Source organism: Xyrauchen texanus, chromosome 27 (assembly GCF_025860055.1).
Source record: "Xyrauchen texanus isolate HMW12.3.18 chromosome 27, RBS_HiC_50CHRs, whole genome shotgun sequence".
NCBI lineage: Eukaryota > Metazoa > Chordata > Actinopteri > Cypriniformes > Catostomidae > Xyrauchen > Xyrauchen texanus.
Window position 1 is genome coordinate 26024782 of NC_068302.1, and position 101128 is coordinate 26125909.

General features: G+C 40.7%; 2 protein-coding genes and 2 pseudogenes across 4 annotated transcripts; all 4 read right to left on the reverse strand.

Moving 5' to 3' along the window:
• Positions 1–1771: 1771 nt before the first annotated feature.
• LOC127620674 (histone-lysine N-methyltransferase SUV39H1-A-like) lies at positions 1772–5249 on the reverse strand (annotated as a pseudogene).
• Positions 5250–12189: 6940 nt separating this feature from the next.
• On the reverse strand, positions 12190–16685 carry LOC127620530 (organic solute transporter subunit alpha-like; annotated as a pseudogene).
• A 2150-nt stretch (positions 16686–18835) lies between these two features.
• Positions 18836–23126, reverse strand: mapre1a (microtubule-associated protein, RP/EB family, member 1a). Of its 2 annotated transcripts, none has more exons than XM_052094522.1 (7): positions 23020–23126; positions 22405–22533; positions 21988–22133; positions 21705–21900; positions 19695–19801; positions 19231–19383; positions 18836–19144 (listed from the first exon to the last, which is right to left on the reverse strand). In XM_052094522.1, exons 2-7 carry the CDS (start codon positions 22523–22525, stop codon positions 19094–19096), a joined length of 774 nt encoding a protein of 257 aa, XP_051950482.1. In that variant the 5' UTR covers positions 22526–22533; positions 23020–23126; the 3' UTR covers positions 18836–19093. The 2 variants fall into 2 exon arrangements, with proteins under 2 accessions (XP_051950482.1, XP_051950483.1); XM_052094523.1 differs by having other exon boundaries at positions 22959–23083.
• A 2484-nt stretch (positions 23127–25610) lies between these two features.
• On the reverse strand, positions 25611–75707 carry LOC127621036 (uncharacterized). 2 transcript variants are annotated; one of them, XM_052094457.1, is made up of 26 exons: positions 75664–75707; positions 74373–74505; positions 74100–74245; positions 73627–73828; positions 63834–65608; positions 63561–63684; positions 61778–61846; positions 61403–61452; positions 60520–60651; positions 56080–56160; positions 55700–55849; positions 55464–55571; positions 55116–55245; positions 49688–49804; positions 49497–49541; positions 49303–49382; positions 49089–49201; positions 48547–48730; positions 44329–44413; positions 42609–42754; positions 42306–42396; positions 38547–38695; positions 38289–38374; positions 37344–37413; positions 36747–36865; positions 25611–28057 (listed from the first exon to the last, which is right to left on the reverse strand). In XM_052094457.1, the coding sequence occupies exons 2-26, from the start codon at positions 74494–74496 to the stop codon at positions 27916–27918; spliced, it is 4518 nt and encodes a 1505-aa protein (XP_051950417.1). In that variant the 5' UTR covers positions 74497–74505; positions 75664–75707; the 3' UTR covers positions 25611–27915. The 2 variants fall into 2 exon arrangements, with proteins under 2 accessions (XP_051950417.1, XP_051950419.1); XM_052094459.1 differs by lacking the exon at positions 60520–60651.
• Between the last annotated feature and the right edge of the window lie 25421 nt (positions 75708–101128).

The window sequence follows — 101128 nt, forward strand, 5'->3', positions numbered from 1 at the left end:
CCCGTGTTTTTGTTGGAGTGTTAAAATACAAGAATCGTGGTTGAAGGTTAAGAGTATTATGTGTGACGTATTGGACACTAAAATTGTATTTTGCCCCAGACTCTGTATATCAGGAGATGGGCGGTCATCAATATAGGGGATAAACACAATAAAAAATGGGTCCTGGCCGGTGTTATGATCGGCAGCCAGATTGTTTTAAGGGGATGGAAGTTGGCTGGAGCACCCTCATTTCAAGAGTGGTGCATGGAGATGGGGAGGGTGGCGGCTTTTGAGGAAGTGTCATCTTGAAGGCTGGGGAACTTGGATATGTTTAATCGAAATGGGGCAGCTATTTGGCATTCTTGGAGGGCTCTCGGAGAGGGCCAGTGGAGAGAGAAGTATGGCTTCATAAGTGTGTGATTATTATTATTATTTTGTGTGTGTGTTTACTCATGTGTGACCACAGGGGTGTATGTTGAGGGTCAGGGTGGGGTTGGGCATTGAGAGGGGTAATAGTAGGTGTTTAACGTTGATTCTGTGAATACATGTTTTGTTTTTCTTTGTTAACTCATTGAATTAGTAAAACAGTTTAATCAGAGAAAGCTCGGTCACAAATGTGTCTTCCAAATGGACAATGACCCCAAGTATACCTCCAAAGTTGTGGCAAAATGGCAAGGTCAAGGTATTTGAATGGCCGTCACATTTGACCCTGACCTTAATCTGATAGATAATTTGTGGGCAGAATTGAAAAAGCATATGAGAGCAAGGAGGCCTACAAACCTGATTGATTTACACCAGTTCTGTTTGATGAGTAGAAATGCTGTCAATTGACCTTAACCTGCAATGAACCCGGAATATTCCTTTAACAACTGGCTACTGAAATGCTTGATTTTGACTACATTTGTCCTTGTATTAAATATTTACCTTAGTCTCCACAGAAAGATCAATGAATCTGACCTGCCAAATCTCAAACAGCAAATATAGGTAATAGTTTAATTTGTTTTTGTATATTTCTAATTGTACTTTCTTGTAGAATATTTACCTGTATGCATAAAAAAAATTAAAAAAAACTCAAAACTTCAGACTACTATAATCTTTCATCGCTTTTAGATGAAAAATAAAGATCTTTCTGCTATTTTGGCTGCCTCAAATATCAGCTTCTTTTTATTTTTATTAACTTTCCTTGACTTGAAGGATGATGCTACGTGTATAGTTACTATTTGCCACTGATTCTGTGAATTAATTTGCTTCACATTATAAGAAATAAAGCTTGAATAAAATTGACTTAGGAGAGACCTGAAAATATGAATACAATAGCACCACCTGGCGGTCACTACAGACATTAACGTAAACTACATATTCATGCAGTGAGCATAAATACTCCACATAGTATTCGTAGTAGTTTAATTGTATTTTATTTTTTTATTTTTTTTATCAAATTCTTCAATAAAAAGAATATATAAAAGGCCATTTGCTCATGCTTAATAAATAAAAAATAAGGCCACACACTCTCAAGTTATGTAAAACATGAATGTACTTAATTAAGTTTGAAACACTACTATTTACACTTTCTATTTAAAGCAAAGTTTATTTTTTGAATGTCCACTATAAAAAGTTAAATCAATAAAAGTTTTAAAAGTTACATATACACAAATCAAAACATAAATATATATTCAAACATACAAGTTTTAACTATTAAGAATGTTGAATGTATATTGATGCTTGTCATTGTATGCATGCTTCTATGTGAGTGCTATTCTCTGCACGTACTGGATTAACGCATATATTTCCGTCAATTCTTCACTACACAGTTGAACTCTATATGGATCCGTTTGATGGGTGATCCTTCAATTCCTGCTCGACTGACGACTGAGTCCATTTTTAAACTCTCTGCATCAACCCGATCAACTACAACAAAAGAGACAGGAAGACAGTACAACGTAAACAAGATTTGACAATGAGTGTTAATTTATTAATTTTTTTTTTAAGGGATGAACCGATATAAATATTTGTGGCTGAATTTAACCAAAAATTATAGGCCGACCCCAATAAGGACCTCTCCTGCTTTGATCCCTTGTTTCACAAAGAATGCGATTCTGGGAAGTCGCTCATCCAAGTTGTCAATAAAAACATTATACACCAGCAAGTTTGGATCACACTGGAAAAACATAGGTAAAGATATATTAATTAAATGCTATGTGAAGTGATATAATGTTAATTTAACAGCAACATAGGCCAGATTTGCTAAAACAACTATTATTAACATATCATTTCAGTAACATCAATAAATGTTATTATAATGAGAAGCCCATATTCTGCGCTACTGGTTTTGCATAAGACCATTGATTGTCCTTTTATTACACATGTAATAATTTAGTCTTTTAAGTGTTAATACTTTTCAAATTAAATGTCCCCTATAATTTTAAATACAAAATTAATAGGAGTAATTTAAACCAGAAATGTGAATTTACTGGCTATATCTTAAATATCCTGGCTTATTAATATGATTAAATCTATGATTAAAAAAGCATGATGTATTTCTTTCTATCTTGATTTTAAATATCCTAACATTATCTATAACTGAGGACTAATTACTTTGATCAGTATTCCTCAACTGACAATAATCCTCATGAATTTGAATGTTCATGCAAAATACCTTGATTCAACCTTACCTTACCTCAATTTACTATTTAAATTGCTTACCTCTTCAAGATACTCCATAACAAAGGCAGTTTTGTATATGCACTGCAGAGGATGGGGTGTGCACTCCGCACACCCCATCCTCTCTCATTGACTGTTTCGAAGATGCACATATCATACGAATACCTCTCTGCACAACCCTATTCCCACAGTCTGGCCCACATCGGCACTTAGAGAAACACTCGTAGATGGGTACCCCAGGCATCAATTTCACCTGCCTGCTTCATTACATGCCCTGCGATGACTCATCAGCCCTGGACAGCAGCCATTTACAGACTGAGAGAAGCAGTTCTCACACTCACATACCACTGTCACTGGGTTTACCTCAACCCCTTTCACAAACTTTTTGTCATAAATGTAAGTGAAGTCTGTACAACCTCATTACTGACAAAAATGCAGCCCTTGTGCCTGCAGGTCTGTTTCATGAGGTCTTCCCATTTCTGAAGCTTCATGCGCTGCTTGGCTTTCTTGAGGAGGAAGGTGACAATGGGGGTACTCAAAGAATCGAATGGCTCATTGGCCTCAAGCAGAGCTGTCTTCTTGTCTTGCCAGAACTGGTGCAAGAATATGGGGCATTTAAGGTTTATGAGAGGCTCCCATGTGTTCTTGGACTCGGCATAGCCCTTCCACTTCACCAGAAAGAATACTCGACCATGAACAAAAAATATTACAAAGGTTACAGTGCAGCAGAACTAAGTGACATAACGTGAACATGAATTTAGTGGATAAGGGGACAAAAGAAGGTGCAGTTGGTGGCACAAATGGTGATGAGGTCACAGGTTAGTAAGTTATTGGGGAGACAAGGCTAGTTGTCACACTTCTAACTCCAGTTGATTTTTCTCAGGATTGGTTTATTTTTAAACGTAAATTTCTGTAGGCGTATACCTATAAAGGAATATTCCGGGTTCAATAAAAGTTAAGCTCAATCACAACAGCATGTGTGGCATAATGTTGATTATCATGAAAAACTATTTCGACTCGTTTCTCCTTTTCTTAAAATGAGCAAAAACAGCAGCTACAATATACTATTGTATAATATCACTTCCACTTATAATGGAAGTGAATGGGGCCAAAGTTTTGAGGGTTTAAAAGGCAGAAATTTGAAGCTTATTTTAATATAAGCACACATGAATTCTTCTGTTAAATCACATATTGTTTAAATCATGATTTTTTGTCATTTTAGGGTTTGCTGACAATACATTGTCATGGCAAGCTATAACTTTACACAGAAATGGTTAGTAAGTGATTTTATCACAATCATCATGTTATTGTTTATGTCTTGAGGCTATACTTTTGAAACAGTGAGTATTTTAATGTTTGCAGATTGTCCCCATTAAATTCCATTATAAGTGCCTCACTGGAACCCAGATTTTTTTTTTTTTAAAGAAAAAGAAGGGCAAGTCAAAATAAATTTTTTGTGATAATCAATATTATGCCACAAATGCTGTCAATTGAGCTTCAGTTATATCAAACCCAGAATAGTAATTTAGTCTTGGGAACAGTCCAACATTATTTCCCAGAAGAAGAAAAAACAAGCCATTAAACAAACGTTTACCTGCTATGGGGAAGTTTTCTTAATGCAATTTGCCATGAGACTTCAATAGGGACTTCATAGGCTTTAAAATTTGAAACACCAAAAAAATTCATGAAACAACAATAATGTAGAAGCTTAATGTATAAAACTATCAAACCAGGGATTTGACCAACAAATACAGTACTTCTGCTATAGAAAAAATATGATGAAATTGGAATTTTAGTTTCGAGAATATAATTAAAATGTATTATAATTTACAAAAGTTTTGACCTATAGGCTTTTAGGGTAAAAATATTGATTTTCTGATAAATAGTGATCTACAATTGAACATTAGTGATATTGATTCTTAACATCCCAAGATCTACATTTTACTTTTACTTTAAAGTTTAAAGTGAAAGTTTCAGTTTTGGTTGTTTTGATAAGTATTTCTGTTAAAATAATAGCTAATTAAATGCATATTTTGTTAATTTTTTTTTATTTATGTTATCAAAATGTACCAAATAAGAACATAATTTAGAGCATTAGCTGAGAGCAAATTTCTTTTATATGTAGGCAAAATGGACATAACTGGAATATAGTCAAATGATTCAGTTTCTATCGAAATCGGATCTAATGGAGAGATTGTAAATTGGAACAAAATCAAATCAGGAAATCTGTATTGATACACAACCCAAAATTTTTAAACTAACAAACAAAACCCCTACTAATGAAAACACACATTTGTGTAAATGGACATTTAAAGGTGCACCCCATGAGGGGACCCTGATTTGACTTGAGTCTTCATCTCATGTGAGTCATCATTATGTACATAAACATTTCAAAATGACAATGAATTTCTTTAGGAGTAAAATGTTTTAATAAGGGAAACAATTACGAAGAGCACCTTTAACTCAAAACTGTATAATTCCTGAGATATAGACGTTGTGACAAATTCCCTGAATGAACTAGCCCAGGGTCTTCCTACAAGCAATACCTAAATACAACATTATTAACTCACCTTATATTTTTTGTCATTAAAAAAGGTACTCCACCTCATAGTCATTAAAGTTGTTCTTTGTCACACTCAGCTGCTTGCATACTAGCCTCTCTCTGCAACTCAGAGCCCGTAGGTCTCCCCATGGAATCTTACAGGACACCCTGCAATCTACAAACAAGGGGCTGCAAACAACTATAACTTCAATAAAAATGTCAAAATTCTGTAAAGTTGGGTATATATTCACAGATTCGAACTTCCAGGATCAATAACTCATAAGCAAAACGTTGTTAAAACACAAACGATGCCTCTTTAGTAAGGTTCTACCTAAATTTCATCCTAAAATCTGAGCTGGCTGTGAGACAAGTGTGCAGGGACCGTCTAAAAAGTGCAATACCGAAAAGCGATGCTACAAAAATATTCAATAACTTCACTCTTACAAAGTCTATTGTCATCCTTCTCAGAAGGAGCAGCTGAGTAAATATAAGATGGATCATGTGTTTGAGTCTGTATGTCAATTCATGAAAGAAGCCTAAACCAATGTTCTGGTTTGTGGAAAGCAAATAGGCCACCTTCTTACATGGTTTCAATGCTAAAATTATTCTGGTTAAAATGAAGCAAATAAAATCTTTACAAATTAGGTGGTTTCGTATAACATCAGGGGTCTCCTGGTGTTTGACATGAATTTGGTGCCACTACACTTTGTAAGAGTGAAGTTACTGAAAATGTTTCCCAAACAATTTCACAAAATTATTCAAAAGCAAATTTTTCCTAACTAAGTGTTGTAGTATAACCAACAAGAGACCACTGATGCGTGAAGTGATTTTGTGACACTACACTTTGTAAGAGTGAAGTTACTGAATATTTTTGTACAGCGTGGCCAAAAGTATTGGCAGAAACATACATTATGCGTTTTGCAAAGTTTGCTGCTTCAGTATTTGTAGATTATTTTAACACGTTTCTATGGTATACTAGAAAACAATGAAAAGCATTTCACAAGTTTTAAAGGCTTTTATTGGCAAAAACATTCAATATATGCAAAGAGTCAATATTTACAGTGTTGACCCTTGTTCTTCATAACCTCTGCAATTCGCTCTGGCATGCTGTATATCAGCTTCTGGGCCAAATCCTGACTGATTGCGATCAATTATTGCCTTATTAGTGCTCTGAGTTTATCACAATTTATGGGCTTCTGTTTGTCCACTCGCCTTTTGAGGATTGACCAGAGGTTCTCTATGGGATTAAGATCCGGGGAGTTGCCTGGCCACGGATCCAAAATTTCAATGTAATGTTCACAGAGCCACTTCATTATCACTCTTGCCTATGTTTTGATACCATTATTCATGGCAGTGTTTTTGGGCAGAATTGAGAGAGAGCCCACTCCCTTGGATGAAAAGCAACTCACACATGGATAGTCTCAGGATGCTTCACTGTTGGCACTACACAAGACTCATGGTAGCGTTCACCTTTTCTTCTCTGGACTATTGATTTTCCAGATGTCCCAAACAGTCAGAAGGGGGCTTCATCAGAGAAAATATCTTTGCACCAGTCTTCTGCGGTCCAATCCTTGTACTTCCAGCAGAATTTTAGTCTGTCCTTGATGTTTTTCTTGGAGACATAAGGCTTCTTTGCTGCCCTTCTTGACACCAGGCCATTGTCCAAAAGTCTTCACCTCATGGTGCGTGCAGATGCACTCACACCAACCTGTTGCCAATATTGAGCAAGCCCTGTACTGGTGGTGACATGATTCCGTAGCAGACTCCTCAGGAGGAGACAGTCCTGGCACTTGCTGGACACTCTGGGATGTCCTGAAGCCTTCTTCACAGCAGTTGAACCTCTCTCCTCAAAGTTCTTGATGATGCGGTAAATGGTTCTTTCAGGTGCAATATTCTTTGCCGCAATTTCCTTGCAGGTGAGGCCATTTTGATGCAACGCAATGATGGCTGCACGTCTTTCTTTAGAGGTAACCATTGCTAACAAGAACACAATGATTGGAAGCACTTCTTCCCTCCTTTTATAGCAATCAGTCTGCTCTTATAATCCAATCAGAATAATGTGATTTCACCTGTCTAGTAATCGTTTACACTTTCCCAGTTGCTGCTGATATGATTAGTGAAATTATGTTGGCTGGTCATTTTGTGACAGGACCAAAAAACTGTGAAATTTGGGTTTTTGTGATCAAGTAAAAATGTTTGGCCTTTGTGATCAAGTACATTTTTGGGGCCAATGAAGCTTTTTGCAATTATTTAAAATGCATCTGATCACTCAATAATCTAACAATGTGAATCAGCACCACAACAACTGAAGCAGAAAAAATTGCGATGCACAACATTTATGTCACTGCCAATACTTTTGGCCACGGCTGCAGTATCGTTTTTCAGTGTTGCACTTTTTAGATGGTCCCTACACACTCTGTCTCACAGTCGGCTGCACGTAGAGACCAATGTTATTTGTCAAGCTCGGAGGATGGCTCGTTTAGATGAAAATTAGGTTGAAGCTCTTTGTATACCTTACTACGGCTGGAAAGAGGTGTCGTTTGTGTTTTAACAACGTTTCACTTATGAGTTATTAATCCGGTAAGTTTGAATCTGTGAACATACCCAACTTTACCGAACTACCAGCCAAGTTGTCAAGCAAATCAAACAAAGGTATCAAACAAAGTGAAGTGCCTTTCCACAAAATTTATTATCACGATTTTTGAACTTCTCAGCACTTGCTGTGCACGATTCCTTTTATGTATGCATCTAAAAGTCCCGCAGTATCATCTAAAACAGTACGTTTATACATTGTTATTTATTTTGTACTGTAATTACACTTTAACTATTTGAGCAAGCAAACATGCCTTTAAAAATCTTCTTCTTTTCCATCTTCCTCTTGGTTTTTAATGGCGGGTGGCATCCAAAGTAAATGGTGAATAACTGCCACCTTCTGCTCCGGAGTGTGGAACAGATCTTCAATTCTACGAATCAATCCTGTTTTTCTTGTTTTTTTCTTACTGTTTTTCCAACTTGACATATTTGTTAATTCCTTAATACTGTACTCCTTAATTACAGTCTTCATCAACTCCTCCATCATATTTAGTGCATTCAGTAATTACATGTGATATATTCTCCTCAACCTGAGAGTATTCACACAACCCATCTGGATGTTTTCCTATTATTTTTTGTATACTATTTAAATTTGAATGTCTTAACCTTATTCTGTTGTAACCAACTTCCCCTTTCCCTGACTTGCCTATATTTCCTATTTTCTGATTAACTTTATTGGTTATGCATTAAAAAAATCAACCCTATATGTTTGTTCCACTTTCCTTGCCATTCTTCTATTGCTTTACCCCATATTACTGCTTTAACTTCTGACTTAATGCCACTTTTAATGTTATTGATTCTCTTTGTAATGTTTGTTTTGCTAATTTATCCATCTCCTCATTTCCCTTTATACCTACATGTGCCAGAACCCACACATAAACCTAATTACTGTACCCTCTCGAATGATTATTGTATGTACTTGTAAAATTCTAAACAAGGCTTAAAGGCTTAAAGCTCTTAAGGAGTCAGAACATACTAAAATGGATCCTTGTTTTTGTTCTTCTACCCACTGTAAAGCCATGCATTTTGCCAGGATTTCCACTGGATATACTCCCAAATAGTTTGAACTTCGTTTACACTTCTTTCCATTTTGGTTCTATAAATGCTGCTCCAGTTGTCTGATGCTCTGGATCTTTTGACCCATCTGTAAATATATATTGGAGGTAATTAACACTGACATGGATTGAAAATTCTGTTGGTAAAACTATGTACCCTCTTCCTGCTTTCTTTATTTCAAACATAATATGCATGACTATTTGTGGTGTTTTATGTACCCACAGTTCTGTTTTTGGGATTACAACTGTTGGGCTCATCTTGCATATATTTTACTAGCCCATCCTAAACAATTTCTTTTATCTTGTTCCCAGCTTTCTTGTATCACCAATTTTGCCCTTTAAGATTGGCCCAGTAATTAATCATTAGCTGTTTTCTCATTTCTAGCAGCATCTCTCCTGTCAGAACCTGCAGAGCTGATAAGAAGGTTGTTTTTACTGCTGCACTGCACTGCCTCAGAGCTTGAGCTTGCATCTAATTTATATTTTCCAATAAAGTTTTTGATGCTGACCCATCATAATCAATCACAGACCTAATCAATGTCACATATACAGTTTTAAATGAGAAGTTTGCCCACATTTCACTCCACTTAAACTCCTCATGATGTTTATTACTTTCTGACACTTTCCAACAATTTTATTTAGCAGGAAGGGCATGCTAGGCATTTATGTTGATGATTGGTCGAGGTGTATCTAAAACTTGAAAAGGACACGCTTATTGGTTAATCCTGTTGAACATGGGGCGCAACTCAATTTATCTAAAAAAATACTTTTTTGTGTTTTATGTAAAAATGTATTGTGTGAAAATTATTTCTATTAACTGTTTAAAAAACGACACGTACTTGTTCACAAAGACGACAAAAGTGTCAGTGCAAAGCATGCTTGAGATGAAATGTGAGAAGTGATGTTTGAAGAAAACAAAGAGAAATCATTGTAAATATAACTTGTGCACATAATATTTTTTAATGGGTGTCATTTCCAGTCAAGCTCGGGAGCGCGCATAAACGTCACGTACTTTGGATTTTCCCTGCAAAAGCGACCTGCTCCCTTCGCATGATAATCAGTCTACAGGCAACCTACGAAGTCCGGGAAGGGCTCGTTTTTTAAGTTGCATTACAAGCCATTCAGACATTGGCGAAAAAAGGTAAATATTACATGAAAATTGTTACATATTGCATCTTTAATTTATATATTTGTGTTCTGTGGGTGAAGAGGAAAAACAAGAATAAGTAATTTACGAAATACATGGTTATGACCATTTTAAAAGCTAAGCTATATTAAACAAATGTCTGAGAGTAATACTTAAGTACTAAGTAATAATGTACTCAGTGTAACATTTAAAAACCAAAACATTTACTACGTCACCAAAATCCATTACGCAGAGGATTAGATCCACCACATCATCATCGCGCTACAGTCTGCAGCAAGGAATTGAAGAAACAAACATTTAAGCCAGTAGGTGGCGACAAATGGGGGATTTTACCTATTGTGAGGATGGTGTTGTGAATCATGGATTCAACTGATTCATTAAAAAACACTGAGACATTCACCACCAGAATAATGGAAGCAAACAAGAACAATTTGTTCACTTAAAAGATTCAATCAAAAACACTGATTTGATTACAAAAACACACTTGTGGGGATGATAGACTTACTTAAAGAATAAGCATTATAAGCATCTGCAGTCTCTCTCGTCTGGCTAAAAAGACTCGGGGACATCCATGACATCACATAGAGGTAGAGAAACCTTGTCCAATCAAATCATTTCTAGTAGGAAAGCACTCACCCTAACTGTTCAGCACATCTGGCTGTGTTCTAACTGCCGCTGATCATGCCTTCACAGGACACTTCGAAGGGAGCTCAATCCAATGCTGTAGGATATTTCCAACCAGTTTTCCCATAAGAATCACTTAAAAAGTGAGTTCTGACTGACCATTATCACCTTTCAGCCACTGAAGCTCTCACAGTGAAGGGTAATTCACTTTGAAGGGAATAAGGCACAGGGATGATCCCTTTTGAATTGGATGCACCAACTTGGGATTTGGACACCAGGAAAGTTGCTGGAGTTTATTTATATATTCTTTTGCAGCTAGAGGGTTCTTGCAATGTACAACTTGAGTATGTGTTCTTTATTCCTTATGTATTTGTAATGTGAATCAAAATATGGATATATTATATCTTTTATTCGCTTGTTTCTCATTCATTTGCATTGAATTAGAATTGGAATTGAATTAGAATATAGAATTGGAATTAGTAATCGTGTAAATTTGTAATATACTGTAAACTTAATGATATTATTAATCCATTCATGATACATAAAAATATATGTCTTGTAATGGAAAAATGCTTGTTACACTGGTGAAATTAATAATCAAGGGGGGATGCAAAGGGATGGCATCCCCTTTGTTGCAAAAAATACCAAAATGCATCCCCCTTGTAAAACCATGCATTCCCCCTTACCGTCCTCTTTAGATCAATTGTGTCATGTATTACTTTTATTTTTTATTTGACTAATTTTGCAAGTAAAATATTTCATATTTAATTTTAATATGTTTGATAAATAACAGACTTTAAATAAGGGCGATTAGCCAGTCAGAATTTGATTTCGACATGTTTGATCTAGATCTATATCTAGAAAGAAAAAAAAACTTTTCATGATCATAACGTGGATTCTTTTTACAAGATTCATCATAAAATACAATAACAGAGTGTAACAGGTGCATATTATGGCCATGTGTCCTAAGGGTCAATGAAGTGACACTCATTTTTGTCCTGATTCATTAAAGTAAAAATACATATAAAAAAAAAACTAATTCACAAAAACTATTTACTTGAATGAACATTTATCAATTGCTGAGTTTAAAGTCATTTTGATAATTTTTTCTGGGGCTTAAATTAAAAAATATCATGTGGAAAAAAGATATAGTCTTTTATTATTATTTCTTAAAAAAAAAAAAAGCAGTGAAACATCTGAGTTTAAAATTCTCAAAGACATTGGGTGTAACCAACATGTAGGTAGTTATTGTTTTGTTAATGTTGACCATAAAACCATAAAGCAGAGCGGACACCTTTAGACCCTCAAGACTGAGCGTGATGATTTTTTTTAGGTAGAAAAAGCTATAAAATGTATGTAAGTAAGTATATGTAAGTTTTTCAAAAATGTATGTAACCAAATTGGACAAAAAGATTACATTTCTGAGAACATGTCACAAGTGTTTTAAACTTTCGCATTATAACACCTTATCTGTCAATGACCTAAGTACATTTTTTGGGCACAGTGGAGTCATAGACATGTGAAATACAACAATGTCACACATTTACTACAAAACTATATATAATATATACATTTTCTTTCCTTTTCTGCTATACAACAGTAACATAATTTTTGTCAATATGGTTAGTCTCTGCACAGACAGTAATTGTTGGCAGCTCTGTCTCTGTGCTTGCTGCTGTTTGAGCTGTACGGGGAAGTGGAAGCAGTCCAGTGGGGCACGCTCACTTTTGCAGAGGCTATCTTCGCTGTCACTGTTGTACCCTTGGTTAGAATGGCATGGCTCATCCTCGTGAGAGGAGGGCTGTACAGCAAATGGCAGCTCGTCTTCTGTTTGAATCGCCTTCTCACTGAGCTCTCTTACGACATCATCTTCTATTTCAACACCTTCCTCAAGACGGGGCTCAACTTTCCGGAATGTGTGATGTGCAAAGAGGCTGATGCAGAACATCTCCACAATAGCATAGTGGTAAATAACTTGAGAGACCACAAGAGAGAAAAAAAAAAAAAAAAGAGTTATTTTGACAACTTAAAGCTTTATTTAAAAGACCAGTCCACCTAAAAGTGTAATCACCTTCATGTTGTTCCAAACCTGTATGGCTTTCATTCTTCTGTGAAACCCAAAAATATGTCAGGTTGAATGTTAGCCTCAGTCACCATTCACTTCTATTGCTTATTTTTTTCCATACAGTGAAAAGTAATGGTGACTTAGGCCGACATTCTGCCTGAGATATACTTTCATGTTCCATAAAAAAAAATGTAAAGCATCTTTAAAGCTTTAGTTAAATCTGCCTTATTCCTGTTTCCAAATCCCATCAATACAAGAATCAATACAAATCTAGTTCTTACATTGAGACCGAAAGAGGTCAGAGAAGGGAGGTGTGCAGGGGTTAACATTCAGCGCACCCACGGCCTCTCGAATTCCACTCTGTAGTCCACAAAGGACCAGGACAACAATGATGCAAATAAACTTGGCTCGCAGATTGTATCCAGGCAATGCTCTTTTTGTGGCTTCATAAAATAGCAGGTAGCCATAAAAGGACAGAAAATTGGAAACCGCAATAATAGCATTGACATACATGTTGTGGTTCCCTGAGTCCACCTATGAGAAAGAGAAACAGCTTACAAAGAGACACTGTGTCATATAATGTAGTTCAGAAACTAATAATTGGATCCCTTGTGTAGAGACACATATTTGATGCCTGAACGCATTTCTCTGGGATTAATATATTTCAATTGAATCAGGGCTTTTTACTCTATAGTACCATAAAAAATATTGTGCCTAACACTAAAGTGAGCTGAAAGCAATTGCATATTGTATTCACATCCCCATAGTCATAATGTTCATCTGTCCAGAGGACAAGAGTTAGGAAGAACAGGAGTGTTCTGACCACAGAGAGCTGAAGGACAGCAGCCATCATCCAGCCCACACTGGTCCTGAAAAACAATAAGATTATTCTAACCTCAAATATAATAGAGCAATACTGTTATTTTAAATTGACTTAAAATGTCAACTTTTATTCTGTAAAGACCGTTAATTCTAGAACAGCTGTAAATGGTCTCAGAGAGTCTCAGAAATGAATAAAATGGAATGTAAACCAGCGGGTATTCGTGTGATGAAATACTTGTTGATGTTGAATAGAGGTAGACAGCAGCAGCAGCAACAGGGGAAGGGGTTTGGAGGCACTTACTCCCCTGCTAATACCTCAAGCATGCGGGCCTTTCAACCGAAAAAGTCCTTAATATGACCCATGAACTTAAACAGTGTAATAGATTGATATCTGTAAAGAATACAAACACATATTCCAAATAGATATGATTGTTTGTCTGACTGTTGGTCAGTATCAGTATTGTACAATTTGATTACAACAGTGGAGGTCAAAAGTCACTCACAGGGAAGCAATGAAATTGCATAGACAGGAACATACAGTGCAATGATAGATGTCATTCCGAAGACCTGTACAGTAAGCACAATGTTGCCAAATGACAAATAAAAGCCTGAAATTAATGAAGTTCAATAACTAGTGGTAAGTGCTGTTTTACTGGGAACACTCACAGGATACACCGGGTGAAACGACTGCACCGTGGAAAGGGCACATGGTGCAAAAAGAAGCCAATCTCCTCCAAGAAAAGAGCGAGCAGCAGCACGGCAAACACAGCAGGAAGGAGGAACAGCCAAAGATCGTTTTTGAGTACTACAAGCAGAAACAAAACTATGTAATGACCCAAACAGCTCATAATTAAGGGTCATCATATAAGGACTATACGGTGGCAAGGATACATTCAAGAGATGCCCATGCAAAAGGGCATCTCTTAAAATACTTCCTACAGGTTGAATTAGCCATCTGCCTTGCTTGTGTAAGAAAACCTTTATCACAGCAAAGTAGGGTAACCAGATGCCCTTTTTTTCAGGACAATTAAAAAGTACAGAACAGTCAGATCAGTCTCTGGTTACCCTAGCTCCGAGACACATTTTTACCAACTTTTTAGGTAATACTCCTGGAAACAGCTAAACAAGGAAAATGTCAGAATTAGGAAAACAGGGATACAATGGTAGCAGACTCAGCATTGACCAACATGTCACTTGTTGAATGATCTGTGTTGACGGTCAATGCATATACAAAATATATAAAGTAGTTCCCTATCTGTCACTCACTCGACGTTGTCCGCTTCCGTCTTACATGCCATTATGCTCCTGCAGTTGCACCAAGCAACCAAGGCACTAAGAGAAATACACAAGGGTAGTCCTGACCCGGGACTAATGCATGAGCTGCGCTTGGCGACCGACTTCACCCTCCGAGCGACAAAGTTCACAACGCGCGCTCTCGGGTAGGCGATGTCCACCCTGATGGTCCTGGAATGCCAACTTTGGCTCAACCTGGTTGAGTCGCGAGAGGCCGACAAGGTTCGTTTCCTTGACGCCTCCATCTCCCAGGTTGGGATGTTTTTCAACACTGTTGATGACTTTGCCAGGCAGTTCTCAATGGTAAGAAAGCAGATGGAGACCATGCAGCATATCCTGCCTCGGCTGAGCCACAGACCCCGCACTGCGTCTACTCGTCGCCCTGGGCGTCCCCCTGCGGCGGCAACACCAGCTCCGCCACAGCGGTGTGGAGCTCCCCACAGGCCCAAAGAAGGCTTTGAAGCGCCAATGAGATGGGCAGCTCCGGGACTCAGGAAACTGCACTACGGGAGCTGGTAAGCAGACCACTCCCTCCCCAACAGGAGGGTCGGGTGGTTTCAATTAACTTTTGTTGTTTCCCCATGCACGACGGGCTGCGGTACCCACATTTTCCATTAAAGAGCAGTTTCCTCATTTCCTGGGCTCTATTTCCGGTCTCCCCGGCCGTCGTTATCACAACCGCCAGCCACGTCTCTCTTAAGGCAGGTACGGCGCCCCGGAACCAGGCCCCCCTCTTAATCCAAGTCCGATGAGTCTTCGGAGAGGCTCGCCGCCACCCCAGTACGTGTGTCACTTAGGCCCACGTACTGTGGTAAGTGCTCCACATGTGCTGGTTGTCTCCTTAGGTAACCCTGTGTGATGTATATTCCACAAATGGTTTCCCCACTGGTAAATCGCTCTTCCTTGGGAGCAGCCCTCTGTCCTTGGTCACAGTGTTTGTAGTAACTCCTCCCCTCCACAGCACAACGTGCTTCCGCTCCGACCCGGTAAGACTGTGTGTTGTATTCTGCTTAGAAGTACCCCCCTCTCGGGGCTGGGTGCGGTCTCCGCTGTGTCCTCCTCTTTGGAGGGACACCCCCCAATGTGGACCTTATATGGCCCCCAGCTGAACAATTTGGGGAGAATAATAGAGAGAAGGCTACGGCCTTAAACTTCTGAGTAGTTAGCCAGTCCACAGGGTGTAGGGGACCGCTTCATGCAGCCAGTGTGTTGGGGGTAGTTACGTCATGGCTTGCTGCGCTGGCTACGAGGCACACAGAGTTCTGCCCGTCTCGCACTGCCAGTCTGCGTAACACGATTCAGCTCTTGAGGCATTTCTCGTTGGGACCCCTAGTGTCAACTCATCGACACAACGTCGAGTGAATGACAGATAGGGAACTTCTTGTTTACTGATTTAACCTCTGTTCCCTGTCCCTCTTGCCACAACACTGAACCAACTACTAAAATGGCCGGTTCTTTGCCTCGGCTCATCAGTGCAAAACCTAAATGTGTGTTTACAGCAACACTCCATTTATACCCGTATGTCCGGGGGAGTGGCATGCAAATCCAACACGCCAATTCCCATTGGCCTTTTCTCAAAGATCAGAGATGTCTGGGATCCCAAGGGTGACCCCTAGTGTCAACTCATCAACACAACGTCTCGTTCCCTCCATCAGGGAACGGAGGTTACATCAGTAACAGAGATGTTTTCATTACAGCACATATGTAACCATAAATATTTTGCATAGCAGTTTACCATTCCTATCATAAATCATGGAAAAGTACATGATAGCCATTACATTGCTTGGATAGACATCATTTGTGTTGACATATCAACACTTTTTATCAGTCAAACCTCTTACCTTTAAAGAACTCGGATGACAAAGGGATCCCACCCCCCATGAAAGTACAGTTGTTTGGCTTCATTGTTCAGTTAAATCAGAGACATCCCACAAAACAAGCAGCTTGATTAGGAGCCCTCAGTATCTGATCAAAATAAGTAAACATACACCAAACCCCTAAATCATGTGCAAGACTTGAGCTCAATTGTTAATGATTGACTTAAACAGGTAGGGTGGCAGGTAGAGGGCCATGTCCGTCTTCTTGCAGGTCTGGGCTATCCCACACAACCACACAATAGGCTTGTAGTATTTTTACAAAAAATAATATAATGCATGATAACATATGTATAGTTGACTGGCTAAATAGGCAGTTGTTCTCTGTCTGTGATTAATCCTGCAGCCATGTAATAATTTTACCTATTTTCTCATTGTTATGCTGTATATTCATGCTTTGTTTCTACTTTGATAACACCACTTGGTTGGTTATTACCTTTCACAAATATTTCTTTTTTAAAGGAATATTCCGGGTTCAATACAAGTTAAGCTCAATCAACAGCATTTGTGGCATAATGTATATTACCACAAAAATTTAAAAGTTAAACAAAAAAAGTTGGGGGCTCTTATTTTGAAATTCATGTAATGCGCATGATTGGCGGACTAACGAAGAGGCGTATACGGAAGTCAATGTACTGGCTGATGCAGTATGAAATTAAATGAGCATTTTGTGTTAGTAACATAAAAGTAGTACGTGTGTGTCTACTGTTGAACAAAATGTAACATTGCGTTTTACGGACATATTCTTGAAAGAATTATTGTAAAGGAAACATATTTTGAAACCAAATTATGGTTGAGTTTAACCTAAAAGCAATATACTTAAGTTAAACATTTCCTTTAGTAACTGGTAGGTTACTGGTGTTTGAGCATCCAATCTAAATTACAAAGAAGTAAATTCAGTAATTAATTGCTTTACATTTTTTCAGCAAATGAGTTGTTAACTCAGTTGATCGATGGAGAAACAGAATGTGGACGTGGCTGGTGAGAGGGAATCTGCTGGTGGAGCAGATGCGGAGCTGCAGTCTCTCTTTCCCAGAGGATTACCGTGTGATTCAAGCTGGAGAACAGGTTCCTGGATTACAAAAACCGGATGTCAGACCTTGTCTTCAGCAGCCAACAATTTCACAGATGCATAAGCTAAAACAATGTTAGAAATTATTCGTGTTTCCGAATTGAAAATTGTGGACTGCTTTATATTGTATCGTTTTGCATGTTAGCAAAATTGCGATAAAAAAAATAAATAAATAATATATATATATATATATATATATATATATATATATATATATATATATATAGGCCTATATATTTGCTGTATAGAACTGTAAAAACGGAGTAGTTATGGGTCTCTCAATTTAAAATAAAGAGCGCCGCAAAAACTAATTTGCCTGATGATGGGGTTAATGGTAGCTTATGGCCAGTAAAGATTGAAGATTTTAGATTCAATATTATATAGAAAACATAAGTTTGACTCCATTATTTTCATTGAATGTCTGTTACAGTGCAAATGTTTCACAAATGTGCCATTTAAAAGGAATATTAGAGGTCCAATACAAGTTAATCTCAATCGACAGCATTTGTGGTATAATGATTACCACTCAAATTAATTTTCTTAAAAAAAGATCTGGCTTTACAACTCAAATAATACATGAGTTTTAACAGAAGAATTAATGCAAGTACATTTATAAAATAATTGTCACATTTCTGCCTTTAACCCCCTCCACAAATTGGCTCCTGTTACTTCCATTGTAAGTGCCTCACTTTTTACTTTTTTTCTTTTTCAGGCAATCAACATTATGCCACTAATGCTGTCGATTGAGCTTAACTTGTATTGAACAGGGAATATTACTTTAAAAAGGCTGGTTCACCCAACTCACAAAGTGTCAACCTGTTCCTCATAGCCTCATGTCTATGTAAAAGGGAAATGCAAAACGAGAAGTTAACACGTTCTGTCTCATAGCATATTAGAGGAAGTGAACAACATCACTCAACTGCTCAACCAGCAATCAAATGTGTAGATCAGAAATTAGATAACACTAACAAAAGCATACCAGATCCACTTGAGGATCTCTTTCATCATGCCTGTTCCTTTACAAATGAATGGACCAGAATGGAATTTTCGAGTAAATACCAGAGAAGCATGATTGTCAAGATCCGTTCAAGAAACACTGAGTATCATCACTTGATTGGACTGCTCAATACAAACAGCCATTTTAACTACTTTATTTTACATTCACAAAAAAAAAATTTTGTTTTGAAGTTCAATAAAAAAGCTGAAAATTCAAGGTATAGAACTTCCCTGAATAAAAGACATTCAAAAGTCACCGTCCAAAACAATGGACCAAAGGCAAGTGCAGCAAAACAGCAGTAAACAGCCAGTACAGTATGTGCATTTGAGTGTCCAAGGGGGTAATTTTAAAAAGGTCACCCCTGGATTGGTCAAAACTCTTCCGGTTCACCCACATCATTCTCCGGAACTACAAAACCTTCCTGTTGAAAGACAGAGGAAACCACACAAATGAGTATGTGATGCCACTTTTGTTTGAGATTTACTTTAAGCACTGAAATACACTTACATCTGTAGCGTACAGAATATCAACAATCCTTTGAAGTGTTGGGTCACCCTCACCCTCCTTCTCTTGGCAGATTAGCTCAATGTTTCTGAGTTTGCCAAAGTAGAAATCCCTTTCCTTCTCCATGTCTGCAATGGTGGTCTTCAGTTCATTTACCTGCTCAGATAGGAACATTAAACTTTAAGGTTGAAAACATTTTGGGAGACTGCTCTCAAACAGCAGAATCAGGAATCAGACATCATCCTGAAAAGAATAATACAACTTGAAATATTTATGTAGTACTATGGCACAAATTCATGACCAACTGAGAAAATGCATTCAATCTAAAGTGATAGTTGAACAAATATTTGCTTAATATTCATATATCTGAACACTGAAAATAATGTCGCTGTCCTGGCACACAGTATTGTTGCTAAAACCAACGTGATTACAGTCCATTTATTGATCTTATAACATCAGGGTCTTACCATCTGAGCAAGCGCTCCTTTGTCTTCATCGCCACCACCTCCACCGCGCATTGCAGCTGGAGCTGTCTTTGGTGCAGACTTGGGTGCTGTGGCTGAACGCTGTGGAGCTATAGATCAACATGACATCTATCATTTTGTTATATATACTTGTGAATCTTCCTTCAGAATAAGGTTCAATTCCAGCCTCAAATTGACTTTAGTCAACTACCCAAAAATGAAAATGGTAATTTACTCATCCTCGTGTCTTTCTAAAGCCAAGTCTTTCTTCCGTGGAACAAAAACAGAGATGTTAGTCAAAATGTTAAGGACGGCAAGCCTCAGTCACCATTCACTTTCAATGTATGGAAAAAAGATGCAATGAAAGTGAAGGCAGTCAGTCCCTATCATTTTGCGTTCAAAGGAAGAAAAAAAGTAATACGGGTTTGGAACAACATGAAGCTAAGTAAATCATTTATTTTTGGGGAACCATCCTTAAGTATTCAATATTTTAAGAATTCCAATATTCCAATAGGGACTGAAATGAAACTGACCTCAACCCTGTTCAAATACCATCTATAACCAATCAGTGAGACACCCAACACAATAGGGGTGGGTAAAAATATTGATTTTCCGACACGTCACAATCTTCGTTTCAACTTCATCTCGATATCTATTCTTAAATCACAAGATTTATTTCTTTGCGCAACCCTCCACTACAATGAGAGGAAATCACTTGCAGATGTGACCAAATTTCCCACTATTCAACTAAAAATTTATATATTTGGCAACTGGCTGGTAAATGTTTTGATTTCACTCACCGGTAATTGTGTAGTATAGTGGTGGAGCATTCAGCAGTGAGATCCTTTCACTGCATGTTGAGAGTAAAGGTTGTTCTTGTAATGTGTAACATGTGTCCAAAGACAACATCCACGCAACCATTTGTCATTGAATAATGCCTCTTTTAATACCCTTTCTGTTCGCTACTGTCAGTTGTTGATTAAAACTAACAAAAAAATTAACATTTAATTCTAATCAAGCATAGTGCAGATGAGATAAAGTCATACAAGTCTCTCTCATTAACATGCGTTCATTTACAGATGCACCATGTAAATGCTTACAAATAGTACAAATTATGTAATTAAACAATACACCTGTAACAAAATATAATGTTTGCAATATAGCACAATATTTATGGATTGAATACATGGATTTGTTTATTATTAAAAAGCTAAAATGTGACCAAAATTATGAAAAACTAATCAAATATAATTAGTAAAATTCATATTGTCTTAATGTACATAGTTAGAAGGTCCCCGGTATAATGAACAGTATTAGCTTGTAGAAATTTTATTTTACCTGTAAGCCAAAGGGACATTATAACTTAAATATACCCATATTGAATCAAAAGCTTGTGAATCGAATCAAATCGGGAAATCCATATCAATGCCCAGCCCTACAAAGAAATAAACCCATCTGAGAACTGCATCGTGACTTTTCTGTGCAACACTTAAATGGACCAACACCAACAGAGGTGAAAATATCCAGAGGTGACGTGATTGGTAGAGAGTGTGACTGGCAGCAGCCACAGCAATAAACATCTTACCAACAGGAGCCATTGGCTTGATTGCAAGTGTGCTGCCCATGTCTGAAGTAAACAGAAAATCCATCCACATACAACTTAAGGCTCCAGCCATTCTCATACAAGTAAAAAAGTTAAAGGATGGGCCCATTGGCATGTGTGACTGGTTCACGCCCACATATTTTGGGGATCATAATCCATAACAGCTGCACCTGTCATGCACCTGCTAGTACTGGAGCAATGGAACAACTGGCTTCCGACAAGAACACTATTCCTATGTACTTCTGAGAGGACTGTGTAACCCCAAATGAAAATGATTAACTAAAAATGATATTTTTTTTATTAAATATTAGTACAGTAGGCCTTCAGCTATACGTTTACAATTTATACATGCTAATTTGCAGAAGGCTGGGGTTTTGTATACTAAACAGTTCTGTGTTCTCTCTCCTCACCTGAGGTTACTTTCTTTGGCTTGTTAGCCGTGGCTGCTGCTGGAATCGGTTTGTCCGCTGAATCCTGTCCCTGTCGTGCTGCAACCGGGTCATATTCGTTTCCATCATAGTTTGCATCAAAGAACTTCTTAAACCACTGCACGAACTCAAAGTTATCCTGGAACTTGCCTTTCACAAGCTTGTCAACTGGGATAATCTGCAAAGAAATGAAAGACATGTTCATGTTTACGCATCTTACATCTTGAATAGATTTTGTTTACTGAAGTTGCATTGGTCCACATACTTTGCTTACTCCCATCTTCTTGAAGCTGGCTTGAAGTAGTTTGAAGTTATGGATGTATTCGTGCTCAAGTTTGGCCTGGAATTTGACTTTCTTCAGTGGAACACTCGATGGAAACAACATGTCCATGAAATGACAGTATGCAGCACCTTGAAACACAACAACATACTCAACAAATAAAAATGCTCAAGCAGGTCCCAACCTTTATCTTTTGTCCATTCACTCTCACTTGAGCTTGATAGATTTTATTGACAGAAAATGTTTGCATGCAAATTAGTCAGTCCATGACAAATTTCACTGTTACTCTACTTAGTTTTTATCCTCTAAATGCAATCTAGACTTTATTTGTCCAGAAATCTCAGTGAGTAGAATAACACAACTGTCAGTATGTGTAGTGAAGGGGTCAAACAGCTCACTGACCTGTGCACAGTTGCTCGATCTTGGCATGGTTCATCTGTAAAGACTCGTTTATCCATGTGAGCATGTCATGGCGGCTGAAGTTCTCACTTGTCACTGATGTCGAGTACACGTTCACAGCCATGGCTTTTACTAAACCGATGAATTGAAACTGATTAAAGACCCTTTATCACTATAGTGTCTGGAGAAAGAGTTTGTGCAAAATGGGCTAGGATAATTTCCTTACACACACATTCACACCCATCAAACCTTCTGCATCACATTTTTACTTCCTACTTAATGTCACTTCAAGCTGTACTTTTATGTCCAACACAGAGCTTGAGGCCTGAAACAGGCATATACAAATCAGATAAAAAAAAATAAATGTTTTGTGAATTGTTTACTTTGCACGCCCTGCTTTAAAGACTGCTTTTAGCTTTAACCGCGAATCTGTCCAAATTATTATATTTTATTCATTTAAACAGTCGACACTCTAATTATGACAGTTGTATGTTTAATAGTCGAACTTTTAAATCATCCCGTAAAAACATAATAATCGTAACAATGAGCAAAATTACCCTTAAAGTCCTCTAAACTGGTTTATTTTCGAGTTTGCATGTTACACATGCAATATCTTACGTTTGGTCCAGAAACTCTGAACTGTGATGTGAGTGAACTGGGCTGCCGTTCCAACGGCGTGTCGTTCCGAAAGTGCCGCTTCAGCAAAGGAGTGGGAAAAAAAACACTGCAACAGCAGAGGCTTACTTACTAATCACAGCTGTCAAAATAAAAGTCATTGTCGTCCAACTGGATTAAACACACAACTATCTACTCTCAGCTGTCAAAATAAAAGTCACTATCAACTGAATGAAACGCAGAACTAATCTCAGCTGTCAAAATAAAAGTAATTGTCGTCCAACTGGATTAAACACACAACTATCTACACTCAGCTGTCAAAATAAAAGTCACTATCAACCAAATGCAATGCAGAACTAATCTCAGCTGTCGAAATAAAAGTCACTATCAACCGAATTAAATGCACAACTAATCTCAGCTGTCAAAATAAAAGTCACTATCGGCCAAATGAAACACAATTTATCTCAGCCGTCAAAATAAAAGTCACTATCAACTGAATGAAACACAACTAATCTCAGCTGTCAAATTTAAAAGTCACTATCAACCAAATGAAAGGCAGAACTAATGTCAGCTGTCAAAATAAAAGTCACTATCAATTGAATGAAATGCAGAACTAATCTCAGCTGTCAAAATAAAAGTCACTATCAATTGAATGAAATGAAGAACTAATCTCAGCTGTCAAAATAAAAGCCACTATAAATTGAATGAAACGCACTACCAATCTCAGCTGTCAAAATAAAAGTCACCATCAAATGAATGAAACGCACAACTAATCTCAGCTGTCAAAATAAAAGTCACTATAAATTGAATGAAACGCACTAGCAATCTCAGCTGTCAAAATAAAAGTCACCATCAAATGAATGAAATGCACAACTAATCTCAGCTGTCAAAATAAAAGTCACTATAAATTGAATGAAATGCACTACCAATCTCACTGTCAAAATAAAAGTCACTATCAAACGAATGAAATGCAGAACTAATGTCAGCTGTCAAAATAGGTGTTCATCTATGGTATATGCCATTGTTTAAAAGAGCTGTTCAGGTGACTCCAGCCAGGTCTCCTAAGCAATCAAATATGCCCGGTTGCTAGGGATGGTAGAGTCACATGGAGTAACCTCCTTGTGGTCATGATTAGTGGTTCTCGCTCTCAATGGGGCACATGGTTAGTTGAGCGTGGATAGTGGAGAGTAGCATGAGCCTCCACTTGTGGAGTCTCCGCGGTGTCATGCACAACAAGCCACGTGATAAGATGCGCAGACTGATGTCTCAGAAGCGGTGGCAACTGAGACTTGTCCTCCGCCACCCTGACTGAGGTGAGTAACCATGCTACCACAAGGACCTACTGAGAAGTGGGAATTGGGCATTCCAAATTGGGAGAAAAGGGGATAAAAAATAAACAGAGCTGTTCAGAAAACCTGGAAGAGAATTTGCCATGGGTTCCCATGGGACTTTCGTGATATGTGGATGTTTTATTCTACAACATTACACACTTTCATACCTCAAACGTGAATTTTGAAGCAGTATTAAATTTCATACTTAAAAAATAACACAGGTCGGCTTCATTAGCTTGGCTTGGGTTTCATCATCTGAATGATCAACACCTTTGAAGAGTGTCTATCCCTCACAGCCTAGTTTTCATCCACATCACAAAATTTTAAATTAAATACTCCGACTAAGATCTATTGTTATATTAAACTGCAGTAGCTGTATTAACTGTTTGTCTTATAGTTAATATGCTCAATATGAATATCTAATACACAATTATTTTCAATTGAATTTACAGATTAAATACTTCATTTACTCATCTATCAAATACATCATTTACTCACCCACATGCCATCCCAGATGTTCATGACTTTCTTTCTTCTCCTGAAGATTTTTAGAAGAATATTTTGGTTATGTAGATCCATACAGTGCAAGAGAATGATAACCAGTGGTTTAATCAATGTCTTCTGAAGAGATCCGTTAGGTTTGGGAGAGTAATATAACTCCTTTTTCTCTTTACATTTTGCCATTGCAGTTTCTAAGCACGATCATGATTTCATGCTCAAGTATGCTTCCTTGTGCTTAACCAATGTGCAGATCGAGCTATGGGAACTGTAATCGAGCTTGAAATCATGATCACCAAGGAGACTGAGGTCAAGATGTACAATGAAAAAGGAGTTATATTTTGGCCTGTTCTCACCCAAAACCAACTGGATTACTTCAGATCACATTGATTAAAACACTGAGTTTGATGGATTACTTTTATGCTGAATTTATCTCCTTTTTGAAGCTTGGAAGTTCTGGTCACCATTCACTTGTACTGATATTCTTCTAAAAATCTTTGTTTGTGTTAAGCAAAAGAAAGGAATCATACACATCTTAGATGTGGATAAGGGTGAGTGAATTTATATTTTTGGATTAACTATCCCTTAATGGTATGAAGTATGTGATTTCTTGTCTTAATCACATTATTAAACATGCTATCTTATTGGGAAACACGAAATCAGAGCAAGTAGAAAATATTAGAATGAAGGACTGATCATTTAGTTCTCTGGATTGATAAAACACATTAACAAAACAAAAAACAAAAAGGCAGAAAAAGGGTTGGAATTTATTTTAATTCACTGATGTTAGTACAAGCATGAAATAATAAAGCTAGACAAAGAAACAATTTCAAATGCTATTAAAACAAAACCTGTCTTGTTTTGTTTTACATTCTAGGTCTATAGACATAATTCCCATTTCACTTAGCACCAAACATAGCACCAAAAGATGTATTCAGGGCAAATTCAAGAGTACAAATATATAAGAATATTCTGTTCACAATGTATTGAATAATAATAAAAAAAAAATGTAACATTAAAGATCACGGTCCTATGTGGCCTGCTGGTGTTGAGAAGACCTGAGGGAGTTATTCCTAAAAAGATACAACACTGCACCTCTACATTAAACACTGACCGTCATTTCACACAATCACATGCAACACATCACTAACACAGATGTTATTGACATTTTCTAAAGCTTTGCTACAAGACCTAAACATCCAACAGGTATCAAGACACACAGTGAAATGAATCCAGTTACTGATCTTTCTCCAAAGCTATAGGCACACAAATGCTTTTTAATCATTTTAAACAAGCTAAGTTTGAGACAGCTGGTAATATATCCACGATACATCATTAGGAGAGGGATAGTATAGCCAGCAGTAACAGTAGTGAACTCCATATTTCAAAATCAAAGCATTAACTGACTCATGATAATGTTTCAGAAAACTACCCATAACTAAAGATTCACTTTTGCAACAAACCTGTGAAGTTAGAATCACTATTATCTGTGTACTGCTAAGAAACAAAAACATGCTAATTAACTACAAAGAAAAAAACACATTATGAAGCACCTAATTCCACACTGACATAGTTTTCAATCACTACACTTGGTATCTATGTATGCTGAGACTTTGCTAAGGTAATGTCAATGCTGCATAGACACTGTAGCAACTGTAAAGTAGTCAAAATAATTCCCTCGAAAGTAATCTAAAATCATGTCATATCTAAAAATGTCCTTCTACATAAAAAATATATCCTATCCACCTGTAGACACTTTTTTAGAATTTAAGACATTGCATCATGTAGTCCAAAAGGGTTTCACTAAATGATCACAGTGACTAACTTTCACATAGATCTTGTGGTATGCTAAATTCTTAAAAAAAACAAAAGAAAGAAACATCCATTTGTAATGCAGCATTGTCAACAGTCTGAGACCAGCAGCTCAAGGCCAACAGTTTCAACTGGAATGTGCGTATAGGTAACAAATGGGGCAAAACTGCAGTGCTGGAAGAATATAATAAACATCAACTCAACCTAAACCCTAAGGTCTTCAAATTGATTGATTACCTTTCTATTGTAGCATGATGTGATGGTATGGTCTGAAATGCTAGCCGTTTCAAGGTACATTTTTAAAACTAGTGTCGATCTGCAACTGGATGATGTTAAAACAATCAACATTTTTGTGTAAAAAATCATAAAGCTTTGGAAGGCCATTGTCAGCTTACGCAAATCTGCCAAGAGCCTGAGGCTTTGATTAAAATATAATAGCAGAGACAATGACTTGTGCTGAGCTGACAATGTACAGAGTGTACATAGGGATGAGTCAATTCAACATCTACAGGGTTGAATATGCTCCTTTTGTTAAAATGTTAAAAAGTCAGGTACTTAACTGGGGGCTTTGCTGTGTAGATTTATATACATTTGAAGGCATGATCCGAATTAGGAAATTATTACCCTATTCCGACTTAGGTAAAGTTGTCATGGTGATCAGATATGAAATATGATAAAATAGCACCATATTGGAATAAAAAGATTATCAATTACTATTTAAAAAAATGATGTCACAAATACTTGCAATATTTAAAAATAGGACATGATTATTCCTAAACAAGAATACGATCTGATGTAATAATGTAATGTAAAAATCTGACTTAAGGTTAAAATGATTGTTTAGATAAACTCAACAGAATTAATATTAACTTATTAAATTATAAATAGGCAAAAAGCGGCATTTCTCCAACCAATCACAGAATGGCACTGAGGTAGTGGGTGATAATCATGTGGCTCTCTCCAGCATTTAATCATGTTATATGTACACAAGATAAAAATAACAGTACTTGTAGTTTTTGATGATGTACAAAATCAAATCCAAAAGTGTCTGTACATTCCAAGGACTTGATCAGGTTAAAAAGTTCTGAAAGCTTTGAAAAAATGTTAATGTTAAAAACAGACAAAATATTCAGTGAGGTCAGAATCTGCAGAAACCTTAAAAAATATATATCCAAATTTCATTTATCTGAACAGTGGGTAGCGGATTCCTCCCAATTCAGACCTCTGGTGCCAGTGCTGCCTGGACAAGAGGGGTGCTTTACTTGCAAGCAAAGTAATCCTTCAAAGGGGCAAAGAGGTGTCTGATCACAGGAACACTCCAGGACCGCCCAAGGACCTTCTGCCTCTGTGACCGCCCCATATTATTCACATCAGTGTAATGCTTTGGGAACCCAAATATTCTGAAAGTGCAGATGGAAATAAAACATAAATAGATAAAGAATCAACATTTTGGTCAGAGGAACACTTAAAGGATGAAAATAACTTTTATGATGCTTTTGCATCCTTACTGAAACACGAATGCCCCAGTAACAGCAGGAAAACAGACCAGAACATTATAAACATTTCTCAATTTGTGTGCCAGGGAGGAGAGAAAGGCACACAGATTTGGAAAAACATGAGGGTAGGTTGATGACTGTAAAACCTGGCAATCACAATTCTTCGTAGCCCCTTAGACAGGGCGGGGATTTTTTAACTGAAATAATTTTGCATGACCTTGCACTACGTTTTTAATTACCTAGCAATAGTTTGTCTCCTCGCAATAAGTTTTGGTTTCCTTTCAATAGGTTTTGTGTTCCCTTGCAATATTTTTGTGTGCCCTTGCAATAGTTTGCATTCCCTCGCAATAAGTTTTATGATCCCTCACAACAGTTTTACATTCTCTAACAATACGTTTTATGTTCCCTCACAACAGTTTTACATTCTCTCGCAATAAGTTTCGTGTTCCCTCACAACAGTTTTACATTCTCTCGCAATACGTTTTATGTTCCCTCACAACAGTTTTACATTCTTTCGCAATAAGTTTTGTGTTCCCTCACAACAGTTTTACATTCTCTAACAATACGTTTTATGTTCCCTCACAACAGTTTTACATTCTCTCGCAATACGTTTTATGTTCCCTCACAACAGTTTTACATTCTCTCGCAATAAGTTTTGTGTTCCCTCACAACAGTTTTACATTCTCTCGCAATAAGTTTTGTGTTCCCTCACAACAGTTTTACATTCTCTAACAATACGTTTTATGTTCCCTCACAACAGTTTTACATTCTCTCGCAATAAGTTTTGTGTTCCCTCACAACAGTTTTACATTCTCTAACAATACGTTTTATGTTCCCTCACAACAGTTTTACATTCTCTCGCAATACGTTTTATGTTCCCTCACAACAGTTTTACATTCTCTCGCAATAAGTTTTGTGTTCCCTCACAACAGTTTTACATTCTCTCGCAATACGTTTTGTGTTCCCTCACAACAGTTTTACATTCTCTCGCAATAAGTTTTGTGTTCCCTCACAACAGTTTTACATTCTCTCGCAATACGTTTTGTGTTCCCTCACAATAGTTTTACATTCTCTCGCAATAAGTTTTGTGTTCCCTCACAACAGTTTTACATTCTCTCGCAATACGTTTTGTGTTCCCTCACAATAGTTTTACATTCTCTCGCAATACGTTTTGTGTTCCCTCACAATAGTTTTACATTCTCTCGCAATACGTTTTGTGTTCCCTCACAATAGTTTTACATTCTCTCGCAATAAGTTTTATGTTCCCTCACAATAGTTTTACATTCTCTCGCAATACGTTTTGTGTTCCCTCACAATAGTTTTACATTCTCTCGCAATAAGTTTTGTGTTCCCTCACAACAGTTTTACATTCTCTCGCAATACGTTTTGTGTTCCCTCACAATAGTTTTACATTCTCTCGCAATACGTTTTGTGTTCCCTCACAATAGTTTTACATTCTCTCGCAATAAGTTTTGTGTTCCCTCACAACAGTTTTACATTCTCTCGCAATAAGTTTTGTGTTCCCTCACAACAGTTTTACATTCTCTCGCAATACGTTTTGTGTTCCCTCGCAATAGTTTTACATTCTCTCGCAATACGTTTTGTTCCCTCACAACAGTTTTACATTCTCTCACAATAAGTTTTGTGTTCCCTCGCAATAGTTTTACATTCTCTCGCAATACGTTTTGTTCCCTCACAACAATTTTACATTCTCTCGCGATACGTTTTATGTTCCCTCACAACAGTTTTACATTCTCTCGCAATACATTTTGTGTTTCCTTGTAATAGATTGCGTTCCCTCGCAGTAAGTTTTTTGTTCTTTCACATTATTTTTGCGTTCCTTTGCAATAGCTTTCCATTTCCTCGCAATAAGGTTTGCCTGCCCTAGCAATAGTTTTGTGTTCCCTCGCAATAAATTGACCATACTTTTGCTAAATTAAACATATTTTAACCATGATATTTGTAGTAAAACCATCGAAACAATACAACAAAATTAAAACTATGGAAAATAAAAATAATAATTTTGTGGTTATGGTTTTACTACAAATGGTATTTGTAGTAAACTATAGAAGGCAGAAGAATTACCATGGTTAATCTATAGTAAAATTACAGTTACTATATTGATATGGTTTCTGCCAAAAAACAAAAACAAAACATGGTTATACTAAAACAGTAATAGTTACTACAATATTACTACAAAACATTTATTTCGAGCAAAAAACGTATCGGTTACCTAACGTAACCTCGGTTCTCTCTAGATGAGGGAACGAGTATTGCGTAAGCTAGCTTACGCTACGGGAAAGATTCATCTTTTCTGAGATATTGAAGCCAAAAAATTATCCTTAATTTTTGTATCCATTGTCAACGCAGTGCGGCAGCTGCAGACCTTGAGCGGGCTAGCTAGCGAGCTCATAGGTTGCTCTGCGGCAACTGCTGCAGCCTATAGACGAGCTTGGGCGAACTCGCATCCAATGAGAGGCGTCCGCGCTCACTGCATCAAAGCCCGCCAAAAGGGCGTGACTAGAGTGCATATAAGCGTAGTTCAGTAGGCTGGAACCCTGGTTTTCATTGACTGAAGCGAAAAGTCGCTCGTGGCGCGAGCACGGCCGGCTACGCAATACTTGTTCCCTCATCTAGAGAGAACCGAGGTTACGTTAGGTAACCGATACGTTCTCTTACGAGAGGTTCTCTCGTATTGCGTAAGCTAGCTTACGCTACGGGAACCCATTGTCAACGCCGTCGCGCTCAAGCATCCACTGTATAAGCCCCAGGGAATTAAGGGGGACCGGGGAGCCCTTATGAGTGGGGAAATAATATTTGGCCGGCAAGAATGCGGGTCATTGATTGTGTAATACATAAGCACATAGTAGGACCGGGAGCGACAGAGCGGCGGTGCCGGTCTGTGTGGAATGTGTCCCATCAGTGCAGCTCACCAGGGGAGCTGTAGCGTATTAAACCGCTAGTAGTTTTGCCTGCAGAGCGGGCACTTCCATATTGTAAAATCTGACAAAGGTGGAGGGAAGTCCATCCCGCTGCCACACATATGTCGTGAATGGAAATTCCGCTGGACCATGCCCACGAGGATGCCATGCCTCTAGTGGAGTGAGCCCTAATGCCCAACGGGCATGGCAGGTCTTTTGACGCGTATGCAGCAGCAATAGCGTCCACTATCCATCTAGATAGTGTCTGTTTCGAGCGGCGAGACCTTTGGTGCGCCCTCGAGCGAAACGAAAAGCTGCTCGGGCGTCTGAAAGCAGCGGAGCGTGCAGTATACAATCTCAGTGCTCTGACCGGGCAAAGGAGATTGGCGTCGCGTTCGCTATCCGGTGCTGGCAGCGCCGATAGGAAATGACCTGTGCTCTGAAAGGAGTACCGATCACCTTGGGAACATAGCCGTGTCTAGGCTTTAAAATGACCTTGGAGTCACTTGGTCCAAACTCAAGACACGCAGCGCTGACAGACAGCGCGTGAAGGTCTCCCACACGTTTGACTGATGACAGGGCAGTCAGAAAAGCGGTTTTGAGTGAAAGGTATTTCAAATCCACGGATTGAAGTGGTTCGAAAGGGGGGCTTTCATAGTTTCGAGAACTATAGAAAGATCCCAGATAGGAACCGATGGGAGCGCGGGGGTTCATCCTTCTAGCTCCCCTGAGGAAGCGGATGACCAGCTCGTTTTTACCCCATGACTGGCCGTGCAGGGGTTCAGCGAACGCCGCAGCGGCCGCCACATACACTTTGAGCGTGGATGGGGATCTGCCCTCATCCAGCAGCTCTTGTAGAAATACTGAGCAGCGACGACACCCCACATGTCCGTGGGTCCAGGTCTCTGTCGGTGCACCATTTTGAGAACACAGACCATTTTGACGCATAGAGTCTTCTCGTGGAAGGGGCTCTAGCGTGTATGATGGTGTTTATTACTCCTTCTGGCAGAGCGACGGGTAGTCGTTGATCACTCACGCATGCAGCGCCCAGCGCTCTGGGTGGGGATGCCAGATTGTGCCGCGAGCTTGAGAGAGGAGATCTGCTCTCACTGGGATGGGCCACGGCGCTGTCAGTGACAGCTGCGTAAGCTCCGGGAACCATGTCTGATTCTCCCAACGCGGGGCTATGAGGAGCACCGAGTGACGCGTTTCCCTGATCCTCTGCATTACCTGTGGCAATAGCGAGGCGGGAGGGAAGGCGTAAGCGGGCGTCTGGGCCAGTCCTGGGCCAGCGCGTCCTCGCTTCGAGAAAAATACTGGGCAGTGAGAGTTCTCTTTGGACGCAAAGAGGTCTATCTCTGCTCTGCCGAATAGGTGCCATAACGTCTGGACTGTTTGAGCGTGCAGGGACCATTCCCCTGGGGAATATTGTCTCTGGACAGTCTGTCCGGGCCGTCGTTCAGGTGGCCTGGCACGTCGCGTCGCCCTCAGCGAGCGCAGGTGGCACTGGGACCAACTCAGTATGCGTTTTGTCAGATGGAAGAGGTTCCTGGATCTGACACCGCCCTGACGGTTTAGGTAGGATACCACAGATCTGTTGTCCGAACGGACCAGGGCGTGGTGACCCTGAATGACCGGGAGAAAGCGCGCGGCGCGTACTCGACCGCTATCATTTCCAGACAATTTATGTGAAGGAGCTTTTCCTGAACTGACCATAGGCCGAAAACCGGAGAGCCCTCGCAGACCGCGCCCCAACCCGTGTTGGACGCGTCTGTCGAGATGACTTTTCGGCGAGATACAGCTCCCATTGTCACTCCCCGCTGATACCATTCGGCCACTGTCCAGGGCTGCAGAGCTGATATGCAGGTCTGAGTCACCTTGATGGGCTGGCGGCCTGTGGCCCAAGCCCGGCGAGACGCGCGGTGTTTAGCCAATGCTGAAGCGGCGCATGTGCAGTAAACCCAGCTGAAGTACTGCTGCGGCTGAGGCCATGTAACCTAGCACTCTCTGGAATTTCTTCAGAGGCGTGAGGCTGTTCATCTGAAAAGATCGCGGCTAGTCAGCTGAACACGGCGTCGCGCGCTGTGTAGATAAGCGAGCCGTCATTGCCACGGAGTCTAGTTCTATTCCCAGGAAGGAAATGGTCTGACTGGGCTGTAGTGAGCTCTTGGTCCAATTGACTGCAAGACCCAAACTGTTCAGATGGCTGAGGAGAACTGCTCTGTGAGACAGAAGCTCCATATGTGACTGAGCCATAATCAGCCAGTCGTCCAAATAGTTCAGAATTCGCAAACCCTGACTCCGCAGGAGTCGCGAGCGCCGCATCCATGCACTTCGTGAAAGTACGAGGTGCTAAGGACAGGCCGAGCGGAAGGACGGTGTATTGATAAACCTGGCCGTCGAGCGAATCTCAAGAATGGCCTGTGACGGGGATTTATCTGAATCTGAAAATATGCATCTTTCAGATCGAGAGAAATAAACCAGTCCCCTGGCGCACATGCGCGAGGAGTTTCCTGATTGTAAGCATTTTGAGCGGTCTTTTTGCAAGCACCTTGTTCAAAACCCTGAGATCTAATATGGGTCTGAGGCCGCCGTCTTTCTTGGGAACAAGAAAATAACGGCTGTAAAGCCCGACTTCGCTCAGAGAGGGTGGCACTTTTCTATGGCCCTTTTGCACAGAAGGCTTGCTATTTCTGAACGAAGCATGCACGCTGCTTCCGTGTTCACAGTGGTTTCGAGCCGGCTCTGAAGCGAGGGGCGGCGATCGAACTGTAGCAAATAGCCCTGTTGTATTGTGCTTAACACCCACTTGGATATCCCTGGAATAGCTTCCCACGCTTTGAAGCGTAGCGCTAGAGGGTGAATGGCCAATTCAGCTCTGATTGCCGCACACAGAGCGCTGAACAAAATGTGTGAGCTGCGTTTAGTGTGTTCATGCATGATTGCTCGCAGACAGCATGAACAGGCTGTTTTGTGAGTGACTTCCGATTGGAATGAATGGGGAAAGAGTCACATCTGTTACGTGATGCGTAAGCATAGTCATGAGCACGGGACTTACACACAGAGGAATGGTTGCTGGCCGTGTAACAGAGCGGGCAGAGAATGGGCGCGCGCACGCATTTGCGGGCGCATTTATTGACTCTAGCGCTCGAGCGGTTCAGTAACCGCTTTATGTGAGCGTGCTCTGGTGGGGACACGAGACATGCAGTGCTTGTGTGCAGAAGTGAACACTGGATTGTGGGCACATTTTCTACACATAGGGCTGGTCGGTGTGACAGAGCGGGCAGAGAATGGGCAGCGCGACGCATTTGTGGGCGCCTTCATTGACTCTGACGCTTCGAGCGGTTCAGTAACCGCTTTATGAGAGCGTGCTCTGATAGGGGCACGGGATGTGTTATGCTTGTGTGTAGGGGCGAACACTGGGTTGTGGGCACTTTTTCTACACATAAGACATGTTTGCTCTTTACAAGATTTATTTGGGTCGCCGTGAAAACGGCGTTTGAGTGCAGAGCAAGCGGGCAGTGTCACCGGCTTGTTGGCTGCTAAATTCACCACTGTAGTAGCCTGAGAGAAGGGGACTGACAGGGGTAAAGCTTTGACAGTGGTCCGGCCGCGGCGGACTGAGCCGTCGTTTGTTCAACACAGTTAGGAAGACTTCGGCTGCTCGGGTTTCAGCGTTACCTTAGATCGAGGCCCGCGGGGAGGCGGTCTGCGGCGGCTGTCTGAGCGCTGATCGAGGCGGCCGCCCTGTCGACGCTGAGAAGTCTGAGATTGTTGAACTGGGCGCTGTGAAGAGGCTCGTGCAGGAGGCTGATCACGTGAGCGGCCTGCAGAGGAGCTAGCGCGACGCGGCAGGAAGAGGTTCATGGCTTGGGTGGCTTTCTGGACTTCTGAGAAGCGGTCAACAATGCCACTCACCGCGGAGCCGAAGAGACCGGTTGGAGAGGCGGTGCGTTGAGGAACGTGGAGCGCTCTGCTTCTCCCATGTCGGCTAGTGTTAGCCATAAGTGTCTCTCGGTCACAGTCAGCGAGGCCATGCACTTCCCTAGAGCTTGGGCTGCAGCTTTGGTAGCCTGAAGGGCGAGGTCTGTCGCGCCAGTAGATCAGTAACAGCCTCTGGGTGCCTGCCTTTCTCATCCCACTCCCGAAGAAGGTCTGCTTGTAGGATCTGTAAAACGGCCATTGAGTGCAGAGCAGATGCGGCTTGGCCGGCGGCGGAATAGGCGCGGCCAACATAGGCGGAAGTCGCTCTGCAGGCCTTAGACGGGAGCACAGGCTTGGAACGCCATCTCGCGGAGGGCGGACAAAGGTGTGCTGCTACCGAGTCCTCGACCGGGGGATAGAGGAGTAGCCTCTCTCAGTGGCGCCGTCCACCGGCCGAGAGAGGTGGAGACGTGTGAACGGGTCCTGGCTGAAAGCGGAGCGTTCCACGACTTTGCAAGCTCCGTATGTAATTCCGGCAGGAAGGGAGCGGCCCGGGCCGCGGGTGTAGAGCGGCGATGGCTTTGAAGAAAGCAGCCGTCGAGTCTGTTGGGTGCCTGCTCAGGGGCGGTGACCACTCGAGCCCGAGGCGGTCGACGGCCTGTGTGAGGAGGCGTGTTAACTCCCCTTCGACTCGGCGCGGGTCCTGCTGGATTCCTGGGCTGAGGAGGAGGCTTGGGAGCCTGTCCACTCCTCGCTGTCCGAAGCCATGATGGAACAGCAGCCCTTATCCTCCGCTCGTCATCCGAGATGGCAGCAGTGCGGCCGCTCGGCGGCAACTGCGGCGTCCCGGGGCGGGGAGGGTGAAAGCGATGCTCGAGGAGAGGCTCGGCGAGGCAGTCGCTTCAACCACAGTTTCCGGCAGCCTTTGTGAGCGGCGCTTCTTCCTGCGCGGCTGAGGGTAAGCGGCGCTGGCGGTTTCTGCTTTGACCGCTCGAGTCGAGCCCGCAGGGTCGACATCGGTAGCTCCTCGCAGAAATCGCATCCGCCCTCAGTGAGGGCGAGCTCTGCGTGCCCCAGTCCCAGGCAGAGAGCGCAGATGATGTGGCGGTCTCCTGTGCTGAGAAGGGCGCGACATGAGGCGCAAGTGGAGCGAGGCATCTTGAAAAAGACGCTCGTACTCTTTTGTGAATAGTTCTTGAGAACTAGCTTGCTTAATAAAAGGATACGTCGTCGGATGGCGTAGCTTCGCAGGATGGCTGAAGGTGGCTGAGACGGCCGGCTTCTTCTAGCGCTGTCCACGCTTGCTTGATGCCCCTCAAACGGCGACGCGGCTTCCAGGTCAGCGATGCGGAGAGCTTCGCTGAAGAGATGAAAATCAGGGTTCCAGCCTACGAACTACGCTTATATGCACTCTAGTCACGCCCTTTTGGCGGGCTTTGATGCAGTGAGCGCCGGACGCCTCTCATTGGATGCGAGTTCGCCCAAGCTCGTCTATAGGCTGCAGCAGTTGCCGCAGAGCAACCTATGAGCTCGCTAGCTAGCCCGCTCAAGGTCTGCAGCTGCCGCACTGCGTTGACAATGGATACAAAAATTAAGGATAATTTTTTGGCTTCAATATCTCAGAAAAGATGAATCTTTCCCGTAGCGTAAGCTAGCTTACGCAATACGAGAGAACCTCTCGTAAGAGAACTATGGTTACTACAGTCTACAATATTACTTTAGTAAAAAGAACATTATAAATAGCTGACCTCTCCATTTCAGTACACCAAAGATAATCCTCTTTTCCATTCATGGTTACAGGCAGAGGTCCCATCTTCCCTTGTTTAATGGAGTTGGACTTGGTGGTGATGGTGCGAACTTTGTTGAACTGCAGACACAATAAAATTAGAAACTTTGCATATTCCTTGATGTTAAAAGGGAGGAAATAAAGTGTATTTGATTTTGACATTCAACTTTCTAACTTTGTTATGTTTAGATCTTTCGCACTATTATATAGACATTTATGCAGTCCTACAAGTTAAAACACAGTAACACAGTCTTTTTTTATTGTCCAAACAAATGTGTATTATACCTATAATCAGTTTTCTCTGAATCTGAGCATAGTTAAGCAAATACCATCTGTCACAGGACAGATCATAGTATAAGAGACAAGAATTCACTTATAACAAAACATGTAGTTACTACATTTTGTCTTTGCATAGCAATATTGGCTAAAGGAAAATGGAACTATAAATGAAAATGTGTATTTAAATCTTGTCAATTTCTTTTGAAGTCCTGGGTTTTCTAAAATAAAATTTTCCAGTCAAACCGTGAAAAAGATCTTATATTGTTAATATTTGTTTTACCATTGCTGTTCGTCCGACCTCCAGGCAGTTCTGCAGATCTATGTTGTCAGTGAGTGAAGCAGCCAGTGGTCTAAAAAAAAAAAAAAAACAGGTCTTAAATCACATTTAAAAGGGACCTATTATGCAAAATTCACTTCTGCATGGTGTTTGTACATAAATGTGAGTTGGCAGTGTGTGTACACAACCACCCTACAATGTTAGAAGTCCATCCACTCCTCTTTCTTATATTTCTATTAATCAAAAACAGTGTGTCAAAATTAACGGTTTCGTTTCTGCGCTAAAGTGACATCACTATAAAGCAGGCCTCGCCCACGACTGGTGATGGACTCCACCCACTGTTTGATCTACAAACAGTCTGCCATTTTTTTTCCGTGCTGGAGCAGAAACAGTGAGAAGAATAATGTCTCAGCTTCATAAGCGTCTTAAGTGTTCCGCTGTTTTGCTGTAAAAGTGAACATAAGAGTCTTCACGTACTCCTGGCATCAGAGCCACTGAAGACGCTTTGGAGAAGCTCGACTGGTAATCTGGGATACCGGGCATTTTCTTGGTGGGCCGACGCACTTTGGGGCCGTTCAGGGGTGGACTTGCCATCGGGAGAACCGAGCCGGCCAAGAAACGGGCCGAATGGGCCGCAATAAGCTAAAATGAGCTGCCGCGTAATGCAGAACGGACCACAAAGCGGCACCGCGATGTAGAAAAGGACAGCGAACACCTCAACTTTTGGGCCAGTTGAAACTTCACAGACACATTCTGGGGACACCTGAGACTTATATTACATCTTGTAAAAAGTGGCATAATAGGTTTCCTTTATGATGTTAATGCATCCATCACTGTCTATTTCAGTATGGGTCACATAAATGACTGAGCACTCAGATATTTCCATTCTTGAGCAAATTATGCCTTATGTTTACATGTGTGATTGTGAGTGTGTGTTTTCATTTATACCGGTTCATTCCAGGTAAATTGCCCCAGAAATAACGGGCCCTGTGGGCTGGGCTCACTTTAACAGCATCAATCATCACAGGATTACACTGTAAGCAGATGAATGTTTGATGATACACAACCATCGACAACAAGGGCATTTTCATTATAAGAGTATAAACCCATCAGAAAGCAAAGGAAGCATTTACAACAAAACATCTCAAGATAGTGAGGGATGAAAAAGGGCCTTGTGTGGACAGCATGTATAATAAGCCTTCTTACCTCCAAGAAGCGGCAGATATCTGCCTTATCGTGGGCGCTCATGGCTACTACATTCTCAAAGAGCCAAAAAAATGGGCGATCATCATCCTCTCTTGGTCTCATCAATGTTAGCATGCGGTAATATTCAAAGAACAGCCGACCTGTGCCTTCTGTGACAAGACAGAAAAGTAAAAAATGCTGTATTTTTGCAGTGGCAGGTTTCTAATGTACTCTGTAGCTATAGTCTACTAGCAAAATATGTGCCAGCTTCAGACATACAGTTGAAGTCAAAAGTTTACATACACCTTAGTCAAATACGTTTAAACTCAGTTTTTCACAATTCCTGACATTTAAATGTAGAAAACCTTCCCTGTCTTAGGTCAGTTAGGATCACTACTTTATTTTAAGAATGTGAAGTGTCAGAATAATAGTGGAGAGAATGATTTTTTTCAGCTTTTATTTCTTTCATCACATTCCCAGTGGGTCAGAAATGTACATACACTTTGATAGTATTTGGTAGCATTGCCTTTAAATTGTTTAACTTGGGTAAAATGTTTTGGGTAGTCTTCCACAAGCTTCTCACAATAATTTGCTGGAATTTTGGCACATTCCTCCAGATAGAACTGTTGTAACTGAGTCAGGTTTGTAGGCCTCCTTGCTTGCACACACTTTTTCATTTCTGCACACAAATATTCTATCGGATTGAGGTCAGGGCTTTGAGATGGCCACTCCAATACCTTGATTTTGTTGTCCTTACACCATTTTGCCACAACTTTGGAGGTATGCTTGGGATTATTGTCCAATTGAAGACCCATTTGTGACTGAGCTTTAACTTCCTGGCTAATGTCTTGAGATTTTGCTTCAATACATCCACATAAATTTCCTTCCTCATGATGCCATTTATTTTGTGAAAAGCACCAGTCCCTCCTGCAGCAAAGCACCCCCACAACATGATACTATCACCCCCATGCTTCAGGGTTGGGATGGTGTTCTTCGCTAGCAATCCTCACCCTTTTTCCTCCAAAAATAATGATGGTTATTATGACCAAACAGTAACATTTTTGTTTCATCAGACCAGAGGAAATTTCTCCAAAAATTAAGATCTTTGTCCCCATGTGCACTTGCAAACTGTAGTCTGGCTTTTTTATGGTGGTTTTGGAGCAGTGGCTTCTTCCTTGCTGAGCAGAATTTCAGGTTATTAAGATTAAGATTCAACTTTATCAAATCAAATCACTTTATTGTCACACTACCATGTACACAACAAGTGCAACAGTATGTGAAAGTCTTGTTTGCAGTTCCAAGCAATATAGCAGTCATGACAGTGACGAGACATATACCAATTACAATAAACAACATATTTACACAACACAATTTACATATCAAATGTACACATACTTACAAAACACAATATAATATAACATACAATGTACAGTAAACAATACACACAATATAGAATACACATACAATACAAATAAAAAATAAAGAGTATATAAAAAATATATATAGAGTAGTTGTATTGTGGAGAATATATATGACAGTCCAGTGTGAAATATAAGATTAATAAAATGCAGTGCTGATTATTGATCGTGAGAGATCAAGTGTTAAAAAGTCTGATTGCTTGGGGGAAGAAGATGTCATGTAGTTGGCTGGTGCGGGTCCTGATGGTGCGATACCGCCTGCCTGATGGTATCAGTGAGAGCAGCCCATGACTCGGGTGGCTGGAGTCTCTGATGATCCTCCAAGCTTTTTTCACACACCGCCTGTTATATATGTCCTGGAGGGAGGGAAGCTCACCTCCGATGATGTGTCTGGCAGTTCGCACCACCCTTTGCAGGGCTTTGCGGTTGTGGGTGGTGCTATTGCCGTTCCAGGAGGTGATGCATCCAGTCAGGATGCTCTCTACAGTACTGGTGTAGAACCGTGTGAGGATGTGGTGGTTCATTCCAAACTTCCTCAGCCATCTCAGGAAGAAGAGGCGCTGGTGAGCCTTCTTCACAACGGCCTCAGTGTGGACGGACCATGTGAGTTCCTCAGTAATGTGGACACAGAGGAACTTGAAACTGCTGACTCTCTCCACCGGTGCTCCATTAATTGTGATGGGGGTGTGTTCTCTGTCTTTCCTCCTGAAGTCCACTACAAGCTCCTTGGTTTTACTGACATTGAGGGAGAGATTATGCTCCTGACAGCAGCATGTCAGAGTGCCTCTCTGTAGGCTGTTTCATCATTGTCAGTGATCAGACCTACCACCGTCGTATCGTCAGCAAACGTAATGATGGCATTGGAGCTATGTGTTGCCACACAGTCATGTGTGTATAGGGAATACAGGAGTGGGCTGAGAACACAGCCCTGAAGGGCTCCCGTGTTGAGGGTCAGTGATGAGGAGATGTTGCTGCCCATTCTAACCACCTGACGTATGCCTGACAGGAAGTCCAGGATCCAGCTGCACAGCGAGCTGTTTAAGCCCTGAGCCCGGAATTTCTCATCAAGCTTGAAGGGCACAATGGTGTTGAATGCTGAGTTGTAGTACTTTTTTCCAGGTGGGAGAGAGCAGTGTGTATTGTAGATGCAATGGCATCATCAGTGGAGCAGTTGTTGCGGTAGGCAAACTGCAATGAGTCCAGAGAGGTGGGTAGCACAGAGCAGATCTGATCTCTGATTAATCTCTCAAAGCATTTGCTGATGATGGGGGTCAGAGCAACAGGACGCCAGTCATTTAGGCAAGTGATTTTGGCTTGCTTCGATACAGGCACAATGGTTGACGTCTTGAAGCATGTGGGGACTACAGACAGGGAAAGGGACAGGTTGAAAATGTCCGTAATAACACCAGCCAGTTGGTTCGCGCATGCTCTAATGACGCGGCCTGGAATGCTGTCTGGACCCGCGGCTTTACGAATGTTAACCCGTCGGAAGGATATGACTTTATTGTTATTGTGCAGAGTACAGGTACACAGCCAATTAAATGGAGTTGCTTTTCGCATATTCCAACTAAGCTGGGGTCAGATAGGGTAAAGGCCCTTGCTCAAGGGCCCAACAGTGATATCTTGGCAGTGCTGAGGCTTGAAGGTAGGTCTTAAAATACATCCACAGGTACACCTCCAATTGACTCAAATTAGCCAATTATCTAATCAGAAACTAATTGGCTAATTGCCTAAAGGCTTGACATAATTTTCTGGAATTTTCCAAGCTGCTTAAAGGCAGTTAACTTAGTGTATGTAAACTTCTGACCCACTGGAATTGTCATATAGTCAATTAAAAGTGAAACAATCTGTCTGTAAACAATTGTTGGAAAAATTATTAATGTCATGCAGAAAGCAGATAAACATCAAAACTATAGTTTGCTAATATGAAATCTGTGGGATGGTTAAAAAGTTGGTTTTAATGACTTCAACCTAAGTATATGTAAACTTCTGACTTCAATTGTACATGAATGCCCTATCATACCAATTATCATGTTCAAGTATGTCAAAATCTTTCACAGTTTACATTTACATTTATGCATTTGGCAGACGCTTTTATCCAAAGCGACTTACAGTGCACTTATTACAGGGACAATCCCCCTGGAGCAACCTGGAGTTAAGTGCCTTGCTCAAGGACACAATGGTGGTGGCCATGGGGTTAGAACCTGTGACCTTCTGATTAACAGCCCTGTGCTTTAGCCACTACGCCACCACCACTCCGGTTTGATTTAACTGGTAGCATAAATCACTGGTACTGTTTTAATATAATGATGTTACACTGTTAACACCTGCAGTAAATATAAACATCCCAGAAAGTTCTTACCAAAAAGACCTTTTCTTGCTGGATTCACCATGGAAAGGTCATTACAGGGACTTCCACCAATCAGGAGGTCAAATGGGCCCCACTCAGCCAGCTACAATATTATGTGCAAAAGGAACTATTTGTAAGAGTTCATTTAAATTTCCTTAAAACATGCAGGTGTGAGGAAAAGTATATATAACAGTATGCATGGCTATTAAAATGCTTGCAAGATATATATATATATATATCAAATAATATCACGGTTACATTTCTTGTGTTTAAAACTCCCACAAAGTCAGGGAAGTGATAATGCTCTTTACATACATGTTTCCTTGTGATGGTGCGCACATCCTTCACATATTCAATCAGGCCCTCATGTTTGATCATCCCAACTGCAATGGAGTCTTCACAGATTTCAGAGGCGATGTAGCGCTCCACCTTAAAGCCCAGGTCTTTTAAAACCAGGTATCCTGTAAAAAGAGTAATAAGATAAAAAATCAACCTGGTTCCCTACTCCCATGATGCTCTACAAATACACAAGCTTCTTAAACTCTGGTGTATTTTGGGCTAGCGGCTGCAATGTTTCACACTCAAATTTGCAAACTCACAATTCACACATACTGTGGAGTAATTGCAAAATATTTGTGTTATTTTTCAGAAATCCCCCCAAATAAATAAAAGACTCCAATTATTCATAAATAATATTTTTTGTTTATCTTTTTTTTTCTTCCCTAAATTTGTAAAAATGTATTTCTGGTTCTGTTCACACTACCTCAAATTGAAAAGTCTTATTTCGTTCCACTAGATAGTAGCAAGCACTAGAAAAATATTTTTTTTTCTCTATCACATTCCATCACAATTTACATATCTGAAACGCATTTTAGCACTCAAAGATGTGCTTTGTCCATAGACATTCAGTGTAATTTTCAGTCCATGTAACACCCTCATTATTTCATCTAATATCTAAGCCTCTGAGTGGACTAGACGCTCAATCTAAGTGTCATCACGATGATATGTAACATTTTTTATAAAATGTTCATTAATCATCATCATTAATACTGGAAAACATATTTTTCTGATGATTTGTTTAGCATGATTTTCCTACTGGATGGCATATTTTGTTCTGGATATCTAAATTATAACAAAATTATTCAGCCAAGCAAGCTCACAGATAAGTAAAAAATTTTTTTATTCTTTTGAAAATCGTTCGAACTGTGGTATTAGGGAACAAAATAAACTGTACAGTCGCATTTCTGAGAATAAGAGCTTTTGTTTGTTATATGACGTGTCCATTTACGTGCTATGTGAAATAATTGTATTTTCATACAAATATTTCTACCCTAATTTGCGACGTGAAGGCCTTATTTTGCTATTTCATGTAACATAAATGCAGAAGTGATAGTTCTGATTCTAAGGTTACAAATGATACCTCGTTTGCATTATGTATAAGGGGACTTTTTTAAGCGTAAACATTTTTCACATTATAACGACCCCCCCCCCCCCGATTAAGTCAAAAATTGTCGGTTGAGATAATCCACTACAAATTGACTCTAAAATTTTAATCAGTAATCAATAATTACTATACTGAAAATGTTATCAAAAACGTAATCACAATACTAATTATTTACTTTTACATTTCTTCCACAGAAAATGTTTTGTATTTCCATTCAACAAATGAAAAATAATGTCTATATTTCTACCTTGTTCACTGTCACACTTAAGTAAAGAACTCAGCACCACATGTTAGGGGGCTTACACCACAAACAGACATATATTTCAATGTAATTCATGTTTTAAATGAATTGTACATAAATAAGGTTCCACATATTTAAGAAATATGTGTAACACAAGTAATTAACTTAATTGAAAATTAGCAACTGTAATCTAGTTACAATAGTTTAAAACGTCATGCATTAAACTACTACTTTTTGACAAAAAAAAAATGATTAGATTACAGTAATGAATTACCTTGTAATCCAATTAATGCTTTCATCGGTTCAATTTATGAACAAATTTAAAATGAAAGACAAACAAGTGAACAGACCTGTTGCAATTCCATCAAACAGGGAGAGGACCTTGATTGGCCGGCGCTGATGAGCTGGAATTGAAGGATACACTCTATGTGGCTCCTAAGAAAGGAAACAAATGTACTTAGCAGTAATATTTCACAATTCTGGTGAGTTTGTCGGTTTGTTCTGTTTGTTTTGTTATTTCTCTCCCTCGTGTCTCTCAGGTGCTGCCGGCACGCATGATCTGTGTTTTCATGGGAACACTGATTGTTCCCAAGGGAACGCCGATCATGCCACTAAGTAGTGTGCTAGCACCACCTGGTTCTCCTCTGATTCACTGCCTACTTAATCCCTTCATTATGTCAGTGTCTTTGCTAGATTATTGAACTTACCTTGCTCTCTCTGCCTTGTCGGTCCTGTCTCATGTATCTGTTTAGTTGCCCATCTCAGCCCACGTTTCGGGAGTATGGTTACCTTCCAGTTTGCTGTACGCTTAATCTCTGCACTCACGGCTTTTCAACAGAGGATTCCTTGTCTCTGCCATGTGTACGAACGGCCATGGCACGCACGCATCAACGAACACCTATCTCCTGCTTACTGCAGCCGGTTGAAGTTACAAGTTTAATAAAATTGACCATTAATAAACCCTTTGAACAGTTTTTCTGCTCTTGGGTCTCTTTGTCTCACTTTCTGACAGAAAACTCTAGACAGTATGGACGGAATCACAGCCCGTCGATGAGCCCAAGCAGGTCGGGAGAACTCGGATCTCTCATAAGGAGAAACAGCGATACCTTGCTTTCATTCCAGTTAAAAGACACCACACACCAACGCCAGGGGGTTACTGGTGAGCACAACACCCTTGGACAGAGCTCCCAGTTTATGCACACTTCTCCCGGCCCAGCTGCAGTTTGGATCAACCAGTCACACAGTCTCCGTGTTGGTGGATTCCGGAACCGAAGGGAATTTTATGGACATCAACTTGGCTTCTGAATGGCGGGTTCCTATGGTCCAGTTGGATGGCCATATCACTGCCCACACCTTTACTGGCACACCCTTGACTGTCATCACCCAGTCCACCAAGCCAGTCACCTTCATCTATGGAAATCGTTGGAGCATTTGTCCTTTTACATGATCCAATCTCCATCAGCACCAGTAGTGTTAGAATCCTTGATTGGTAATGCACAATCCACACATAGATTGTTCAACCAACACCATTCTTGCTTGGAGTCCTTACTGTATGTTGAACTGTCTTAACTCTGCTATCTCCCCTGTTCAGTCTTGTGTTTTATTGCAGGATGAACCGGCGAACTTATCCAAAGTTTCGTTGACATACCATGACTTGAGGGCAGTGTTCAGCCAGTCCCATGCCTCGACACTTCCTCCTCATTGCCCATTTGACTGTGATATTGAATTGCTTCCTGGCACTTCGCCTCCTCAGGGATGACTGTATTCGCTCTCGGTTCCTGAGAGGGAGGGCATGAACAAGTATATCAATGATTCTCTGGCAGTCAGTATCATCCTTCCTTCCTCATCACAATCAGGGTATGGGGTCCTCCTTTGTGGAGAAGAAGGATGGCTGCTTAGACCCTGTATAGGTTATCGAAGGCTGAATGGCATCATGGTGAAGAATCCTTATCCTTTGCTGTCCTCAGCTTTCGAACTCTTGCAGAAAGCGTCCGTCTTTACATAGTTGGACCTACGCAATGCTTATCACCTCTTTTGGATCAGGAAGGGGGATGAGTGGAAGATGGCTTTTAATACCCATAGGGGGCACTTTGAATATTTGGTCATGCCTTTCAGATTGGTCAATGCCCTGCCGTCTTCCAGGGGCTCATGAATGACATGATCAGAGACATGGTTGACATTTTGTGTTATCCAGGTAATATGCAGGACTGTGTTCAGCACGTCAGGCAGGTGCTTTAGCGACTGCTAGAGAATCAGCTGTTCGTCAAGGTGGAGAAGTGCGCTTTTCATGCACAGTCGGTTCCACTCCTGGGGTTCATCGTTTCATCCAAGGGAGTGTGCATGGATCCTGCCACGGTCAGATCAATCTCTGATTGGCCAACCCCAGTTTGCAAAGGTTTCTAGGGTTTGCTTATTTCTATCGTAGGTTTCATTGAAATTACAGCCTGCTCACCGCGCATCTGACGGATCTCACCTCCACCCGCACTGATTTATGGTTGGTCCCTGAGGGCAGAGGCAGCGTTTTCTAAATTAACGAAGCAGTTTCTACCTTGCCTATCCTAATAACTCCCGATCCTGCATGTTTGTGGTGGAGGTGGATGTGTCGGAGGTTGGTGTCGCAACGGTCCTCTTTCAATGCTCTTCCTCGGATGGAAAGATGTATCCGTTTGCCTTTTTTTGCACCGCTTAACACCAGCAGAACTGAACTATGACGTCGGTAACTGAGAATTGCTGGCTGTCCGGCTGACTTTTAGTCTTAACTCTAGACAGGCTCAATGGGCACTAATCATCCTCTCGTACATCAAGCCCGTCTCGTCTCATTTTCGAGGTCAAGACCTCTACCATCCCACCGGATACCATTCTACCCGCCACTCGAATGGTGGGCATGGCATCCTGGGAGGTGGAGGCTAAAGTCCATGCTGAGCTCTGAAACACCGCGTCCACCACTACATGCCCAGCGGGTCGGGTGTTTGTTCTGCGATCAGTTCAGACACATGTCCTACAGTGGGGTCACTCATCCAACGTCCCTTTTCATCCAGGGGCGACTCGCACCTAGACACTTATTAGACAGTGATTCTGATGGCCATTGCTAGTGCAGGACATTCACTGGTTCATAGCTGTGTGCCCAGGTTGTGTGACTAATAAGACCTCCTGTACCTCATAAGGACTGGCGCATGTATTAAAAGGTTGACGGACTGGCACCAGTCTAAGCCCCCAGCTTACGTATGCAGTCATAAGATTTGGTTGTCCTCTAAGGACATTCCACTCCTACTCCCCTCACGTAAGCTGGGTCCCAAGTTTATCAGGTCATTTCCCATCTCCAAGGTCATTAGTGCATCATTGGTCCATCTTAAGTTACCTCCTTACCTCAAACGCATTCACTCTGTTATTGAAGTCTCCAAATTTAAACCAGTTTTACGCTCCAATTTACATCCCACCACACCTGTCCCAACCCGTCTAATTGAGTGCCCTCTGGCATTTACGGTCAGGAGACTGATTGATGTCAGGGGCAGAGGGTTCCAGTACTTGGTTGACTGGGAAGGTTATGGACCTGAGGAGAGATGTTGGGTCCTGGCTCGTGACATCCTGGACCGTGCCCTCATAGACCAGTTCCATCTATGGCAAGGTAATTCTGCTGGGGACTCAAGGAGGCTTCCCTGGGAGGGACTTACTCTCATGTTTCCAGTGAGTTTGTCAGTTTGTTCTGTTTGTTTCGTTTTTTCTCTCCCTCATGTGTCTCAGGCGGTGCTGGCATGCATGATCTGTGTTTCCATGGGAACTGATTGTTCCCAGGGGTACGTTGATCATGCCACTAAATAGAGTGCTAGCAGCACCTGTTTCTCTGCTGATGAATCCCTTCGTTGTGTCAGTATCTTTTCTAGATTGTTGTTTGGTATAAAGTTACTTACTTCACTCTCTCTGCCTAGTTGGTCCAGTCTTGTGTATCTGTTTGGTTACCTGTCTCTGCCCGCATTTCGGGAGTGTGTTTAGCTTCCAGTCTGCTGTTCGCTTGTTCTCTGCTCCCACAACTTTTCAATGGAGGATTCGTTACAGATCTGCTCCTGACTACCACGATGCAAACACTCGCCTACGAACACACTGTTCACGGAGGATTCCTCACGAATCTGCTTACTGTGCGGCCACAGCAAGCATGCATCAACGAACACATATTTCCTGCTTACTGCAGCCTGTGCCAGGTTCTCCTCTCTTCGCCAGCCTAGTTGAAGTTTCAATTTATTGTTAATAAATTCTTTGAACTGTTCCTCTGCTCTTGGGTCTTATTGTCTCACTTTCTGGCATAATAAATGTATCTAGCAAAAGTAAGATGTAATATGCGCTCTTTACAAAACAATCTTTGAACTGAAGTGGGACAAGAAATCCCCAAGTCAGTGTTTTTTTGTCTTAACTGCATCTATACCGTCAACATTTACAAATTAATTTAGTTTTACAGTTTTCTTTGAATTGAAAACACCATTCTGCTCTTAAAGTTTCAAATATGAATTGCATTAGTTGATTATCTAACAGGAGGAGGACAAGATGGTATGGTAGATGAAACACTGGACACTCACAAATTCAAAAGCACTGTTATTGGCAAAAAACTCCTGGACACGAACGCTCCAGTCAGGCCTGAGCTTGAGCACACCATATCTCTTAGAGGGCAAGCAGACATAACAGCTCCATGGGTCCAACTCCTTTAGCTTATCAAATGTCTCAGGTCCCACTAACATATTCAAACAGTCTTTACAGAAACACCTGAACAGAATAAAAGGAAAAGACAGTGAGACAATCTACATTGATGGTTAAGATGGCACTAAAGGGATAGTTCACACTCATGTTGTTCCAAACCCTTATGGCATACTTTTTTCTGTGGAACACAACAAACAATGTTAGGTGAAATATTAGCCTTAGTCAACATTCACTTCCATTGCATCTTTCTTCCATAAAATGAAGTGAATGTAGACTGAGGCTAACATTCTGCCTGATATTTCCTTTTGTATGCTACAAAAGAAAGTAAATCATGTTTGGGACAACATGATTGTGAGTAAATTACCATTTTCTTTTTGGATCAAGTAACCCTTTAAGTACAAAAGTGAGAAAGTGTAGTACAAACCTGCAGCAGCTTTTATTTCCACAGAGAATGACCTCCAGCCCAGCACAGCACACAGTGCAGTATGACTGATAGCCATCTTCATCGTATCTGTACAGGGTCTCTGTAAAGTTCTCCTACACGCATACAAATTCACAATCACACATCCAAATTATGCTCTAGTTAACTAATACCAATTGTAATTTCAGCACTAAAGAAACAAACATACAACTTATACCTTGCACTTAAAACAAAGGCTTCCCTCAAAGAGAGGATGGAAAATTTCAATGTCGGCGCTTCCACAGGAAAGACAGAAATCTGAGGAAACAGCCATAACCACAGACAGCATGTGCAGTTATAATTGTAGGAGTTAGTATAGCTTTATTAATTAACTCAAATGTTGCATTTAAATAAATAAATCAAATGACTCACCTTTAATGTTTTTGCCTTTAACTGAGACTTCATGGACCATTTGCTCTGAGAGAAATAGGACAAAACATATTTTGTGTATGTTTTCACAAAAAAACGAAACCGAAACTAACATTGTTCCTGCATAATCTGCTAATATGAAATAGAACATATGAAATAAAATGAAAAGAACATCAGTGCTTAATATCGCGTACCTCTGGTATATTCCTGAGTGGGCTGTCTGTTCTTGTGGACATACTTCCTTTTGCCTGGTGGCTGAAAATCAGACACAGAGGAATCCGATGACTCCGCTTTATTACTAGATGAGCTGTCTGTGAAATGTAAAAACAAGTTGCGTTCAATTCTGATCAAACAGTGCAAATGAAGCCAAGGAATATCTGAAAATGTACAAATTGTGTTAATTCTTCAATTCTGAAAGAACTAAAGTGAAACACAAATAGTTTTTTCAATTACAAAACACAAGTTGCTTGAATTGGATTTCTTAAGCCAATGGACATTTTGCCTATTTGAGTACTTGACAGATACAGAATATCACATGTAAAATCATCACTGTTGGGTAAGTTAATTAAAAATAGTAATCCACTACAAAATGACTAATTATTTCTCAAAAATTTTAATCAGACTACTTTACTAATTACTTTATTGAAAAAGCAATCACATTACCAATTACTTTACATTTAAGTTAACACACTTTTCTGCTTAACAAATTCAAAATAATGTCTATATTTCTTCCTATATTTTCAAGTCACACTAAGCACGTAATATTTTTCCTCCACAATGACTCATTATGGGGGCATAATTCATGTATTCTAAGATCCAAGTCAGTCATCAAGTCAGTAACTTTGGGGACCTTGGTAGCTCAGCAAGTAAAGACGCTGACTACCAACCCTGGAATCGTGAGTTTGAATCCAGGGCGTGTTGAGTGACTCCAGCCAGGTCTCCTAAGCAACCAAATTGGATCGGTTGCTAGGGAGGGTAGAGTTACTTGGGATAACCTCATTGTTTCTGCTATAATGTGGTTTGTTCTCAGTGGGGTGTGTGGTGAGTTGTGCATGGATGCCACGGTGGATGGCGTGAAGCCTCCACACGTGCCATTTCTCCACGGTAACGCACTCAACAAGCCATGTGATAAGATGCGAGGGTTGATGGTCTCAGACGTGGAGGCAGCTGAGATTTGTACTCCACCACCTGGATTGAGGCAAGTCACTACACCACCATGAGGACTTACAGCACATTGGGAATTGGGCATTTCAAATTGGGGAGAAAAAACCTACAGTCAGTAACTGTAATCTGATTACAAGAATTTAAAATGTAATTCATTACACTACTTTTTTGACTAAAATTCACTAAAACTATTTACTTAGTAATTGAATAACAACCAACACAGCATATCGTTGGCTATTGTGTTGCTATATAGCCTATAGACATGTCGTTTCTAATTAAAAATAGTAAAAAATTGTCCCACTGAGTTGCGCTCCATCTATCTGTTTTAAAAGGGAGAACTCATACTGTGTGAACACCCACTAATCTTTCATGTGTGCTCAGTGTTGTTGCTGCTCGTGACTGAAAGTCACTGTGTACAATGTTGACACAAATTGCCATCTGTCAGAACCCAAGCTATGGGCTGAAATATGTGCCACCAGAAACTGAATTTGAACCATTTATATTTGAATTTGAATGGCTAAACTTGAATAATTGCATTGAAAAACTGAATTTGAATCACATCATTTGAAATTGTATTGTTTAATTAAAATTGAATTTATTCAAAAACTGAATCTGAATTGTATCAATTGAAATTGAATTTATTCGTTTGGAACTGAAGTCCAATAAAATTTGATCCTCACTGAAAAATAAACTCTCTATATATCTTCACATTCACTTCTCACAATTCAGATTCAGTTCTCAAATTCAATTTCAAGTTACTGAGACAGACATCCGGGTAGTTGGAGGATGAAGGAAGAGCAATCGAGCGCAGATCGATAGATAGCGTTCATTGGCGCACAGGACTCCTCTTGGGCCAATCAGCACCAATGTTTTGGAGCACAGTACGTTACCGCCATGAAACTATGGAATTACGATTGTGTCAATAATAATGAATGTAACTTTATAAAACTGAGCGTAATTTTTTCAGAAACTATGAAAAATATTCCATTACAAAAGAAGAAAAACACAATTCAAATGAAAAAAATGAACTCAGTCGCACGAATTTAACAGGCTCTTCAAATATGCTTCATTTTTTGTTAATGTTTTTCAAAGATTCGTTTTCGCAAATCGTGGATTCTGAATACATTGCCACAGATTTCGCTCACGCTTCGCAGTTTTTCGTTTGCTGTTTTGAGACAAACCTCTCGTGGGGGCGGGCTTAACAGTGATCTACTCTGATTGGATAGTGAGCTTTTGATGGACAGGTGCTCTCTGACCCGGATGTACAGACGTCACTCAGTGGCGCGCATATTAGAAAGCTCTCGCGGTGATTTGTAGTTATGCAATACGTCAGTGCTTTGTTGTATTACTTACTAACAATATGTAAATAATATTTGACCTATAATTATATAATTTAATATTATATGAGACCTTCGATCAGTCTGTAAAGATGAGCTCTCAGGAGAGACACGGAGCGGCATCATCTTCCTCCTCTTGTCCTTCAAGGCAGCTTGAAGTAAGTTACGTGTTACTGAAGTAACCAATAACATCGATAAAACTTTTATTCATGTAACGTTACAGTGTGCAACAGTTCTGGCTTTATTTTGCAAATTTATTGTTGTATTGTAAATGCATGCTAAATAAAATGTTGCTGTTTTGTCATTGTCATGACTGCAAAACTGAAACCTGGCCATATCTTGGTCCACTGTTTGACTCTGCCCCGACTGCTGAACGGACTGCTGCTGACCCTGCCTTGTGCTGGTATTCCCGGCGACTGGTTAAGAATTTCAAGGTTGTTATGTACAGATGCAGCATCTGCACCAAGATTTCTGCCTTGCTGTAGAATAAAGACCAGTTTGATATCTGCACTGTCTACATTGACACGTCCTTGAATATAATAACTGTGCAAAAGAGCAAACAATCAAACTACATAACATCATGACATGGCATCAGTGCATTGCAAACTTGTGAATGACAATAAAAAATTATTAAAAAATATATAAAATTATGATATTTTATATGTGTTTATCAAAACATTGTGAATAAATATAATAAAATATATGCAATATTCCACCACTGTGTTGAAATTTAGAGTGTTTTCTGTAAAATTAGAAAATTGTATCGATGTTATTGGTTACTTCAGTAACACGAACTTACTTCAAGCTGCCTTGAAGGACAACAGGAGGAGGAGTGGAGCATTTGTTTAATAAGCAAGGTCTTTTATTCAGATATTCAGAATTTCTTTCTGAATACCAAATACCAGTAACCCCAAAAGAATTTGCTACAGTAATGGGTGCTATTCCCTCTGGTTTATGTATGCTTTTTAAAAACCGTAATTACTTCACCCCAGTATCTACTGCATCCTTTCCTAAACCTTGTGATACTGTTGGTCAAATCTGTTTTTCAGAGTCGAAAGCTAAAAACTATAAGATCTTTATTTCTTAAGGATTTGATTTCTGTTCCACCTGTTATTTCCTTTTGGAATAATTTGTTTGGTAACCTTAATTGGAAAAAATCTGGTCTTTACAGCAGAAATTCATTCTCACAAATAAAGTGAAAGAAATTTCCTTTAAGTTGATACACAGGTTTTATACAAAGATTTAAATCTGACATTGAGCTAACATGCTCTTTTTGTGTGAATTCTGATGAAACAGTGGTTCATTTATTTTGGTCGTGTCATTACACTCAGAAGCTCTGGAATGAAATTGATGTTTTTATCAAGTGTAAGATTTTGCCAGGCTTCTCAATACATATGACAAACATTATGTTTGGGTATTTTGATTCAGACCCCACAAACGAAAATGTCTGTTTTGTTATTAATTTAATTATTTTCTTAAGCAAATTCTATATTCACAAATGCAAATTTTTAAACTGTAAACCTATCTTCTCTGTCTTCTTAAAAGAAATAGAAAATTATCTAAATTTGATTTCAGTATCTACTAATAAGAAAGCCATAAGGACTGTTAGAATCTGCATTGCATTTGATCTCTTCATGTGAACATTTTTGTGTGATGTAATGCCCTACCTCTTCTTTTATTGTTATATACATTATTATTATTATCTTTTTTTTTAATTATTATTATTTTTTCTATTTATTTTTGTCTTCTTTATTGTTTTGGTTGATATTATGTGATGTACGTATGCTTTCTCTTTTGTATGTTCCTGTTCTTTGCATTAAAAAACATATATATATATATATATATATATATATATATTTTTTTTAAATAAATAAGAGGAAGATGATGCCGCTCCATGTCTCTCCTGAAAGCTCATCTTTACAGACTGATCGAAGACGATTATTAGGCGATCGAAGGTCTCATATAATATTAAATTATATAATTATAGGTCAAATATTATTTACATATTGTTAGTAAGTAATACAACAAAGCACGACATATTGCATAACTACAAATCACCGCGAGAGCTTTCTAATATGCGCGCCACTGAGTGACGTCTGTACATCCGGGTCAGAGAGCACCTGTCCATCAAAAGCTCACTAATCAGAGTAGATCACTGTTAAGCCCACCCCACGAGAGGTTTGTCTCAAAACAGCAAACGAAAAACTGCGAAGCGTAAGCGTAAATCTGTGGCAATGTATTCAGAATCCACGATTTGCAAAGCGAATCTTTGAAAAACATTAACAAAAAATGAAGCATATTTGAAGAGCCTGTTAAATTCGATGCGACTGAGTTCATTTTTTTTTCATTTGAATTGTGTTTTTCTTCTTTTGTAATGGAATATTTTTCATAGTTTCTGAAAAAGTTACGTTCAGTTTTATAAAGTTACATTCATTATTATTGACACAATCGTAATTCCATAGTTTCATGGCGGGTAACGTGCTGTGCTCCAAAACATTGGTGCTGATTGGCCCAAGAGGAGTCCTGTGCGCCAATGAACGCTATCTATCGATCTGCGCTCGATTGCTCTTCCTTCATCCTCCAACTACCCGGATGTCTGTCTCAGTAACTTGAAATTGAATTTGAGAACTGAATCTGAATTGTGAGAAGTGAATGTGAAGATATATAGAGAGTTTAATTTTCAGTGAGGATCAAATTTTATTGGACTTCAGTTCCAAACGAATAAATTCAATTTCAATTGATACAATTCAGATTCAGTTTTTGAATAAATTCAATTTTAATTAAACAATACAATTTCAAATGATGTGATTCAAATTCAGTTTTTCAATGCAATTATTCAAGTTTAGCCATCCAAATTCAAATATAATGGTTCAAATTCAGTTTCTGGTGGCACATATTTCAGCCCATACCAAGCACCCAAAACAACAAACACCCAAATTAAAAATGGGGCCCTTTTTTGTACATTTGCTTTGAGTTGTAACTGGACTTTGAATGGTGAGAAATGTTTTGAAGTTTTCATTTATGTGTTCAATGTGTTCATGATCAATCATTGCTGTCATTTTTGAGTACTCATGCCAGTCCCACTCGGGAATTGTAAGGGTCTTAACCTTATTATACATACCTACAGGAGGCATAAAGCCATCAGCACCTGTGGGCTTGAAACCTCCAAATGCCCAGTCCAGCATGGCTTTCATATTTTCAGTGCTTTTCCCAGAGCTGGAGAAAGTCTTCCCACAACGTTCTCCTGCCAACTACACACAGACATAACACAATACAGTGTAATTAAACAGAAAATAATGTATGCCTAAGACTGCACTATGAATGATATGAGCTAAAGATAGATTTGATGTCATGAATGCATGCAGCATATTCAAGAATATTTGAGGATAAGAACTAAACTATTGTATCAATGCTCAAATAAGTGTTCAAATCTCACAAATACCATTAAATAAATATATTGCTACTGTACCTCGAGGACTTGGTAAATAGCATCTTTGTAGGTAGGCAGACCTTCAAAGGATTTACTACAGAAGCACTTAGCAAATGTAGCAAAGGGCATTAGCCCCTCTGTATGAATCTACAATCAACAAGAGAGATATGCTTTAGGTAATGTGCTCCGAGAAATACTGAATGCTTGAATGAGGAAAAATATTTCTCAGACTCAGAAGAAAGAGAGAGAGGGACAGAAACAGAAAAAGTAATTACCTCTGAAAACATGCCATCTCCAAACCACTCCACACGCCTCATAGACACGGGAACTGTTCTGCCCTTCCACGCCACCACCAGCCCAGGCCACCAAGAGAAGCCCTTCACTTTCCCCCACACCAGCTCTCCTTTGGAAAAACCCTTATTATCCTGGAAAGGGAAATGGAGTCAGAAAATGCAACAATACTACCGTCCGCTGAGAAATTACAGTAGAAGGATAAATGAGTTCATACTTCATTAATGAGGAATTTTAGAGGTGAGCATAACTAGTTACAAAACGTCCATGACTTTTTAAGATTATAATACATTTCCATGACATTTCCAGAAAAAGAAATCACAATTCCAAAATTCCCTGATATTTCCCACATTTTCCAGTTTACCTGGTATGTCATGTCTCTCTTGCCAGGTTTGGGGCTTGGCGTCGAAACACTGGATCCAGAAAAACAAGCTTCGTTCTTCATCTAAAATTAGACAGAAACAAAATCTTATAAAGGAAGAGTAAATAACAATCTTATTTGTGTAAACCTTTTTGAGGAAAACACAAAGACACAACACCCAGATTCAATAGCCATTTTTCCACTATCTGGCCAGTGTGAGCCATGGCTATCAACTGGTCAGGAAGGGGCCAATAGTTTCAGACCTAGAGCTGTGACAGCAAATCACCATCAGGCCAGTAGCCCTGCAGAGTTTCCCTACACCCTGCCCATAATATGCTACCCAAGTGCCAACATCACGCACCCCGCCCATTTCACAAGCAAGAGGGTATCAGATTCTGGAGACTAGCTTGCCCTCGATATGAACACGGATTTGTACTGTGCATGCAATTTTTTTTACATTTTCCCAAACCTGTACAGTTGTGCGCTGCTTACACAACTTGGCAAGTTCGGTCGATCTGACATTTCACATTTTCATCAGCCCAAATAGTCAGAAGTGCCCCGATTTCATCAAATGACCAGGACTGACGATTCTATGTTCTCAGTTGATCTGTCGTTATGAAAATTTGGTAAGTATTTTGGTGCTGAAACATCTGACCTGAATCAGCTAAACTCTGCCTTTGACATTGACCCCACCTCAATACCCTGTTGGCCTTCTTTAGCCCAAGGGCAATCGGTGGGTCAAAGGCCAATGACCGTTGGCCCTGAGGAAGCCCAGAGAAGGCACAATCAAGCCCTGGACATGTCAGTGGGAACGCAACTGGCCTTGGCAGGCACTAGTGCCAGTGAAACGTGGCATGATAGCCTTGGTCACCATACACTTTCAATGCATGGAAAAAAGATGAAAGTGAATGTTGTATGAGACTAACATACTGCCTGACATCTCTTTTTGCAATCAATCTAAGCAAGAAAGTCCTACCAGTTATATCCACATTTTTTCCACTTTTCTCCCCAATTTGGAACACCCACATCCCAATGCGCTCTAAGTCCTCGTGGTGGTTTAGTGGCTAGATGGCGGAGGATGAATCTCAGTTGCCTCCGCATCTGAGACCGTCAATCTGCGCATCTTATCACGTGGCTTGTTGAGCGTGTTACCGTGGAGACATAGCACATGTGGAGGCTTCACTTTATTATTCACAGCATCGAAACAATCTCACAATGTGTCCAACTCACAATGCGTCCCACATTATAGCGACAACGAGGAGGTTACCCCATGTAACGCAACCCTCCCTAGCAACCAGGCCAATTTGGTTGCTTAGGAGACCTGGCTGGAGTCACTCAGCATGCCCTGGATCCGATCTGTCCTGGTCTAATATACATGGAGGAACATAATATAAAATCTGGCACAGCACACTGACCTCTTTTACAGCTAGTATTACGATACGTCTCTGTCCCAAAAAATAGCGCACTGTTTCTCCCAGATCAAGTCAAGTGGTTTTTATTGTCGTTTCAACCATATACAGTTAGTACAGTACACAGCAAAACGAGACAACGTTCCTCCAGGACCATGGTGCTACATAAAAACAACAAAGGAGCAACACAGGACCACATGAGACTACCATGAAATAAAATACCTATATAAAATACCTATATAAAGTGCACGTGCAAACATGTGCAAAAAGTACGGGACAGTACAACAAATTTCTGACAATGAACAGGACAACAGACACAGTGCAGCGCCGACCAGTAAACAGTAGTGCAAAAAGATGACAGTTTCTAAAAACGTAAACATAACATACTATAAGAAAGTGTACTATGCACATAGCAGTTATTTAGGTAGCAGACAGTTATAAAGTGACAGTAATTAAAGTGCAACTCAGGACACGTGTGTGTGTGTGTGTCAAACCAGTCTCTGAGTATTGAGGAGTCTGATGGCTTGGGGGAAGAAGCTGTTACACAGTCTGGTTGTGAGGGCCCGAATGCTGTGGTACCTCTTTCCAGATGGCAGGAGGGTAAACAGTTTGTGTGAGGGGTGTGTGGGGTCGTCCACAATGCTGGTTGCTTTGCGGATACAGTGTTTTTTGTAAATGTCTTTGATGGAGGGAAGAGAGGGTTTTTGCATGAGTCTTATATTTCAGTAGTGTCTGGCGATGGTAGACACGAACACCGGTTGCTCCGATGTCCATGTGCTGCGATAGTCAGGCTTTTTTAACAAAAATAGCACCATTGTGGATCCGGAGTGGCCGCTGCATGCTACCGCGCCGCCATCGTGGATCAATTGTGATCCAGATGTGGTAACATGTGTGGTCGATATTTAATCGATGTAGTCGATATTTAATCAAAGCACAAATGCAGAATGTCAAGCAGAAGTCTCCATTATTTTAGTGTATTACCTGTATTAAAAGAGCTTCAGAAGCGCTTATTTCCTTTTAAAGCCGCTCATAACCGGCAAAGATTAAACTAGGGGTGTAACAGTACAGAATGAAATTTTCACGGTATGATAACCTTCACAAAAAACACCACTGAGGTGCATTGTTAATATTTTTTGGTTTAATATTTGGTTATGAAATATGTCTGATAAACACACAGAGAAATATTTAAGTTATAATCAACTTTAATCCTTTAACTTTTGATCTTAAACATCAGGACACTCTCTTAATCCGATATGGCAATACAAATAAAAGAACAACAAAAATCACATGTAAAACAATCAAATATAAAATAAAATAAATAAAAGCATAAAATTTGCAACATGTACAGTAGAATATAACTAAAAAAACATTTATTGTTATTGTTATTTTATGATTTATGAAATTGAATGATAAAAATCTGTAATGATTATTGCCCTGGTTAACACATCAGATGTGCATTTGTATGCTTTCAGTAATTTGTTGCATTTGTGATATAATTTAATTATAAACAATACCTTCTTAAAAAATATAGATTTATTTGCCGTTTATTTATTGGCATTTTCTTTCTACCACAGTTTCACTGTCAATTTCCTGAATGCATATTGGCACTTTGTAATGATGATCGAGTGCCTAAATATGTTTGCTGCATTTGTGAATGTTACAGAAAGCATAAACATAACTTTAGCTTACCTAGTCAATACAAATCTTTTAAAACTACATTGAATCTGGTGTTTTTATGAAACAGGGGCTATAATTTATTATCCTGTATACTTTATTTCCACTTACATTCATCTCCGCAAATTTCTCTGTGTAATCTCACAGAGATGGAGCAAGTGTTTTCTGCCTGAGCCAATACTTTTTTGCAACAAACTATACAGACCAGGTAACCATCAACACTGATGGTGTCTCGTGGGTATTTAACATACCCAAAGTAATCCTAGACAGCGGACTTCAGCCACTTTGTTGACGGAAATAAAGGTTCAGGCTCTGACATGTCTGCATGATGCACTCGTGCTGCACTTCTGATGTGCTCGTGATACGCTGCACTCACAACACCAGCATGTCACCTTTAAAACTAAGTGATAGTCAAATGTAACACGAGGAAGGTGCAATTTAAAGATTTATTTTATCTCACCAAGTTTATTTGACGCTGTGTAAATGTATCTTAATTAAACTGATTTGGATTGTAGAAAAGTTAAGAAACAAATCTGTATTTATATTTATGCAATACTGTCAATGAGAAGATTTCAACGGTATGATAACTGTCTGTTTTAAAACCGAGGTATATAGTGAAACCTTGAAACTGTTACATCCCTAGTTTAAACTCTTGTTTTAGTGCAGCGGGTGACTGACAGGTGAGGGGTGGAACTTCACTGCAACCGGTGTTCATCTGACTGCACACCAGATTCTGACTCCCCGCTACACCTGTCCCTAAACATAAGGATACTAGGGAGTCAACATTCGTCACTACACCGGGACGCAAACAGAACTGATTTTGTTTACACTTCAAATGCAATGTGGTCACATGCATTTTTGACCACATTCATTTGTGGTTTTTGTGACTCGATCACAACTTTTTAGACCCCGTTTGGACCTGTATTTAGTGCTAACCACATGTGATCGGATCATCCAAGATGCATCTTAATACCAGGTGGAAACGGGGTCACTGGCACCAGTAAGAAGACTTTTCTTATTAAAGTTAGTGTATCAGTGTACGATGCATGGCAATTTGCATAATGAACATACAGTACATAGGCTATAAAACCATCCATGCACAATAGAAAAGAAGATGTTAATAAGGTTAGGCATGAAATAACAGTAAGAAAACAGGCAAAGACTCATATCTACAGAAGAATTCAAAAGGAAGAATCAAAGCAGGAAAGGAAACCACAGGACACATTCATGAAGCCGCATCCACCGCTTATGAAAACAGACCAACAGAGATAGTATGAATGGGACAAAACTAGGAGACTGTCCCTCTACACCTGCGATCAGCAAGACAGAGCATTTGATCTCCTCTTGGGCAGGTACGTACCACCTCGGGCTTGCCGTCCTTGTCTAGGTTCACTGGTTTGCTCCAGGTGCCTGCACCGGCCTGAAAGACGGTGCGTGCCTGTGGTTTCTGCCGTAAGCTGCTCTCCCAACCGTATATTCCCCTAACAGAGCCCTAAAGACCCACACACACAAACACACACATACATGCACACACACACACGCATATATGCTCAAACATTACTCACATATGCTGTCACTAAGGTCACATGACTCCTACAGTGAAGTAATAAGGTCCCAAAATAGATATAGAGAATGAAAGAAAGAAGATTAATCAAAAGAGGTTAGTGAGATGATATTGTTGGTTTATTTGTGCCAATGTTTTTTGGCTGCAAAGAAATGACCTAATCAGTTCTGGAGCAAGACTGTGTTGTGTTGTCATTTCCAAGGCCACATATTCAATTTGAAATAGGAATCTAACAGCTAAAAAGCAATTTTTCCTTAGGGTTCAAAAGCTGAAATGACTAATCTGAACAGCAAAATTTTCTAAAGACACTTGGGGGTGAATTCACTTAACAGCTGCACCACTTTTAGGAACAATGCTGCAACATGTGTATTTAAATTACGTCATTGGCATTTTCAACGCAAACACGTCTCATTTCAACGCAAATGATGCTGATAATAGATCGATATTAAAACGTATTGCTACTTCATTAAAATAAGATGCAGTTATAATTCATCAAATGATGGAGAACAGTGTCAAAACTGGCATATATTGAGATGCATACAATCAGTGGATGATTGTTAGATTAATTCTTAATGAATTCCTCCCTCATGAATTAGTTATTTGGCTAAAAAAACAAAAACAAATCTAAAAACAGTTAATTGTTGTTTCTCAGCCACAGCAGTTTTCTTGCTAATATTACCTCCTGAAATTTGTTACTAGTCCAGATACCATCATCGTCTGCTCCATTTTCTGCAGGAAAACAACACAATTAAAAGAAGTAAATTGAAAGTGCCAAATATAAATTGATCTACTGTGGGCCATGTTAATCTCAATAAAGATCAGTATCTACTAGCAACAATCAACGTTAATTGAGTGTGCACATCTGTATTTTCAATGCCATGGATCAACTTTCTTAAAGCTTAAGGGTGAAGCAGAATCAAAGAGAGAGAGAGAGAGAGAGAGAGACTTTAGACCCACAAACATTTGCCACCAGTAGAAGCAACTGAGATTGTAAAGCATTATTTGTTAGCTGCCCTAGATTCATTTAAACTGGTCTGAAGCATTTTAATCACACCTCGCTGACTGGTGATCTTCTCCAGTCGCACCACACATGGCTTCACTGTGACTGAGTGTTGAACCGTCTCTGGAAAACAACACATTGTTTCCATGAATCTAACCTCTTCCGTTAATCCAACTGGATTCACTTGACTTTCAAATGTAACTGCGCTATATCAAAGGTAATATCACATTTACTGTATATAGGGTCAGTGAACAACAGAGTGATCCGTGGGCATGGCATCTTAAGGCTGAGGTATTCTTTGTTTTTCCATGTGAACTTAAGTCTTGAGTCAAATGTCAAGCTTTTCAAAGTATATTCTATTTACTGTGAGCCCATTCGTAAATGTTTGACACATGTACACTACAAAAGTTTTGCAGATGAGGCACAAAGATGCATCCAAGTAACACAAAAACTAGGCTTCACACAGACAGTCCCTGCAAACTGTGCTAAAAATGGCACATGGAAAACAGAAGAATACCATTAGCATTAAAGAGAACCGGTCCACATTAACAACACAAATCTTACACGGAAAACTGTGGTTCTATCAATGTAACTTCAGCTTACAATGCTCATCCAGATCCTACTAACTGACATGCAGCATCTGAGACAGTAGCTGGGTTTCCATCCACATATTTTAATGAGCATTTTAGGATATCGCATAAAAAATGCAACTAAAATCTCCAAAATGCGCATAATAAAACGTATACGCTCAGTTGAGGTAGATACATTTTATATTTGATAAGAAAAAAAGTGCATAAACTATGGTGGAAACACATTTACCAAATAAACTCCTATTAATTTTTTTAGGAATACAAGGTGTGTATCAAAACAGCCATGTGATTGAATAATTAATTCATAACTGGACTAACCAGAGGACCAATTCATCACATCTGAAATGTTGCTCTGGTCATCCTGAAATAAAGGTATTGTGAAAATCCAAGCCTTCAAAAAGTTTGCAGAGCAAATAAGATTGAATACAAACTGTGCTGAAGAACAGGTTTATTGACGAAAAATAGAATATAGCTCCGCTCAACATAGACATAAGAAAGGGGGAATGCACACACGTGCTCCAGAAATCAGTCAGAAAAGTTCATTTTAAATCCAAACAAAATTGAACATGGAACGCATCCATGATTTATTATTAGGCTGCATGCCAGTTATTTACACTATAGTTTTCTCTGCTGTCTTGCTATCATTGCCAGAGCACTGGACCTGAAACTGAACTGAAATTATATAAAAAAAAGTTTTAACATTTCAGAGCCCTTTTCAATTCCAGTGCACTTTTTTAACAAATATGACTAAGACTACAGAAAAACATAATTTATCTCTCTGACACTCGCTAACACATAAAACCTTCAGTGTCAACATGTTGTTGATTAAACAGCTGTTCTGCTGTCTGTTTTCATTGCACTCCATGTATTGACTAATTAAGCTACATTTATGCAATTGACTTAATGCCAGTTCACACAACATATCATGCCATTACATGATATATCAAGCTACTACACTATTTTCTTCCATTATTCCATTCCATACCTCCATCATACCAGCTACACTGTAGTGACAGGATATATTTTGCATTAAGAGAGTAAAATCAGATGTATGCCAGATGGGTTGTACTTTGCATGCATTTTTAGCTTACATTCAGTTATTCAACGTTTTCAGTGGCTGACAAAATTGTATGTCATGCTAGTGTGAATAGATTTAGTGCAAATCTTCACCAGCAATCATAGTTGACAATTCACACAGCTTTGTCACATTGCTTACGGTGTGAATATGCTTGAATAGGTTAACTCACCCGATCTGGCTTTTTTCATTCTCCCATTTCTGTGACGTTGCCCCTTAACCTCAGTGTGCTCCAAAGAGGAGTCACTTTCGGTTGAACTGTCATCCCAATGGCCAGCATCACCATTTTCGACAGCCTGTGTGGGACAATTTCAAAACAATTTCAAATACATGGAAACAAAATCATTACAGGTATGTATAAACTTCAAAGCATTACTGCCTGCTAAGGACAGTAGTAAACAATTACAGATACAGTAGCTATATGATACTGTTATGTACTTTATACCTGAGCAAAAATCTTCTCTGCTCTAAGAGATGGGCACGGCAAAGCCAAAAGACTGAGAACAAGTCTCCTGAAGATGGATACTGGTGCAAAAGTCTTAAGGGCAATACTCCAGTATCGCTCCAGGGAAAGGGTTGAAGATGTATCTAGGAGCACTTCATTAAACCCCTCTTCCATTTTCAGCTCTTTGTCCTCTACAAGCTGGTACTCCAAGAATTCATCGATGAGCTTAGCAGTATCCTCAGAATTGGCACAAAATCCAAACTGTACGGCAAGTTCAACTATACTCTTTCCCATAATCTTTAACCTTCCTGATGGACTGAGGAGCTGTGACATGCTCCTCAGGATTCCATCGCTTAGAGGTAGACAGCTAGCAATGCTAGTAGTAAGTGTTTTGTACAATGATAAACTCTCATCCTGTATAACATTGAGGGAGTCTGCTAGTTTCTCTTCTTGTGCAGAGATGAAGTCTTCTACTGCCCCACCCAGACTAAGCTCAGTAGCTGGAAGGCAGAATGTTGAGTTCTCCAAGATGGTTGGGTCTCGTTCTTTTAGGTAACGTATGACCGCATGAGGGCGAAGAAAGCTGGAGGCAAAAGATCGTAGGAGCCCACTTGCTTCTCGAAGAATCTGCACAAGATCAGCACGAGCAGAACCTTTGCAATGTTGCAGCCGTTGTCCGAAGGCACGTAAAGGTCCAAGGGTATGGTCCAGGTACATTAAGGTGACCCTGATTTTAGGGTTCTCCAACTGGTTGCAAATATGCTTAGCTTTAGCATTGGTCTCATCACAGGAACTGAAGTATGATGTCAAATCTGTCCATATTCCAAGCATCCGTTGAAGAAGCAAACAAAAATCCTCACAGTTGATTGAGAGTGGAGGGCTGGAGACTTTTAGTCCATCAATTCCTGCAAACAGCATCTTGAGGTTGTCGTTACTGGTGGAACAAGTTGAGTAGTCTCCATAGATGTTTACAATAAGTTCCTGAACCTCACTAAAGTGGCCCATTAAGCCAGCATTGAAGGCAGAGTCTGGTAAGCAGTAAAGTCCTCCAAGATCAATCACATTTGGGTTGAGCTCCCGAATCTGCACGGCAACACTCTCTGAGGTCTGGTCCTGGTCATCAATGTAGAACGCAATCATGTTGCTAGCAGGAAGCTCAAACTTTTGCAGGATGTTGAGTAAACATACAGTTACAGAAGAATCTGAGTCTTCTGCAAATGCTTGAAAGACATCAAGGATACGGATGGAATACTTAGCTAACTTTTCATCAAAGTAGCCCACAAGCACCACATGGCAGGTCCTTCCTCCACTCTCTACATCAAGTGGCACCTGCCCACACACGTAAACACAGTATGGGTTCAGCTTACAAGCCGAAACAATGTCGTTTGGGTACTTTAGTCCAAGGATATATCTTGCAGTATGTTGGGAGACCTTGTTGATCCTAGAGGGTAAACTGGAGAGGCAGTGAGTTTGGATGAAGAGCAGCATGATTTCACTACAGGAAATCATGTGTCTTGAGTCTTCAACCTGCTTTCCCTCAGATGACTTTAATGCTCCCATTTCATGCTTCATGTGCTTTTTAGTCTGCTGGTGTCGTTTCACATCAAAAAAACCTGCGATCAGCATGATGTTGGTGTCACACAAAGTACAGTAAGCAAAATTGTCCCCAAGATCGCTGGCCCCAATCCATTTTGTGATTTTTTGCCATTTAGGGTCATAAGTCACAACTCGCTTCTTCCCATTCAATTCCATGTCAGGCTCATCTCTTACGCTGCCTGTATAAAATTAAAAACAACCATGGATAATAAAATAAAATCTTTGTAACAATAAAAATGATTGACAACAAAAATTTCTGTTGTAGAATAGTAATTTGATCTCATTTAACGTAATATGAGATTACATTAAACTCTAATGATACGCGAGAGCAGACTGAGGAGAGGAAGAATTACACAGCTCACAGTCCAGATGCACTCTAACCTTTCCAAACAGCCTCAGGTGATGTAGATTGCAAAGTATGAGGGAATTGTAATGTAAAAATACAAAATAAGTAAATGCAGGAGCACTCTCATTGTGGAATAAGTGGAGCTGGAGCTGCCTCTCCGCTGAAGCAAAATTTGCATGTATAGCTTCTTTAAAGGAAACACCCTGATGTTACATCTTAAATGCAGTTATTTTTAATGCGTTATAGCTTTATTAAAGTCCAACTAATACGGAAGCAGATCATGTAAATAACTATAAACTCCGAAACTGGCATTTCTCTGTGAGGTCAGCGCCTCTTCTATGAGTAGCTTGAATGTCCTGATCTAAGGGGGAGAGATTGAAATTGCACCTGGCTGAGGCACACTCTGTTGCGGGGACACTCATCCCTTGAGCACGCAAGCTTAATGCAACTAGATCATAACATGATGGTTCAAGAATTATTAAATCAATATACAGTATATGTCACTGTGCATTTCTCATTGTGAAGAAAACATCTCGGTTACTGATGTTCCTCTGTTCCCTGATGGAGGGAATGAGACATTGTGTCAATGAGTTGACACTAGGGGTCGCTCCTGCGGAGCCCATACATCTCTAATCTTGAGAAAAGGCCAATGGAAATTGGCATGTGGAATTTGCATGCCACTCCCCCGGACATACATGTATAAAAGTAGTGACGCTGCAAACACACATCATGTATTGCACTGAGGAGCCGAGCCAAAGACCCGGCCATTTCAGCGGTTTGTTCAGTGTTGTGGCAGGAGGGACGTTCCCTATCTGTCACTCACTCAACGTTGTGTCGATGAGTTGACACTCGGGGTCCCAATGGAAAATGCCACAAGAGCTGAACCGAGTTACGCAGACTGGCGGTGCAAGACAAGCAGACCTCTGTGTGCCTCGTAGCCAGCGCAGCAAGCCATCACATAACTACCCCCAACACACTGGCAGGTATGAAGAGGCCCCCTGCACCTAGGGGAACGGCTAACTGCTCAGAAGTATAAGGACTGGCTGGCCCAGCCATGGCCATCTCTCTATTGAATGAAATTGTTTGGCTGGGGGCCAAATATATGGTCCAAGCTGGGGGGGGTGTCCCTCCAAAGAGGACACCGTGGAGACCACACCCGGCCCCGAGAGGGGGGTTAGGTGGTATATAACACATGGTCTTAATGGTTAGGAGCGGAAGCACATCGTGCTGAGAGGTGTCGTGGTAGGTCCTATCCAAGGGGGGAGGAGTTACTACAAACACCGCGACCAAGGACAGAGGGCCCTCTGCCCAAGGAAGACGCGGTTTACCGGCAGGGAAACCATTTTGCGGAATATACATCACACAGGGTTGCCTAGGGGACAACCAGCGCATGTGGAGCACTAACCCCAGTACGGGGGCCTGGGTGACGCCCGTACTGGGGCGGCAGCGAGCCTCTCCGAAGACTCGGCGGCCTCTAGGCTAGGGAGGAAGAACATCCAGGGTTCACACTTCTTGCGAATGCAACTGGGGAAAGAGTGCACGTTTCGCCTCAAGGGAGGGGAAAGGCACTATGCACAAGCAATAAACCCGGCCAGCTGACCCGAACTTACCTGTTTGTGTCACCTGATAACACACGGCACAAAACTGGCTCAACCCTGAGGTTATAGAACCTTGTAAAGGTGTTAGGTGATGCCCAGCCCGCGCGGCTCTACATATTTCTGCTCCAACTCCATGCAGAGAAAAGAGATGCTCTGAACCGGGACGAACTTGCTCATTTCCCAATTGACCCAAAGCCCAAGCGGCTGAGGTGCCAGAGCACCAGGTCCCTGTGAGCACACAACATGTCCCGCGAGTGAACTAAGATTAGCCAGTCGTTGAGATAGTTGTGGATGCGGACACCCACTTCCCTTAGTGGGGCAAGGGCTGCCTCTGCGAATTTCGTGAAGCGTGAGGGGACAAGTACAGGCCGAAGGGGAGTACTTTGTACTGATATGCCTGACCCTCGAAGGCAAACCGGAGAAAGGGACTGTGTCGAGGAAGGATCAAGACATGGAAGTGCACGTCCTTCAGGTCTACCGCCGCGAACCAATCCAGATGCCGGACGCTCGCTAGAATGCGTTTCTGCGTGAGCATCTTGAGCAGGAGTCTGTGCAGAGCCCAGTTCAGAACTCGCAGGTCGAGGATTGGCCGCAAGTTTGGAGACGATGAAGTAGGGGCTGTAAAACACAATCTCGGCTGGAGGGACAGGCTCTATCATGCCCTTCTGTAGAAGGGAGGCGATCTCCGCATGCAAGGCAGCGGCGTTCTTGCCTCTCACCATGGTGGAGCGGACGCCATGTAACCTGGGCGGGTGCCTGGCAAACTGAATCGCATAGCCAAGTCGGACGGTCCTGATCAACCAACGCAACGGGTTGAAAGCGCGAGCCACGCCCCCAAGCTTCATGCAAGGAAACAAGATCGCGGGTCCACATGAAACAAACCGGCAACCTCGCTCCAGTGCTCAGTTGGAGCATATGAGCATGACGGGGAGTGGGAAGTCCGTGGGAGAATACCCGGCGGAGAGGCTCCCACTGAGGTCCCCATCTCGCCCCCAGAGCTAACCAACCTCGCCTCATACCCGTAGGTAGAAGAACCGAGTCGGGGAGCCGCTGGGGTGGCTTGTGCTCTTACGAGGGTGATGTAGTGTGCGAAGGGGAGAACTGCTGGAAAGCGCCGTAGATCCAACAGCGTGTAGAAATGAATGCGGCAGAGGAATTCAGCTCTATGACTTGCTCGCTCGGCTCCGACCAAAGGGGCACAAGACAGGCAGTCCACGGGGGCACAGAGAGCAGACAGGCAGCCCAAGGGGGCGGAACCGGGAGAGGCTCGGGAGACTCCGGAGGCGGAGCCGTGGTAGGCGCAGGGGGCGGAGCAGTGGGAGGTTCAGGAGGCAGAGCAGAGGGAGGCTTCGGAGGCGGAGATGAGGGAGGCTGCGGAGGCGGAGCCGTGGTTGGCGGAGCTGTGGGAGGCTCAGGATACTCGGGAGGCGGAGCCCTAGGAGAATCGGGAGGCGGGGCCGTAGGAGGCTCGGGAGGCGGAGCCTTAGGAGGCGGAGCCGTAGGAGGCTCAGGAGGCAGAGCAGAGGGAGGCTCGGGAGGCGGAGCCTTAAGAGGCTCAGGATACTCGGGAGGCTCAGGATGCTCGGGAGGAGCCCTGGGAGGCTCGAGAGGTGGAGCCCTGGGAGGCTCGGGAGGCAAAGCCCTGGGAGGCTCGAGAGGCGGAGCCCTAGGAGGCTCGAGAGGCGGAGCCCTAGAAGGCTCGGGAGGCTCGAGAGGAGGAGCCCTGGGAGGCTCGAGAGACTTGAGAGGCGGAGCCCTGGGAGGCTCGAGAGGCGGAGCCCTGGAAGGCTCGAGAGACTTGAGAGGCGGAGCCCTGGGAGGCTCGGGAGGCGGAGCCCTAGAAGGCTCGGGAGGCTCGAGAGAAGGAGCCCCGGGAGGCTCGAGAGACTTGAGAGGCGGAGCCCTGGGAGGCTCGGGAGGATTAGCCCTGGAAGACTCGAGAGACTTGAGAGGCGGAGCCCTGCGAGGCCCGAGTGGAGCCCTGGGAGGCTCGAGAGACTTGAGAGGCAGAGCCCTGGAAGGCTCGGGAGGAGGAGCCCTGGAAGACTCGAGAGACTTGAGAGGCGGAGCCCTGGAAGGCTCGGGAGGAGGAGCCCTGGAAGACTCGAGAGGCGGAGCCCTGGGAGGCCCGAGAGGAGCCCTGGGAGGCTTGAGAGACTTGAGAGGCGAAGCCCTGGAAGGCTCGGGAGGAAGAGCCCTGGAAAACTCGAGAGACTTGAGAGGCGGAGCCCTGGAAGGCTCGAGGCTTGAGAGGCGGAGCCCTGGAAGGCTCGAGGGGCGCTGGCTCTTGGACGGTCATGGCTACTGGCGCTGGCTCTTGGACGGTTCTGGCTACTGGCGCTGGCTCTTGGACGGTCCTGGCTACTGGCGCTGGCTCTTGGACGGTCATGGCTACTGGCGCTGGCTCTGGGACGGTCATGGCTACTGGCGCTGGCTCTGGGACGGTCGAGGCTACTGGCGCTGGCTCTGGGACGGTCGAGGCTACAGGCGCTGGCTAAGGGACGGTCGAGGCTACAGGCGCTGGCTCAGGGACGGTCGAGGCTTCAGGCACTGGCTCATTGACGTTTGAAGCTTCAGGCTCTGGCTGGTTAGCCGTGGCATGCGGGAGCTTGGGTCCGCTGGACACTGAGGGCCGAGCCGCGGGGGGTTCTGGGGACGGAGCTTCGGGAGGCGGAGGTCGGATAGCTGAAGACTTTCCACTTCTCCTCTTCCTCCGGGCGGGTGAGACTGGCGACGCCAGATCGCTGACCGGGGCAAGCGTGGGCTCTGGCTTGCAGACCGGGGCAGGCGTGAGCTCTGGCTCGCTGACCGTGGAAGGCGTGGGCTCTGGCTCGCAGACCGGGGCAGGCGTGGGCTCTGGCTCGCAGACCGGGGCAGGCGTGGACTCTGGTTCGCAGACCGGGGCTGGCGTGGGCTCTGGTTCGCAGACCGGGGCTGGCGTGGGCTCTGGCTCGCAGACCGGGGCAGGGTGGGCTCTGGCTCGTAGACCGGGGCTGGCATGGGCTGGGAGGCGGAAGCCCGTCTTCTCTTCCTCTTCCAGGGGGACGAGGTTGACCGCACTGGCTCAAGGGAAGTGACTGGCGTGGGGGTAAGCTCGCTGACAGATGGGGCTGGCGTGACAGGAAGTGCCATGGGCGACTGGAGAGTCACCATTGAGGGAGGAGAGATAGGATCCTCCTCAGCGACGCGCACGGTGAACGATGAACCACAGACCAATAGTCGCCCCTATGTAGTCCCGTAGCATCCAGCCGCGCGTCGCCGGTGGCAACCGCTCTTTGAGCGAAACATGTAAATTGCCCCTGAAGAATACCACCAGGGATGAGTCCGGGAAGTCCGAGATATTCGCCAGTTTGATGAAGTCGCGGATGTGGTCTTCCAATGGACAGTCCTCTTGCTTCAGGCTGAGCAGCTGGAAGTTTGCACGTTGCACCGCTAGATCCATTAAATGTTTGACCTTTTTTTCATATTGTTCAACACAAAATACACACACGGTTGGAACTAATAATAAAAATAGAATTCCACTTATACTGTAACATTTAAGTGCTATTATATCAAAAGTAGTACTGTGTAAAAATTAAAAGGCATTAGGTTTATTGGGCAGGACTTTGCATAGGTTTTTACCAAACCCCTACATAAATGCTAGGAACCTATTATTTATATTTACAGAGTTTGTTAGAGTTAAACTATGTCATAATGTATGACAGGCCCTTTTAATATTTACAAATATTTATTATATAAGTTCTCCAATTCAAATCTACAAGTTCTAGAGTTTTACAATACTTTTTACCTTCCAACAGACATCCAGCAGGCACGTTAAACGTGTTTAAAAATCGAGAATGTTGTGAAAACCGTCTGTGGAAAAGTTTAACCAAAATTAGAGTTGACATAGTTAAATTCAATGCAAATGTAGCTATGGCATATCATGGCTCAACTAAAGCAGTGGTGACACCGTGATCCACGACAACTAAGTAGTCAAATAACTTACATTTCCTTACATTGCTGGCTCTTGAGACACAGCATACAGTGAAATGATCTCTGTGCTCTACACAACTCAATTACTGGCACAAGTGTAATCTGAATATTTACTAGCCAGTGGCTAATAACATACATTTTAGTCACATTGCACAAAATTTGGTCACATATGCAGGGTCAGTTTGTCTAACATCTCCTTTTGTGTTCTACACTAGAAATAAAGTCAAACAGGTTTCGAACAACATAAAGATGAGTAAATGATAGGGCTGCCCCCTGACAGTCAACCATAGTTAGTCGATGAGAAGAGTCTTGGTCGACCGAGTTTTGATTGGTCAGTTGGTCGCAGGAAAAAAAACAAAAACTCTGCAGAATACCGACGCACTACCACTAGTTGGATGCTAGGTGATACTATGGGGTAATTTTCATTAAGCAGGGTTAGCGTAAAGCCTACACAATAAAGCAAAAAACCTTGATTTCAAAGTTTGAACTTAATTTTTTATTTATTTTAACTAGAAGTTCAAATTAAAATTTTGCCTTTAAAATGTCATATAAACTATTTGAAAGATGACTTTACCATTACCATTTCAGTTGTTACCATTTCTCTGGCAAAGAACCTACTTCATCTGTGCATTCTCTACCGGTCAGGTATTTCATTGTCTGGGAAAAAGTTGTTGGAGGTACAAAGATTTATTTAAATAATATTTCAAGTCTTTACAAAAAAGTGCAAATAGGGGCTTTATAGACATATATTTACACTTATGTATAAAAAACTTGGCAAGAAAAATAAACAGATTAATCAGAAAATATTAACTTAAGTTAGTTATTAAAACTGTGAAAACCAAATAAAACGTCTTTATAAAGCAAAGAAAAACTAGTTAAAATAGAGGTACGTACAAACAAACAAAAGTTTCCCCAAAATACTACAGCATCGACACATTCCCAAAAAAGGTGAGGGGCAGATTCATCTACAGCTTTACAGAAGGAGCAAAGTGGATCTATTTCAGGGAGCATGTTTCTTAAATAAAGATTGACTGGGTAAAAACGGTGTAACAGTTTAAAGGACACCTCCTTAACCTTGTTGGTAATTAAATATTTGTGAGGTAAAGACCATACGACCTGCATCAGACATGCTTGTGTGGTGTCTCGGGTGCGTTGCGTCATAAACATAAAATGTTTAGGTCACTGTGTCAAGTTAAATATAGTTTAATACTCAATCTATAAACACATCTTGAGATCCCTTAGTCCGCATTTGCGCTCCTTCAAGTGTTTTGAATGCAAGAACGTAACGCATGTTTGTGTTGTGTGTCCGTTGAAGGGTTGTTAATGTTTTGTTCACTGTAATAAACTGTGTATTGCTCACACAGCTGAAATTTCACTTACTGCCCTCTGGAGTAAACAGGTGGTACTACAAGCGTGCATTTCTCAGGAATTTCTCAGTAAAGCATTGTGATTAATTGTGTTTTTTAACAAGTTATTTTTTGTAAAATTGATTGCACGTTATTAACGTGCTAAATCAACAGCCCTAATATATATATATATATATTTATTTAAAAAATGAAAAACTTAAATCAAATACATTTCTAAATTCAAATTGCACTCCAAACGAAACCACTTTTTAATTTACCGTCAGGCAAGTGTCTGTCTAAAATTGCACAAATGAATACCTAAAAACAATTATAAATGTAAAAATAATAATTATAATGATGATAATAATCACGGTTCGAAGGTGAATGTGTTTTTGTATTTTATGTTTTAATCACAGAAGTATAGGCTGCAGATTTGTGGTCACAATTAACTGTTCTGTGGAAATAAAGGGAAATTAACTCAAAATACCTCCTGAGCTGAGATGTCTGAGGTCAATTTTACAGCACTCTCATGGACGATACTGTTCTTGCAAAAACAATGAGTGAGAACCTTTCACATGCGCGTGCTCCACAAGACAGCACGCCTCTGTATCAGCGCATCATATATGCGCATAGACAGCTTTCTGTCATCTGTTCTTAATAATATAATAAAGTGTGTTTCTTCAAGCGTGTTTCGGTGTGTCAACAGGCAAATAATTTGCAATATTAATTTGATAATATTAAAAGCCTAATAATAATAATGTAATACATTAATGGGAAAACTAGCCAAATATGGTCTTGACATCATCAGCTATTGGTGATCACTCTGACCATCATCGATCCCCGAGATCATCATCTGTCGGCACAACCCTAATATGTATTTCTCTCTATAAATTAACTAAATGTTCAGATAAAACTAAACAAGAATGCAGGCTTACCAGAATCATGCAGACTTTTCCAGGATTTCGGAGACCTAAAGACTTCGGTGTCTACTAGTACAATATCCTGACCATCACGGGCATCAACTGGGTTGTACAGTCTCTCATGCCCCTCATTGGCAAGAAAAAATTTCTTGAACCACTTTAGAAAGGTAAAAGTGGATCTAAACTTTCCTTTGTGAAGCTCGTCCACAGGAACTGACTGAAAGAGGCATTAACAATTTCTATAATGAGTTTTCTTGTTCTCAAACAGGTTTCCAAAATACTCCAGCTACATTCATTTAGCCTGCTATGTCAAACCACTCAAGCAGACTGCAAACAATGCAAATCAACCTTTAAATGACTTATGGTTTTCTTGACATATTAAGCTTAGCTGGGATGGGAGAAAATATTTTAACACTGAAAAATGACATGTCAACTTTGAAAAACACACTAAATGCACGATTAATAGGATAAAATATGGTAAATCTGACCTTCGTCACGCCTGTTTTCCTGAAGGCTGTCTGCAAAAGACTGTAGTTCTGCAGGAAATCAGACTCCTCTTGGGACTGAAACTTCACTTTGCTCATGTCGATGGTCCCTGGGAAGAGCCAGTCCATGAGCTGGCAATAACATGCTCCTGGAAAATCCAAGATTAAACATAATCACAGGTCATTAAGATTAAAACCACCTCACATGTAAACAAAAACTGTGTCAATAAGTAGACGTAAACAAAAACAAAAAAACTTGGAAGCATTGGGCTGTACCTGAACGACATTGCTCCACATGAGTAAACTTGGTCTGTAGAGTTTCATTGAGCCAGGACAGAACTTCATAGCGATTGCACTTGTCCTCAAGGTCATTAGGGTCCAGACTGACATTAGTTGCCATGTTATGTTTCTATTAATAAAATAATAGCATTATTATTACCATATAATAATAGCAGATAAGATAAACATTCAGAAGAAATCAATAATAACCAAAGTTAACTGCAAAATACATTTAATTGGTGATTTTTTTTGGGTTAAGCCTCTAAGGTAATCTGGAATGAGAGTAAACCAGTAAAACTTGTTTAAATAGTGACATGATGTTTATCTTGTTAGTTAATCTCAGATATATAATTGTGATTGTTTTGGTTACACCTCTAAGGTTCTGTGGAAAACCAGTTAAACAGCAAATATTTTTTACATAGTTACACGTCATGTTTAGTGAAAACTGAAGAAAAAAATAAAGTTAATCACAGATGTACAATGTTTAATGAAAGGTTTTGTATCCCGTAGTTACCCAAGGGGTTGGAGTGAAATTGCATTTCCTAAAAAACTAGGAAGGCTACTCTCTCTTTCGCCAGCGAGTTGAGTAAAACACTCCTCCCCAGACCATGTATAGAGAAGGAGAAAATCTCGCGGGGTAATTTTGCCGCGAAAGCTACACGCTTGAATTTACGTTTTCACTTTTAAACGTTTAACCAGTGACAACATATTGAAAACTCGCGAATCGCAAACAAAGTGCGCGAGATACATGGTATAATGAATAACAAATAGGCAGAAAGCATTTCAATATTCGGCATTTGATTTAACCTATTGGTAAGATGACATGATAAAATGCTGGTGGTTATATTGGTATATTACTGAATTGTCACTGAGAAACATCAATGTTGCCTTGTCGAACAGTTTCCAAAAACAATTTACCCATAACAAAAACCAACTAGTTTCCCGGAATTCTTCTTTTTTTTTTTTTTTTAGAACATTTTAGCTTTACGGGTTGCTTGAACCTTTACGTAAACACTGTTATGTATAGCACAACACCAGTGCTCTTGTTTGCAGAACTGTAATTTAGTTAAAACATCTTTTAGAAACCATATCCCTGTTCTCATTGTATTAAGACCGGTTGCCTTTGTCAATCAGTCTTTGTGTCTTTGTAGCTGGGACGGTCGACCAAAATGCAACCATATGACCATGAAACAAAACACGGAACTGTGATGCGGATGTATGTTACTATGCACGAAATTTGCCAAATTGCCAAGCAAAACGTGCTTTTAAAACATTAAGTCTGTCCTACCTCTTTTGTGCCTTGGTGCCGGAGAACTCGCTACTCCCCAGTCTAGAAGGCAATCCCCAGTCCAAACTAGTGCCTTCCCCCAACATATGCAATTTTGCTGACAAGGATTGGCCTGTAAAAAACCATATGGGAGGTCCTATATAGTACACTAGCTATGATTTCTCCAATGTACAAAATTGTGTTTTTTATTACACGGAAACGTGTATTGTCCCATTTCGAGATACAAATGTTTAAGTAAATGTGAGTTGACTTCACGTGTGTCCAATTGTTTAATTTCGAAACACGAATGACTGCGCAACATCAAATCCAGGCCTTTGAGATTTTTCAGATCGCACATTTAACAATTACGCTGATAATTTTCTTTATTCTTTGTTTTCTGTTTATGGCAACCAGATTTTTAAGATTTTGTGTAAATAGTTATGCATCAAATGTAACGCGTGAAAGCACAACGATAGTAACGATTTCGATATTTCGACGCGTTTCGATTCACTATCTGCGTTATATAAAAATAACTTTAAATCAATTTGAAGACGATAAAATGACCAGTGGTGTATTTAGAAGACTGTTCTCCCGCACATATGAAAGCCTCATTGAATGCGCTTTTTAATGTATTACATACATTTGGAAACCGTTTTCGTGGGACCATTATAATGCTCGCAAATTCGTACAAATTTGACTATTTACACGCATTGGTAAACAAATCTACATCTCGATACATACATCTTTATTTATTGTCAAAAGCATACATAGCGTGAATTTAAAAATGCCCAAATGCTGTCACATATCAAACAAATCGAAATAATCTACCTAGTGTCTTGTGGAACTGAAATTGAGGTCGTGAACATGTGTTGATAATATGCTGTCAGAAAGACTTCGGGAAGACGGTTTGTTTTTCGCCACATAAAATGGCGGGTAATTTAAATTAGCAGTAGGGCCTAATACTGCTGCTGTCTAATCTAAAAAATGCGACTGGCTAATTCGCCTCTGTATTTTTCCTGTTTACTCAAACGTTGCAGTCACAACATTCAAGTCAGATGACTTTGTAAGTCAAATAGACAAATTCTTCTGACTCCACGAGTTTGTAACCACAGTGTTTGGATTTCAGCCAAACACTGACACATTATCCGACTCTTTAATAAAGTAGACTACAATAGATCACAGGTTTGATCTGATAGCAAAAACAATCATGTTTATGTAGGGCGTAGTTTGCAGCTTGAAGAGGCTGCAGAAATTAAAATAAAAAGCCATTCATCCATTGGCACAGTGTGACATGGTAAGCATGTTTGTAATATTTTAACCTACCCTTAATGTAATAGGATGATCAAGCTCAAACATGAAATGAGACTGTTGGATGTATCTCGTTTAGGCCACAATACTATCATATCATCTAAAACACATACAAATATAATTTGATTATATAGGCAAAGTAGTAGATGGAGAGACGGACACACACAAACAAGGAAGTCCTGTTTCGACTGGTCTTTTCTTTCTTTCCCCTAACCTTCCTACTTTTTCTCTCTTGATTACGATTATGAATGGTCTAAATAATGATTGACCAACAGCACAGGCATGGCTACATGGCAACAGAATTCCTGTCTGTGTATCATTAACAGTCAATGTGCTGTGTGATTTTGGTGACTTTATACACAAGCTGGTTTGAAAAGGAAATAGCTTCAGATTGGGATTGCAATGAGAGGAGCTCCACAAAGTGTAATAAGGGCTTAGAACATGGCAAAGTTTTACTGGCTCACTTTTCTAAATAATGATAGCCTCACTCGTCCACTTGAATAGCCTAAACCCCTTATACTCAGGTGCATTTTTGGGCTGCAGCCCGCAATTTGTCCCTCAAATTTAAAAGCTCAGTATTCACACATGTGGAGTAATTGCAAAAAAAATGTGTCTAATTTCTTTTTTAAATCTTTCAAACTGCGGTATTAGGGCAACAAAATCAACTACACCGTTGCATTCCTATAGCAGTTTGTGCAGGTAAAAGGTCTGCAAAGTTACAAAGCACAAAGTCCACGCAAAAGGAAGTTATTCTCTCCCACAGAAAACACTGATCAAGAACTACAAGAAATGGCTGGATTGTAGTCAAGCCATATCTACAGTAAAGTATCTACGTCACTATGTAACACATCTGCATAATGCCCGCCTAAGGTGCTACTTTTTTAAATCTTTGAAACTGCGGTATTAGGGCAACAAAATCAACTACACCGTTGCATTCCTATAGCTGTTTGTGCAGGTAAAAGGTCTGCAAAGTTACAAAGCACAAAGTCCACGCAAAAGGAAGTTATTCTCTCCCACAGAAAACACTGATCAAGAACTACAAGAAATGGCTGGATTGTAGTCAAGCCATATCTACAGTAAAGTATCTACGTCACTATGTAACACATCTGCATAATGCCCGCCTAAGGTGCTACTTTGGCCCACCCTCAAACAAATATAGTTATAGCAGATGCCAGGATGAGCTGGGTTAGTGTTGTCACCATGTCAAGAAGCTGCAGTTTTCTTCACTGCGAAAGAAAAACCTCTTTGTTTGGACTTCCAAAGGCAGACAAATTGAAGAGTCAGGTGGTTAAAATGTATTTGAATTATTTAGCAGTACAACCACAACCAATGCTGGATTTTCAAGATGGTTACTCCTGAAAGATGGTGCAATTCCCAGTTTGTTGGGACAATCTGGTGTTTCAGGATCATGATTTTGGGTATGCCCATCTCCTCAGACACTATTACACCGCTGCAAATAACACATATATTTGAACAGAAGAATAAATATAAGTGCTTTATAAAATTATAAGCTTCACATTTCTGTTTATACTCTCCAAAAATTTCCATTGTAAGTGCCTCACTGTAACCTTGATTTTTGCTTTTTTTTAAGAAAAGGAGAAACAAGTCTAAATAAATGTTTGTGATTAATCAACATTATGCCACAAATGCTGTGAAAAAAGGTGAAATTGTGAATAAGAGGTAAGGACAAAAGAAGGCCATGTAATCTATTTTCAGCAACATTTAAATTACTGTATTTGAATGTCCAAGCGGAACAGGGAAACATATACTGAATTGAGTTCTTTATCAGAAGTGAAATAGGTACAGATCCCTATCAGGCTCTCCGCTCTAAACAAACGGCAGAGGTCTTTATCGTCTCTCCTTCCTTTCTCCTCCAGATGTCTGCTGTTTGAAACTGAAAACAACGGTTCAACTACAAACTACCTCAAAACCACACACATAAATCTCTCTAATGCATAAATCACAATGTCTCTCTTGGCACGCCTAAGAAAGTGACCATTTAACTGACGTTTATCTGCTAGTTTGTGTGTGTGAAGAACAGCTTTTTAGAAGCCTGATGCAAGTTAAAATTTTTCTCTGTTAAAAAAAAAAAAACCTGAATGAAAACAAAATGCTCTCTGGTCTTTCACATTGTTTAATACAAAATAGTACAATCTGACAATAGTGAGTCACCAAATGAGCAACCGAATGAGAAGCGCTTCCTATCAGAGTCCTCATACAGTATTCTCACCTACAGCTTCTGAAGAACCAAAGAACCCAGAGTGCCTGACAGCATATTGACCTCGCCATTGAGATGGCAAATCTCACTCAGTGCTAGTAATGCCTGGACTAGACTATGGGAGGGTCACAGGGTTCAAGGTAGGCTTTGTGTTGTAATCAAGGAGCAACACCCTGTAAGCAGAGCGGGGGAGAGAAAAGAGACATGTTTGAGGAACTGAAAGTTTAAGCTTTGCTTGAAAAGTATCTGCAATAGTTTTGCTTGAATTGAAAGCTTCTTATAAATAAACTGTTGATCAAACTTGAAATCTGTTTAGATAACTAAAAATATAAAGTTTCAGTAATAAAATTCACACAATAATTGTTGCATTGGCTAGAGAAAGTGTGCCTTAATAAGCCTATAAATAGGTTTAGCAGATTAAACTCAAATTAAATTCATTGTGTTACATGAGTAAGAAAGCTGAAAAGGCCCCTGTGTTATTTTACACCATAGGCGTTGATTTAGTTTGGGATGTATGGACATGTCCATACCAACTTCTAGAAAATAAGAAATGTCCCCACCAACATGTGGGCAATTTTACCACATAGAAAAAAAACTTTATACTATGTCATTTTAATTTTAATAACTATTAAAGTTTTTCAGTATTATAATTCATATTTAAATTATGGTCCCACCTCTTCTGGAGCATTGCAGAAACGGTGTTGTCACGTAGCAACTTTTAATTTACTTTTCTCAGCGCTGTTCAGGATGCACCAATCACAGGCATTTTGATTACTGCATATAGATATGTTTTAATAATTTTCTTGAGATCACAAGGGCCAAATTTGTATTTAATAGATTTAAGCAGGCATACTTTTTGTGTACAAATGTTTTCTGTCTTCCTTCTATGCAGGATTATACATTTTATAGAATGTTACTCTATGTCCCTTGGATATCATTGTTTTCTCAATGTAGATCTACTAGAAAATAACTGAATTTGAATTTGACACACAAATCTTACGTTTATCGCATCCCATATCATCATTATATTTCCAGACTGATGTTCTCGCATCTCAACATTTTGAATATTATCCTCTTTGTAAAATGTCCCTTCTGACTTTCAAGCCAAACCTACACCCTTGTTTCACATGTTAACAATTTGGTGTAGAATTGATAAACCAGCATTTAATTAATTTGACTGTGGTAAGAAAAAAAAACCTCCAAAGTTACTTAGTTGAGAGAAATGTTTTTTTGGATACGGATGTGATTTTTTATGATTAGTAATTACATTAAGCCTGAAGGGATAGATTACCTATGTTGTGGAGATGATGTTAGGCAGATTAATAACCTCATACACCATTCACTTTAATTGTATGGAATGAAAATGCCAGTAAATGATGTAGGGAAAAGTATTATTAATTTTGGAATAACTATCCCTTTAAGATGGAACTTTAAACATACAAATTGTTAGTTTTACTGTGGCTATTTTCTATGTTTTAAGCTTTTCAAATGTCAATTTTGAAAGTGTACAGGACTAAACAGAAATAAATCATGAGAAGGACAAAGAAACTGATTGAAGGAGAAAGGTGAGCAACTGAGGGCAGTCAGGGAAAAGACAGAAAACAATACTCAGAGGTCAGGTCCTGACAGGTGCTATCAAACTCATCACATGCTCCCAGGATAAAGGGAACTCACAGCCACCACAGGTGGTCAGCCTGCACTTGTCACAGCCAATCACACACAGCCACAACATGAGCACAGACTGTGTTTTTGTCTCTTCACTGTGAGACGTTTCTAGCCAATCAGCTTGATTGATTTTAGGGCCTGACTGACAGGGATGAGACTGTTATGAAGCTCGGTGTAAAACAGTTGAAGGATGGGCAAGGAGGCGGCGAGAACCGGCTTGTCAACATAAATAATATTTTAATGTAAACTTAAACCAAAAGCACAAACATAAACACACATGACGGACATGTCCGTAATTCTCTCTCTCAAACCATCGTCACCGGCCACCTTTATCCCTCGCGCGCCTCATCAGGCCGATTGGGGACCGGGCGCGCGATATTCCGACCCGGCCCCACACCCCTCCGCTCCACACTCGGGTGGCTCGAGAGGCGGAGCCCTGGGAGGCTTGAGAGGCGGAGCCCTGGAAGGCTCAAGAGGCGAAGCCCTGGGAGGCTCGGGTGGCTCGAGAGGCGGAGCCCTGGGAGGTTCGAGAGGCGGAGCCCTGAGAGGCTCGGGAGGTGGAGCCCTGGGAGGCTCGGGAGGCGCTGGCTCTTGGACGGTCGAGGCTACTGGCGCTGGCTCTGGGATGGTCGAGGCTACTGGCGCTGGCTCTGGGACGGTCGAGGCTACTGGCGCTGGCTCTGGTACGGTCGAGGCTTCTGGCCCTGGCTCTGGGACAGTCGAGACTACAGGCGCTGGCTCACTGACGTTCGAGGCTACAGGCGCTGGCTCACTGACGTTCGAGGCTGCAGGCGCTGACTCAGTGACGTACGAGGCTACAGGCGCTGGCTCACTGACGTACGAGGCTACAGGCGCTGGCTCATTGACGTTCGAGGCTACAGGCGCTGGCTCAGGGACGGTCGAGGCTGCAGGCTCTGGCTCAGGGACGGTGGGGGCTGCAGGCGCTGGCTCGCTGACCGTGGCAGGCGTAGGCGCTGGGTCGCTGACCGTGGCAGGCGTAGGCGCTGGCTCGCTGACCATGGCTGGCGTAGGCGCTGGCTCGCTGACCGTGGCTGGCGTGGGCTCTGGCTCGCAGACCGTGGCAGGCGTGGGCTCTGGCTCGCAGACCGTGGCAGGCGTGGGCTCTGGCTCGTGGGCTGGGGAGCAGAAGCCTTTCTCCGGGCGGACACAGTTGGCAGCGCTGGCTCGTTGATGAAGGTAGGCTTGCTTGCAGGTGGGGCAGACTAAACAGGACGAGCCATGGACGACTGGAGGGTCACCACTGTGGGAGGAGAGGCAGGATCCTCCTCAACAACACCCACACGTGAATGGCGAGCCGCATGCCAGAAGCGTCTCCTCCACAACATCGCGGAGCATCCAGCCGTGCGTCGCCGGTGGCAACCGCTCCTTGAGCGAACTGGTCAGGTTATCCCGGAAGAAAACCACCAGGGAGGAGTCAGGGAAGTCGGTGGCACTCGCTAGCTCCAGAAAGTCTCTGACATGATCCTCCACCGGACGGCTTCCTTGCCTCAAATTCAACAGTCGACAGATCGCCTGAAGAACCGCTAGATCCATTGTGGTTCGATCGTTCTGTTATGAAGCAGACGAGGGCAGACAAGGAGTGGGGATCTAAATGCAGGTTTTATTGAGAACAGAGTGAAAACAAACAAACAGGAACAAAAGAAACATCCACGATGGGAAAACTGAAACTAAAACAAGAAAAACTCGAAGGAACACGGACTGGGGAAACACGGCAGGATGAACACAGCTGGAAGGGTAACGGCGTAAACATGGACAGCGAAACATTAAACATCCATAACATTCAACGATCGACAAGGAGTGGAGAACAAACAGGGTTTATATACACAGACACAGGATGATCACAAACGACAATCAGGTGAAAAGAATGAGTGAATGCTTGCAGTGGTGAGGGCAGGGAACTATGGGAAATGTAGTGCATGACAGTGACATGTGAAATGCGGGGCAGACAACAGGGAATCGTAACAGAGACAAGGAATTGCAAAGTGTTTAATACGGTCAGTAGAGCAAGAAGTTGAGTTCTAAAATCTAAAATATGAGTGATACAAAATTGAAATCACTTTGTTTTTATCCATGTTTTATTCATTTAAATGGAGAGTTCACACAAAAATGAAAATTCTCTCATCATTTACTCACCCTCATGCCATTCCAGATGTGACTTTTTTTTCTTCTGCAGAATACAATAAAAGATTTTTAGTAGAATATCTCATCTCTGTAGGTCCGTACAATGCAAGTGAATGGTGAACAAAATATTGAAGCTCCAAAAAGCATATAAAGGAGGTATTACAAATTAAAATATAACACGTTACATCTTGCCATTGCAAGAATGTCTCTAGGCATGATCATGATTTCAATCATGATTCAGAGCTGTAGATGGCGCAATAGGAAGTGTAATCGAGTTTGAATTCAAGATCGCTAAGTAGACAGCTACTTACATTTCATTAACATCACATGGATTAAACACTGGAGTCATATGGTTTACTTTTATGCTGCCTTTATGTGCTTAATGAAGCTTCAACTTTTTGGTCACCATTCACTTGCATTGTGTGGCCCCACAGAGCTGAATAACCTTAGTTTGTTTTTTGCAGACTAAAGAAAGTCAAACACAACTGGGATGGTGTGAGTGTTAATAAATGATGAGAGAATGTTCATTTTGGGGTGAACTATTCCTTTAAACTTTATTTATGGAGGATTCAGCAGATCTCCAAAAGTTGTAATATTTAGCTCATGTCCATCCATCCATCCATCTTCAACCGCTTATCCGAAGTCGGGTCGCGGGGGCAGCTGCTCCAGCAGGGGGCCCCAAACTTCCCTATCCCGAGCCACATTAACCAGCTCTGACTGGGCGACCCCGAGGCGTTCCCAGGCCAGTGTGGAGATGTAATCTCTCCACCTAGTCCTGGGTCCACCCCGAGGCCTCCTCCCAGCTGGACGTGCCTGAAACACCTCCCTAGGGAGGCGGCCAGGGGGCATCCTTACCAGATGCCCAAACCACCTCAACTGACTCCTTTCAACGCAAAGGAGCAGCGGCTCTACTCCGAGCTCCTCACGGATGACTGAGCTCCTCACCCTATCTCTAAGGGAGAAGCCCGCCACCCTTCTGAGGAAGCCCATTTCGTCCGCTTGTACTCGCAACCTAGTTCTTTCGGTCATGACCCAACCTTCATGACCATAGGGTAGGAACAAAAATTGACCGGTAGATCGAGAGCTTTGCCTTTCGGCTCAGCTCTCTTTTCGTGACAACGGTGCGATAGAGCGAGTGCAATACCGCCCCTGCTGCCCCGACTCTCCGGCCAACCTCCCGCTCCATTGTCCCCTCACTCATGAACAAGACCCCGAGGTACTTGAACTCCTTCATTTGGGGCAAAACCTCATTCCCTACCTAGGGTACGCACTCCATCGGTTTCCTGCTGAGAACCATGGCCTCAGATTTAGAGGTGCTAATCCTCATCCCAGCTGCTTCACACTCGACTGCCAAGCGATCCAGTGAGAGCTGAAGGTCACGGACCGATGATGACATGAAGACAACATCATCTGCAAAAAGCAGCAATGAGATCCCCAGCCCACCGAACCGCACACCTTCCCCACCCCGACTACGCCTCGATATCCTGTCCATGAATATCACAAACAGGATTGGTGACAAAGTGCAGCCTTGGTGGAGACCAACCCCCACATGGAATGAACTCGACTTTGTGCCGAGGACCCGGACACAGCCCTCGCTTTGGACGTACAGGGATTGGATCGCCCTAAGAAGGGACCGCCCCACCCCGTACTCCCGCAGCACCTCCCACAGTCTCTCCCGGGGGACCCGGTCATACGCCTTCTCCAGATCCACAAAACACATGTAGACCGGATGGGCATACTCCCAGGCCCCCTCCCATTTAGCTCATGTATATGAGTTTATTTCAATATATGTCATTTCTGTTTTTAAAATCTTTTCACAAAGTGAAAAGTATTTGTGTGTTCAAGTCATTCATCGAATGACTATTTCAGTAAAGGGGTGGGTTGAGTTAAGGCCAAAATGGTAATAAACACACTTTGGCTTTGTGTAGATTCATTGTTTTATTCTTCCACAGGGCCCTACAAGGCTTTGAGTATTATTTACAGTAACACAGTGTATTAGAGTTTTTACACACATACACACAGGTCACCAAATGAAGTTCATAAGGATTATCTCTTTCTTTTTTTTGTGCACATTTTTGTTTTGTTTTTGCTTGTCCATAAAAAAAATACATATATTTTTTGGTTGTATTTAGTTTTTTACTTTCAGGCCATGTGGCAAACACATGGCCATTGTGTGTTGAGCTTGGTTATTTCCTCTCACATAACAGGAAAATCACAATATCTGATAATTCACACATAGAGCGACTTCTATTGGATATGTATGGTCATTACAACAACTATTATCAGAAACTGCCTAACATGCAGCTGTTTGTCAGCTTCCTTGAGATATCCTCATTTGATAACTTAATTATTATAATGTAAGTAGAAACTTAGAACTGAATGTGTGTGTATGATTATTTTATTATTATTGTTATTAATCCGTAGGTTATGTGAGTTTTTAACAGTATGGTAAAAGTTTGTCTAAAGTTCGTCTAAATTTGTGCTGATCAAAAGTTTCTGACATGATATACCTAGCCATTTGTGTGTAACGTTAACAAATCTTACGGCGAGGTTGCCACAAAGGTTCTGAAACAATTTTTTGTCTATACTTTCACTTGTGCAATTGAAACGTTGCAGTACCTATAACCGTGGGACTGTCCATCCACTGTAGGTTAGTGTGAAATCGGTGTGAAATGTGGGGACTGCGCTAACTGGTGGTCAAATTTAGTCAACAACGGTGACAAATGGTGATATCTTTTGAACAGTTTATTCTAAAATGATCCAATACTTAGTAAGAAAATGTAAAAGTGAAATCATTGTTGTGCTTTGGAAAATAATTGCTGTTTACAGTTATATTCTTTTATTATTATATTATTATTATTTATTTGTTATCAGTGACCCACTTTATATTAGATTTATTTAACTATTATGTACTTAAGCATTTGATACAATTAACTTATACATGTTGTTGCATTGCACTTACATTTAAAGCACATACATTTTATTACATCTGTAGTTACACTACTAATCTTACCCCTAATCCTAAACCTAACCCTTACCCAAATCTAAGCACCAACCAAACCTAACCGTACCTCAATTTCAGTAGCAACAAGTGTGAATCTTGTGAGAATTTTGCTGAACATGTTGTTACACAAAATTTATTTTAATGTTATTACATAGCAGTTAAAGTCACCTGATATAAAGTGGGTCTGTGATCAGTTCTGTTTTTCTTTAGACAGAGTCTACACAACACATTATATCCTGCAAAATCCCATCCCAGACATACTATGCCTACATTTTTTTCAGCTGTAATTTGTAACGGTTTCTCTGCAGGATCCTTGTTGTGTTCCGGCCACTATCTTTTGCACCCCTAGGAGTCGTCAAACAAATGCACACATACACACACCAAGGCACTGACCTTGAGTTGCCATGGAAACCTCTCTGCTGTACATGAAGCTTCACTTCAGTAAACAGGAATGCACACATGCTCATACAGACATGTATGTAAAGTATGTTTAACACACAGGCCTGAGTGGGCCTGTAAACTCAATTTCTATATAGTTTACTAGCATAAATATAATTATATTGATGTTCTACTTGCATGCACTTTATGGAGTTATTACCTACCTTTTTGCATATCCTAAACTATAATCTGAATAGACACTCAAGCACACACTCACAATGTTAGCCAAAAAAATTATAAATAAAATAGGTCTGACCTGCACAAACTTTTTTAGATATGATAAGAACATTTGCTGCGGCATTTTTGTACCAAATGAAAATTGAAATCCAAAGTGACTTGCAGGATCCTTATTACAGGGTCAATCCCCTTTAAGTACCTTGGTCACAATAGTGTTGGCTAGGACTTGAACAGCAACCTTCTATTTACCAGCCTTGATTTTTAGTCACTATGGGTATATTATGCTAACAGATACAGCAGGGCATCTAAAGCATATTACAATAATCTTGAGTATTTGATTGTGAATGCAGTTTTCTTACTTTTAGAAGCCTTAGATCCAAAGAAAGATTATGTTATCAGAATTAAATGGTTGGAAATGACTGGCCCTTTAGTGTTAAATGTCTTTAATATACTCTGCTAACTCAAACTGTGACCATTTTTGTGGTCTAGTAGAAACATAAATCTGTGTGCCATTAGCAACACAATGAAAGCGAATAATGGTAACCACTTGCAAAATGCACAAGAAGAACAACAGAGCACAAAGCCTCCAGACTTCAACTGTGTTAAATCAGACAAGTCCTAATTTTCACTTAATGTTTTAGCAATTTGATACATAGGAATTATTAAGCCATTAGCATCTCTCGACAAGTGTTGACATGTTCTCTCTCCAAGAGAATATTTAGATCTATACTGCCGATTGCAAAATTACAGCCTACAGCAGTACACACAGAGAAATACAGTATATATATACACAGTCAGGTGATAACTGTTAGTAATTTATTACTCTGAAATGTGCTGTTTCAGTACTATCTTTGGGCCTAAATTTCTTTATGTACAACATGTGCACAGTAAAATGCACAGTTGGTGGGACACTGCTTTTCCTGGATTCTTTAGAAAAAGAATAAATCAGTCATCTTTGTATATTTTCCTCTTCATAATTAACAGAAGTCTATCTTGATTAACAGAAGTATATGTATAATATGAATCATGGATTCTAATCTGAGAACATTCTTAGAACTATAATTACTTCTAAAGCCCATATGAACATGTTATCAAGACAACAAGGTTGATCCTAAAATAACTTTTTTATATTTACATTTATGCATTTGGCAGACGCTTTTATCCAAAGTGACTTACAGAGCACTTATTACAGGGACAATCCCCCCGGAGCAACCTGGAGTTAAGTGCCTTGCTCAAGGACACAATGGTCGTGGCTGTGGGGATCAAACCAGCAACCTTCTGGTTACCAGTTATGTGCTTTAGCCCACTACACCACCACCACTCTGGTGGTTATATATATATATATTTTTAGAAATGTTGTAGAAGTCATGAAAAAGTACACTGTAAAAATATTTAATGTGAGTTTACAGCTTATTCCTGGCTACTAGTTGCATACTTTCACCGTATATTTTCACACTGAAAAGGACCAATTCATTACTGGAATGTAGCAGTGCTGCATTGTAGAATCACAATGATCATCTGTTTTTTTTTTTATCTACAGTGTTTTTTAATTGTCAACATTGTTGAGATTTGTAAGTGTTTTTTATCTTGCTTGCCTTATTGACAATTCATGATAAAAAGTTAATGAGCGATAAACCCAACCATATTATAGCCTAGCTTTGCAAACATCCCTTCCTCATTGTTCATTTAAAATAATACTATTTTATTCCTTTCAATGCATCATATGCTATAGTTTATACATAATGGGCCGACATAGTCAACCACTAAATTGAATAATTTTCTCCATATATTACAGCACAATCATTTGTGTTCTTAAACACAATTGCACTGAGAACTCTGATGAAATGAATTAGATATATTAAGATAACGTCCCATCCAAAGGGAACACTAAACACCATAATGGTGACTTCAAACAAAACCAAATTTTCCCACAATGCAGTGCGATACAAAAAAGGAAAATTATTACAGTAATTTGTTGTGACAGAAAGTGACTTAGCCTGCATTAATTTTACAGTAAAATACTGAAAACAGGCATCATACTCTGGATTGTTTTTTCTCTGAGTATAAAAAGCATCTGTAATTGGGGTTGAAGGACACTGTTAGTCATGTATTAACAAATAGCACCTCTAATTAACTCTATTAATATATATTTTCATGACCCTGTCATGTGTTTCATTGCCTATTAAAGGTTATGTATGGCAAAACCTCAAGCACTAGTAAATACCATTTTGGGGTAATGAACATAATACCACAAATGCAGTTGATTGAGATGAACTTGTATTGAACCAGTAACATTGCTTTAAGAATTTGCTCCCTTTCAATGTATGAGTTGGAATTTTTATTGAATTGGCCACACCCCACAGAACATTGAATTAGAATGACAAGAAGTGGAATTTACAACAGTAAAACAGCAAAGGAATTTTGATTAATCCAACACATCAAAACAGATTAAATTGAGCAAATACCGCACCACAAAATGTCAACCATATTTTTTCAGTTAACATTTTAAAAACAAATATTTACAACAAATATAGGGGAAATTGGAGCATTCTGGGAAATGAAGTGTTCATAATCCATAAAATGAATATTTTAATTTATTGAATATAATGACACAAATTAAATGTAAATTCTATAGGAGGCATTTCAAGCATTGATTATTAATATCATATACCTATCATTTCCTTTCTATTGATGTTTGCCTATTTTATTTGGGGTTTGCATAAATAAGTAAACAATGGTGAGTTTTGAAATACATTCTTTAATGATAAGTATGAGGATAATATATGCCAATGTTTATGAATAATAGATTTAATCATATCACTACTATCATTGTATGTTAATGTACAGTTCACACTTTACAACATACACACACATTTACATGCTCATAAAGTGCTGGACAAAAATGCTCCTCCTTTGTGAATTAACATTTGTGTCTATCAAGAGTTCAAGAGCCTGTCCCATTAAATGAGACCTCCTTTCTTCTCTATCTTTCCTCTCTGCTTCTCCACCTTTCACTACTCATTTCCTGTTACTTGGTTACCGGTTGCTTCCAACTGCTTGGGCCAATTGCGTTGTCATGGTGACCATGCCCATTCTGTTGTTTCCCAACAGCCTCTTGTCTATGGAGGTAAATCAGTAACAAAACTCGAGAGCTTGCGTATTTGGATTTCAGAACTTATACAATAAATATATGTACTCGTAAGTTCAAAATTACTCTCACAGCACCAATGTGAAAACTTGTCAAATACAATTTTTTTTTTTTGAATATTGCAATCTGCATTCACAGACAATAATTCAAAGCTTGTGTTTTGAATTCACAACTGCAGACATGTACTCACAAATGTGTAAAATGACATTCACATAAATACAACTACAGACACAAACTTATATTACACATTAACTTTTGTACTTGAATTCATTTCGCAGTAGAACCACAAATCGGCACTTACAACATCTCAAATCTGGCAAATCCAGCACTTTGCTCTACTACTGTGCACTTGTAAAATCCTGATGTGAGAGAGAAAGACCAGTGTTTGACAGGTGAGGGGGTCAATGAAGTTGTTCTATTGGTAGATGACTAGCCAATGAAATGGGATGTTTTTGTACACGATGACGTCATAAAAGACATTAAATATCGTATTTAAAAGTTATAAATGCATATACCATAAAGTGAATTTGTAAGATTTTTAATCAGGCACTGAATAGAGTACACATTTATAGTTCTTTGAGCCAATGGAATCGATGTGATGTCAATCGAGGTGACTCGATTTACCAGACAGACTCAATTTATCATGACACTGGTATTATGGATCAACTGAGGATCATGTTAACATCTAGGTTACGTATTTAACTTCCATTCCCCGATGGAGGGAACGAGACGTTGTGTCGGAGAAGCGACACCAGGGGTCTCTCTTGAGCGCCGAATATGCCTCTGAACTATGGAAAAAGGCCAATGAGAAGTTGGCAGACAGTATTTGCATACCCCGCCTCCGGACATACGGGTATTTAAGCGGCCAAATACGGGAGTTCATTCAGGATTTTTCTGAGGAGCCGGAAATGGTCCGGCCACAATAGTGGCTCGGCTCAGAGACGTGGCGGGGAGGACACAACGTCTAGTTCCCTCCATTGGGGAACGGAGGTTACATACGTAACCTAGACATTCCCCTTCTGTTGCTCTCTTGATGTTGCGTCGGAGAAGCGACACTAGGGGTCCCACTTAAATCATACCATGCGCTGAGCCGTGTACGTGAACTGTTGATACAGAAGCGGGCAGGTAGTCTCACGTGCAAACGCGACCAGCTTTATCAGCTGTACGTACCCTTCCCCAATGCCCCATAAAGTCATTGGAATCCTTCTGGTTACCCTGATGAGGGGAACAAGGTGATGCTTGCCAACCTGGGAACGGGCCAAGCCTGGCTGGGCCTCTTTTCTCTCTATGTTTCTCGCATAGAGTAATCACGGACGGGGCCCTTACATGCATCAAGGGAAGGGGGTCTTACCCAGTTTCTTATTCTTTCAGGGGGAAAAGACCCTGCGGAGACCACACCTACCCTGCAGGGGAGGTAAAGGTGGTGAATACATCACATGGCCGCTTATGTCCTATGTGGAAAGAATGACACGGTGGTAGATCCAGCCTCAAGGAGGAGGGAGCTGTTACAGCACGGCAACTGAGGCAGCTGGCACAGCCTAAGGGAGACACGGGAGTCCACTCGCAAGGGGATAGTACCGCAGAAAATACACACAGGGGGAGTCTGCGTAGGAGGCCTTGACCTGTGGAGCACCTATTCCAGTACAGGGTAGATTAAGTACCCGTAGTGGACTGGGTCGGCAAGTTCCTCCGCTGAACTGGGGACTCATAAGGGCTAGGGAGGAATCATCCAGGGATCCGAGAGATGGGATCTCCTGGGAGAAATAGGCACACAGTTTTACCTCGGCTGAGGGAAAGGGCGCTAGTCGCAAGCGATTCACCCGGCCAGTTTGTCAGCGTGTTTTTGAGTTCTACGGGCTCGGACCTGAGAGAACACGGGACAATCAAGCCTGGGGAAGCATAGCGGACCTCCGTGTGTCAGGCTCAGACTGGGCGAGCAGACCTGAAGGAGGCGGCCCAGGCGAGTCATCCGCATCAGACACCACTGTAACACTCTCCGATGCAGCGGTGATGTTGTCATCCAATGTCCGGGAGCTCAAGGAACGATTAAGCGGACCGCACTCATCCCGAGCTCGGGGGAAGCAAGCAAGCGTGCCGGGGGGTTTCGAGGGGATTTACCCAGCGCAATGGAGCCCGTCATTATCCCCAATTCGTCTTCATCACTGGCGGCGCTTGTCCCAATCCCGTAAGAAGGAGGCGAGGTGCGGGGGGCGGCTGAAGTGGCTTTCTTTCATTACAAAAGAAAGCAGAGATTGTGATGCTGCCACAGCTAAGTTCTCACACTGAGAACATGACCCATTGGAGAGAATGCTCATCCCGAGCTCGGACGGAAACAAGCAAGCGAGGCGGGAGGTTTCGAGGGGATTTTACCCGGGTGAAACGGAGCCCGTCATTATCCCCAGATCGTCTTCATCATCGCAATGCTGTCATGGCTATGTTCTCGTACTGAGAACATAACCATTCATAAAACGATGCCTGCGAGTGATCGCAGCCCAGGTACGCGAGGCAGCTTTTATGACTGTCTGAGGTGCGGAGAAATCAACCACATCCAGAGACTACACAGGGGCGGAAAAACATCTTTAAAAAGACGCGTCCTGAAAAGGACGTTCAACGCCGCTGTGTTTTGCTCTTTTAGAGGAAATTACTCTTTTAAATAAAATCACTCTTTTAAAATAACTCTTTCGAGTTGTCTGCGCTGTCGAAGCGCCCAGAGGCAAAAATGCACAGCCGTGCAAGAAGGAGAAAGCCGCTGTTATGCACCGTAAATCCAGCAGCATGCAGAGCGTCAGAGGAATAAGCAGGAACTAGTGTGTGTGACTCGCAGCTGACTGCACGCACTACCATCGGATCCGAAGATATTTTCTGAATGAACTCCCGTATTTGCCCGCTTAAATACCCGTATGTCCAGGGGCGGGGTATGGAAATACTGTCTGCCAACTTCTCATTGGCCTTTTTTCATAGGCGCTCAAGAGAGACCCCTAGTGTCGCTTCTCCGACACAGCGTCGAGAGAGCGACAGAAGGGTAACTGGGGATGTTCACATGCATGTGAAGAATTTAACATGCCTTTTTTAACAGATTCGTTCAATGTGAATGGCCAAGGAGCAAATAAAAGACGTTTTGCACATTATATAAACAATGTTAGTATCATTATTAAACCGCTTTGTTTCACTGATGTCTGTTCTAATGAATCTGACCCAGTTTAAGAACAATTTTGATGGTTTCACAGGGTAGGTAACATCTGGTTTCCCATGTTGACGTGGGAAATTGGTTTGAATGGGAACTGGCAATTACAATTGTCAGAGCAGTAAATCGCTCTTGGAATGGAATTATTTTATTTGCAACATTAAAGCATCATAGGCTGAAATGTGTCAATAATATACTTTCAATTGCCTTTATTTCTTTTTAATGAATAATGACTTGATTAACCTGAAAATCCACAAAGTGACAAACCAAATACAGCTGGGATGCTGATCCAGTGGTAAGGCTCGCTTGCAGTACATTCAGCATCCCGGGCTCAAATCCAGGTCAGACAGGATGCATTTGTAGCTTTGCTGCAGATTTTGGTGTGTTTTTAACAGATATAATGAAAACAATTTTCACACAGACAACAATTTATATGTTTTTTTAAATAAATCTATCAAAATTGTAACTGAATCTGGCAGCCAGAAAATACAGTACATAGAGTATGCTTGAATTACTGAGAGAGAAAAAATATGAACTACGTTTTCCATGCATAGTTAAGAGGCTTTTTAAAATTGTAAAACCCATTTAATTATTAAAGAAATTGTCAAACAAACAGTATTATTAAGTTTTTGAAGAAATGTCTCATGTTTTCTCAGAGTTTATTGTCATTTGTTCTCACCCATTGGTCAATTGACATTTGTACTTGCTCTCTCCCCCAACCCCCCAAAAAAGGGGGGCTGTTCTGAAATATCAACTTTTGGCAGTGTCATGGGTAGTTATAAATATACGACACTGTCATGCACATAACCTTTGAAAGTAAAGGATGTTGTTATAACAATGTAAATAAAAAATCAACTGTATACAGGGGATTTGAACCTAGATTGATAAGCATGGTTAGTGGACATACTACCACTAGACCAACAGAACCAATGAAAATATCTCAATAATTTTATCAATATATTACTTTTCATAAATAAATATATTTAATTAAAATATATAAGCCAATTATTGAGAAATGTCAGCCTATAATGCTTTAATTTTCAATAAATTAATTCCACAAGCAAAAGAATGCTCTGACAAGTGTAATTGCCAGTTCCCATTCAAACCAATGTCCCACGATAACATGGGTTACCATGTGAAGCTTTTAAAGACCCCCTCCAGTGATAGTCCATATAGGGATTTTTATATGCTAGAAGACATACCATGATTGAAATCAGCAGTCAGCACCATGCAGTCTACCAAAGACAGTTTGAAAAACATGGATTCAGACAGGGTGACATTTCACTCCGCACTTCCTGTAGCACTTGCCATAGATGTGGCTGACTTGTCGGGCACCAGTCTAGCTGATCCAACAGAAGCTCAATGGGGTTAAGATCCATAACACTCTTTTCCAATTATCTGTTGTCCAATGTCTGTGTTTCTTTGCCCACTCTAACCTTTATTTTTAATTTCAAAAGTGTATTTTTCTTTGCAATTTGTCCCATAAGGCCTACACCTAAACAGTTACATGGTTGTTCGTATAAAAATTATTTTAAAATATTTTTTTTAGGTTACAAACTGGTAAATACAAGGTTATTATGCTATAAATGTGGTTTATGAGGATATTTCTAGTGTCCCCATAATTCAAATTACATAAAAACATACTAAACTATGTTTTTGTTTTTTTAAATGTTGATGTTGAATGTTGAACCCCTTGATACAATTAGAAGTTTGTTGAAGAGTTTAGAGCTGTGCTTTATCATAAATAAAACATGGCTGTTGACCAATCAGCATCCAGTACCGACCGGAACTATCCTTTTTATTAATATTATATTAAACATTATCAAATATATTGTCTACACTCTTTCCTATAACAATAAAACAGGTAAATAGTTCACCATACTTGAACTTTCATTTAGAAAGAAAACATTTCTTACATTTCTGACACAATTGCTTTGAGACAAAAACGTAATGCACTGAGTCTGGGCAATTCAGGAGTTCAGTTCCATGGACAAACTTAAGGTGTCAGTAATAAATAGACTATCGTTCAACTTCTCATCAGTCATCAACAGAGTAAAAATATTAAAGGCACATTCAATATTTTAGAGCCAATTTAAAACGTTTTACATATTAATGAATGAATTGTGTTTTTGTGAAGTTTGATCCGAATAGTGTACACTCACATGAGATGAAGACTGTACTCATACAATTTTTCTGTAAAAAGTGTTTTATTCTACATGGTGTGGGTCACCCCCTTCAATGTGTTTCGCCATGTTGAAATCACATGACCCGCAGTGTTTCACTAAACATCGAAGAAGAGAATCCTTGTGCTCATTGGCTGCCACCTGTGTAGATACTCTTGGTTATGCTTACAACATTGTTGTATGGTAACACGAGCAAATTGTGCTTTAGCAGCGGTGACAACGGGAGATCCAGAAGCTGTACTGCCGAAGAAGTAAAAAAAGGTCTGAAGCAACATGCTTCAAGCAAGAAGACAGAAAGACCGGCAAAGGCATAAAAACTAGAGTAAACATAGGTAACGGTAAGGCATCTACATCTTCATTAATTTAGTGCAACGTAGCTTGGTACAGTGATTGTTGTGGATTTTGTGTAAACCATGATGTTTGTTGCTTGGAAATTATAGGATAATTATATAATAATAATTTTAGGGATTACCTCAAACTCTGACATTTTCCAGATGCAAATGATATTCCAAAGCTGATGGGGCAGCAGAGACGGTCATGCTGATCCACGTCGAAAGATTGCAGTATAGCATGTAACACCACTGTAACATCAGTACTTAAAGTGCACAAAGAAAAGCCATGCTAACACTAGCTAGAGAAATTCTAATTGCCCCTTTAATACTCATCGTCAGCATTCCAACTTCATCTGACTCAGCACTGCCCACACATTCCCTTTTAATCTTTTCTACTATGAATTTTAGTTCCCCCTAGATTGATAAGAAAATTATTTATGAGAGCACCAGATGGCACACCAGATATGATGAACAGAGAAAGTTAATTTAACAAAATGTAAGACTTCCCCTTATAAACTTTTCCTCCATTTAAAAAACAAACTTATTGTACGTACAAAGTCAGGGTACATCCCGTAAAGCATATTAGGACTAGGATGAGGCAACATCTACTGCTTGACACTAATCACCACAATTAGAGTGCAATACTTGCCACCATAGTGCTGAGATGTGTCATGTGACCTTCTAAGGGACCTGAAAGAGGGAGAGAATGCTTCTCCCTGCGTGGCCTCCCTCCCTCCCTCCTCCACATCTAAATGACAGGGTTATAGAGATGATTACTGAAGGTCCATCATTGTCCTCCTGTGATGGGGGAAGGGTGAGTATTAAGGGGGGTTTAATTATGAAGCAAGTGGGTTATTAACAATGTGAAATGATAAACCCCTTTACATAAATACACTCACACACATGCACACACACATCTCCACCCCTCCTCCCTTTCATCCCACCAGCTGATCCTGATGTAATTCGGGCCACAGGGTGTTCTGGAACCAATCAAAGGGGCAAAGGTCAAGAGAGTCAAAAGGTCTTAATTGGAACAGAAGATAAGTGTGCTGCACACATACCGTCATCATTACAGACATTATAATTGCACTAGTGTGAGAATACATAAATGTGTATGTTTTCAAAAACACACACATGCCTGTATGGAACTTACAGACAAACACACCAGGAACACACCAGAATTCTGTATTGACAGACAGAACTAGATCCTCCGGACAAATGTAGAAGGATGCTGTAGAAAGAACAAGAGAGAAAATTGAAGAGATCAAGAGGGAAAAAGAGATGGATGGGGTAGAAAGCAGAGGAAAAGATGTTTTAAGAGAGAGGAAATGACGGGATGAGAGGCAAGCACAGGAGGAGGAGATTAAAAGAGAAAGGGTGTCTGCTTTTTCCCAAGCAAAGTTCTAAGCTAATGCGCAGCTTTAGTCACACCCACCCTGAGCCGGCAAATACTGTATAAGCATTGGAGTGCAGACACAAACATACATACGGTACAAAACGGCAACCTCCTCTACACTGTCACAGTAATCCCCTCTCTCCCATTCACTTCTGCACAAGCATGCTCTGAATGGCAGTGAAATACACCCTTTGTTGCTCTAATAGAAACCTGGCACACTTATGCCAAAGACAGCTCACTGTGTGTGTGTGGCCAAAAGGAAGAGAAACGCAGAAAGAGAAAGACACGGAAACATAACCTCATAGAAACACACACTCACAAGGACAAAATAAAAGTTTTCCGTTTCAGTGTCAGTATGTATAATCATAACCAAAGGGCATGATGTAGAAATATTAGGGTAAGCTCTGTACGGGGCCCCCCAGCCTTTTAGAGATGAAAACATGGGTTCAAATCAGCTAAATCAAAAATAACGCTTAGGCACAGACCAAGCAATCAAATGTCTCTGTCCAGAGTTTAGTCAAAATGATGAAATGCCCTTACCTTGAGAGCACAGGCCTATTTGAAGATAATAACCTGAATAGCACAGAGTCAGAACCAGAACTTTATGTAATCCAGATTGTATGCGCAATTTTATTTTATTTTAAAAGAAATACCAAAAATAAATGTAACTTAGTGAACAATTATTGTTCAAAACACATAATATGTAGGCCTATACTAAATATTTAAAGATCATCAAGTTAAACTCTTTATCATTTCTCTGTGTACAATGTACCATTATTTTATTTTATTTTTCTAAAAAAAGTGAATTGTTTGGCAAGAAAGAACTGACCTCAAATTTAAACTCAAAGGTAACAAAGATTTTGTAAAGGAACATCCTGTCAGTATTTAGCATTCTAAAAGTGAAAGTTTACCCAAATATTACAATTCTCTCACCATTTACTCACATTCATGCCACCCCAGGAGCTTCAAAGGCCTGGTTACCATTAACTTGCATTGTAAGGACCTTCTGAGCTGCGATATTCTTCTAAAAATCCTAATTTGTGTTCTGAAGAAGAAAGAAACTCATAAACATCTGGGATTGCATGAACGTGAGTAAATTATTTTCATTTTGATTGAACTATCCCATTAACAAATCCATATGGTACCTTTACCATAGGATAGCTGGAACAACTGTGTTTTCAAAGGGTGTGACTCATAGCATAAGAAAAAACATAAATTATGTTAATGGGATTGAGACGTATTTTTAAAGACAATTACATTTCTGAGACACCAAAATGTTCTGAAAATGTTGTTGTCTCTTGTCTATACAATTTTTACATATAGTTTACCACTCGGTTACACAATGTATATTCTCTACATATTCTCATTCTGTAGATGTTATATTTCTACAAAAATGTCTCTGATTTTTGGAAACAATTAAAAAAAAGACATTTAAACAATTATTTAAATTAAATAACATAGGCTATTACCATCATCATATTAAATTTATAATACAAAAGATTACATACAGCCCAGAAATACTGTGAAAATATAGCTTATTTTTCAGAATATTTTTGGAAAAGAGTGCTTGATTTTGAGGGTCATTATCTTACTTTTAACTGTCTTTTGTTCATAATTAGGTTGATATAGTTATAGTAGTGTCTATTTATAAAAAGTCTAAATTAGTGGTGAAAGATCAAGTAATTAGTTTAATATGTGCCCACACATTGCTATTTCAATTTTTTTTATCCCATTACATGGATTCCTTCATGACTTATCTCAATGAAAAATTAGTGAAAGAGAGAGAGAGCGCGCTTCTTTTTTAAAGTAATATAATGAAAATGCTCTCATTGAGGTTATGTAATAAAAAAGTAGAATTTATTCAAATACATCTTCCCCAAAAATCTATTTAATCTAAATACAATATAGCCTTGAGATGTGATGTTAATTGGTTTGTTAATATCTTTGCTAATTTAAGGGGTGCACATCTGCAACCTGCAGGGTGGTGCCAATCAAGAGGGAAGATTTAGTGCTGTCAGTCAAACATTTTATTGCCACACAATTGTTAATTTCATACTAGCTGCTGAGGAAAATTATATCTATACAAGACGGAATATCCCTTTAAGAATCAAAGGACAACAAAGGGACACGTTACCATCAGTGTCATCCATTACACCTGAGAATTTCAAACATTTGAAAGAATTCCAGATCTCAAAGCATTCTGGAATGCTGAAGTGTTTTCAGGTCCAGGAAAAGATTTTAGAATTCTAAATAGGTTCAATGACTCAGAGAAGATTCTGGAGCTGTGTGAGTGGAGTGAGGCATTGCAGTCTGGATGGGGCAGATACAGGCGGCCTGTTCTGCTTCTTCAGCTGCTGGAGCTGAGCTGCTGTCATAGCAACAGCAGTCGACATCACCAGCAGTCCCAGCATGGTCCTCGACACAGCCCCGAAGCACCCACACTACTGACTGCACACAGAAAGAGAGCATGCTCAAATACCAACACTCACATATGGACACACACGGTTCAAACGTGTACACATGCCATTGCACATGACAAAACATTAACACGCTGTAACAGTGTATACACACACAGAACCTGACATTAGAGGACACAAAACATACTTGACCACATGGCATAAACATAGTAAAGGACAACATAATATGATTAAGAATTAAGTACGTCCGGTATACAGGTGAAACTCGAAAAATTAGAATATCGTGCAAAAGTTCATTAATTTCAGTAATTCAACTTAAAAGGTGAAACTAATATATTATATAGACTCATTACAAGCAAAGTAAGATATTTCAAGCCTTTATTTGATATAATTTTGATGATTATGGCTTACAGCTTATGAAAACCCCAAATTCAGAATCTCAGAAAATTAGAATAAGGATTTTAAATACAGAAATGTCGGCCCTCTGAAAAGTATAATCATGCATATGTACTCAGTACTTGGTTTGGGCCCCTTTTGCATTAATTACTGCCTCAATGCGGCGTGGCATGGATGCTATCAGCCTGTGGCACTGCTGAGGTGTTATGGAAGACCAAGATGCTTCAATAGCGGCCTTCAGCTCTTCTGCATTGTTTGGTCTCATGTCTCTCATCTTTCTCTTGGCAATGCCCCATAGATTCTCTATGGGGTTCAGGTCAGGCGAGTTTGCTGGCCAATCAAGCACAGTAATACCATGGTCATTGAACCAGGTTTTGGTACTTTTGGCAGTGTGGGCAGGTGCCAAGTCCTGCTGGAAAATGAAGTCAGCATCTCCATAAAGATTGTCTGCTGAAGGAAGCATGAAGTGCTCTAAAATGTCCCGGTAGACGGCTGCGTTGACTCTGGATTTAATAAATCACAGTGGACCAACACCAGTCGATGACATGGCTCCCCAAACCAACACAGACTGTGGAAACTTCACACTGGACTTCAAGCATCTTGGATTGTGTGCCTCTCCATTCTTCCTCCAGACTCTGGGACCTTGGTTTCCAAATGAGATGCAAAATTTGCTCTCATCAGAAAAGAGGACTTTGGACCACTGAGCAACAGACCAGTTCTTTTTTCTTTAGCCCAGGTAAGACGTTTGACATTTGAAGCCCATGTCCAGGACCCGTCTGTGTGTGGTGGCTCTTGATGCAGTAACTCCAGCCTCAGTCCACTCCTTGTGAAGCTCCCCACACATTTGAATGGCCTTTTCCTGACAATCCTCTCCAGGCTACGGTCATCCCTGCTGCTTGTGCACCTTTTTCTTCCACACTTTTCCCTTCCACTTAACTTTCTATTAATGTGCTTTGATACAGCACTTTGAGAACATCCAACTTCTTTTGCAATTACCTTTTGAGGCTTTCCCTCCTTGTGGAGGGTGTCAATGATGGTTTTCTGCACAACTGTCAGGTCAGCAGTCTTCCCCATGATTGTGAATTCAACTGAACCAGACTGAGAGACCATTTAAAGGCTCAGGAACCCTTTGCAGGTGTTTAGCTGATTAGAGTGTGACACTTTGAGCCTACAATACTGAACCTTTTCACAATATTCTAATTTTCTGAGATTCTGAATTTGGGGTTTTCATAAGCTGTAAGCCATAATCATCAAAATTATATCAAATAAAGGCTTGAAATATCTTACTTTGCTTGTAATGAGTCTATATAATATATTAGTTTCACCTTTTAAGTTGAATTACTGAAATTAATGAACTTTTGCACGATATTCTAATTTTTCGAGTTTCACCTGTAAGAACCCAAATCAAAATGTGTAGATTCTGGTAGAGTTTTTTTCAGAAATGTGAGCATCCTAATAACTAATGCTTTAATGCTCAA

Coding starts and splice junctions, on each gene's coding strand:
- mapre1a (XM_052094522.1), bottom strand. CDS start 22,525: ATGGCTGTGAACGTGTACTCGACATCAGTGACAAGTGAGAACTTCAGC. Junction 22,134..22,404: donor GATCGAGCAACTGTGCACAG/GTCAGTGAGCTG, acceptor TTGTGTTTCAAG/GTGCTGCATACTGTCATTTC. Junction 19,145..19,230: donor ATATTCTGTACGCTACAGAT/GTAAGTGTATTT, acceptor GTCTTTCAACAG/GAAGGTTTTGTAGTTCCGGA.
- LOC127621036 (XM_052094457.1), bottom strand. CDS start 74,496: ATGGCAACTAATGTCAGTCTGGACCCTAATGACCTTGAGGACAAGTGC. Junction 73,829..74,099: donor GGAAAACAGGCGTGACGAAG/GTCAGATTTACC, acceptor TGCCTCTTTCAG/TCAGTTCCTGTGGACGAGCT. Junction 38,696..42,305: donor AGCAAGAAAAGGTCTTTTTG/GTAAGAACTTTC, acceptor GTCTTGTCACAG/AAGGCACAGGTCGGCTGTTC.